This window comes from Ursus arctos, unplaced genomic scaffold, assembly GCF_023065955.2.
Source record: "Ursus arctos isolate Adak ecotype North America unplaced genomic scaffold, UrsArc2.0 scaffold_26, whole genome shotgun sequence".
In the NCBI taxonomy this organism is placed as follows: Eukaryota; Metazoa; Chordata; class Mammalia; order Carnivora; family Ursidae; genus Ursus; species Ursus arctos.
Window position 1 is genome coordinate 5,583,093 of NW_026622941.1, and position 139,408 is coordinate 5,722,500.

The 139,408-nt window shown below is 39.9% G+C and overlaps 3 protein-coding genes across 4 annotated transcripts; 2 read left to right on the forward strand and 1 right to left on the reverse strand.

Annotated features, from left to right (window-relative positions):
• The first annotated feature begins 2,515 nt into the window (after window positions 1–2,515).
• Window positions 2,516–35,375, forward strand: DYRK4 (dual specificity tyrosine phosphorylation regulated kinase 4). Its single transcript, XM_057303330.1, has 14 exons — window positions 2,516–2,593; window positions 10,849–10,929; window positions 11,637–11,753; window positions 12,481–12,619; window positions 14,274–14,437; window positions 17,448–17,584; window positions 17,895–18,035; window positions 18,907–19,045; window positions 22,527–22,608; window positions 25,373–25,545; window positions 27,051–27,111; window positions 30,881–31,010; window positions 34,242–34,417; window positions 35,131–35,375. The coding sequence occupies exons 1-14, from the start codon at window positions 2,516–2,518 to the stop codon at window positions 35,373–35,375; spliced, it is 1,863 nt and encodes a 620-aa protein (XP_057159313.1).
• A 2,053-nt stretch (window positions 35,376–37,428) lies between these two features.
• On the reverse strand, window positions 37,429–63,678 carry AKAP3 (A-kinase anchoring protein 3). The gene is made up of 3 exons (XM_026501597.2): window positions 63,583–63,678; window positions 55,561–57,885; window positions 37,429–37,584 (listed from the first exon to the last, which is right to left on the reverse strand). Exons 1-3 carry the CDS (start codon window positions 63,676–63,678, stop codon window positions 37,429–37,431), a joined length of 2,577 nt encoding a protein of 858 aa, XP_026357382.1.
• Window positions 63,679–72,085: 8,407 nt separating this feature from the next.
• NDUFA9 (NADH:ubiquinone oxidoreductase subunit A9) lies at window positions 72,086–106,533 on the forward strand. Of its 2 annotated transcripts, XM_026502636.4 has the most exons (12): window positions 72,141–72,227; window positions 75,138–75,209; window positions 79,438–79,608; window positions 79,970–80,067; window positions 83,663–83,754; window positions 84,885–85,026; window positions 90,191–90,293; window positions 94,522–94,589; window positions 95,770–95,846; window positions 100,963–101,058; window positions 103,379–103,445; window positions 106,240–106,533. In XM_026502636.4, exons 1-12 carry the CDS (start codon window positions 72,179–72,181, stop codon window positions 106,408–106,410), a joined length of 1,206 nt encoding a protein of 401 aa, XP_026358421.1. In that variant the 5' UTR covers window positions 72,141–72,178; the 3' UTR covers window positions 106,411–106,533. The 2 variants fall into 2 exon arrangements, with proteins under 2 accessions (XP_026358422.1, XP_026358421.1); XM_026502637.4 differs by lacking the exon at window positions 75,138–75,209 and having other exon boundaries at window positions 72,086–72,227.
• The last annotated feature ends 32,875 nt before the right edge of the window (window positions 106,534–139,408 follow it).

Below are 139,408 nucleotides of genomic sequence, written 5' to 3' on the forward strand. Positions count from 1 at the left end.
TATTAATTCCTAAAGCATTTCTTTTCACAAAGCAAAAAATATAAAATATTTGAAAGAGTAAATCTACAGCAAAACAAGACTGTAATAAAGACAACATTCTGTTCAAATTTAAACGTACTATGCAAACAAGATGACCTTGGTCATGACTTAGAAAAATCATCATGAGTTTTGCAACTTATATATATATATATTTTTACCTGCTTGAGCTCATATTATTGGGTGCTTGGATGACTCTCACGTGAACTTTAGAGGCAAGTAGAATTATTATCCTCATTTTACAAATGGGAAAACTGAGATTCAAGTGGAGTTTAGCAGCCATTGCCATAACCATTGCGTGGCAGAGAGAATGCAAACCCATATTCTTAACCACTCTGTTTCACGCTTATTGCTGAGTAATGTCAACTCTGTTAAATGTTGCCCTACAAAATTCTATAATATATTTATATTAATTTTAAGGAAAGCATATTCTGCTACAGTTGCTATGATAGGAATTGTTAAAAATAAAATAAAAAATCACATTGAAGACAAATTCACTGATGTATTTTTTGTAACAGCCAACAATTGACAATACCATTTAAAAATACTTTCTAGGGGTGCCTGGTGGCTCATTTGGTTAAGCGTCTGACTCTTGATTTCGACTCAGGTCATGATCTCAGGGCCATGGGATCAAGCCCTGCGTCAGGCTCTGCCCTTAGCGGGGAGTCTGCTTGAGATTCTCCCTCTCTCTCTTTGCCCCTCCCCTGGCTCATGTGTGCGTGCTCTCTCTCTCTCTCTCAAAATAAATAAATCTTTTTTAAAAATAAAAATACTATCTAAACTTATCGCTATCGTCTTTACATTGGTAATTATTCTTATGGGCCCTAAATAAATGTCTTTTCACCATCTGTTCGTTTTTCCCAGTGGACTTTTCATCCAGTTGAGCTGAATAGGCCTAAGTAGGGAAAAGCAAACAAGTTACTGTTCTCAGAACATGAAATCTTGGATTTCAGTGAATAGGTATATGATATTAATTGGAGGATGAAAAGAATGAATTATAATGTCTTCACCTTAAAAAACATTGACGATGAGAGTGCTATGGGTCTCAGCATATCAACTGCCCCAAGCAAGTGTTGAAAAAATATTTTAAATAAATTGATAGTAATTTATATTTACTTCATGGCATTTAATGCTATAACTATGATGTTTACAATAATAATTAAATATTTAAGTATTTTACATATGGATCTTGGTAGTGTTTCAGCTAAGGAAGTTTTTAAAATGTTGTTTTTAATAATTGATTTAAGACAACAGTGTGCTTGTCTAGATAGTAGTGTACGATGCTTTAAAAAATGTTCCTAAGTGAAATAAGTCAAGCAGAGAAAGACAATTATCATATGGTTTCTCTCATCTATGGAACATAAGAACTAGGAAGATCAGTAGGGGAAGAAAGGGATAAAGAAAGGGGGGTAATCAGAAGGGGGAATGAAGCATGAGAGACTATGGACTCTGGGAAACAAACTGAGGGCTTCAGAGGGGAGGGAGGTGGGGGAATGGGATAGGCTGGTGATGGGTAGTAAGGAGGGCACATATTGCATGGTGCAGTGGGTGTTATACGCAACTAATGAATCATCGAACTTTACATCAAAAAACAGGGATGTACTGTATGGTGACTAACATAATATAATAAAAAAAACATTTAAAAAAACGTTCCTGGGGCGCCTGGGTGGCACAGCGGTTAAGCGTCTGCCTTTGGCTCAGGGCGTGATCCCGGTGTTATGGGATCGAGCCCCACATCAGGCTCCTCTGCTATGAGCCTGCTTCTTCTTCTCCCACTCCCCCTGCTTGTGTTCCCTCTCTCGCTGGCTGTCTCTATCTCTGTCGAATAAATAAATAAAATCTTAAAAAAAAAAAACAGTTCCTGTTCATGTGGCTAAAACACGGTAAAATATTAAAGAGCCACCTGCTACGGAGAGATCTCTGCAGGGAGTCCTTTGCTTTCAGCTTACCAGGCAAGGATTCAGAGCTCTCACAGTGGCTCCCAGTGACATAGGATCTCTGTGCACTTGAGGAAAATGGCCTCAAGTTAGCGTTTATCCAAACTGCCAGCAGAGGGAACATCCTCTCTTCTGGACCTGTTATCTCAGTGAGTGAGTATGTTGCAAGATGTTTGGCTTTTCTGTAACTCTGCTCAAAGAAAACGTGTTGCCTCGTGGCCCGATTCTGGGACTGAAGACTCTGTTAATTTAGAGTGTTACTTTACAGTTTTTCTGACAATTAATGAATAGGTCCTGCAAACCACATCCTAAGCCCTCTAAAGGCATGTTTTCTATTTTCAGCACTGGAAGAACTGGTGCTTGTTCTGTTATTTCTCTTCTATCCTTCCAATCATTTAATTGCTGAAGACCACCTCCTTAGGCAGGCCTTCACTCACCACCCTTTCTAATTATATTGTGTATTTGTTTGTTTACTTGTTTACTGTCACTTCGCCCTCTGGAACTACAATGTCCAATACTGCAGCCACTGGCCACGTGAGACTATGGAGCCCTTGACATGGGGCTCGTCCAACTGGAGGTGTGCTGCACATGAAAAATACACGTCACATTTCAAAGACTTGGTATGAGAAAATGAATGTAAAATACCTTATTGATAACTTTTTATACTTGGGTGAGTTTTGTAGTTGTTAACAGCTTGATGACATGGATAACCTTCTTAACTTTCTCCATCTGTAAAATGAGGGCATTTGATTACAGCTTCCTTAAGGTGGCTTTCAGCAGTGTAATTGTCCAAGCTCCACTAAACAGAAGTCCAAAAGGGAAATGTCACCCCCAAGGTCATGCACTAGGTACATTAGAAAATGTCTCCAAGCATCTGGGCTTTCAGGCTCATGCTCTTGCCCCTCCTTCAAGCCCTAAGGACAGCCAGGCTCTTCTTCCTCCACCTTCACCAGAGACATAGCCTAGTGGGCAGGACTCCAGAGAGGACACTGCATCAGTGAGATGACAGTGAATGGCCACGTTCACTCTGCTAATGGGTCTCCTGAGTCCAGACTTGGCTGTGGGTATAAGCAGGAGGCTACTCTTTTCTGTCCAGACATCCTGGGCTTCCTCACATAGCAAAGGGGCTTTCAGGGCAGAATCTTAGCTAGAAGTGGCTGTGGAGAGATGCTGCAATTTGCCTAGTATCTGTGCAGCGATAGTAGTTTAATGCCTTAGCTGGGGATGTGAGAAGCCTAGCAACTGTCTCTCTCCCAGCTCTCTGCAGTGCTCTGATGGGCCTAATTGTCAAACTTGTTGTGTTCTGTAGAGAGTCCCCAAAGATTTATTTTCTCTCTTCTTGCCACACCCTCTCTCTGCGTTAATGCGTTTGTTTTGAACTCTCGGTTGTTCTGGCTTCTGGGAAGGGATTATGGAGCCTACAAGGAGGAAGCTGTGATTTGATATCACAGAACTTGAGCCCACCCAACCTTGATCATGCACTTGGAGTGTTTTTTTTTTTTTTTTTTTTTTTAATTAACAGGGAGGAGGAAGAGACAAGGAGGAGCCAGCTTCTGAGAAAATAGAAAAATAGCCCACGAGGTATGATCAAGGCAGGCGTTTTGATGGAGGTGTATGCCTTTCTAAAACATCTGGGTGGCGCAGGGGCAGGAGACCAGGGCGGCCTTGATGCCTGCTGAGAGTCCAATTGCTTTCTTCCCTGAACTTTGCAGATGAGGACTTCCAGGGCTCTGTCCAAGGTAATAAGACAAGACAGCGCATCTCAAGATTCTGTTCTAACTAGCCCTACAAAGAGACTCTGTTATCCTTTAGCTCTTGGTGAGGGGGCAGGAAATATACTCCCCTGTGATTCATGGGTAAACTGTGCATGTTGAGGGTGGGGGCTTGGCATGAGGAGAATGCAAAGTAGGGAAGAGGAAGACACAGTGCCACCAGGGAGAGGGCGCTGACGCAAGACATAGGATTGGAGATTTCACCCTTGTGTGCAATTCTGTCCACCATTATGACATAGAAGTTACAGGTGCGTGTGATTGACGATGAGAATGTGCTCCTGTCTGATAGGGTTTGTGAAGAGCTTTTTTCCTAAAATGAACGATCTCTTTCATCTAGTTCCCTAGTGCCCAGAAGCCTTCTGTGAGTAGAGATTCATTTATTTGCATCAAAACACTTTCTTTTCTAGGCTTTCTCTTTGAAAATGCAGTTATGTTTGAGAAGAGGGTATTGGCAGGGAATTCTCTTGTGTGCATTTGCTTATTAGGAGACATTCCTGCCAAAAGGTAGTGCTGGGGAGCAGGACAGCTCTGGTTCCCCTGGTGGGAATTGAAGCCATTAGGAGAGGGAAGTGGAGAGACAGGGGAGAGGGTGGACTACCAACCAGGAAGAGAGGCTGAAGTCCAAGCTCAGCTGTTTCCCGGATGGCTTAGAGTCAGCTTAAGTCTTTGAAGACAAGGACTAGGGCTTCCTGCTCCTTCAGTCTCTCTCTCCTCCTTCCCTTCCTTCCTTTAGCAAATATTTAAGGCTCAGAATTCTGAGATAAGACTCGTATCTTTTATTAAAGGATTTTATAGTCTGGCAAAAGAAGGCAGATGTATTCATGAAGATGAATATCTTCATTCTCACATAATTATGCTACCCATGCTAGGAAATCATAGATGACAATTTGCAACTTTGTGAAAACATTCGCATTCAGTCCTATAAGTGGGAGGTTGTGCTTACTGCAGCCAGCTTGTGTAGAATAATCTAGATTCATAACAAAGACACCTCCCTGAGACAACACACAAGGAGGCAGCCTTGATTAGAAAGAGCTTATAACTAATCCCACTGTCCCAGCAAGAAAGATGATATGCCCAGTCCCAGCTCAGTCCAGGCTATTGTGACTACGATTGCCATGGATGTTGACACATGGCTAGGCACTGTGGGGACCCCTAAATGAACCAGCAAGAGGGAATACTCTTGAGAGGCCTCATGTTTGTTGCCATAGACTCTTGCTGAGGGGAGATAAGAATTCACAAAAAATTAGGAAGGATACATAAATATTGAGGACATAAAGGAAAACCAAGTTCAGAATGGGGAGAGATTAATTTCAAAGGACGGGAGGGCATTAGATTGTGGCTCCCATTCTGGCTGCGCATTACTCACTTGGAGAGCTTTATAAAAAATATGGGTTTCTGGGATCCACCACTAGGTAGTCTGGGGTCAGGTTGGAGATTCTGTATTTTAAGAGCTTTTCAGGAAATTTGAAACCCCTGGAATCTGTGGTCTGTGCTTAGCATACTGCCTGACACATAAATGACCTCAGTAAATATGTTAAAAATGAATGCATCACTAAGGTCCATCTGAACTTTGGTTCCAGGTATCATCCCAGCTTGGGAAGGCAGGAAGCAGGTGTTCCCGGAAGAATCCTTGAGTCCAAGTCACAGGAATCAGCAACTGGAATAGTTTGGCACCTTTCAGCAATTTGTCCAATTGTTGGGAACATGGGTGGGGGGTGGAGCAGCTGGGTTTCAGCTTTCCCACCTTCCTCCGAATCAGGTTTTAAGCTGAACTCAGCTTTTATCTGAGAAAGATGAGCTGGTTTTACAAAGTAGTGAGAAGAAATTTGCCTTTTTCTTTTGCTGAAAAAAAAAAAAAAACCAAAAGAAGTGTGAGAACCCAAGAGTCTCCAGTTCAGAAGACAGAGGCATAAGAGAGGTGGAGGAGGGGCCCAGGGTCAGGATTTGAGACACCAGACTTCTGATCAACCAGCCTTGTCACCATGCACGTTGGTGCAGTGACTGGACCCTCTGGGTCTATCATCCAGTGGTGGCGAGCATAGCTGGAGTCCCTAGGGGAATCCCAAGATTAGAATGTAGGCCTAGATGTGGAGAATCTTAGCAATCTGAGCCCACTTGTGAGCAAAGGGGTCTACCTCCCTTCTTTTGATCTGCACATATAAGAAGTCATAATAAAAAATAAAAACCTATAATAGCAAAAAAAAAAAGAAGTTTAGAAAATAAAGGAGCTTCATAATTCAGTTCTGGTTGTTGAGGAGGCCTCCAAGAACAGTAATACACGCAAAAAGGAGCCACGAAAGGGCCCCAGTGGCATCCTCAGATGCCCTGCCTTTTTATCTCCTGGCTCCTCCAGAGGTTTTCTCCAGCCTCAGGCCAGTGCCCAGGTCTTAGACAGCATAGGAATCATTGCTTATGCTATGTACCCCTGTGCATAAAATCCTTTTTATCCTGAGGATTCTAAGTTTGGAAAGAGAGCTCATGACTATTAGAGATTCCTGTTACACTGGCTCAGAGATCAGAGAGGGACCACAGAACAGTGCTACGAAGCTCCTGGTCTTAAAGGAAAAAGTCTTTTTTTGCCACCATGCATGCAGGAGATCACACCCTCTTCTTCCTGCCTCCTGGGGATGCTGTGATAGAATGAAATGTTGTTATGGAGCACTGTGTCCCTCTTGAGGAAGCTGCTGGAGACAAACAAGCAGCAAGTTTGTAAATTTGTGTGACACACTGGTAGAGGTGTCATGGATGTAGAGGTCAGCAACCCTTGGGGCAGACAAGCCTGGGGCAGCTGGAACCCTGTGTTGGTAACATCTGTCTGTGAGCTGCTTCCTCTTTTTACCCCAAGTTGTCACACAAAGATAATTTTTATAGTGTGGCATGGTGTTGGGAAGCACTGTTCTATACAATGGTTCTCAGTGTTGGTTCCATGAGAGGATGAAAGATCCACTCAAGACACTCCCAGGGGTCACCTGAATGTCCTACAGAGAAATGGGACTTTGAAGGTTACATCTTGCCCACCGCCTGAGTCCATGCACATTTCTCACATGGCTTATTAGGTGGACTTGGCCCTATCAGTGATGGAGAGCTCACTAGCTCATAAGGACTCCCATTCCATTTTTGGACAGCTCTAAGCTCTAGAAAATCCTTCTTTATATTGAGCTAGAAATGACCTCTTTATAAATTCCGCACTTTGACCTTATTCTGTCCTTCAGATCATGTAGAACAAGCTTATACTGAGTCATAAGCAACGGCCCTTCTGATATTACCCCTTCCTTCAGGAGTTTTTTTGTTTGTTTGTTTTATTAATATACTTATTTAAGAACAGGTTTACACTTGCAGAAAAATTGCGCAGATAATAGAGAGTTCCCATATACCATCCCATACACCACACCCAGCTTTTCCTATTATTAAAATCTTATATTTGTTGTGGTACTCTGTTGCAGTAATGAACTGATACTGATATATTTTTTTAGATTTTTAAAATTTATTACTTATTTTAGAGAAAGAGAGAGAGAATACATGCATGTGAGTGTGGGGAGGGACAGACGGCAGAGGGAGAGAGAGAATCTCAAGCAGACTCTCTGCTGAGCACCAGAGCCGGACGTGGGGCTTGATCTTACAACCTTGAGGTCATGACCTGAGCCAACATCACAAGTCAGATGCTTAACCAATTGAGCTACCCAGGCACCCCATTCTTATTTTTTTTTAAAGATTTTTAAAATTTAGATACTGATACATTTTTAACTAAACTCCACACTTTAGGCAGATTTCCTTGTTACCTAATGTCCTTTGTCCACTCCAGGTTCCTGTCTATGATGTCACATTACATTTTGTTGTCATGTCCCCTTAAGCTCCTCTTGGCTGTGACAGTTTCTCAGCCTTTCGTTGTTTTTGATGACCTTGACAGCTTTGAGGCATGCTGGTCACCTATATTGTACGATGCCTTTCTATTGGAATTTGTCTGTTTTTCTCATGTTGCCATTGGGGTCGTAGGCTTTGGGAGGAAACCTACTTGAGGGAAAGTGCCTTGTTCATCAATCATATCAATGGTACATACTATCCACCTGGTTTATGGTTGCTGATGCTGACTAGATTACCTGGGTGAGGTAGTGTTTGTGTAGTTTCTCCTGTAAAGTTGCTTTTCCCCCTCCTTTCCATGCTATACTGTTTGGAAACCAGTCACTACTCACCGCTTAAGGAGTGGGGAGTTGTGCTCCCCTCCTCTAGGGTGGAATGTCTGTATAATATATTAGGAACTCTTCTGCATGGGAGATTTGTTTCTTCTCCCCTATTTATTTCTTTATTAAGTCATTTATTTACATCAGTATGGGTTCATAAATATTTATTTTAAACTTTGAGTTATAATCCAGCACTACTTTATTTTGTTGCTAAAATTGTTTCAACTTTGGCCATTGGGAACTCTTTTAGTTGGTTCCTGTGCCCTTTTGACACACTCTAATCAATGTGGGTTCTTTTTCTTTTTCCAAGCCCTTCCTTACTTTATGTCACTAGAAGATGCTCCAGGCTCATCTTGTGCATTTCCTGACCCAGTCCTAGAATTAATCATTTCTCCAAGGAGCCTTGATTCCTTTTACCAGAGAATGGTATTAGAAACCAAGTTGCGAGTGTTAGGTGTGCTTGTTTCTATGGGAGTGTTATTTCTTTTAGGACCTCTAAAGCTAACAAAGCAAAGCAATGCGTGTGTGTATGTCTTTGTGTCTGTGTGTCTGTGTCTAGGTGTGTGGACCCAAGTGCATGCATTAACCCTTGCGTATACACATTATCTATGAATTTTTCTATATGCAACCATTTGTAGCTACATTGAGTTAAACATGAATTCCTACTAATGTCTCCGACTCTAATCCATTATCACATGGTAGTAATGTTGATGATGACCTTGATTATCTATAAATCTTCAATCCAACATGGGAAACTGGTTCCTGTCATCTACAATCTACTTATTTAGTCATTTGATTCTAGTATATATGTATGGCAGTATCAGAATTGTTAACCTCTCAGACATTTTTCTTGTTTTATCTTCTCTCATGTTAAACATCCTCAATGCCTTTAACCATTTTAGATTGCACATCATCTTGCTCATTTGCCATCAATTCTGAGTCCATGTTTTCCTTTCTCATGAGAAATAACCAAAAAATTGCTCTCTATTTTACAAAAGAGGAGAATTACTTCTAGCAAACACTTACCCTTGGCATATACAAAGCACTGGTTTAAGTACTTTATGCACATGAACTCATTTAGTCCTTATAACAATCCTATGAGATTGGTGCTGTCATTATCTCTATATTACATGAGGAAAAGTTAATAATTTGCCCAAGTTCAAACAACTTAATGAGTAGTGGAGCTGGGATTCAAAACTAAGGTCTGATGTCAGGGTTCATATCTGTGATCATTATCTTATGCCACATTGCTGCTATAAGGGTCTTTCTGAAGTACTGCTCTGCATATGTAACACCCAGACTTTCAAACTGTCAGTGGTTCACTACTGCCATTAGATAAAGACCAAATATCTTAGGTTAGCATTCAGTGCTTTCCACAATCCAGTGTACCCTCTGCTCCAGCTTAGCCGGCATAAGCAGTGAAGACCCTCAGAGCATTCCCAGATACTGTTCACCTAATGAGCACACTCTCTACCCTTCCTCCCAGATAAAGCCCAGACCAAGCCACACCCTTTCCACAAAGCCTCCTCACATCCTCCTGGGCAGACTGCATTTGCAGTGGTCTCTTCTTCTTTGTTGACACTCATTTGTTCGTGCCCTTTGTTTGGTATTTAGTTGTGTTTTGTTAATATACTTTTCATTGGTCTGTCCAGTCTCCCCAATTTGTTCTCAATGCCAGCTTGTCATTGTTGATGACTATTATAAGTTTTAATCCCTGCAGATTTATTTGATGAGAAGTTGGGACTCCGTGAGATTTGTGATTGCATTATTTGCTCAGATATTATCATTGTCCATTCAATAGACAATCAAATCCTGCATTAATATACATTAGCCAATCAAATTGGTTTGGTCTAAGGCCATTAGCCATGCTCTATGCACTCCCTTCTCCCTCAGATCATGTCCTTATTCTAGGAGGTCAAGAGGGCCTATTCTATATAGTCCCCATCATTATAGCTCTGTAGAGGGCTTAGGTGTGCTGGGTGATATTAAGTTGAAGTACTGTCCCCAGTTCCTATTTCAGTGTGGCCAGTACACCAGGTTTTACTGGGGTGGGTCTGGCACCAGCAGTGTCTCAGATAAATCTCATTCAGTTCCATAAGAGGGGGCTGGAAGAAGAACCAATGAGTTCTGCTTCAAAGAGAAGAACCTAGATTCAAACTGTAGCCTGTTTTTGTAAACTTTAGTAATTTCAGTGCCACCTGCATGGTTTTTGCCATATCTACATAATGCTCACATTTTTTAACTTAACTTTCAGCCTCATTTTATATAATAAAGTTATAGGTTTAATGTGCTATAGTTTTCCAAATGAATATTAAAATAAATGTATGAACATTAGATAACTGTTATCTTGTATCACACACAATTATGTCACATACTTTTGTGGTGTGCTTGCCACCCTTTGGGGGACACAGCTCTGCTGTTTTGGTCTTTTCATCCTAACCCCTTTCTAGATGTGAAGTCTCTTCTGATCAGGTCGCTGGTGTTTAGGGTGGACTCTCATATTCTAGTGGGTTCCAATAGGGCACCTTCAGAGCCACTCTGAGGGTAGAAAGAGTCCCTGGGCAAGACTATGGGCATTTTCTTCTCTTTGGAAAGAGCAGCTCAGCTTTCATTTCTTCCCCTGTCCAGGGTCCCTAGTTAAGATTTTATTTGAAGAAAGGGTTCTATGGATTTTTTTAAAGTATGAAAACCATAGGACAAGTGAATCCTGGATAAGCACTGCCAGAAAGACCACTTGTTTGAATATGCACTCATTCATACATTCATTCAGTACTTCTCTAGGCCTCTCTTAGCTCTTTCTAGCTTTAGGATCAAGAGAGCTGGATTCAACTGTATTTTGATTGTCGTAATGAAGCAAAATTTGTCTTAATAGCTTGAGATGATAGCATGCTAAACACTATTCCAATACTGTTCTACTTGGTTTAGGTTGAGAGTAAGCCTTTGGTTCAAGCCCAGAAGCCATCTTCCAAGATCAAGAACCTCAGAATGACTCGATTCTTGCCTAAGGTGGGAAGTGATGCTTAGTGTCTTTCCTCTAGGAAAGGTTGAGGGTAGGTGGGTAGCCAGGATAGATTTTCAGAGGCATTTTTCATCAGCACAGCATAACATGATGCATATGCTCTATCCACATCACTATGCCTCATCTCCACACAATTTTAAATGTTGCTATTCACTGACAGACTACCTCTTTTGTAATCAATCGATCAATCAATCAATGCATGGGAGCAGGGATCCAAGTGAGGTCAAATCAATAGTGTAGAGGAAATGCGAGCTTATGTTGCACCAAGGGAGATGTACATTATATAGCAGGAAGTGCTTCCCCATATTAGGATGGTAAGATATTGGAATGATGATAATAATGGCTAACACTTATGGAATACTCTACATGAATTGTCTCATTTACCTCACAAAAGCCTTATGAGGTAGATCCCATTTTTGTCACCATGGTAGTGATGAGATAACTGAAGCTTAGAGAAAGAGTTGTGTGACCTATTCAGGGTCTACAGTTGTAGGCAGTGGAGCGGGGATTCAAACCCAGAACTCATCTGCTTGACCACTCTGCTTTTCTCTACAAGAGCTTTGAAAACAGATTTAGGGCGGATTTGGTTCAGACTCATTCTTGCCGTGGCAGGGGAGCTGGGAGAAATGACTCCCTGGAGACATAGAGTTCTTGCCTGAGGCTTTTGCACCTTATCCACTTTCTCCTTATATAGAATCCAAACACCAGCATTACTTCACTCCCTTTTGTGGATACCAAGGGGAAGAAGAACATGGTTAACTTCCCACGCATCAGCAACAAAATCTTGCTAAAGCCACCCCTGCTGTATCAGGTGAGTACAAGGCAGTGGACATGGCTCTGAGCAGGCAGGTCAAAGACTTTGGTCTGGAACCAAGTTTAGAAAGGCCGAGGATGGTGGGAAAAGCACGATGTCACCTGAAGAGTGGATTCTCGTCCTGTTCTTACTCTTTACAATGAATGTAAACCCTAGCAAATAAATCACTAATTTTCTTTTATCTTCAAAATGGGCTTTCCATAGGGTTGTCATGAGGATTCATTGAGGGAAAGAAGAATGAGGTGTCTGGTGTATAAATGGTAGAAGCATATGAAATGATTATTTTCCTCCAATGTCCCCTACGTTTTTTGTGCAAGGAACAAAAGAGATAACATAAGAAAGTGCCAAGTTAAAGAGGTATTATAGACACATAAGTTCAAGGGTTTGTGCCCTTGGGCAAATCACTTTATCTAGTTAGGAAATGACCTTCTCAAGAGCAGTAGTAAAAAAACTGTTCCCATTTCTTCCTGGAGTAAGATGTCACTGGGGTCGTCAACTGCATATGGTACTGTGCATGGGTCTCACAGAGAATACTGTGAGTCAGACAGATACTTCTTTTGAGATGAAGACTGAGAAAACCTAATGTCTGATAATTATCATTTTCTCCATGGAAAGGTAGGAGGAGAGTCTGGCTGGAGGTGGGTGTTCTTGGTCTGATCAATGGTTTGTGGCACCCAGGAGAAGTCTAAGCAGTCCTTAATTTCAAGTTTCTTTGTTTGTATAGGAGAATCAAAGTCACAATCAGATACCAGCCTCTGAACTCAAGGCTTCAGAAATGCCTTTCCTTTCAAGCAGTAAAACTGAAGATCCCAAGCCAGAGGAGAAACCACCAAAAAGGCACAAGGTGCCTCTGACAGCGGCAGGTATGCCTTTTGGGAAGGGTATAGCAGGGCTGGTTCTAGATGGTCAAGGTGTCATGAGCTGAGCTGAACCAGAGAGGGTTAAGCTGCCAGGTGTTGGGGAAGTCAACTAAGGCAACAAGCCAAAATGAAAGTAACAGTAAGCTTCTCATCACTTACTGTGTAGTATAAGCAAGAGGATAAATAGGGGGAAACACCGGCTCCCCAGTGTTCCATTTTCCCCATGGACTGGCACCACTCCAGGTCAGATGTATGGGCTCAGTCAGAGCTCACTGCCTAGGGAGCTGAACAAGTCTCCTGTCATTTTACACAGGATGGGGAGGGAGAGGTGGAGGGGAAGAGCCAGGAATGGAAATGTACTGAGAACTGAGTCAGAGTAGGGCAAGTGTCTTGATGTCTCACTTCTTCCTCTTCATAAAGAGGTCTTGGCAGAAATACATGAGGAAGATGTCTGAATAGGAGCTCCTGGTTTAGGAATGTAGATGTGTATAAGTGTATGGCTGCCCAGGTGAACCTGAGCCCTTTACTGCAACTTTTCAGAGACTTCATCCAATGCTGGTGTGGGGAGGGCAGCTTCCCCATGAACCCTGCCAGGAAACTTTTGTAATTACCTATGGTTGGGCCTGAAAGATCACACATAGGTTTTGGTCCAGGAACCCAACTCCTCACAAGGTTCAGAGATTCATTCGCTATTAGAATTCAAAGGAAGAGAACCAATACCCACTGCACCAACGCTATCTGACACTTGGAGCTCTTTACCCACAGCTTTGACATTGCTGTCCTTTCTCTTCTTAAACGATCTCAGGAACCACCCATGAAGAGATCATTTCAGTCTTGAGCTAGTTCTGCCTTTACAGAGCTCATATCTGCCTCCTTGCTCTCTTAGGTCTTCGTTCTGTCTTCTGGGCCAAGAATATACCTTATTCAGCTTTCACATGACTGCCCTTCACACAGGTCTTGTCTCTCATGTCTTTGTTCCTTCTGGCGGCTTCTTCTCCAGCTCTTCAGCAGTTTGTCAAATAACGTGGTGCCTTCCCCTTCCACCCTCAACCCTCAGGACTGACTCTTAGCACTCTCCAGTTTATCTCCTTAAAGTTTGAATCCCACCCACCTGCCACCAGATCAAACACCAAACACCTGATGGGGTCTGGCCAGAGAAGGATAGAGAAGAGCAAACACACGTTTCTTCCTTGCAGTCTGGCTGCAAATTTGAGTGGGAATACTTTCTGGGCCTTTAAAGTTGCATTTAACTTACCTGCCTGGCTCTGAAGACGTTATGGTTTGCAGACCTTCTTGGGATAAACTATTTGTATATCCTCAAACAATATTAACTTGGAAGCTGCTGCTGTAACTACATACTACTGTTGACACTAGCTTTCCTTCTCAAACTTTTACCCATGCCGCTGTAACCCATAGCTTTTGGGGGCTAAATTCTTCTCCCTTTCCCTTCCTTTGTGTTTCCCTCCTGATTTGTACAACACCTTAACATTTATCCTTTACATTTCTACCCTGTGATATTCAAGACACATGGTCCTTAGTAAGCCACCTAGTTGATGAAAGGAGTGACTGGCTCATGAGCTAGAAGGGGCTCCATCATCAGGATCCTGGGTAAATCCCCATGTTGCCTCAACTGACAACTATAGTGTCTTTCACACAGAGGCCCTAAAGTTTTTTAAGAACCAGCTATCTTCATATGAGCAAAGTGAAATCCTGGGCTACACGGAGCTGTGGTTCCTGGGGCTTGAAGCAGAGAAGCTCCACGTGACTCCTGAGAAGTTCAGTAAAACAAGTTTCGATGATGAACACGGCTCCTATATGAAGGTGATGGGGGAGTAGGTCGTGGTAACTCCAGGGCCCTGGGGCTTAGGGACAAGTAGTAGTCTGGAAAGGAAAAAGGTGTTTGTATGTGTGTGTGTGTTTTTAAAATAGCTTTGGTGATGATACATCTCAGACTAGACATCCTGAAGGATTCTAGTAGGTGTTAAACCAAAGAAATGTCATGTTTAAAAATGGGAAAATAAGCAATTAATATACAAACTACTCTGCTAACAGAGTACTGATTTTTCTCCAACAATATTTGGGGTAACAGGTTTGCATCCTGGGCAAATTTTTCTGCATAGCCCTGCACCCATTGGAAGGGCTAGACTCCATGGAATAAGATGCAGTCTCCCCAACATCCTCTTTTTTTCTCTTCCGCACAAGCCCACACATGAACCTCTATTTCATTTTGAATGCCATTTCTCTACAACCAAAAAAGTTCTTGTCACTGTAGTCCCTGGCACCTAGTCCTTGACTCCTTTCATTTTCCCAAAGATGGATCCTAGCAAAGATGGATCTCTCCTTCTCCTATTTTGATTGTATCTCTGGGGTTCGCCAGGACATTGCCTCTTACCAGCTTGAAGGTGAAATCTGGGCAGTGGAAAGTGTTTCTTTTGCTTCAGAAAGCAATTTCCACTTCTGAAGATGTCCAGATATATGATGTTTAGTCCACCAGGTGATTGGGTTGCTGGGAATGTCCTCCCCTGGACATTTCCTCACAACATGGTTACATTTAAAGAAGACAAAATTGGCCTTTGATGGCTTCATAAAAGAGACATATTTCTTAGGAGTAATTAGAGCTGTGTTTCTCAAGCTTTACTATGCACACAAATCCCCTGGAGATCTTGTTAAAAATGTGGATTTTTCACCATACAGTACATCCCCAGGTTTTGATGCAAAGGTGACTAACATAATATAATAAAAAATATAATTATTTAAAAAAATATATAAATTTAGGCCAAAAATTTGGATTTTTATCCAGCAAGTGTGGAATAGAGCCTGAGATTTTTGCCTTTTCCAAAAATTTCCAGGCAATGCCCATGCTGCTGGTCCTTGGGTCACACTCTGAGAAAGAAGGATTTAGAGTTTCTGGTAAAAATCCTCTATCTAGTGCCCTGGTTCTCAACATTTTTAGGCCAAGGATCCCTTTGGGAATCTGATACATGCTCTAAGTCCTCATTTCAGAAAAGGCACCCTGAACATACATAGAGTTTCAAAGAAGGGTGTGTTGCTAATGGATCTTTGGTTAAGAATTTCCAATACAAACCGTACTTCCAGTTCATGAAGATGTCCTCAGCTCTTCCACCCTGACCCCTACCTGGGCATAGCGTCTCTGGGAAATTCCTCAGGGATGGCAGCACTACCTTTAAGTTAATTCACTGCAGTTCAGTTCCTCAGTCTTAAACATTAAGGAACTATGTTATTGGTGGAGGCAGGCAGGGGGATAATGCATGCTCACTGTATACCCATAATCTCCATCTTCATTGCATTCCAATGAGTGTCAAATCCCCAAACAAGCAGCACAACTGCATTCTCATTTCTATTCTGTCAACAATTATTAATTGAATACCTATTTGAGAAACTATCATATGCTTGAGCATGGGCTGGACTCTGGAAATACAGAAGGAGCTATAAAAATGAATACAACCAGGTTCTTGGCCTCAAGTAATGGCAATCAATGTCAAAGTTGACATGTAGATAAATAATTATGATATAACCAAATTGGTGACCTGTGCAAATACCTTTATGCCAACATGTGCAAAATTTGTCCATTGCCCTTTCCCTGTACATTGTCATGACAAACCTTTACAAGTAGGGTAATCCACTTCTACATATTAGTAAAGTTATACCTGTTTGTAATCATGATCCTGATTCCTGCTGTATGAATGAACCACCACCACAGTATCACAAACATATCCTGAGGACTTGTACACAAACATATGTCTTTCACCTCTCCCAAATTCCTGAGTGCAAAACTGGGAATCAGAGATTCTCAGAACTGGAAGGCATTAGAGGTTCTTATTCAGGACCTTTAGTTACAGATGAGGGCACTCAGCTCAGAGTGAGTAAGTGATATGCAGATATGCATATGCAGATACGCAGATAAAGTCTTTTTAATTAAAATTTTCCTGTTGCTTTGAATAAATACCTATTCTCTAGTTTCCAGCCCAGGGAGGGACGTGTGTGATTCTGGCTCTTGGAAAATGCTTCTCCTCTTAGTTGAGAAAGGCTCAAGTTCTGTACTGCTAACTCTCGAGTTAGAATTGAATCTGGGTAAGTCAAGAGGAGAACCAGATCTGACCAGGAAGAGGCAGAACAGATAGGAAGCCTTCTTTGATTGATGGAGACACATCAGGGGTCTGAAATGGAACTTCCCCCAAGCTGAGGCTGCCTCTCAGCTGCATTCAAGAATCATAAAATATCCAAACTAGAAGGGACTTTAGAGCCACTTTGCCCAATCCTCTTACTTTACAGGTTCCCACATAGGCAGAAAACTAGAGGTGATAGCAGGACTGGGACTAGAACCCAAGTTTTCTTTTTCTAAATTTTTTATTTTTAAAGATTTTATTATTTGTTAGAGAGAGAGAGAGCACACAAGCAGGGGGAGCGGCAGGCAGAGGGAGAAGCAGGCTCTCCAGTGAGCAAGGAGCCCAATCTGGGCCTCGATCCCAGGACCCTGGGATCATGACCTGAGCTGAAGACAGATGCTTAACTGACTGAGCCACCCAGGGGTCCCTAGAACCCAAATTTTCTAAAGACCATCCAATGTTCTTTGCACTGCCTGAAATGGATAGAGTCTGTGGGACCTTCCTGGCACCACATTGGTAGCCTGGGATCTGAGCAACAACCTGACCAATGCAGAAGCAATGAGAGGTGGGTGGAAGTTGCACGAATACCTGGTGCAATTCAGAAAGTTCCCCCGGGGGTAAACCATGAGCTGACATGGGGCCCCACTGCCAGGGAAGCCCCAGAGCCTATGGCTCTGTTCCTTACCCTGGTCTGGCTTCTGCAGGTCCTGCATGATCACATTGCCTACCGCTATGAGGTATTGGAGATGATCGGGAAAGGGTCCTTTGGACAGGTGGCCAAGTGCTTGGATCACAAAAACAATGAGTTGGTGGCCTTGAAAATCATCAGGAACAAGAAGAGGTATGGTTTGGTAGATGGCCTAGGTCATGGGATGGGTGGTCTGCATGATTCTGGCCTCTTCATAGTGCCAACCCTTCCTGACTCTGCTTTTTCCTCTGATCTTCCTCGTGCTTTTCCTCTTTCTCTCTATCTGATTCCACAACGGGGCAAAGAGGAGGCAAGAATATGAAGCTTTTAGTGCTTTCTACCCCACCCCCCTGGACAGTGATGGGGAGGGGCTGGAGAAAGGGGCTAACTGCTGCAGTATGGCATGACACTGTGAATTCTGTCCCCATTCCCTATCCTCCCTGCCACTCCCCCACTACTTCAGATTTCACCGTCAGGCGCTGGTGGAGCTGAAGATCCTGGAAGCTCTCAGAAGGAAGGACAAAGACAACACCCACAATGTGGTGCACATGAAGGACTTTTTCTATTTTCGCAATCATCTCTGCATCACCTTTGAACTCCTGGGGTCAGCTGCTTTTTCTTTTAATTCATTTTCTTTTGAAAAGTTGCTTAAGGTGACAGAAGAGAAACTTTGAGGTCAGAACACTAGATTTTTCTAGATGTGAGCTTTTAATGACTAGATTGGACATGATGGCCAAGGAGCCAAAGGAGCTGGCCCCAAAGCTGCCCATATCACCCCATCCCTCAGTCATGACTGTCACCTGCCAGCATACTCAGGATGTGCTGCCTAAGTTCTGGGTGACATAACCAATACAAGGTCTCTGCCCTCAAGACTGAAACTGAAATATATTGAAAAGGACTACCCTTTGCCACCATGTCCCCACTCACTGGCTTTATAATCCTGTGGTGCTGAGGTTGGAACCCAAGGGAGCAGGCAGCTAACTGTTCCCAGGGGGGAAAGGACTTTGATTTTTAGCAAATAAGGATAGGAGCAGATATTTTTGGTCAGGAAGCAGAACCTGACTGAAATAGGGTGGCATCACCTAGCTGAATATTGGAGCTGGAAGGGTGTACTAATTGGAAGGACATGCTAATTTGATTACTTTTCTCTCTGAGAAGACCATCTTCCATAATTTGAACAAAACCGGAAACCCAGAAAGCATTTAGCAAAGGGGAATAATTAGGGTTGACTATCAGCGGCCTAGTATTATGGGATTCACTGAGCTAGTAGCTTGGTGCTCCCATGACACCATTGCTATTAGTGAAATTCTAGGAACCAGCTAAATTTGAGTCAGAAGGTTGACACTCTTCTCAGCATCTCTGATGACTACAAAATGTGCTCCACTTTCCAGTATGCAGAGGTGAATTATTTTCCTTCTGTCAAAATGAACAAGCCAGGCTGCCTTTCTAGACACATCACTTTCTCTCTTTTCCAGGATCAACTTATACGAGTTGATGAAGAATAATAGCTTTCAAGGCTTCAGTCTGTCAATAGTTCGGCGCTTCACCCTCTCTGTTTTGAAGTGTTTGCAAATGCTTTATGTAGAGAAAATCATTCACTGTGATCTCAAGCCCGTGAGTACAAGCTCTGTCCTGCCAGGCGAGCTCGTTCCCACCCTCAGAAATTGTTTGCCCCATTTTGTTCTCCAGTGGTAACTGGGAAGCCATCATGGCCAAGGCTCCAGGGTGGAAGCCAAGCAGTTATGTTTGTATGTTGTGTAAACCGAGAGAGATGCAGTGAAGACTAGGGACAAATATTGGGGCAAGGCAGAAAGATGTGGTTTATCATCAAGACAGACAGAAAAAGGAAAGTCTGAGGGCTTTCTTACAGAAGGCTTAGGGGTGTGCAGAGACATATGTTATGCAGGGAGATAGAGAACTGATGTACTAAATCCTGACTTTATCCACTGTACTCTGAGTTGGTCCTAGGGTACAGCAAATCCTCTGCTCCAAATGAATGTTCCCTTCCCACATGTCCTGCTGGTATTCTATACTTAGCTCTATTATTGCTCTGGTTGGTATGTAGGGATGCTTTCTTTATCTTCCACTGACTGCAAGCTCCCCCAAGGTCAGGGACCATGTTGTCTCACCATTTTATTCCCAGGATCTATCATGGTACCTGGCAATAGTAATGGTAGGCAACAAATGAATGCTTGTTAGGAGAGTTAATGATTGAAAACTTGAGGAGTACAGAGAATTAGCTACGGGAAAGGTATAAAGGTGTGAAGATATGCAATCAGGAGCTGGTTCCAAAAACAACATGACTCTCACAGATATGTAAACATCCCTTAATTTTCCTCATTCCCTTCTCCTCACCCTCCCTGAAGCAGTTAATTTTTTTATTGTTTTTTTTTTAAATTCCAGTATATTTAATACAGTGTTATATCAGTTTCGGGTGTACGATATAGTGACTCAACATTTCCATACCACACCTGGTGCTCACCATGATAAGTGTACTTTTTAATTACTATCACCTATTTTCCCCTGTCCCCCCACCCACCTCCCATCTGATAACCATCAGTTTGTTCTCTATGGTTAAGAGTCTGTTTCTTGGTTTGTCTCTCCCTCTCTCTCTCTCTTTGCTCATTTGTTTTGTTTCTTAAATTCCACATGTGAATGAAATCATATCGTATTTGTCTTCATCTGACTGACTTATTTCCCTTAGCATAATACTCTCTAGATCCATCCACGTTGTTGCAAATGGCAAGATTTCATTCCTTTTTATGGCTGAGTAATATTCTATTGTGTGTGTGTGTGTGTGTGTGTGTGTGTGTGTGTGTATCTCACCTGTTCCATCAACTCTTGGGCTGCTTCCATAATTTGGTTATTGTAAATAATGTTGCTATAAATATATGCATGCATCCTGTTGAATTACTGTTTTTGTATTTTGGGTGTAAATACCCAGTAGTGTGATTAGTAGATTGTAGGGTAGTTCTATTTTTAACTTTTGAGGAGACTCCATACCAAAACAAAGTTTTTAAAAAAAAATTGTAACTCAGTGGACTAATTTGGGATATTTTTACAATCCAGTATTGACAAGATAGAGATGTTCTCTCAGGGCTTACTGATAGAGTCTCATGGGAATGGTGATACATTAATTTATTCTCCACATTCGAGTTCTTAATCCTCAGCTTTGCAGCTTCAAAGGGTCACTACATCCATGGTTTCTGGGCTTAGGTGACTGACTCTAAGCAAGGTCATTCACATGACATAATGGATTTCTTTGAGAAATAGTAAGCTGGAATATACATGCCCAGTGGAAGAGTGTGCATGCAACCAGGAGAGTGCTTGGTGAGTGTAGATCAAGAATCAGGGAGTTATTCAAAGGAACAAACGTAATGCTCTAAAGGGCACCTGCACCCCAATGTTATAGCAGCAATGTCCACAACAGCCAAACATGGAAAGAGTCCAGATGTCCATCAACAGATGAATGGATACAGAAGATGTGGTATATATATATATATATATATATATATATATATATATATACACACAATGGAATATTACTCAGCCACCAAAGAAAATGAAGTCTTACCAACTGCAATGATGTGGATGGAGCTAGAGTGTATTATCCTAAGCAAAATAAGTCAATCAGAGAAAGACAATTATCATATGATTTCACTCATATGTGGAATTTAAGAGATAAAACAAAGGAGCATAGGGGAAGGGGGGAAAATAAAACAAGACAAAATTAGGGGCACCTGGGTGGCTCAGTTGTTAAGCTTCTGCCTTTGGCTTGGGTCATGATTCCAGGGTCTTGGGATCGAGCCCCACATCGGCTCCCTTCTCAATGGGAAGCCTGTTTCTCCCTCTCCCACTCCCCCTGCTTGTGTTCCCTCTCTTGCTGTGTCTCTTTGTGTCAAAATAAATTAAATCTTTAAAAGAAAAAAAAAACAAGACAAAATTAGAGAGGGAGACAAATTATAAGAGACTTAATCACTGGAAACAAACAGGGTTGCTGGAGGGGGAATGACGGGGATGCGGTAACTGGGTGATGGACATTAAGGAGGGCACTTGATGAAATGAGCACTGGGTGTTATATACAACTGACGAATCACTGAAGTCTACCTCAGAAACTAATAATACAGTATATATTAATGAATTGCATTTAAGATTAAAAAAAAAAGAATCAGGGAGTTATTCTTATGGACTCAAAGGATAGTTTCTGGAGCTGTGATGGCCTGAAACATCCATCCCCTCTATAGAGCTATTTCTGTCAATATGATGGGAAAGCCTGCTCCATTTAGTTAAGGAACCTTTCCATTGGTCTGTAGACACACTAGAAATGTCTGCTTTTTAAAGACTTTTGCTGATTGAACTCTTCAGTTAATATAGATATTCTTTAGGAAAAGTATATCGACTAAATTTGTACTTTCTTAATTTGTGGTGCCAGAGGCTTCAGACCCGGCCTGTAAGCAACTAGTTCATCTGATATTCGTAATAGTCAATTCGTCTGATATTGAGAGCTGTGAAAACATGACTGGGACTCTAAACTCCAGCCCTAGATAGTACACCCTCATGCTCTGAGAGCCCAGGAGCTCTGCTTGCTTAACCACAGTCCTCTGGGGACACTGGTTTCACATTTCCCCCAAAGTCAGCAAAAGAATCACAACTCAAATTAAATTATTGACTTTTTTTTTGGTCCATTACTGACAGATCAGTATGTTGGGGGAGCACTTAATGGAAACATTAAATTCAGTCAGTGATATTTCTAAGGCCTTATGCAAGCAAGGGATAGAGCCAAGTGCCAAGGAGATAAAAATAAACCCATAATGTTCAGGAGTTACACATTCTATGTGGGGAAGGAGATAAAATATATGCAAAAGAAATACTGCAAAGCACCAAATTCTGGGTCCAAACAATAGGTACAGACCACAAATCAAATGGGAAGTCAGAGCAGGGGGGGATAACATGGTGTTTGGAGATGTGGGAGGAGGCCACCTTGGAGCTGGTCACATTTTGAACTGGGTCTTGCAGGATGGCAGGCATTCTGGTAAATAGAGCGTGTAGAGCAACATTATTAAAACCTGACATCTGTCTTTCTCCTTCTGTCTAGGAGAATATAGTGTTATACCAAAAGGGCCAAGTCTCTGTTAAAGTCATTGACTTTGGATCAAGCTGTTATGAACACCAGAAAGGTAGGCCCATTCTGGTCACTTTTTCTGAATTTTCCTATTGTGATTTCTTTTTTTTTTTTTTTTAAGATTTTATTTATTTATTTTACAGACAGAGAGACAGCCAGTGAGAGAGGGAACACAGGCAGGGGCAGTGGGAGAGGAAGAAGCAGGCTCCCAGTGGAGGAGCCCAATGTGGGGCTCGATCCCAGGGCCCCGGGATCATGCCCTGAGCCAAAGGCGGATGCTTAACGACTGAGCCACCCAGGCGCCCTCCCCCATTGTGATTTCTTTCCCTTACTGAAACACCATTTCCAATGTGATGTCACCTGGGTTCTAGTCTAGGCTCAGCCTTAGCAATTGCTGGTGTGGTTTTGAACAAGGTGTTTCGCTTCTTTGAGCCTAAATGTCCACATCTATAAAATGAGAAGATTGGACTCAAATACCACAAGAGTCCTTTGCAGCTCTTGAATTCTGTATCTGGAATTACCCCAGAGCATAGGCTCCCGAAACTAACTAGATGTGCATCTGAATTACTAGAGGCCTCTGAAATTTACAGCTCCCAGGGCCTCACCCCAGATGTACTGAATCTAAATTTCTGGGGGAGATCCCAGCAGTCTGCACTGTAAAACACACAGCCATTCTGAGATTTGGGATTCACTGCCCTAAGCTCTCCAGACTTTATATTTTTTTTCCAGGCTAGAATCCAGAAAGCACCCTTGGAGTACATTTGTACAACCGTCCCTGAGCTTGATTTAAGTGCCTCTTCTTTTGACTTTTATCAGGTTTGATGGCAAGAACATGTACCATTTAATACTTCCTGAGTATCTTCTATCTGTCTGTCACCATTCTGGGTACAGGAACAGAAAACTGAACAGGTCCTGTGCTCTGATTGTTTACAGTTCAGTGGAAGAAACAAAGATACAAAGGAACAGGACAGGTGCAGTGATTACAAGTATATACAGACTGTGCTAAAGGCATAGCAAAGAGGGGCTTGGGACTAGCCTTCACGGCAGCAGGGCATGTCAGAGGAAGCCTCCTGAGGCCAAAGAAAAGACTACTAGACCGTTGTTTCCAAATATTCTGCAGCACTACGTTTGAAGAGACATGTTATCTTTTACGTATGGAACCTATAAGAAGTTCCAGCTAGAAAACAATCTGCCTCCTACAAAGTAGTCATTTGCTTACTCTTCTCAGCCACGAAAGCTGTGCAGCCTCTTGCCTTGGCTGCCAGGATGCTCCCAATAGAATTTGGAATGATCCTATCCTTGCTTTCAGATAGTCATTTCCCCTTTTATATATCTTCTGACTTCCCTTTATTTTAATCATGAGACAGTATAGAGTATGGATACTAGACTGGAATGGCCTGAGTTCAAATCCCAGCTCTGCCACTTATAGCTGAGTGACCTTGATAATTTATTTAATCTTTGTATGCCTCAGTTTTCTCACTTTAAGATGGGGACAATAATAACACCTGCCTCACAGGATTGTTGAAGGACTGAGAGTTGCTCTGTATAAAGCACTTGGAAGAGTGCCTGGCATATGTTAAGGATTTTTTTTAAAGATTTTATTTATTTATTTGACAGAGAGAGACAGCCAGTGAGAGGGGAAACAGAGGCAGGGGGAGTGGGAGAGGAAGAGGCAGGCTCCCAGAGAGGAGCCTGATGTAGGGCTCAATCCCAGGACTCTGGGATCATGCCCTGAGCCGAAGGCAGATGCTTGACGACTGAGCCACCCAGGAGCCCCAAGGATTTTTTTAAAAGACTTTATTTATTTATTTGTCAGAGAGAGAGAGAACGCACAAGCAGGGGGAGCGGCAGGCGGAGGGAGAAGCAGACTCCCCGCTGAGCAAGGAGCCCAATGCAGGACTGGATCCCAGGACCCTGGGATCATGACCTTAGCCGAAGGTAGCCGCTTAACTGACTGAGCCACCCAGGCATCCCAACATGTTAAGGATTATAGAAATGTCCATTAAATCCATTTTTTAGTTATGCTGTGCATATATGTACTTTGATTACAAAGTGCATCAAATGCATTTTGGACATAGGCAGGGTATAAAAGTCATTTTTATTATATTTTTATTTTGTTTTAAATCACAAAATTGTTGTATTTTTACTAAAACCAACTCAAACAACAGAGAAGTGACTACAGAATCCTTGCCCTGCCATCTAGGTAAAGAATGTCAGCATGCACCAATAACTAGTGTCCCATTTCTCCCACCTCTGTAACATCTAGGCTCCCCACAGTACTGTCTTCTGTAACACTTCATCTGCTAAGATTTTGTGGGCTCTTCCTTCTATACTTTATACAACACAATGCACATAATATGTTGAATACACATTAGAAGAGTATGCATTTACATGTTTCTTTTTCCATTTTAATATGCCTCTTCCCTTGCCAAATTGCAATACTTTCAGAAGGTATCTATCCCAAATTAACATGATAGTTTGCAAATTTAGCTTTATAGTAGTCTGTTTGCTTTTTATAAAGCTTGGCTGACTTAAATGTCCTTCTCTAGGATAATGCCTACTGTAGAGCTCTTGACCAATGAAGTGAGGGTAGTAAGACCACATGATAATCAGGCTGCTGTGAAGATTTGATGAGATTATATATGTAACTTGACTCAGAAGTGCTGATTGGCTGTACTTCCATCTCCCCACAAAGCCTGGAGAGTGAAAACAGGTGGGGCAGTCGTAGTTATCCTCGACCTTCACCTGAGAAGGTGTCCTGGAGAAGTGTGTTTTGGAGAGGAGGACTTTACAAGATGGTTCTCTTTCTTTCCCGACAGTATACACCTACATCCAAAGCCGGTTCTATAGATCCCCAGAGGTGATTCTGGGCCATCCCTACAACATGGCCATTGATATGTGGAGCCTGGGCTGCATCATGGCTGAGTTGTACACAGGCTACCCTCTGTTCCCCGGGGAGAATGAAGTGGAGCAGCTGGCCTGCATCATGGAGGTGAGGGGGAGGGCTTAGGTGCCCCAGAAGAGCTAGCTTGCACTCTGAAACATTGGGCTACAACAGAGTGACTGTAGGGCAGTGGCCTCTGTACTTTTTATTGTTGTTGGATGTTTCCTGAAAGTATTTTTGGAATTATATGCCCCTCTGTACACTTTTGAGTTTTTATCTAACATTTTTATCATAAATTTAAATAGTTGTAGGGGATGAAATTTCCAACATATTATGAAAGTGACATTTTATTTTTGTTTTTTAATCATTTAAAAAATGTTAATTCCAGTATAATTAACATACAACGTTATATTAGTTTCAGGTGTACAATGTAGTGATTCAATAATTCTATACATTATTCAGTGCTCAACATGACAAGTGTACTCTTTTTATTTTTTTTTTTTTTTGAGAGAGAAAGCACTGTGGAGCATGAGTCGAGGGTGGGTGGGGTAGGGAGGGGCAGAGGGAGATAGAAAGAGGGAATCTTAAGCAGGCTCCATGCCTAACACTGAGCGCAATGTGGGGCTCAATCTGATGACCCTGAGATTACAACCCGAGCCGAAATCAAGAGTTGGACACTTAACCGAGTGAGCCACCCAGGCACCCTGATAAGTGTACTCTTAATTCCCTTCACCTAGTTCGCGCATCCTCCACCCATCTCCCTTCTGGTAACCATCTGTTCTCCATAATTAAGAGTCTGTTTTTCTGTTTGTCTCATTTATCTTTGTTCATTTGTTTTGTTTTTTTAATTCTGAATATAAGTGAAGCCATATGGTATTTATGTTTATCTGACTGACTTATTTCACTTAGCATTATATTCTGTAATCCATCCATGTTGTTGCAAGTGGCAAGATTTCATTCTTTTTTATAGCTGAGTAATATTTCATTATATATACCGCATCTTTATCCATTCATCTATTGATGACTATTGATGGACACTTGGGTTGCTTCCATAATTTGACTTTTGTAAATAATGCTGCAATAATCATAGGGGTGCATTTATCTTTTCAAATTAGTGCTTTTGTATTCTTTAGGTAAATACCCAGTAGTGGAATTACTGGATCATATGGTAATTATATTTTCAATCTTTTGAGGAATGTCCATACTGTCTTCCACAGTGGCTGCACCAGTTTGCATTCCCTCCAACAGTGCACAAGAGTTCCTTTTTCCCTCCCAGATTTGGGATATGTCATTCCTTAATTCAAGGGTGGTCAGCATGTACACTGGTTTATTTATTCTGACGATGAGATCTGGCTGCCATTAAAAGTGGGCTACCTCCAGTTAGTCTTAATGCTTATTTAGAATAACACGGCTGATATCTATACTGAGGATACTGAAAGAGCCCTAAATTAGGAGTCAGAAGACCCATGCTCTGGGCCTTTTTATCACTGGCTTGAGGTTATCACTTAATATCCCCGGGTCCTTATCTGTAGAAGCAAAATTTGGCAAAAGTCCCGTCCAGCTGTAATGTGTGACTCCACGAGAGTGAACCCACTGCATTGTACTTGTTGAAGGTGCTGGGCCTGCCACCAACCCACTTCATTCAGACGGCCTCCAGGAGACAGACATTCTTTGGTAAGTCCCAGGTCTAATGCTCTTTCTCCCATTGTGATGATGAAGTCTCACAGACCTTGGAGATACCTCCCATACCTAAACCTCATTCAATGCACTTGCTCTGGGCCCATCCCAAAGGGCAAGCTGTGATTAGGAGCTTCTGCTAGAAAAGTAAAAAGCTGCTGAGAAGTGGTACCGGAAAGCATGATGGAGATGGGATGGGGGAGTCACATTGGGAAAGAGGTCTTGGCATAAAAATGACCAGGTTCCTGCTCAGAAGATCTATCAGCAGATCCTGAAACTTGAAAGATTATAACTATTCCTGTTCCTGTAAATTCTCCTTACTTCTGCAGGCAGCTTACCCCTTCACACTATGTACTGTGCAGAGAAATCCAAGAGCAGAAGCTTCTTTCTAAGAATGGCGGGAAATTTCTTTGCTACATTGTATCATTAATGGAGCATCATTCTTTCCTGCTGAAATTCTCTTAATCCTCCAAACCTTTACTATGCCCGAATCATCCCAACTTTGTTATAAAATGGGTAAATAAAGGCTGTTAGAACAGTTTGGCTGTGGATATATTGTGGCTTGCCAGTTATGTATAGGGCAGCTACCTAATTGCTGGAACTAAGCTTCATTCATGGCCCCATGTTGCCCACCCCCCATCACAGTTTCCAGACTCTGGATTTTCTGATCCTCTGCCTTTTTATTTGACTGGTGCTGTACAAGATGGACAGGTCGATCAACAAGGTCCAACTGACGCAGGGCTTCCAGGGTACTATGCACCAAATAGATAAGTCAGTCCCATATCTAAAATCCTTTCAAAGAACCACAAGAACCTAAGGGATTCTTATGTAGAGAAATCCATAGTGACCAGAATTTAAGCCAAGTGGGGTGAAGCCAAACATGAGAGAAAGGGCACTCTACAGATAGGAGCTCTGCACCCTGTGGAATGACATTTCTGACCAGCTATTCTCATCAGAATAGTTCCTAGGCTTCTATTGGCTATGGAATCTCCATCATTCCTAGACCTCCCATCTCTTATTTCCACCAAAGAGTGCCTTTAAATGGGAGCATATCCTTTACTTTTTTTCCCACAGCTTGCCCCACCAATAAAAGAGTTAAAACACCCTGATGGGAGATTCCTAGACAAAAGGCTTTAGTTACATTGGTGGTCAGTCAGTATAAACTAGTTCAGTCATGTGGGAGTTAAAATGTAATCTACTTCTGCACCATTTGGTAAAAAGCTCCTGCCACAGCTACAGGCTCCCTGGCCCCTTTCCCAGGACTTGTTGGACTCCCGATTATCCAGAACTAAAAGTTTAAGGCCTAGCAAGCAGAGGGTTCTCCGTGACCCTGTTTCAGTACCAAAGCTATCATCCTTTCTGATTGTTTAGTCCCATGCCATTCCTATGGTTAAATCTTTGAGACATCATCTTGTAGTCATGACTGGAGCTTTGAAAACCTTCCCTTTGGGCACGGTCAGTTTCCTGGATGCCTTAGAACAGTGCCCATGCTCTAACCCTTCTAGAGCCGTCTGATGGCAGGCAGGAAGATCTAGCTGACTCGTTTGTATAACATACATAGAGCAATGGAACTGGTCTTTTAACCCCAGATATGCTTTTACCATCCACTACTTTTAATTGGTGCACTGGGTGTTATACGCAAGTAATGAATCATGGAACTTTATAACAAAAACTAGGGATGTACTGTATGGTGACTAACATAATATAATAAAAACTATTATTAAAAAAATAAAAATAAAAGTCCTCACCACAAGAATAAAACCTAGTGACAATTCATGGTGAAAAAAAAATATTTAGCCTTCTGGATTTCAAAGGGTTTAGGGAAAGAAAAGTAGGGGTGTTGGTGTTCCCTCTTACCAAAGACATTGTGGGAAGAGTCACATCTTAAGCTCATAACACTGAATTTAAGATTATTCGTTGTGGGAAGCACTAAAAGGTAAGGAATATAGGGCATCTTGGTGAGAGGGTCTGGTTCATAGAGTACTGGCTTTTACTGTGAGCATGAGGCTTTAAAGTAATGATGTGTTTTTGGTAGCAACATCCACATGTCTTTACTTCCTGACTTTATTGGGATCTGCATCTTATTCAGCATTTCCCAAACTTTTCCTGATTATAAGAATCAGTTGGGGACTTGACGAAAAATGCTAATTTCCATTATCTTCGTTTGTAACCTGTGATATAGCAGATCTGAGGTGGGATACAGGAGACTGCATATTTCTGACAACACATCTTTGTAATTCTTATTATAAGTTTGAGAAACACTATGTTCACCTCAGTTATTGGCTCTCTCTTCCCCAGATTTGGGCTGTCAACAGCTCCTCCACCCCCAGCCACTTGTAGTTTATACCCCTCATTAGCAGCAAAGTGATGTTGCTTCAAAGTCAGTAAGATATTTTGGTGCCCCAGGTCACAAGAAGGGGATGGAGAGATTAATTAAATATTGGGGAGCGCCAGAGAGGTGAGAAAAACTTGTACAAGAGAAACAATTACATAATGATGACTTAGGAGCTGTTATTTATAAGCCCGTGAGCCTGATTTTTTCAGTCATTTGTTAAAAAAAGAAGCAACTTAGGATCAAACGGGAACACTGATGCCATAGTCAAAAAGGAAATAGGGTTTGTATGAGTTCACAGTACCTATACCCTATGAAATACCCCCAACTCATTTTTATGTCTGTAAATACACATACCCATGTGTGTGTATACAAACATATATACATTCGTGGTCTCTTCTAGGAATTCAGTGTGAACAGATGTTCTTTTTGAAGCCCCATATATTGCATTGATTACAAAAGTAGTAGAAGGGCTTCATTATGCACCTTCCAGAATGTCCATCATGTGAACCCCGCTGAGTTTTTGTGAGAATTCAGTTTAATGTGTAAATTGTGTGTGTATATTCACATCCATCCATATGCAGATTTACAAGGTATAAGCATAAGTGGTCACCTTTTCTGAACATGTTGTCCAAATGAGTGGCATCACCTTCAAAACATTGCACAGAATATTCTAGGGAAACCTCTAGAGCTGTCTTCAGGGCTTCTTTCCAGGCATGATAAATACATGTGGTGAGAGTTTTAATCAGTCAAAATAACTGAAGGGAGTCATTTCCAAGCTGTGTCTTAAGCAACAAACCAAGTTTAATCATTCCAATTTTTGGACAAAATTTTGATGTGACTATAAAGAAGTAATGAGATTAGTTTGCATGTGTGGCTTATAAACAAGTTCTGAAAGCAGATGATTCTCCTGCAAGGACTTTCTTGTTACACTTTAGGGATGTTTCAAATTCTTATTTTATTTAAAGGGTTAGTGGGAAAGGAGCAAGGGCGTAGATAAAACAAGAATAGACAACAAACATCTTTTTTTGTTCAGAACTGTTTGTTCAGAGAATGTTTTTGTCACTTCAGATTTATTTTATTATTATTATTATTATTATTATTATTATTATTAAATATCATTATTATTTTACCCTGGTTAAGGTTAAGCCATTAGATTTTGGGAGGAAGAGGTGGGAAGGAAGCTCAGAATATACTGTAGAGGGGGGAAAATTGTTTGTAAAGGTTAATTGCATTCATTGGGTAATCTCCATGTGATTCTCTTCATCTGACTGAGATGGAGGGCATGTTCATGTGTGTGGGAGGGGAGTGGTGTAGGACTGAGCTGGAGCTGCAAAGACCACTCCAAGAAGCAGTATGGTTGAGTGAGCAGCTATGATGTGACCAATGTATGTTAACAGCTGGAACTAAACACAGAATGTTGTATCTCTAAAGATTCCAAAGGTTTTCCTAAAAATATGACCAACAACAGGGGGAAAAAAAGATACCCGGATTCGAAGGATCTCACGATGGTGCTGAAAACCTACGACACCAGCTTCCTGGACTTTCTCAGAAGGTGTTTGGTGTGAGTTGGTAGGGGTGTCTTTGCCTCTGGGTTTCCTCCTAATCACTGTATTTTCCCACGCATTTGCTGGTGAAAGTCTGGGGCTGGGAGATAGTTATAAAAATAATAATAAATAGAGCTTGAGAGTCTGTCGAATGCTTTCCCTCATCAGACTGTTCTCTTCCATTCCTGTGTGGTTAGCAGGGCAGATGATTTGCTCTGTTTTGAGATGTGGAAGCTGAGGCTCAGTGCTTTGCCCTCCATTAGTGTGTGGGTACAGCTTGCCTTCTTGGCCTCAAACTGCCAGGCAGCAAGGTTGTAGGCCAGTTCTAAATAGCTTCTGCTTCAGAAACTGAGGTCAACTTCTTGCTTGTAACTGTTTGCATACACACCAGCGTATGGTTTCTGGGTCGCTCCCCATTCCCCTAGGATTTAGAGCCTAAATTAAAGGATTAGGAAAGGGATGATTTATAAAACATTTATCATGTACAGCTTTTTAGAATCTATATGCTAATTTTGACTCTTAGAAATTAGGTTCTGTACTTCAGTCAAGTCAGAGTTAAAAAAAAAAGGAATAGTCAATAAAGCATTGAGGACAATGCCTGTGTTTCAATAATGCTAGTTCTTGTCTTTTTTATTTTTTTATGATATGTTAGTGACCATACAGTACATCATTAGTTTTTGATGTAGTGTTCCATGGTTCATTGTTTGCGTATAACACCCAGTGCTCCATGCAATATGTGCCCTACTTAATACCTTCACTGGGCTAGCTCATCCCCCCACCCCCCTCCCCTCTAAAACCCTCAGATTGTTTCCCGGAATCTACAGTCTCTTGTGGTTCATTTCCCCCTTTCTTGTCATTCTTTTAAAAGAGGTTTTGCAAGTGTGTCTCCACTAAATGGCAAATAGATTAGTCACATGGTATTTGGTCAGTTGTTGTCTCTCTCTGGGCCTCACTTTCTTTTTCTATATAATGAAGTATTGCTAAGGTGCCATTTTAGCTATATCAGCCCTATAATTGTTGAGTATTTTTGAAACCATATGTTTATACTTTTTCATTCTTCCAGTGGGATAGAGTAGTTTTAGCAAAATACTCTTCTTGTGTTTGTACACTCTGGCAATTTAGGCACTAGCTCAGAGGATAGGCCATCAAGTACTGCTGAAAGTTTTCCCATATAGAAGGTCATGCTACTCATCTGAAGTGTGGAGCTAGAGAAGGAACCTGTACTCCACCATTACCTCCATCCCACCGCCCCGCCTTTTACAGAATGAATGTGCATTAACAAATTACAGAAACGCACTATTGAGACTGAGGTGACCTATCCAGAAACCCCAACCATCCAGTACACAGCTCAGAACCAAGAAAGAATTTTTTTTTCTTTTTTAGGGCAAAGGGTTGGTTGCTCACAACTTGCAAGAGGTGATCAAGCTAATGGGGCCTATTACCTTATCATCCCCCCCCTTTTTTTTTTTTTGCTTATTAGCGAATTTTTGGAACAACAGACTAAACATTTTGAGTCAAATTTAATAGGGGTGTATGTAGAGTTCTATGTCAAGCTTTGTAGGCCAACTTTAGAAATTCAGGAGAGGGGAGTTATAGCTTAGCAGCAATTCATTTCAAAAAGAACTGGGAGCTTGAGTTGTTTATGACCTTATAAATCTAGAATATTAATGCCATCTACCTGCACTTAGAAGCTATTCCTAGCATTATGGACACCAGTAAGACAATAGCTGAAATTCCCTATCTAGGAAGGTAACAACTCTATTATATGACCAATACTTAGTTGTAATGTAAATGTCTTTGGATAGTTGGAGGATTGTGACATAAAAGATTAGTTGTCTCATTCTCTATATAGTAGCCCCCCCCCACTTACCCATGGTTTTGCTTTCCGCGGCTTCAGTTACCCGTAGTCAACCGCAGTCCAGAAACTGATGATCCTCCTTCTGATGTCTTGTCAGAAGGTCCGTACTAGCCTAGCACTACCTCACACTGCCTCTGTCATTCACCTCACTTCATCTCATCATGTAGGCATTTTATCATCTCACATCATAAGAAGGGTGAGTATAGCACTAGAAGATACGTTGAGACCACATTCACATAATTTTTATTATAGTATATTGTTATAATTGTTCTATTCCATTATTAGTTATCATTGTGAATTCTTACTGTACCTAATTCATAAGTTAAGTTTTATCATATATATATATATATATATATATATATATATATATATATATATGAAAATCATAGTATATATGGAGTTTTGTACTATCTTGTTTCAGGCATCCACTGGGGGTACAATGTATTACCCCATGGGTAAGGGGGGACTACTGTAATGTTAATGGGTAAAATCAGAAACTGGGTCTAAGTTACTACTGTAAAAGCTCCTGGGAAGTGTGAGTTTTGGCTCAATAAAAATGAAGAACTTTTAAAGAACTGGTTTTATCAATATTGGAATAGCTAGTTCTTTTTTTTTTTTTTTAAGATTTTACTTATTTGACAGAGATAGAGACAGCCAGCGAGAGAGGAAACACAAGCAGGGGGAGTGGGAGAGGAAGAAGCAGGCTCATAGTGGAGGAGCCTGATGTGGGGCTCGATCCCATAACACCGGGATCACACCCTGAGCTGAAGGCAGACACTTAATGACTGAGCCACCCAGGCGCCCCTGGAATAGCTAGTTCTGTGACTAAGTGACTTGTACTAAAAATACTCAAGAATGACAGATGATTCCATGTTGAAAGTTCTGTCAGATGCCTTTTGTTACTGCATTAAATGTTTGGCTGGATTATATCCAAATCTCTTTATAATATTAATGTTCTAGCACTCTGTAATGTTGTGTGTGATGTAGTTGAAGGCCCAGATTTTGTAGTTCAGAACTTGAAATTAAGCCTGTCTTTGTTTTGATCTTAGTTTATTGACCCCTAAATCCCCGTGGTTAAGATTTTCTATAATATTTCTTAGGAGGGAAATTCTAGGAACTCTGGAAAACTTGGGTTCTAATATATTCCCTGGTTTGTCATGCAAAAAATAAAAAGATTATTTTCATAGTTGTTTCCAGGTACTTGTACATGTTGTAATCTCTGTTCTATGATGATACCTTTGAGTTATAACATGGTTTAAATGAGTTCTTTAAGAAAGAACCATTTTTATTATATCTTATTTAGGTTCTTTATTGGGGTCTTTTAAAATGTTTTCCAACATTAGAAAGGGAAGCAAAGCAATAACCCGTGCTGGGCTTTGTTGGTATATAGATGGGAACCTTCTCTTCGCATGACCCCTGACCAGGCCCTCAAGCATGCTTGGATTCATGAGCCACGGAATCTCAAACCACGGTCCAGACCCCAGACCCTGAGGAAAACCAGTCTCTGTCTCCCCTCTGAGGCTCGGAAGTCCAAGGTTCAGGGGCATCATCACTTGGACATAAAAGGTACAGCCCCTCAAATAGCCAGCCCTCTTCCCGTGGTCCAGGGTTCGGGTATCTCTGGAGGATTCATGTCAATTTCTCTGAACTCAACCTTGGATACATCACTACTAGCCTGCCATTTCTCACGTTTGAGATTTAACCTCTTTCAGAAGACTTGCTTCTAGCAGGGTTTGCTTCTTTCTTGCCTCCTTTTCATTAGGAATTTCCACTTTTCTCCTGTCTTCAATTCCCTTTCTCCTCCTTTCCTTTTCTTTCACTGTGTCCTCCTCTGTCTGACCTATAATTACCTTTTGAATTTTTATCAGAGAGATTATGGCACTATGCAGCTATCTTTTATATACAATATAGCCTCATGGTTTTGTTCATGGTCATTGGGGTCAGGTTGCTTGGGATTAAATTCTGGCTCTACAATTTACCAGATGTGGGCCCTTCAGCAATTTAGTTAACCTCTCTGTCTCTCAGTTTTTTCATTTATGAGAATGAGAATAATGCCTATTCTTTATGGTTGCAGAAAGGATAAAAGAAATTAATAAATGTGAAGTTTATGCATTCTTCTAAGTAATGCATTCTTCTAAGCATTATTCATTTTTGAAGCACATAGAGTATGTTTTTATATAATTACAACCAGATTTTCCCCAACTGATTTACAGTCTAATGGACAGAATATAATTCACGTTTGAACACTTGTTCCTTCTGTCTTCTCTCTCCTTTGGCAGAGGTGATCATCAAAGCAGCGACCATAGACAAAATAAAAGGTGGCACCACTAAACAGGTTCAGAATTCGGGTGATCAGCAGGGCTCTCTACAGCATGCAGCTGATGTTGTCCAGCTGCCTCAACTAACAGAAGCTTCTGGAAAGCCAGAGGCAGTTGTTGGAACAGAGGAGTCCAAGACCTCCCCAGGAAAACAAAGTAAAAATTCCTCACCCAAGAACATGAATATTTTACCACCTATTGTATGACCTTTGCTGAAGGTGTGTCCTGTTCCTTTCCACCAATGATTTGTATTAGAGACAGCACTTATATTGTACAATATTTCAGATTGGTTTTTTTAATGTTTTTTTATTATATTATGTTAGTCACCATACAGTACATCCCTGGTTTCCGATGTAAAGCTCGATGCTTCATTAGTTGCGTATAACACCCAGTGCACCATGCAACACGTGCCCTCCTCACTACCCATCACCAGATTGTTGTTTTTTAATGCATAAAGGTTTGCTAAAAAAAAACCTTTATTCACATGGCCAGTTAGCATGATTCCTATTATGAGGGATGAGAAAGAATGTCCTTGCACCTGCACTCCCTCCTTATGCGCTTAACCAGATAAAATGATGTGTATATGGGGGCGGAGGGGTAACTACTCAATGTCATAGCAACACTAATAGAACTCTAATTTTTTTTTCCCTAAGACAGCTAACCTGTTAGGATTCTTGTTTGAAAATGAAAAACTAGTTTGGATTTAGCTTATAATTAGTTTAAGCAACAAAGGACATTTTTTTTTGTTTATGTAATTGGGGAATCAGGAGGAATAAGTGTAATTTCAGGCATTGTAGAGTTTAAAAGCTCAGACAAGGTCATAAGACTCAGAGTCCCTCTCTACCTATTAGCCTTACTTCTTTTTTGGTTTTCATTCTAAAGACAAGCTCTGCCCAAAAGTTAGTGACCACCATCATCCAGTCAAAAGATGCAGTGCTAGCAGGAAAGTCTCAGAAATAATTGGACTTGAACCAAACACTATGTCTGAGATATTGGGATCCTGTGATTGGACAGGCTGGGTCACAAGCCCACACTCTGATGATGGTAGCACCGTGGGGTAGGGGACAGAGTATTTCCCAAAGGAACGGAAGCTGAGTAAACAACAGGATATATTCACTCATCCACCATCCTCAAAATCTTTGTTTGGCTTTCTAGTCCTCCTCTATATGAATACATAATCTCTATATGATTGTAATTATAGAACAGATACAATTTTATAAGAAACTTCTTAAGATCATAACCTCATAAACAACATGGAAAATTTACCTGGCTTTATAGTTTTCATTTTAATTACTATGTAATAGTTCATGAAAGAAGACACCAAATAATTGAAACAATGGGTTTGGATAAGATCGCCCAGGAAAGGTGAAACAGAATGAGAATAGCAGAGGATCAAAAGAAAGTAGGAAAGATAAATATGCCAGGGGGTGACAGTGTTAAATAGACCCCCCAAGGGTTGTAAAAAACCCCCAAAAGTTAGAAACCAAAGGAAAAAGTTTATAGAAAGATCAAAAATATAAAATTCCACAGAAAAGTCAGGATAAGAACAGAAAATCCCTCTTAAGTGGGGTGATATGGACATTAAATGAGAGAAGAGTCATAATAGGTGACTTGTCACAGGTCTGCCAGAAAAGTAAAGAACTGGCAACCGAACTCAGGTCTTCTGGACCTTTTTTGACACTAGGTATCTTCAACCGTGGATAAAGTTGAGGGAGAAAATTGCAGAAAATGTTCTGCAACTCTACAGAGACAGGAGTAGAAGCCAAGTCCTCAATATCATAATTAGAATGATCTAAGTTGAATAGAAAATATTTTGTGATTTGCATGGTTATAAAGGCTAAAATAAATTGTGGCTTCTTATTCTTAGGAACACTTTAAGACAAGGGATCTGCAAGTTATGGCACGTATTGGATACAAAGAAACAGGATGAATGAACTTAGCTAGGGCCTCTCAGGCCAGCACTACTTTTCTTCTGCTATCCGTCTGATTATTTTTTCAGTCCTGAAATTTCTTTACCTTATTGTCCCATTGGATCCCAAAGAAACCAGACACCTGGAGCCCTTTAATTGTAATTTTTTTAATTTTGTGTCCTTGCTTGCATGGACAGGAAAATCTGCAAAATCCAGTGGCTAGCATAAGATGACATGTCTTTGATGTGAGTGGTATGAAGATAATGTTAGGGCTCTGTAAGGATATGGACAGGGGAGCTGTGGAAGTAAGAAGGGAGGGGAAGTGGGGAAAGCAGTAGGTGGGCGCCGATCACAGGTTCACCATCAGCCAGTCCAGCAGCTGCAGCCGCGTAACATTTCCCACCGCCTCATCCAGCTGTCGCTCCTTCTCATAGCGCAGCACTGACTGCAGGACCTCACCTACACTGCGTCCTTTGTCCACAGCGGCAGCTGAGAGCTGAAGTAGCTGTGGAAAGGAAAGAAAAGCAGTAGTAAAGGGGCAGGCATCTCAGAGCAGACCAGAAAGGGCCTGCCAAGGCTAGAACACAGAGGCTGGGCAGACCTTGGAAAACTGCAGTAAAAGGGGCTCCAATTAGATGCTGAGAAGACTTCCCTAACTGGAAAGTATGCAGCCTGTCTGACAGAAGAGAGTTATATCATCCTTAAAGAAGAGATGTTAGCATCCACCTGCCCATCATATGGAACATACGGTTTCCCACCAAGACTTAATCTTGCTGCTTCCAGTGGGTGTTTGGTCAATGGTTGTCCTGTTTTCTAGGAATTCTAAAGTTCTTAAGTTCACTATAATATCACAAAACAGACTCCATCATTGTCCCAAGACAAAACAAGGATAGGGGGGCAAATAGCCAGAGGACAAATGCACATGGTGCTTTCTATGCCCCACAGAACAGACAGCCTAGAATGGTAGAGCAGGAAAGCAGCTGAGAGATCCATTCAGCCCCTGGAAGGTGCGGCCCAGAGAGGTGGTGAGACCTGCTGGTAATAACAGTGCTAGAAATTAGCAGAGGCAACATGCATGCCCAGGTCTCTGAACCCTATGTTTAGCTCTCTCTCCAAGCTCAAAATGAGAAAAATTAGCCAAAGCAATCATTCTAGCCATATGAACACAGTACATTGCCATTCATCTAAGTAAACAGATTTTTATTTTGTGTATTCTGCATCTCATGCTCTGAGGGTCAAAAGGAAAACAAACAGGCCAAATGTCAGGAGCTTTTCCAAAAGAGGAAATTTCCGTGAAAGAAACTAAACTACATGTGGTTGTTCATAAAACAAATGCAAGGACCAAGGCTTAACAAAGAGAAGATACAAAGAAGAACCAAATGAAAATTTTAGAACTAAAAAACACAAAATCCAAATGGGCTAAATAGAATGAAGATGAGAGATGAAAGGCAGTGAACTTAAAGACCAATTCATAGGGGAAAAAACACACCACACTGAACAACATAAGAGATTGATTGAACTTTCTTCAATTAAACCTCTTTGAAAAAATAAAGAGTGCTCAGGGGCCTGTGGAACAGTGCCCAAGGTCTTACATTTATGTCATTAGAATCCCAGGAGAGGAGAAAAGGGTGGTGCAGAAAAATAATGCTTGAAGAAATAATGGTTGAATGTTTCCCCAGTTTGCCAAAAGATATAACTGACAAATTCAAAAGCTCAGTGAACCTAAAATAAGATAAAACCAAAGAAATTCACTTTAGGACCTGTCAAAATCAAATTGCTAAAAATTAAAGAAAAAGAAAAAGTATGAAAGCAGCCAGTTCTGCATTATTTATAAGAGAACAATTCAAATGACAGCAGATTCCTGATCAGAAACCATAGAAGTCAGAAGGAAATGACACGACACTTTCAAGCACTAAAAGGAACTGCGAAAACAGAATTATATAGCAAAAATTATACTTCAGGAATAAGGTCCAAAAAAATTTTCAGGTTAAGGAAAACTAAAAGAAGTCATTTCATTGCCAGAAAATGTGTTCTAATTCTTTAGACAGAAGGAAAATGATGTTAGAAGAAGGTGGGAACATCAGGAATGAATGAAAAACAACAGAAACAGTAAAAATCTCAATATAAATAATAAGTTATTTTTCTCAGTTCTTTAAAATACAGGCGTACCTGGAAGATATTATGAATTCAGTTCGAGACCACCACAATAAAGTGATATCACAATAAGGCGAGTCAAATTTTTTGGCTTCCCAGTTCATATAAAAGTTATATTTACACTATTAAGTGTGCAATAGCATGTCCTAAAAAATGTACATAATTAAAAATACTTTATTGCTAAAATATGTCAACCATCATCTGAGTTTCCAGTGAGTTTTAATCACTGATTACAGATAACCATAACAAACATAATAATGAAAAAGTCTGAAATACTGTGAGAATTACCCAAATTGACACAGAGACATGGAGTGAGCAAATGCTGTTGGAAAATTGTGCCGAAAGACTGGCTTGACACAGGGTTTAAACATAACCTTCAAATTTGTAAAGAATGCAATATTTGCAAAGCACAATAAAGCGAAACAAAATTAAAAGAGGTATGGCTGTATGTTTTGTAATGAGAGCAAAAATAACATTGTCTAAGGATTTTCACAATATATGTAAGATTATATAAAATAACCACAACATAAGGGGGAAGGTAATGAGACCTATATAGTAGTAGGATTTCAACACCACAGTTTAAGTGGTAACTATTGATTCTACATAGACTCTGGAAAGTTAAGCATGTATGTTGTAATCCTTAGAGAAAACACTTAAAAAACAACACAAAGACATGGAGTCAAAAACACAATAAGTTAAAATGGAACACTAAAAACAAATTTAAATAATCCAAAAGAAGGCAACAAATGGGAGAAAAGGGAGCAAATTAGAACAATGGACCCAAATCCAAACATATCAATAATTAGGCTAAATGCAAATGGTATAAACACACCAGTTGTCAAAATGGATTAAAAAAACATGACCCAACTATATGTTACCTACAAAAAAAACTCTCTTCAAATAATACAGGTAAGTTAAAAGTAAAATTATTGAAAAAAATGTATCATTGGAACATCAATCAAAAGAAAGCTAGAACCTAAACATTTATGGCAATTGATTTTTTTATAAAGGGGAAAGATAATTCAGAAGGGCCAGATATCAGGGCACCTGGATGGTTCAGTTGGTTAAGCATCTGCCTTCAGCCAGGTCATAATCATAGGGTCTTAGGATCAAGCCCTGGGTCGGGCTCCCTGCTCAGCAGGGGAGTCTGCTTCTCCCTCCCCCTCCACCACTCATGCTCTCTTTCATGCACTCTCTCTCAAATAAATAAATTAAAATTTTAAAAAAGGGCCAGATACCCATTTGTCTTTCTATCAAATGATGCTGAGACAACTGCATATCCATTTGCAAAAAATGAACTTAGATGCCTACCTTGTTATAGACAAAAATGAACTCAAAATGGATCACAGACTTAAATATAAGAGCTGAAATTATCAAACATTTAGGAGAAAATCGTCATGGCCTTGGGTTAAGTCAGGGTTTCTCAATCTTGCACTATTTACCTTATGGGTCAAGCAATTCTTGCAGGCTGTCCTGTGCATTCTAGGATGCTTAGTAGGATTCTTGGTCTCTACCACTAGACCCAAGTAGCAACTCCCTCACAGCGGACACAACAAAATATGTCTCTAGCCATAGCCAAATGTCCCCTGGAGGCAAAACTGCCTCCAGTTGAGGGTTAGGCAGAGATTTGTTAGATATAACATCAAAAGCACAAGCAATAAAGGCAAAAAATGATAAATTAGATTTTTATCATTAAAAACTTTTGCTCTTCAAAAGACTCCATTGAGTAAAAAGACAAACCACAGACTGAGAGAAAATGTGTGCAAATCATATACACCTGATAAAGGACTTGTATCCAGAATATATAAGGAATTCTTTTTTTTTCAGAATATATGAAGAATTCTTATAACTTGATAACAAGAAGAAAACAACCAAATCAAAATATGGGCAAAAGATTTGCACAGACAACTCACCAAAGAATATATATGAATGGCTAATGAACACACAAAATAATGTTCAACATTCTTAGTCACTTTAATGTAGGTCCATCAAACTAAATCTACAGTGAGATACCATTATAACAGCTATAACAAAAAAAACGATAATGTTGATGAGAATGTGGAGAAACTTAAACCCACATAAATTGCTGGTGGGAATGTAAAATGGTACAGCCATCTTGGAAAAGTTTGGCAGTCTCTTAAGAATTATATTTACCTTAAGATGTAGCAATCCCACTCCTTGTTAGCCAAGAGAAATGAGAACACACGTCCACACAAAGACTTGTATGTGAATATTCATAGCAGCATTATTCATAATAGCAAGGAAGTAAAAACAATCCGAATATCCATTAGCTAGAGGATGGATAAATGAAATGCAGTATATCCATTTCATGAAATACTATTCAGCAATAAAAAGGAATGAACTGATACATACTACAACATGGATAAACCTCAAAAACATTATGCTCAGTGTGAAGAGCCAGATGTATAAGAGCCATAGTTTATTTTATGTTATGGCTCCATTTTATAAAACGACAGAGAGGTAAATCTGTAATGATAGAAAACAGGTAAATGGTTACTTGTGGCTGGGGGGCAGAAACAGAAATGCACCCTAGAAAGTTCCGAGATAGAGAAATAAGGAGTCTCTAGTCTTATCAGATATTAAAACACATTATACAATAACAGTAATTAAAATGGTATTCTATTAAAATATTAAGAGTAGACATTTCAATGGAACAGAACAAAAAATTCAAGAAAAGAACCAAAGACAGGTAGCCATCTGGGAAAAAATAAGAGGTTGCATTCGTACCTCATACTTTGTATAAAAATGAATTGAAAATGGATCACAGTCTTAAATATTTTTAAAAAATCATAACAGTACTAGAAGAAAACATGGGTAAGTTTTGTTAATATGTTATAGTGTATGATGTTTTTTAAAATATGACACAGAGGGGAGAGAGGGGTGGGGGATTGGGATAGGCCAGTGATGGGTATTAAGGAGGGCATGTATTGCATGGCGCACTGGGTGTTATACGCAAGTAATGAATCATGGAACTTTACATCAAAAACTAGGGATGTACTGTATGGTGACTAACATAACATAATAAAAAATTATTATTAAAAAAATGACACAAACTCCAGGAAAAAACTTTAAAAAATTACTTAGATTTGACTACAGAAACATTTGAAAAATTCTATATGGCAAAAACAAAATAAAACAATACAAATGACAAAAAATATCATAAGGCTAATTTTCTTACATATATATACAACTCTTAACAGATCAATAAGAAAAAGACTAGAAACCCAGTAGAAAAATGGGCAGAGGTTTTGAACAATTTATCCATGAAAAAGGAAATTCAAGTGGTTCTTAAACATATAAAGAGATATTTACCCTCATTCCTAATAAGACAAGTGCAAAGCAAGGCAACATTCAGCAAAGATCAAAAGTTTGGTACTCACTGTTGGAGAACGGGAAATGGGCACTCTCATATTGTTTTAATGGGTGTGCAAATTGGTGCAAACTCTATGGAAGGCAATTTGGAAATATATATCTAATAAATGAATACATGTTTCACAGACATCTTGAATTCCTTTCCTAGGTATTTGGCACATACAGCGATGTTTGAATCTGTGCATTCAGCATTGCTTTTGAACAAAATATTAGCAACTGAAATGTCCATACATAAGAAAGTGGTTAAATAGAGTATCTTCATACAATAGTATGTAGCCACTTAAAAAAATGTAGCAGGTCACCTGGGTGGCCCAGCTGGTTAAGCATTTGCCTTTCGCTCAGGTCATGATCCCAGGGTCCTGGGATAGAATTCCACATCGGGCTCCCTACTCAGAGGGGAGTCTGCTTCTCCCTCTGACCCTCCCCCCTCCTCATTGCTTGTGCTCTTTTTCTCAAATAAAAAGTAAAATCTTAAAAAAAAAGAATATGACAGCTTAATATGTTGCAGAACAGAATATATATATATATATATATATATATATATATATAGTACTAATATTTGTGACTTAAGGAACAAAATATATACCTATAAGTATTTGCTAGCATATGCATATATATTTCTGGAAGGATAAAGAAGAAATTGATCAGAAAGTTTTTCTCCAGGTAAGGAAATGGGATGGGAGATAAGGATAGAAAAAAACCTTAATTTTCACTATGCCCTTGTGCCTTTGGGTTTAGTACTATGCACATATTATCTATTCAAACATGGATACAAATTTGTTTAAAGGAATTGGGTTTATGGGCATTCCAGGGTTACTACATCAGCATGAGAGTATTTCCATATATTAATTAAATCTCCATTCAAAAAAAATCTCAAATCACTCTTAGGTAGTTTCTTTGATGTATACTTCATCCAACTTTTGTTAAAAATGTACTGATATTCAATGCAAATCTACTCATTAGTTGAAATTTGGATGTGCTGTTGCCCACACTTTCCATTTTTTTAGATGATCATCTTTATCTTTACAGTGGGCAGAGGTGTGTGCGTGTGGAATGCAAGTATATTTTCTTCATTTGGATAAGTATATTATAAACATTCTAGCTCAAAATAATATAAAACAGAATGTATTATGTATGTTATGTATGCTGAGTTTGACTTACAAGATGGGTATAGAACAAAAACATTTCACACATTATACACATGAAAGCTATGCTCCTTTTTAGATTTTTTTTACCAGCTTTTGTGAAAATAGTCCCCTCTGTTAATTGTTATGTACCAAAATAGTTGTCTCTTTTACAGACTGGGAAAACTGTAAAGACACAGAACTTGCCAAGAACTCAGGGCTGTGTCTCAGATTGGAACCCCATCTTCTGTCCTCTAGCCCAAACTTAAATGTGCACACATATGACCTGGGGATTTGGCTAAAATTGAATTTCTAGTTCAGCAGGGGAGGAGTGGAGCTTCAGATTCTGTACTTGCAAGAAGCTCCCAGGTGATGTCCAAGCTGTTGGTCCACAGACCCACTTTGAATAGCAAGTCTATAAATCATACAGTTTCTTGTTTAGTAAAGCCTTATATGGATATTATATCATCCCATGTCTCCCCAGGCATCAGATAAATCAAGTAACCCAGTTTTAAGTATTACTAATACCACTTATTAAACAGAAAACATCTCTTCTTCCACATCCCCTGGTTTCTATGAGGATGAATTATTTTTATAAATAATTCCAGCTTCTTGTGCCATGCTTACTACTTAATTGGTGTTATTCCATTTCTCTCAGTTGAGATGAAATCATCAAAAGTCCTAAGTGCTTCTGTGTGTGTGTGTGTGTGTATGTGTGTGTGTGTGTGTGTGTGTGTGTGTGTGTGTGTTGTAAGGATGCTCTGTGTCTTAATTCCTCTACATTATTATGAAGCAGCAACTTGCATAAATACTCATGCTTTCCAGCCTCAGAATTTCCTTTCAGAGGAGAATTCAAAATGACAGCATAAAGGGACCCCGAACTTATCTCCTCCCACAAACACAACAAATCTATAGCTACATAGGGAATAATTCCCTCTGAAAAGTATCCTAAAGCTAACTAAACAGTGTTTCTATAAAAAGGAATAAAAGAGCCACATCAAGATGGATAGGAGAAACAGGGACATGGTCTAGCAATAAACCCGACCCTAGGCATAGTGACCTACAATCAGGAGGAATCTCACAAAATGGAGCTTGTCCCTGAGGAATGTGGGGTCTGTGCCCCATATCAGGCACCCCAATCCTTAGGAACTGCACCAGAAAAATAAGCCCCCAAAGTGTCTGGTCTTAGAAACCAATAGAGTAAATCATGGAAGGAGCCAAGATGCCCTTCAGCAGATGACTGGATTAAGAAGATGTGGTCCATATATATGATGGAATATTACTCAGCTATCAAAAAGAACGATTTCTCAACATTTGCTGCAACATGGACGGCACTGGAGGAGATAATGCTAAGTGAAATAAGTCAAGCAGAGAAAGACAATTATCATATGGTTTCTCTCATCTATGGAACACAAGAACTAGGAAGATCGGTAGGAGAAGAAAGGGATAAAGAAAGGGGGGTAATCAGAAGGGGGAATGAAGCATGAGAGACTATGGACTCTGGGAAACAAACTGAGGGCTTCAAAGGGGAGGGGGGTGGGGGAATGGGATAGGCTGGTGATGGGTAGTAAGGAGGGCACGTATTGCATGGTGCACTGGGTGTTATACACAACTAATGAATCATGGAGTTTTACATCAAAAAACAGGGATGTACTGTATGGTGACTAACATAATTAATAAAAAAAATAGAATAATAATAAAAAAAGAAACTAATAGGGTTTACCTCTAGGAGAACCAAAAAGCTATAGGAAATGAAAAATTTGCTCTTAAAGGGTTTGCACACAAACCCACTCATCCTGGAACCTGGCATAAAAGCAAGAGTTTGAGAGTCTCCTAGACTGTATGCAAAGGAGACTCATTTCTTCATCTGCCAGAGAGGCAGAAAGCTTCTGGTACTCTCTCTGGGGATGAAGGCACTGGCAGGAGCTGTTTCTGTGTTTTTCTTCTGCCTTGTTGGTGCCAGTACTGGTGGATGCTATTCTCACACCACCTCCTAGCCTTCTAGCTCCAGTGGGAGCACCCTCTTCCTGCACACTGCAGCCACAGCTCACCATGCCACAGCCAGTGGGAAGGCACAAACCACAGAGGGGATGCTCTTTGAGAACCTGGTTCTGGTGGCCAAAGGGGATTGCATTTCTGGGTCCAATGGGTCTAAAACAATCAGAGAGACAGACTTTGGCAAGCTACTACCCCATGGCACTGCACAGACAGCAGACTAAAACACATCTCCAGTCTTCATGTGGAAAAGGCCTATATTCTTGTCCTGGGGTTTCAGCCTGAGGGGCAGGCTTCACATTTGCCACACACGCAGAGGTTGCAGAGGCACCCCCAAGGAACATGGGCTGGAAGACACCATATTTGCACAGTCCTTTGGCCTTGCCACAGTTTGTTGATACTTCTTTAAAAGGAGGTTATGCACATGTCTAAATACATGATTTTTGCAACTGTTGCCCAGGAATGCCTCCAGATCTCCTAGCCTGGAAGTCATCAGGGATCACAATTGTGGACCCATAAGATTGTACATATTTACATACCTTAAAAGCTGCTGCCTGACGATCTCGCTTACAATTAACTTGAAACTAGGAACTGTCTGAGATCCCTCCCTTTGGAACACTGACAGGTCTTGGCACACCCTCAACAACTGGGACCTATTAAGAACAAATCAAGCTACTAATCAATGAGATACCACCTCACACCAGTCAGAATGGCTAAAATTAACAACTTGGGAAACAATAGATGTTGGTGAGGATGCAGAGAAAGGGTTTTCTTACACTGTTGGTGGGAATGCAAACTGGTGCAGCCACTCTGGAAAACAACATAGAGGTTCCTCAAAAAAGTTAAAAATAGAACTACCCTATAACCCAGCAATTGCACTACTAGGTATTTATCCAAAGGATACAAACAGTGATTTGAAGGGGCACATACACCCCAATGTTTATAGAAGCAATGTCCATAATAACCAAAATATGGAAAGAACCCAGATGTCCATCATCAGATGAATAGATAAAGAAGTTGTGGTGTAGGGGCGCCTGGGTGGCACAGCGGTTAAGCTTCTGCCTTCGGCTCAGGGCGTGATCCCGATGTTATGGGATCGAGCCCCACATCAGGTTCCTCCGCTGTGAGCCTGCTTCTTCCTCTCCCACTCCCCCTGCTTGTGTTCCCTCTCTCGCTGGCTGTCTCTGTCTCTGTCGAATAAATAAATAAAATCTTTAAAAAAAAAAAAAGAAGTTGTGGTGTATATATTATGTATAATGGAGTTTTACTCAGCCATCAAAAAGAATGAAACGTTGCCATTTGCAAAGACATGGATGGAGCTAGAGGGTATTATGCTACATGAAATAAGTGAGTCAGAGAAAGACAAATACCATATGATTTCACTCATATGTGAAATTTAAGAAACAAAACAGATGAATATAGGGAAAGAGAAGGAAAAATAAAATAAGATAAAAACAGAGAGGGAGACAAACCGTAAGAGACTCTTAACTATAGGAAACAAACTGAGGGTTGCTGGAGGGGAAGTGAGTGGAGGGGGATGGGGTAACTGGGTGATGAACATTAAGGAGGGCACTTGATGGAATGAGCACTGGGTGTTATAGGCAACTGATGAATCCCTAAGTTCTACCATGGAAACTAATAATAATACAGTATATGTTAATTAAATTGAAGTCAATTAAAAAATTTTTTTAAAAAAGAAAATCCCTGAGGTCTGAGAAACAACCAAAAGCTAGGGCACATTTGAACAATAAGGTTCATCTCCTACATGAGACCACTCCTTCAAGACTGGGAAAGATAGCTCTTTCACCTAATACCTAGAAACAAACACAAATACCTAGAGAGTCAAACAAAATGAAAAGATGGAGGAATATGTTCCAAATGAAAGAATAAAACAAAATCTCAGAAAGAAACCATGGTGAAATGGAGATAAGTAACCTAGTAATCTACCCGATAAAGAGTTCAAAGTAATGGTCATAAAGATGCTCACCGAACTCAGGAGAAGAATGGATAAACACGGTGAGAACTTCAACAAAGAGATAGAAAATATAAGAAAGTACCAGGTAAAAGTCAGAGAGCTGAAGAATTCAACAGTTAAACTGAAAAATACACTAAGGGGTTCAACAGACGATTAGATGAAGTAGAACAGATCAGTAACCCAGAAAACAGCACTGGAAATGACCCAATCAGAGCAGCAAAAAGAAAAATGAATTTTAAAAAATGAGGATATCTTAAGAGACATGCAGGACATCAAGCAGAATAACATCTTCATTATAATGGTCCCAGAAGGAGAAGAGAGAGAAAGAACAGTAGAAAACTTATCTGAAAAAGTAATGGCTAAAAACTTTACTAACCTGGGGAAGGAAACAGACATCCAGCTCCAGGAAGCAAGGAAAGTTCCATATAAAATAAACCCAGAGAGATAATTTAATTTATAATTAAAATGTTAAAATTTAAAGATAAAGAGAGAATATTAAAACAGCAAGAAAAAAAACAAACCACTTTTCTCTTAGAAAAGAAAATAGAAGGGAGCCCCCATAAGACTATTGGTAGATTTTTCAGCAAAAACTTTTCAGGCCAGAAGGGAATGGTATGATATATTCAAAGTGCTGGAGGAAAAATCTTCCAATGGAGAAGAGTCTACCTTGTAAGGTTATCAATCAAAATTGAAGGGGAGATAGAGAGTTTCCCAGAAAAGCAAAAAACTAAAAAAGTTCATTACCACTAAACTAGCCTTATAAGAAATGTTAAAGGAACTTCTTTAAGCTAAAAACAAAAGGCACTAACTAGTAACAAGAAAACATATGAAAGTAAAACTCTCACTGGTAAATGCAAATGTAAGTAAAGGTAGTGTATTAACTACTTATAAAGGTAATATAAAAGTTAAAAGATGTCTTGAGGAACCTCCATACTGTTTTCCAGAGTGGCTGTACCAGCTTGCATTCCCACCAACAGTGGAAGAGGGTGGAACATAAGGAATAGTGAAGAGGACCACAGGGGAAGGGAGGGAAAACCAAATGGCAAGAAATCAGAGAGGGAGACTAACCATGAAAGACTCTGGACTCTGGGAAACAAACTGAGGGTTACGGAGGGGAGGGAGGGGGATGGGGTAACAGGGTGATGGGTATTAAGGAGGGCAGGTGTGGGGATGAGCACTGGTTGTTATACCCAACTAATGAATTGTTGAACATTACATCAAAAACTAATGATGTACTGTATGGTGACTAACATCACCATACAGTACATCCTGGTTTTTGATGTAAAGTTCGATGATTCATTAGTTGTGTATAACACCCAGTGCACCATGCAACACGTGCCCTCCTCCCTACCCATCATAAAAAAATTTTTAAAAAACACAAAAGTAGCAAAATTAACTGTAACTATAATAATAGTTAAGGGACATACAAAATAAAATGATGCAAAATAGGACATCAAAAATAAATTGAACATGGTGGAGAGTAAAAGTGTAGAATTTTGAAAATGCAGAATTTTATTTTATTTTAATTTTTTAAAGATTTTATTTATCTATGTGACAGAGAGACAGCCAGCGAGAGAGGGAACACATCAGGGGAGAGGGAGAGGAAGAAGCAGGCTCCCAGCCGAGGAGCCCGATATGGGACTTGATCCCGTAACACCGGGATCACGCCCTGAGCCGAAGGCAGACACTCAACGACTGCACTACCCAGGTGGCCCTGAAAATGCAGAATTTTAAAAAGGTGCGCAAACTTAAGATGCTATCAACTTAAAATAGACTGTTGTATATATAGGATTTTACATGCAAACCTCATGGTAACCATAATGCAAAAATCTATAATAGATGCATATAAGACAATGAGAAAGAAATCTAAACATAACACTAAAGAAAATCACTAAACCACAAGAGAAGAAAGCAAGAGAAGAAAGCAAGAGAAGAAAGGAACAGAGAAGAAGTTCAAAAACAGAAAGTAATCAACAAAATGGATAAGAAAATCAAGACCCATCTCTTTGTTGCCTACAAGAGATTCACTTCTTCTAAGGACTCACACATGGGGCTCAAATAAAATCAGAAATGAAAGAGGAGAAGTTTCAATTGATACCACAGAAATAAAAAGGATCATAAGAGACTACTTTGAATAATTACATGCCAACAAACTGAACAATCTAGAAGGAATGGACAAATTCCTAGAAACATATAATCTTTCAAGGCCGGATCATGAAGAAAATCTGAATAGACCGATTACGAGCAAGGAGATTGAGTCAGTAATTAAAAACTTCTCAAAAAACAAAAGTCTAGGACCAGATGGCTTCACTGATGAATTCTACCAGACATTCAAAAAGATTTAATACCTATCTTTCTCAAACTCTTCCAAAAAATTGAAGAGAACACTCCAAACTCATTTTACAAGGCCAGCATTATCCTGATGCCAAAACCAGATAAGGCACCAGAAAAAAGGAAAATCAGAGGCCAATATCCCTAATGAACAAAGATGCAAAATCCTCAACAAAATATTAGTAAACCAAATTCAACAGTACAATAAAAGAATCATATACCATGCTCAAGTTTATTCCAAGGATGCTAGGATGGCTCAACATTTGCAAATCCATCAATATGATATACCACACTAACAAAATGAAGTATAAAAATTATATGATCTCAATAGATGCAGAAAAAAACATGTGACCAAATTTAATATCCAGTTATGAAAAAAAAACACTCAACAAAGTGGGTGTATGAGGAACCTACCCCAATATAATGAAGGCTATATATGACAAGCCCACAGCTAATACCATACTCAATGTTGAACAGCTGAAAGCTTTTCCTCTAAGATCAGAAACAAGATAAAGCAGCCCACACTTGGACCTTTTTCAACATATTATTGGAAGTCCTAGCCACAGCAGTTAGGCAAGAAAAAGAAATGAAGGGCATCCAAATCAGAAAAGAAGAAACAAAATTGTCTCTAATTACAGATGACATGGTAATATGTATAGAAAACCCTAAAGACTCCAACAAAAACCTGTTAGAACTAATATACGAATTCAGTAAAGTTGCAGGAAAAAAATCAATATACAGAAATCTGTTTTGTTTTTATACAATAATAACAAACTATCAAAAAAAGAAATTAAAATTCTTTAAAAGAATTTAAAGAATTAAAAATCCCATTTACAATTGCATCAAGAAGAATAAAATACCTAGAAATAAATTTAACCAAGAAAGTGAAAAAACTGTGAAATGAAAATTATAAGACACTGATAAAAGAAATTGAAGATGACACAAATAAATGTAAAGATATTCTGTGCTCATGGATTGGAAGACCTAACATTGTTAAAAATGTCCATACTACCCAAAACAACTACAGATTAAATACAATATATCAAAACCCCAGTGGTATTTTTCACAAAACTAGAATAATTCTAAAATTTGTACAGAACCATAAAAGACTCCAAATAGCCAAAGCAGTCTTGAGAAAGAAAAAAACAAATCTGGATGTATCATGTTCCCTGATTTTAAACTACAAAGCTATAGTAATTAAAAGAGTATGGCATTGCCATTAAAAACAGACATATACACCAATGGAACAGAATAGAGAGCCCATAAATAAACCTGTGTGTGTATATATATATATATATATAGTCAATTTATAAAAAGAAGCCTGGAATATGCAGCAGGGAAAGGACAGTTTTATTTAATAAATGGTGCTGAGAAAATTGGACAGCCACATGTAAAAGTATGAACCTAGACCACTATCTTACACCATGTAAAAAATTAACTCAAAATGGATTAAATACTTGAATGTAAGACCTGAAACCATAAAATTCCTAGGAGAAAACATAGGCAGTAAGCTCCATGACATTGGTCTTAGCAATTTTTTTTTGAGTCTGACTCCAAAGGCAAGGCAAACAAAAGCAAAAATAAACAAATAGGACTACATCAAACAAACTTCTGCAGAGCAATGGAAACCATCAATAAAATGAAAAGGCTGAATGGGAGAAGGTATTTACAAATTTACAAATTACACATCTGATAAGGGTGTAATTCCAAAACATATGAAGAGCTTATACAACTCAACAACAAAAAACAAGCAACCTGATTAAAAATAAGTCATACTTCAAGCTATATTACAAAGCTGTGATCATCAAGACATCATGGTATTGGCACAAAAACAGATACATAGATCAATGCAACAGAATAGGGAGCCCATAAATGGACCCTCAACTCTATGGTCAACTAATATTCGACAAAGCAGGAAAGAATATCCAATGGAAAAAAGACAGTCTCTTCAATAAATGGTGATGGGAAAATTGGACAGTCACATGCAGAAGAATGAAACTGGACCATTCTCTTAAACCATACACAAAGATAAACTCAAAATGGATGAAAGACTTCCATGTGAGACAGGAATCCATCAAAATCCTAGAAAAGAACATAGGCAGTAACCTCCTTGCCATCAGCCACAACAACTTCTTTCAAGGCGTGTTTCTAAAGGCAAGGGAAACAAAAACAAAAATGAACTTTTGGGACTTTATCAAGATAAAAAGCTTCTGCATAGCAAAGGAAACAGTCAACAAAGCTAAGAGGCAACCCATGGAATGGGAGAAGATATTTACAAATGACATTTCAGATGAAGGACTGGTATCCAAGATCTAAAAAGAACTTATCAAACTCAACACCCCCAAAAAACAAATAATCTAGTCAAGAAATGGGCAGAAGACATGAACAGACACTTCTCCAAAGAAGACATACAAATGGCTAACAGACAGATGAAAAAATGCTTAACATCATTAGCCTTCAGTGAAATACAAATCAAAACCACAATGAGATACCACCTTACACCAGTTAGAAGGTCAAAAATTAACAAGACAGGAAACAACAAATGTTGGCGAGGATGTGGAGAAAGGGGAACACTCTTACACTCTTGGTGGGAATACAAACTGGTACAGCCACTCTGCAAAACAGTATGGAGTTTCCTCAAGATGTTAAAAATAGAGCTACCCTATGGCCCAGCAACTGCACTACTAGGTATTCACCCCAAAGATACAAATGTAATTAAAAGAATGGGCACATGCACCCAAATGTTCATAGCAGCAATGTCTACAATAGCCTAACTGTGGAAGAAGCCAAGATGCCCTTCAAGAGATGAATGGATAAAGAAGATGTGGTTCATGTATACAATGGAATATTAGGGCATCAGAATGGATGAATATCCACTCCGGGAAATAAACTGAGGGTTACAGAGGGGAGGGGGTGGAGGGATGTAACAAGGTGATGGGTATTAAGGAGGGCATGTATTATGATGAGCATGGGGTGTTATACCCAACTAATGAATCACTGAATATTACATCAAAAACTAATGACATACTATATGTTGGCTAACTGAACATAATAAAAAAATAAGTCAGACAGAGAAAGATAAATATTACATGATTTCATTTATATGTGGAGTCAAAAAAACCAAAACAAATGAATAAGCAAACAAACAAAAACTAAACAGATGCTTAAATACAGAGAAAAAACTGAGTATTGCCAGAGGGAAAGAAGTTGGAGGATGGACAAAATTGGTGAAAGAGATTAAAAGGTACAAATTCCAGTTATAAATTCATGGAGATGAAAAGTCCAGCATGGGGAATGTAGTCAATAACACTGTGATAACCTTGCATGTGAAAGATGCTGACTATACTTACTATGGTGAGCACTGAGTAATGTATAGAATTGTAAAATTACTACTTTGTACACCTGAAACTAATACACTGTGTGTCAACTATATTCAATAATAATACATTTAAAAATACTGTAACAAAAAACGGGCAGAAGATCTGAATAGACCTTTTTTTTGAAAGAAGACAGATTGCCAACAGGCACATGAAAAGATGCTCAATATTACTAATTATCGGGAAAAAGCAAATCAAAACCACAATAAAATATCACCTCACAACTGTCAGATGGCTATTACAAAAAAAAAAAAGGTAAGAAATAACAAATGCTGGAGAAGATGTGGAGAAAAAGAAGTCCTCATACACTGTTGGTGGAAATGTAAATTGGTGCAGCCACTGTGGCAAATAGTATGGACATTCTTCAAAAAATTAAAAGTAGAACTACCATATGATCCAGCAATTCCACTTCTGGGTATTTATCTGTAGAATACAAACACACAAATTTGAAAAGCTATATGTACCTCTATGTTTATTGCAACATTTTTTACAGAAGCCAAGATGTGGAAATACCCCAAGTGTCCTTTGATGGATAAGTGGATAAAGAAGGTGTGGGCCCTGTGTGTGTGTGTGTGTGTGTGTGTGTGTGTGTAATGGAATACCACTCAGTCATAAAAAAATGAGAAAATCTTGCCAGTTGTGACAACTTGTGGGTGGCCCTTGGGGGTGTTATGCTAAGTGAAATAAGTCAGACAGAGAAAGATAAATGCTGTATGATTTCACTTATGTGTGGAATCTAGAAGACAAAACAAACGAATAAAACAAAACAAAACAAACTCATAAATACAGAGAACAGCCTGGTGGTTACCAGAGGGAAATTGGATTGGGGTGGGTGAAATGGGTCAAGATCTGAATTGTGGGGTGATGAACTAGACCTATGGTGATGATCACTTTGTAGTATATACAGATATTGAATTATAATGTACACCTGAAACTGATATACAGGCATAAACTTGTTTCATTGTGTTTTGCTTTATTGCACTTTGCAGATACTGCGTTTTTTACAAAGTGAGGGTTTGTGACAACCCTGCACCAAGTGAGTCTATTGGTGCTATTTTTCCAAGAGCATTTGCTCACTCTGGGTCTCTGGGTCATATTTTGACAATTCTTGCAATATTTCAAACATTTTCATTCTTATTATATTTGTTGTAGTGACCTTGACTAGTGATTATATTTGCTAAGAGCTCAGATGATTGTTAACATTTTTAGCAATAAAGCACTTTTCAGTTTAAGTATGCACTTAAAGAAATAATTCATTGCACACTGGGAAACCAAAACATTCATTTGACTTTGCCTTATTGCAGTGGTCTGGAACAGAATCCTCAATGCCTTTGAGGCCTGCCTGTAAAGTTATATACCAATTTTACCAGACACATGCACAATTCTCTTCAGTAAGCAGTTCCAAGGCCTCACTGGGAAGAACAAGGAGTTAGAAGGCATGCACTTACCTTTATCAGTAATAACAGTGATAAATTGATTTTCCATCTGCCTTATTCTTTAGTCTTACTTCTCAATTGACAGAACTTAGAGTAAGGGGAAGAGGGATGTTATTTATTGAATCCTGTCAAATCCCCAACCCTTCCTAGACAACCAGCTGAGAGAATAATGACAAGTTTGAAAGGGTGTAAGCCTAGATTCTTTACCCTAACCTCCCACCCCTTCAGTACATTCCCGGGATGCCTCCAGCAGCTCCTTCTGATTCTTAAGACAACATGCTGTTCTACCCAAATTTCAGCCTGAGGCTCACACTTTTGTCTGACTCGTTTGCTAAATCTCTTAGAGGTTTTTCAGCTGTGCATTCCTATCAATATATGCAGAAAAAATCAGATTTGATTTATCACATATCATACACATGATAAATCAATATCACATTACACATATATACAAACATATCCATCCATATATATACACATATATAAACATATCCTTCTTTTTTCCTTTTGATATGCCTCTTATTGGGCAAAATCCAATTTTACTTTATCCATTATCTCTGCTAAGAGGCATCTTCAAATTCTCACTGTCCTCCTCCTCCTCTTCTGGTAGCTATCTTCCCATTCAGAAAGCAACAGAACTTAAAACCCTAATTAACCCCTAATAAATCGTCCCAAATTCCTCTGACTCTACTTGCTTACCTTCTCTTGGATTCCTTCATCGTCACCAGCAAAGTACAAAATAGGGACATTGAGTTCAGAGGCGGCTACCCACTGAAGTACGGCTTGGAGTTGCTTGTTCTGAACTGTATCACTTAGGCTATGATTGCTGACAATCACTTTGGGTGCTGCACATCCTTCAGGAGGCTGCCCTGATATACCTCTCAATTCATTATGGATAGCTTGATAGGCATTCTGCAGGAGAGTCTCTGCTGTCCCTGTGCCCTTCACTGGCAAGCACTCATATAAACTATCTGGGAAGGCAGAAGTTGGCCTGCTCGCATCCCCAGACTTATCATCTCCCAGCTCTGCCAAAGGAGAGTCACAGGATTTGGCTATAATGAGACATAACTTCATCACTGAGTCCATAAGATGTTCTACCATTTGTCCATTCATGTGGCCATCTAGCTGGCTAGCAACCATCTTGGTCAACCCAGCAAAGGTACCACCAGCCTCATCGCCTTCACTTAATTTGACGGGAGAAGGGGTTACAGGTCTTTCACACTGGTGGCTATATTCTTCCTTAATTGGCTGTTCTGGCACCTTGGGTTCAGAGCTATGGTCATTCTTGAAAATGGTCTCACCTAGTAAATTCCGGATGAAGTTAAAGAAAACACTCATTAGATCCTTCTTTTCTGCTTCTTCTTGGTCACCTCCCATTTGAGGAGATTTAGGGCTGGGCTCATCAGAAACTGTAGGGGACTTGTTGGCAGGCAAGTTGGTGCTGCCAGCAGCTTCAAGGAAGCTCTGTGCATCCATGCTTCCTCCCTGGGCCAGGTGATATTGAATCAGAAGTAAGGCAGATACAATCAGGTCCTTGGCCCAGGAGTCTGAATCACACATAAAATTCTCAGGTTTCTCTTGGTGGTGCATAGGGGGGGTGAGGTTGCAAGTATCCAGAGGATATCCCAGAGGAATGTCTGGTACAGGCTTGTACTGTTTGTTGGGAGCTGCAAATGTTGCCCTTTGGAAACCTGGAGATTTTCCTTCTTTTTGTTGATTTTTGTGCCAAAAGGTCAATCCCTCTTTGATAATGTGTTCACCCAGAGTTTCGGCACAAGACTTCTCCTTCTCTGGTTTGGATGCAAGAGAGTACATTTTTTCCCTCAATTTACCTTCAGATTTCATGGTTGCAAAGTTTACATTTTGGTTTTTAGGGTCACCCATTCCTTTCATCGACACAAGGGAGTAACTCTCAGACTTGTCCTTAGTTTTCCTTATATTTTCAGGAGGTTTCTTTGCAAACATTACAGTGTATAGCTTTCCCAGCATGGCATCCATGATATCTGTGGCCTTCTGGCTTCCGTGAGAGAATAAACTTCTTTTTACAGCTGAGACAAAGTCTGAATCAGTCATGAGGGTCCCTGTGACATTGTGGAGGTTCTTCATGAAGGAGTCAATAAGATCTGAGACGACCTCTTTTGCATGCTTGAGCAGTACCTTCTTTAGCAAAATGGTGGCAATGGTTGTATCCTTCACTTGGATTCTCAGTGTCTTCATGATGGAAACCATCATATCAGATACCACACTGTTAGCATAGGTCATGATCCCTTGACTAACAGAAGCTGTAAAGTCATCAGGCCTTTCTTGCCCTCTAAACATCCTTCTCTCCCCAGGTAAGGACCTTCCATCCTCTTTGGCATCACCTGCATTACGAGATTCAAACACCTCCTTGTAGAAGAAAGACTTCTTAGAAGCAGGCTTGTCATCTGGACCCTTGCTTTCCTTGGTGCTCTCCTTGATCTTCAGAGTGGTCTTATATTTCAAATTTGGGGGACTCTGTAATAATCCTGAGGCTCTGTCACCAGAGCCTGGAGCCTTATCTGAGGTAGCATTCTTGGAACATGCAGAGACAGTCTCGTTCACTAGTTCTGATGCCACCATACTCAAGCTTTTCTTGGGTGTGTGTTCATCTCCCATGTACAATGACTGATGGACACATTTGTTTTCAGAGCCATCTATCCTCTCATTGATCTCCTTGCGGGCCATGGCTATGACTAGATTTGTGAGGCGATTAGCATAGAAGGAAACTTCATCTACTGAACTCCCATTACCAAGTTGGACACTGCGGCCCTGAATGGGGTTCTCTCTGTGAGTCATCTCGAAATGCAATCTTCCTGGACTGCCCTTGGTGGTGGTATTGTAATAGTCCACAGAGAAACCCTTGTGGGGGTCTCCTAAGTCACTCATTTCCCTGCTCAGTGAGGATTCTCCAGGCTTGAACTTAATATCTTGGAACCCTGCTGTACTTTTTTCCAGGTCTCTGCGGAGCCAGCTGAGCACTCTGATAGGATCAGTTGACGCTTCCTTAAAAACAGACAAGGATTCATCCGACTATAACAAAGTAAAGATATGGAACATTCAGGACAACCTCAAAGATTAGTTACAAAAATGGTCACCTTTCTCAAGGCTTAACTGCTTTATCACCACAATAAAAGTAATCAACATTTATTAGGTACTTAGTATGTATCAGGCACTGTTCCAGTATTTTAAGACTATTATTTCACTTAGCAGTATTCTTTTTATTAAAAAAAGATTTTATGTGTTTATTAGAGAGAGAGAGAGAGTATGAGTGACAGGGAGGGGCAGATGGAGAGGGAGAAGCAGACTCCCCACAGAGCAGGGCTCCATCTCCATTTTCTGATTCTAATTCTCTTGGAGCTATGTTACAACTTTGTAGATAACTGATAGCAATGCAATATAATTCTTGTTTATACATGTTAATTCTGACCAGAGAAGGTTGTACTGTAGAAAAGGTCAGTTTTGCCCCCATTTGTACATTCACTTCAATATTTCTAATCTATATATGTGGTTCTTCTCTTTGATTCTCCTTTGAACCTCACCAGTTCCTTGTTAATGATTACAACGTTTACCATGAGTTTATTTTAATTTGATTAATTTGAGAGAGAAATTTAACTAATTAAATTAACTATAAGAAAATTAGAGAAATAGAAAAATTAGAAAAATAGAGAAAATTAATTAATTAACTAATTAATTTGAAGTAGGCTCCACATCCAGCATCGAGTCCAACGCAGGGCTTCAACTCTCAACTGTGAAATCACGACCTGAGCTAAGATCAAGAGTCCAATACTTTATGGACTGAGCCATCCAGTCTGAAAACCACCATGAGTTTATTTTTATACATATATGAAAGTCATTATTTCACCTTCTCTGAAAATGATCTTTTAACAGTTTTGGAAGTCTTTGCCAAGATGTCCAGCAGATTCACCTAACAGAGATAAAAATCATCTTGAGGGAAGTGTACCAGGTGCATCTTTTCTTTGACCCCAGAGGTGAATCCAAGGTGGCAATAGAACTTTGCAGACATTGTTTTTTCTAGTTTTAATTTTTCTCTGTACTAATTATGCTTTTGGTTTTCATTTTGGTTCCTGATGGCCAATAACCATTGGTGGCAGTAGTGACCAAGAATTTGGTTTTATTGTGGGGCGCCTGGGTGGCTCAATCATTAAGCGTCTGCCTTTGGCTCAGGGGGTGATCCCAGAGTCCTGGGATCGAGCCCCACATCAGGTTCCCTGCTCCTCTAGGAGCCTGCTTCTTCCTCTCCCACTCTCCCTGCTTGTGTTCCCTCTCTCGAAGGCTGTCTCTCTCTCTGTCAAATAAATAAATAAAATCTTTAAAAAAAAAAGAATTTGATTTTATTGTTTGACCATTTGGTGATCTCTTTAATGGATTGTTTATAGAGATCTATTCTCTGTTGGGTAGGAGACAATGGACAATTTGTTTTGCTAGTATTTTTTGCCCATCTCAAAGCAATTAAGAATTTCGTGCCCACTTGGAAGTTAGAAGAGCTCTTTGATTTCTGGACAGGCGAGTCTTGTGTTTCTGTCTTTTGATGCATGGCTGAAAGTTTACTTTTTTACGGAGATTTAATTGATATACAACATTATATTAGTTTCAGGTACACAATAAAATGATTCAATATTTGTATATATTGCAAAATGATCACCATAAGTCTAGTTAACATCGCTCACCACACCATAGTTCAAAGTTATTTTTTTTTGTAATGAGAACATATAATATCTACTTTCTTTGCAACCTTTCAAATATACAATATGGTATTAACAACTACTGTCACTATGCTGTACATTAAATCTCCAGTACTTATTTATTTTAGAGCTTGAAGTTTATACCTTTTCACTCTGTCACCCACTTTGCTCACTCTCACACCACCCACCCCTGGCAACCACTTATCTATTCTCTGTATCTAGTAGTTTTGTTTTTTAAGACTCTACATGTAAGTGAGATCATACAGTATTTGTCTTTCTCTGTCTGACTTATTTCACTTAACTTAATACCCTTTAGGTCCATCCATGTTGTTGCAAATGGCAAGACTTCCTTCTTTTTATGGTTGGATAATGTTCTATTGTGTATATATACCACATTTTCTTTATTCATTCATCCATGGATGGACACTTAGGTTGCTTCCATGTCTTGGCTATTGTGAATAATGCTGCATGAAACATAGAGTGCAGGTATCATTTTGAAATAGTGATTTTGTTTCCTTCAGATATACACTTGGAAGTGGAATTGCTGGATCATATGGTAATTATTGTTAATCTTAATAATTTCCTCAGGTGATTGCAATTAATATTAAATGAGATAATATGCACAAGATTTGTACTCTTATAGTGATGTATATAAGATAATACTACTTAAACATTTCAAATTAAGATTAGATTTCAGAAGAGGTAAGAGTAGAGAAGTCAATAAGCTAGATTTTTAGAAAATGCAGTGGAACACAGTTAAGCATCTGTGGGAATACTAGGGAATAAAACTTGACCATATATGTATGGGGAAGTAGTGCTCTTGGTGAAAAGAGACATCCACGTCTCCACATCCATGAAGGAGAATTTAAAAAGGATTAAGGGGCTTAATTTTCTCTCCTCAGCTATCTTCTGCTCCAGTACCTTAGCTTGAAGTCAACATATGTACCTACCATCTTATTCTTCACCTCTAGCTCTGCTAAAAATACTTTATGAAATTTTCTTTGACCACTTCCCACTTTGACCTGTTCTTTAAACACCTTTAGCAATTGTTGTCAGAAAATCCATTTGGCAAATTATCATGAACTTCTTATATTTAGGATCTACTGGTTATCTAGAACTTTTCAATAATTTTTTTATTTTCACACGTATATTTTTTATTTTCCCAAATTAATAGTAAGGTCTATGAGGGCAGAAATTGTTTTTTTCTTTCTTTCTTTTTTAAAGATTTTATTTATTTATTTGAGAGAGAGTGAGAGAACGAGCAGTGGAGAGGGTCAGAGGGAGAAAGAGAGACAGAAGCAGACTACCCACCGAGCAGGGAACCCAATGCAGGGATCGATCCCAGGACCCTGAGATCATGACCTGAGCTGAAGGCAGACACTCAACCGACTGAGCCACCCAGGTGCCCTTTCTTTCTTTCTTTTTCTTTCTTTCTTTCTTTTTCTTTCTTTTCTTTTCTTTCTTTCTTTCTTTCTTTCTTTCTTTCTTTCTTTCTTTCTTTCTTTCTTTCTTTCTTTCTTTCTTTCCATCCCCCAGAGTGCTCCTCCTTTTATGAAAAATTATGACTTTTTAAATTTGATTTAGTATTGGAATTCATCTATCTTTTGTTTTTCTACATGAAAGAGCAGATGTAAATAAAAGATCTAATAGACACAGTTTTGGTTGGCATTTACTCTATAGTAATTGGATATTTATTATCTACATGTCTTAATGTCTTAGATTTGTTAGTGTTTTCTCTCTTAGGCTACGTAAGATATACCAAATAGATTTTGGGTAAATAGAGGATGAATCATATAACATAACATGCAAATAGGTGTTTGATAAATATTAATACTAAGGATGAGAATTGCCATATGATTCCATTGGATTGTGAGATCCTTAAAAAGAATTCTTTCTAATTTGTTTTTTTATCTCTGACCCTAGGACTCAGTACAGAGTCTATGCCAGTTATCCATGACTGTCTCTCAACTCCAAGCCTACCCTTCTTTGCCTTGCTCTGTGACACTGGAACAGGACCCCTCTAAACATTTCTTCTTTGGCAGCTGGCTTTGTTAGTAGAGGGCACTGGGGAGACACTGCACTTCTGGCCCACTTGAACCCTCTGGCAAGTGTCTTCTTCTTCTTCTTCTTTTTTTTTTTTTTGATTTTTTAAAATGATTTTTTACTGTATTATGTTAGTCACCATACAGTACATCCCCGGTTTCCGATGTAAGGCTCGATGATTCATTAGTTGTGTATAACACCCAGTGCACCATGCAAATGTGCCCTCCTTACTACCCATCACCAGCCTATCCCATTCCCCCCCCCCTGAGGCCCTCAGTTTGTTTCTCATAGTCCATAGTCTCTCATGTTTCATTCCCCCTTCTGATTACCCCCCCTTTTCTTTATCCTTTTCTTCCCCTACCGATCATCCTAGTTCTTATGTTCCATAGATGAGAGAAATCATATGATAGTTGTCTTTCTCTGCTTGACTTATTTCACTTAGCATTATCTCCTCCAGTGCCGTCCATGTTGTAGCAAATGTTGAGAACTCGTTCTTTCTGATAGCTGAGTAATATTCCATTGTATATATGGACCACAACTTCTTAATCCAGTCATCTGTTGAAGGGCATCTCGGCTCCTTCCACGATTTAGCTATTATGGACACCGCTGCTATGAACATTGGGGTGCATATGGCCTTTCTCTTCACTACGTCTGTATCTTTGGGGTAAACACCCAGTAGTGCAATGGCTGGATCATAGGGTAGCTCAATTTTTAACTTTTTAAGGGACCTCCACACTGTTTTCCAGAGTGGCTGTACCAACTTGCATTCCTACCAACAATGTAGGAGGGATCCCCTTTCTCCACATCCTCTCCAACAATTGTTGTTTCTTGCCTTGTCTATTTTTGCCATTCTAACTGGCGTAAGGTGGTCTCTCAGTGTGGTTTTGATTTGAATTTCCTTGATGGCTAATGATTTTGAACATTTTTTCATGTGTCTGTTAGCCATTTGTATGTCTTCATTGGAAAAGTGTCTGTTCATATCTTCTGCCCATTTTTTGATTTGTTTATTTGTTTCTCGTGTTTTGAGTTTGAGAAGCTCTTTGTAGATCTTGGATACCAGTCCTTTATCTGTAGTGTCATTTGCAAATATCTTCTCCCATTCCGTGGGCTGCCTCTTAGTTTTTCTGACTGTTTCCTTGGCTGTGCAGAAACTTTTAATCTTGATGAAGTCCCATAAATTCATTTTATCTTTTGTTTCTCTTGGCAAGTGTCTTCTGCCCCAGCAGGCTAGTGCTCCTGTGGCAGCCACACTCTCTCCAAAGATATCTGAAGCCACCTTGGCTGAAGGAGAAGAGAGCTTCTGTGGGTTCTTAGTCTCTTCCTGTTCACTCTCTGGCAGCCTAGGGGTAGGGGCTGCTCTCTATACTTGCTAATTCTGGAATTCTTAGAGTCCTCTTTTACAGCTTTTAGTAGTTAACTTGTTAACTATCTTTCACCAAGTTTTTTAATATCACATTATTTGCTATGGTTTCCATCTTCTGACAGGACCCTGACTTACAGTGCCTTATACTAAGTACTTAATAAATGTTTGTTGAATGATGACAGCAGAATGATAATGTTACTTAAATAAGAGCTTACAGTGCTAAGAATTTTGAGGCATCCTACATTTCAGAAAATAGTTTCTATGAACTTTGTAGACATTTGTTTGAAGTACAATCCCTTTCTGTTTGAAAATTAAGGAAAATTTTACAACTGTAAAATATAGGTTTTGCATTAATTATACTATACTTCTTCTATGAAAATACCATATATAGGATTTCCCCCCAAAAAACGGTATGGATAAGAATTTTTTGTTCTAAAGCAGTTCATGTTTTCCCCCCCCAAAATTTCAGGTTAGTAGTAAGTTAAAGTAGTAAGTAAAAGAGGTGGGTAGTGGTGGTGGAGTTCATAAGTCTATTCTTAATGGTATTCCACTTTTTCCTAAATTAGTATTTATAAAGAGGTAGACCCTTACCATTTTCCAGTCCTGGGGTTGGCTGTCTCCAGGTGAATAGACATCAACTTTGCATACTCCATTTTGGCTTTGTAACCAGTCAACCCTATCTGACATCTGGAAATAGAAAAAAAAATGAGAAAGGGTCATGAAAAGACATGTTACATGAAATTAAGGAGAAATAAGACAAATGGCCCAGGTGTGGAAAATAGGAGCAATGCTTTCAATAGAGACCTGTCTCAAGAGTTACTTCAACCCACGGAATTCTAGATCTCTTCATTCTCATTCTCAGTTCTCAATTGCAGGAAGATTTCTTAAATATATGTATCTCTAGTACTGAGGCCAGTGCCTGGTATATGCTAGAGATGCTTAATACAGATTTGTTCACGAATGAACCTATGTAGCCTTGTCCTGCTCTATGTGTCCTTGCTTGACAGCCTTTCCACATCCTGGATTTTCATTAGACACTTAAAACTCAATGTGATCAAAATAGAATTAATTTATGTTTTCCCTGTCTATTCTTGTCCCACCAACTTATTATTTTTTGCCCCACCAACTTATTTTTAAAGTAATATATACTTCATTTTCACTAATTTCTAGAGCACTAACTTAACTTATATTAGCAGTAAGTCTAATAGCTCCTCAAGACCAATCCCTCCTCCAAATAGCTAAGGGTGGGGAAATTCTTAGTCTCCATGGTTCCGCCAAACTTCTGCATGCCAAGAGAAAAGAGATGCCATGTGCACCATCCAATGGACCTTTGTGTGGATGCCCTTGCTGATGTTGATTTTTCCATAACCCTCCCAATACTTTGCTCTACTCCCTAATCTCAGTAATGGCACTGCCATCTAGCTGGTCTTCCAAACCAGAAAACTGATAATCATTTTAGCTGTTTTCCCACCCCAAGCCTCCCTCTAGCTGCTACCACTTTCTTCTTTCATTTATTGCCACTTTTCATGAAAGAATTGCTTATACTTGCTTTTTGCTAACCTCAAAATCTAGCATAACAGCCCCTATTTCTTTGGCCTTAGTCTTGTCCACTTTCCTTATCATCGCATCTTATTTGAGTCTTTGAAAATATGGCTAATTATCATAATATTTGTCCACTGATAATCTGCAAGTATGAGAAGCTTCTCTTTGACCTCTTTTTCCATGCCAGACTTCCATTACCAGGGTTCCACACTGAAGTTCCCTTTTTTCATTATAAATTTTGCTTACATCTATACTTCTCAACAAGATGGAAAAAGATGGACAATTTTCCTCTCTAATGTAAATACCTTTAAGAAGTATGTATATATACATATGTATATGCACATATATATTCATATTTGGTTTAAACAAAATAAAACATTTATTTAAAATTGTTATAGAGGCGCCTGTGTGGCTCAGTCAGTTAAGTGGGTAAACGTCTGCCTTCAGCTCAGGTCATGATCCTGAGGTCCTGGGATGGAGCCCCATCAGGCTCCCTGCTCTGTGTGGATGCTTCTCCCTCTGCCCCTTCCCCCTGCTCCTGCGTGCGCGCACGCTCTCTCTCTCTCAAATAAATAAATAAAATCTTAAAAAAAGATAAAATTGTTATAAGTTGTTTTAAACTGTTACAATAGAGTCCAAAAGCTTATCCTAATATTTTTACAGTGAAATTTAATTTTATAAAAAATTGCTTGAAATAAGTTAAACATTATTAAGGGTTGAATATCTGGTTAATTGGAAATGTTTGTTTTAAAGGACTTTGGGCAGTGGTGGGGGTTGACATCCTCCCTCAAAATAAAACCAACACAAATCAAATACAGATTACACATGATTTAAGCTTATTTATAAATGGATTTATTATTTTTCTCATATCGAGTATTACAAGTAATTATTTAAAAAAATAGAAGACCTTTTAAGAGCTACTTGTCCTTTGCTCCCACAAGGATCTGTACCTGTTTTCACACCCTAATCACTAACTCAGATTAGCGACACTGTTTCTCTTACTGTTCCTGACACTGTAATACAATATTTTCCTTGGGTACACAGTGGGTTTACCTCCCTGATTAGATGTTAGAATCACCCAGAGAACTGCTTAAAGATACTGAATCTGAGGTACTACCTCCCAAAGAATCTTATTTCAATGGTTTTGGGGTGGGGGAATTTAGGCAGTGAAACTCTTAAAAGCATCCTGGGTGATGCTAGGGTAACTCTACATAAGAAGTCTGGGGATTCTCGCTGAGAAAGTCTGGCCAGCTCCAGATTTATTTTGATTTATTTTTTTTCTTCAAAAATTTTCTAAGATTTCCTAACATTCTTTGGTATCTTATTTTAATGTTTTTTTTTTTACAACCATAACAAGGGAGTTCTTAATGTCTATGAAGTTAAGCCTTGTATTGTCTCTCAGCAACTATTTTATGCTAATATTCCTATGCTTGAGTAAGCATAGTGCCACGAATAAAGGAACGGATGTTACTATTACTTGGACAAAGAATGAGAAGACTTGGAAACAGGTTGCTCTGAACTGCTGATAGAACAGGTGAGAGCCAGAAGCTTACCTTTCAAACTCCAGTTGATATTTTATCTTAAAGAATTACTTCTAATAGAAAATGACAAAATCAATAGGGGCTCCTGACTTATTTAAGCTCTATATTGCAATTAAAAAGCAAGAATGAAAATTAAGTACAAAAATAAGGAAATTATATGATCACTTACTCTTACTGAGGACAGGTTCTGAGATATGAGGAAAGCTCGTGATTAATTTGTTGTTGTCTTCACTATCCCTAAATTTACCCACCTCTCCTGCCATGAAATATAAGGGATCTGCAATGGAAAGACACAAATAAAAATGACTAATTTTACATATGAACCGTATTGCACTTATTACCAAATAATGATTTTGACTTACTCATTATTTTTCACATGCAGTAGACAAGTCATGAGTGCAAAATAACATTCAAATTTAAAGTCTAGGTCTTATTCTGGGTGCAGTCTGATGGTTCCCAGAGGACAAAAAAAAAGTTCCATCTTCTGGACAACACTTTCCGAAATGGCTATTGTTATTCTCCACTTTCAAATCAGTAATATATAGGCTTATTTAACAATGACAAAACTACAGGTTTTTAGCTTAGTCTCAAACTTCTTGATTAGGAAGTCAGAAAACAAGTAGCTAGAATGAAGAGTAAGTGTCCTGAATTCATGGATCTCAAAGCACTTTGTAAAGATTCTTTTGAGGACTTGAGAGAAATATACATCTTCATGTTGTAAGGGGAATTTATAGTTAATGTTAGATCTAGCTTCCAGGTCAAAGATCTTCCTTGTACTTCCCCTTCTAAGATTTTTAAGTAGAAGACATTAGGGCATTGTACTCTCATATTGGAATATCCACGCACCGCCCCCCCCCCCCCCGTGATGTCTCTCTAAATCCCACCCTTACGTGACAGCTCGGGACAAACTTACCACATCTATGAAATATTTTCTAAATACCTAACTGAATGTGATTGATTCTCCATCAAAGTTTCCATCATATTTTGCTTCAACCTTTACATTCCATCTAGTCCTTCAATTGCTCACACATATATTTCATCTCTTTTATTATATGGCTTTGTGAGGACAGATGCATTTTCTTACTCATCTCTGTATCCCTCATAGTAACTAGTGTGTTGAAATTGGTGCTTAATAATCATCTGCTGAAAGAATGAATATAGGAATACTGCCTATTTTGAATTCCAGATAGTGTAATCTTTTCTTTCTTTCTTATGTACGAGAATCTGAGAACAAAAAAAAAAAATGGTTTGCTCAAGATTGCTATGGTGATAAGCCACACATTCAGGCTTTCTTGAAGCTTGATTGCTTTTGGGGATAAGTTCATCCTGGAGACATATCCAAGGTATAAGTATTTACCCAGTGATTTATTAACAGAACTTCCTATCCCAATAATGCAAATAAATCAACAACATTTTAGTCATATATATCCAGCAAACACTTCCACTTACACTTATTAATATTTTTATTCTATTTTCTATGTCTTCTGCAATTTTATCTGCCTCTGTGAAGCTTCTTTTAGACTTTAAATTCCCTAAATTGTCCTGGCTAATTGTATTTATATGAGGTACTTAAATATCTTTTAATGACAATGATATTCAGACTTCTAAATCTGTATACATTTCCCATAATGAAATGAAAAAGAGGGAAGGAAAATCTAGAGTTTAAGGGAGCCAATGAACAGATTCATAAATATCCTAAGTTCCAAGTTGGCAAATAATATCCTGGAGTTAGAGTAGAAAACAAAAGAGGAAAAAGATGCTTTGTATTATCTAGCAAATTTGATGAGGAAAGAAAGCTAACTCTATACAATGTATAGATAAATGGACCCTAGAAACCATTTATTCTAACACTCTCATTTTACAGATTAAGAAACTGAGGCCCAGAAAGGGAATGTTAAAAACGCTGGATATATTCCTTTAAATATTACATCTTTGCAGGTTAACATCCCAGAAGCTAGGAAATTTTTCTATAGCCAATAGAGGGACCCTGTGGCCCATAGAAGGGATACCCCTTAAAAGTGCCAATGTGGTTACTACCTCAGTAATAATTGAGAAGGAGTGCAAATTGTGAATGCCAGCCAGAGAGGGCATAACACAGGGATCTGGTTATGGTTCCTGTACTTCAGACTATAGTTCTATCTCAAGACATTTTTCTCCTACATCCATCATAAGCAAGAGGCTCCTTGTTTACTCAAGGTTCTTAAAGTCACAGAAAAGCCCAAATTACAGGCAACATAAATGAAGTTTTGGAGGGTTGATACATATCTGATTAGGTTTTAAAGTTTATTCAACCAAGTTTTATTACTAGTTTTAAAAAGGAAGAATATATTCGATTATATCCATTCTCCTTTTCTCGCTCATTCCCTTCCTCTAAGTGCCTGGCACATTGTACACAATAAATTTGGTTATTGCTGACATCAGTTACAATTGATTTTGTTTAAATAAGGATTAGAAGTGTGTGCCTGTCTTTTCCCTTGGTGATACCATTCACTGTTAGGCTTCTCTGTGGATCCCCTCCGTTTTTACTTTCCCTTAGCTTCTTCCTCTGGTGCCCCATAAATACAGACACTTCCTCCACATGTAGGGATATATCTAGATATATATCTAGATATCTATATAGATATATCTATATAGATCTCCCGCCTTTTCCAAGTTCTCTATTGTCAAGCCAAGGCTTCAGAAACAACAGTAGAGAGGAGGAAAGTAAGTAAGAATATATTAGGAGGAATATATATTTTATATATATGTGTGTGTGTGTGTATATATATATGTGGAGGAAGGACAAGTTCTCTATTGTCTAGCCAAACAACAGTAGAGAGGAGGAAAGTAAGTAAGAATCAGGACTCAGAGCTACACCAGTCTGATTTTGCTATTAGAGTACTGGGAGAGGAAAAAAAAAAACTTTTGGAATAGCTACACAATGAAGAGAAGTCAGCAGGTAGTTAAGCTTCCAGTCTCATTGTCAAATTGGGAAGTGAGGAGTAAGACCCCCTCATGATCCCAAAAGGATGGCCAAGGAGATCTGGTTAAATCTGCAACAAAATTAAAATTTCAGCAGCAAAGATGATAGGTTTAGGCTGTAATGCTACTGAGGGAGAAGCTCATTTATTTCCAGAAAACTCTGATGTAAAATTAAAATTGACGGTGCAAAGAGGAAGGCTGGGTTATACGTATAAAGTTAACCATCACTTGTCACTGAATTCTCCTTTTTTACTACAGAGGCTCAGAAAATGGGCTGTTTTATCAGTCCAGTGGAATTTCCTACCTCTGTAGTACTGGAATAGTGAACCACAGAAGACTCCAGACTATACTGTGAAAGTCAGTGAAGATGCTGGGATGTTCTTGCTCAGCTCAAGATCTTGTTTCCTCCCCCAGCCTTCCATGTACCTCCCCCTTGTTGGGACTGAAGAGTGACATCAGAATCGCAACTGGTGATATCACTGTCACTATAGCAACGGTAGGGAGGCTATCAGAAACTGAGTTGTCAAAGGACAAGGGGGATAGGTTAAGATACACTCCATGTCTCTGTAGCTTAGTTTGGAAGGAATGGGCTGGCTTTCCCCTAATTGATTTTCTCCTTTAGGTATCTAATTTAGGCAGGGAATATGGGAGGGGAAAATTTTGCCAATGGATTGCACTTAAAACAACAGAATATTATGTATGTACAAATTCAGATGGGTACAGAGAGGAAGAAATAAAAATTGAGAAACTACTAAATTTTTTTATGCAAAGCCCATGGAATCACTTCATTTTGTGGACCCAGCCTTGACTCTGAGTTATAAGCATCTTGCCTTTTGTAAACATACATACATACATACATAAATTTGCAGATATTTTGCCCAAACTGACCATCTCTGGTTTATAATTTATCTTCAGTGCTTAAAGTAGCACTAATCCATTGTCTGCAATGCCTCAATCTGAGGCAATGTACTGGGACAAATCAGACTTAGAGGGATTTGGTTGACAATTTCTATCCTTAAGGAGGACTTTATTCTTAGTTCATTCTCCTTGGAAATATTACCCTATGTACTCTAAATTAATGATTAAGTATAGGACTAGTACGTAGTTTCCATGAAACAAAAATAATCTTGATCAAGGCCACAATATAAAGATTAAAATTGTTAACAAATTCCAAAGTGACTGACTGGTTTGTTACAGGTTTCCTTCAACAAGGTTATTTATCTACTGATGATCTTTTATACTATCTCAGTTTCTTCAACTTTAAAATAAAGAAATTGGGCTTACTCATCTCTTAAGAGCCCTTCCAGCTCTAATAGTCTAGAATTTTGATACTTCAGTGGTATTTAAATAGGACTTCACATACATGCATATAGTACTTTGCAGTTGACAATGCACCTTCACACCCATTATGTCATCTTATCCTCACAATAATCTTTTGAGGTAGCAGGGCAGGTATTACTTTCCCTGTTTGATAGATGTAGAAACCTGCCCAGATTACAACTACTAACCGGTAGAGCTAGGAGAGGGATCTAATATTCTGAGTTTTAAGTCAGTGCTCTTTCAACAATATGCCATCTTGAAATTAGTATTGAGAACATGAGTCAGTGTTTGACTTCGAGATGTAAAAGAGCAGACTTGCCACGTTACACAGGTGTTAGGAGACTGCTGATGATAATGGGGTCTGTCAATTTATCAGAACCAGTTAAGAATTTTATATTCATATTGACCCCAAAATCAAACATTAGAGAATTTTAAGTCCTGGGTGAACACCAGATGAGGCCAAGAAATATAAGACTGTGTAGCATTATTAAACCTCTCTGATAAAATTTCTTCAAGAACTTCTTTTCTCTTCCAATTCAATTTGGTATATGACACTGCAAGAAATAGTGGGGGTGGGATGGAGTGGGAAACAACCTATTTTACAAGTGCAACAACAGGCAACCTCTACTCAGTAGCAACTCACACTACTTTCTTCCTGATAAAAACAAAGCACTGAAAGAATTACCAAATCTAGAAAGATCCCCCAAACTAGTTTGTTTTCTGATAAGCCCAAGGCAGATGTCTCAGGACAGGTTGCTGTTTGCTGTCTCCCACCCACACATTGTAAGCAACCAGAATAAACTATTTAAAAATCCAAGTGTTTAATCTTTCTGCAATATCCTCAGGCTCTAGAAATCTCTTTCTAGAACTGTGCAGATTCTCAAAGAGGTCCACAGTTAAGAAAATAAAAATTATGAACTGTTGTTCTAGAGTCCTCTTGAGTTTCCTTCTAGAAAAATGTGCAGTGGCATACATAACCACAAAATTTTACGTAACATTTCAGGAGGTTCACAGACTTCCTTGAGCCCACTCATGAATCACACCCCAGATTAAGAATCCCTGGAGTAATATGTCAGGTGGTGATAAATGGTTTCATATTAAGTAAAAACAACAGAGACGAAGGAATGATGACCACCTTGGGTGTCAGACAAGTTTTCTTCGAGCAAAAACTTGAGCTGGTGTAGACATCTGAGTGAGCATGCCAGGTAAAGGGTACAGCAAGAGCTAAGCCTCCGAGGAGAGATTGTGCTTGGCGAGTTCGACCTGCACGTCCTCATTTCTATTCTCTTCCTTCCTTTCTCTGAGCCCCGCCTCACTCCTTTCTTGTCCAACCTCTCCGCTGGACCCTAGTTCTCTCCTTAGAGAACTTCCCTAGTGCAGGGACCACGCCTCTATTTCCCCCTAGTCTCACCAAAGCTGCTCTACCTGACATTTTCAGGGAATAATGAACTGAACTGAGAGCCAGGAAAATTGGTCTCCCTGCAGCTCGGGCTCTGCCATTTTGCATGCCCTTCAGTCCGTCACTGTTTGACTCTTAACTTCACGTTCTGTGGCAATGAGATTATCTTTACAGTCCACTCCAGATCTGAGATTCTAACCCCAAGATTCTTCTTTATTTCCCTTCTTTGCCCTCTCCTTTACGTTTCCTCCCTTGCGCCTTGCTCTCTCCCCAGCTCTCTTCTCTCTACACCCTATCCCAATCTCTGACCCACCCCTTCTCTTCCCGATTAGCGCCTGCGCAGACAGGCGTGGAAGATCACTTTTGGCCCAGCTCAGTAGCCGTAGTGGGTCGGAGCGCCGACCGTGGGGGATTGTGGGAGAAGATGGCGGCCGCCGCTCACCCCCGGGTTGTCCGGGCCCTGCCAATGTCACGTAAGTGTCACCGGGAACAGCGACCCCCGATCGGGATTCCGAGACGGGGATCCGAAGTGTTGAGAGTGGCGCCGTGCTGCAGCGGTCACGCTGACTGCCCAATCACCTTGGTCTTTTTAGGTCCGGGACTGCCTGTAGTTTCTGCTTTCCTTTTCCCCTCTTCGGCTCATATTAAATTGTACACTGAGAAGGGGTCTGTGTTGAGCAAGCGTGAGCACCGGGAAGGGAAAAGGAGAAAGTGGGGGACGTGTAAAGGATCTAAAGAATCGGTTCTGATAGGGTTGTAAAGGTTTGAGGTTATGGAAAGTTTGTGTGGCCGGCGGCGGGACGTTCGGGGGTTTAGGGGGAGGAATCTGAAAAGAATGGGAGAAAAAAAAAGGATAGTGAGAGAAGTTTCTTAATGGATTGACTGTATGACCTTGTGCAAGCCCTTAATCTGTCTCAATTTCAGATTCTTCATGTTACAGTGGGGATGATAATACCACAACGTCAGGGAGTTTCTGAAAAGACTAAATAAAGTAATATTTATAAAAGCACTTTCTAACTCAAAAGCATCCCTGCATATGTAGAGTGTGTTAGGTCTAGGCACTAGGGTCTGGGGGAGCGAGGGATGCTGGAGAGAGAGCAATCAGGAGCTTGGTGGAAAGGAAAGTGAAGAAGAGTAAAGGATACCTTAAAGTTTGTCTAGCATTGCCCATTTTTCCTTCTATTCTGATTGGATCTGCTGTCATGGTCCTCAATTTGAAAATACACATTTTTTGCTTACACTCACAAAATGAGGCAAGAAAAGCAAGGAAATTGGAAATACAGTTACACTTCATTATCATTCTTCCCCCTCAACCCTTTCACAAATTTGCCCCAATCGACCTCCAAAAGTTGTATTTTTCCATAGTGTATTCAAGTCACTATCAAATATCGTTTGCTCTCAAAATTATCTGCATGTCAGAACCATTTTTAGTGCTTTAGAAAAAATAGAAATGGGGACTCATTGCAGAGCTATAGAATCAGAATTTTTGAGACTGGCTCCTTGCACCTTAGGTTTAAAAAAGCTCCACAAGTCGTTCTGATGTTTAGGCTGAGGAGCAAGTCCGGAGTATTTGGAGGACACTTTTCTATTTTCTATCTTGGATAGAGTTCCTACATACCACTGGGAAGGTGATTGGTTCACATCGTTTAAAGTGGATGGTTTTGTAGCCATGACTTCTTTGCAAAGATATTTGTTAGTTCTTGTGGAAGTATTACATTGGTGTGACATAATGTAGATCATGAATGATAATTGCTATTTGTTGTGTATCAGCTATCTGCTAATCACTGTCCTAATATTTTCATAAATATTTTCACTTTAACATCTTTTTAATTGTAACCATAGCTTGTGCTCTTAACCTCTATGCTTTATCATCTCTGGTAAGGTAAGCTTTTGCGTGAACTCTAGAGAGGCAAGTCTAGTGTGTAACATAATCAAAAAGCTATAGAACGTAACTGTGTAAAACAATTATATATGGTGAGATGTGGAGAGACTGTTAAGTACCATAGGAAATTAGAAAAGGGAAAGATTAGTGTCATTTGAGGTAGTGAGGGAACATTGAAAGACCAGTGGAGAATTGCAGTGCTTCCACTGATTTTTTTTTTTTTTAAGGGTTGTTATATTTGGGAAAGTCAGAGAAGGTGGGCATTTTCCTGGCATGGGCAAGGACAAGGTGGTGAGAATGGAATCACAAAGTACTTAGGAGGCAGTGAATACCTGTAGATATGGGAATAGTAGGAAAGAAAGTCGAGTATGTTAGATGGTATCAAAAAATGGAGGACTTTGGAAGTCAAGCAGTTTAGTCCAGTAGTCTCCAAAGTGGGTTTTGCAAGGGGAATCAGTGGAATACAAAAATACAGTATTAGACCTTAAAAACCATTTTTAGAAATAATAACAACAATAACTAACACTTACGTAGTTCGAACTATATACCAGACACTATTCTAAGTGCTTTAATATGTTTTGTATTTAATGTCTTATAGTGTATATGATGTGTTGGTACTACACAGAATGTATATGTGATTTATAAGTAAATGTTTAGAACTAATGCAGTGTGCAAGCAATTATGTTCGGAGAAGATTGGTTTATATATTACAGTAAGAAACCAACAGAGGTTTTTTTTTTTTTTTTTTAAGATTTTATTTATTCATTTGACAGAGATAGAGACAGCCAGCGAGAGAGGGAACACAAGCAGGGGGAGTGGGAGAGGAAGAAGCAGGCTCATAGCAGAGGAGCCTGATGTGGGGCTTGATCCCACAACGCCGGGATCACGCCCTGAGCCGAAGGCAGACGCTTAACCGCTGTGCCACCCAGGCGCCCCCCAACAGAGGTTTTTGACGAGAGGAATTTAATGAATAAAGAATATTACTCTCCTAATGGTGTTCGTAACATATGGAAGAAAATAGAGAGGTTGGAGCCAAAGAAGGTAACAACTTAGATTTATTGAGCACCTACTAGTGCAAGGCACTGTGACAGCTACCTACCCATACATTAATTTTCAAGTCAACTCTCTAAAATGTAAGCTCCCTGAGGGCAGGGACTTTGTCTTTTTTATTGTGCTAGTCACAGTTTCTAGAATAGTCCTTGGCCTATAATTGTTGGGGAAAAATAAACAAATCTCATGAGGTTAGTGTAACATCACCTGAGAGATTTTGAAGTAATAACAAACGAAAGCATCTGTTACTCATGGAGTGCCTAACATGCGCTAGATGATATGTTAAATGCTTTATATACATTTACTGTAATCCTCCTAACAATCATTTGAGGTATTAATTCCTTGACTTCAGTCATTCTTCCTGTTTTATTTACTGTCCTTTGTCCAGTGTCTTTATTTCCTTCCTTACTGATCATTCTAATCATTCCCTCATACATTCTTAACTCCCCAGCCCATCTGCCTGTGGCAACCAAAACGCTGATTAAACCAAGCTTTCCACATATTTCCTGCGTACCTCTGAGCGGTAAGAGAACTGAGCTACGGAAAACTCCAAACTGACTGACCTTGTTTTAAATTCATGAATACAAATATCAAGTAGATTTTCAGCAGTATATTTTTCAAAGAAATTTGCTTTCCCTTTTCCATGCTGATTATTTAACATTGTCAGTCTCCTAAAACTTTTAACATGTGCTTGTGTCTCATGCTCACCTTCACCTAGAAATCAGAGGAATCAGATGAGAATGATCTTTTTCCTACCATAAAAATCTAATAGCTGAGCTGTGATAATTCTCAGCTTTCCGTCCTGTGACAGTGGATGAGCTCCTCCTGCTTTGATCTAAAGCCAGTTCCTTTGTTTTGCATTCCATCCCATCTTCAGTTCCCTGGGCATTCCCTCTCCGGAATCGTTCATTTTTCCCCTCTACTGGGTCATTTCTGTCAGTGTACAAATATGTTATAATAGCTTATATTAAAAAAAAAAATCCTTCCTTGTTCTCATGTTCCTCCAGTCCCTTTTACCCCTTTACATCATGTCTCCTCAGAAGAATCGATACTCCTTTTCCCACTTCTTTGCCTCACATTCTCTCTTGCCTGCTTGAGTCATGCTGTCGTTCCCACAGCAATAAAATTGCTCTTATTAAGGCCATTCAAAACCAGCCTCTTCTAGGTCTATGATCCTCTGTCCCCATCCCACCTCACTTTTCAGCAGCCTCTGATAGAGTTAACTCTTACCTCTGTCAGTCCCTTTCTTCATTTGCCTTCTGGGTACCATTTCCTTTTGTTTTCCCCTTATCTTACTGGGCTGCTTTTCAGTCTCCTTTGCTGGGTTTTCAGGCAAGTCACTTAAACTCTCTGAGCCTGAGTTTCCTCATCTGCAAAATGACAGTAAGAATAATATTAAATAAGATAATACCTACTGAGCACTTAGAACAATGCCCGGCATCTGCTAACGGCTTTGTAAGTTTAGCTGTTATTGTGATAACAGTTTGTTGTTATGTGTGCGATCTGCAATGTTTGTTTTTAATCTTTGCAGTTTCAGTCACTTTCAGTAAGCTAGGCTATTTCTCTCTAATTTCGTTTTGGATAGGGAAAAGCCATGGTTTCTGGGCAGAAACCCAGAAACCTTTCCTTTTCTTTTCTTTTTTCTTTCTTTCTTTCTCTTTCTTCCTTCCTTCCTTCCTTCCTTCCTTCCTTCCTTCCTTCCTTCCTTCCTTCCTCCTTTCCTTTCCTTTCCTTTCCTTTCCTTTCCTTTCCTTTCCTTTCCTTTCTTTTTCAAACACAGGTTTTCTAAAGCGATTCCTGTTTTTTTCTTTCAGCTTTCCCCAAGTTTACAAAGCACCAATGCTGATGGTAAACAGTTTGTTGATTGTAGCAGAAGTTTATTAGTACTTTAAACATTTTATTTTTTATTTATTCCCTGAAAGTTATGTAACTTGCTCTAAAACTCTGCCCTAGGGGGTGCCTGGCTGGCTTAGTTGGTAGAGCATGCGACTCTTGATCTCAGGGTTGTGAGTTCAAGCCCCATGTTGGGGGTAGAGATTACTGAAAAAGCAAAAATCTTAAAAAAAAAAAAAAAAAAAAAAAAAAAGATCGCTCTAAAACTCTGCCCTAATATGTTTCAAGGGACTTGAAAATGGGAGTGTGATTCTGAAGGAATTTCACACCTCTGCTGAATGAAGAATAATTGATGGAACTGGGGATGTGTAACCTGGAGAAGACTTAGTAGAGATATAATTGCTGCACTTAAATTCAGGAGAGGGAATAGATTTGTTCTTTGTTATTCCAGAGGAACAAAAGGATCAAAGCTGCTGGGAAACAGTCATTGATCTCCCATGTGGTGGAACCCTCTGTTAGAATGGCTCAAATGAGAATGGTCTGCAATGGGAAGTTGTGTTTCCCCACCTTGCAGATGCCCAGGCTAAGGCCACATGGTCTCCTTGCACATATAGTATGGAGATGTATAGTGAGAGGTTTGACAAATTAACCTTTCTAAAGGTCAGAAAATCTTTTTTCAAACACTCCTTTTGTCATTACTTTTGATGATTTTCAATAGCTTTATATTATCTGAAGTGTACTCTTTTTTAAAAAATGTTCTTTACTAATAGTCCTCTACCTCCAGCATGTATCATCAACTTCATTTTTTTATTCATTATCTGTTTCAGAGTCTGTTCCAGGCAAATCTTCTGTTCCCTGCACTGGCTTATTCATTCCCACTTCTACACTGTTGTATGTGTTATGTGTTTCACACGGAAATCTATTCTTCTGTTGTTCCTCTTTAAACCTTACTCAAACTAGTTTATTGCTCAATAGCAAAAAACTCACCAATAACCCAATTAAAAAATGGGCAGAGAAGATATGTGAAGACCAACAGGTACATGAAAAGATTCTCAAGATCACTTGTCATCAGGGAAATGCAAATTAAAACCACAATGAGATACCACCTTTCACATTAGAATCACCATCATGAAAAGACAAGAGATAACAAATGTTAGCGAGGATGTGGAGAAAAGGGAATGGCCACTATGGGAAACAGCACGGAGGTTCCTCAAAAAATTAAAAATACAACTACTGTGTGATCCAGCAATTCCACTTCTGCTAATATGTTCAAAGGAAATGAAAATACTAATTCAAAAAAGGTATCTGCACTCTCACGTTTATTGCAGTATTATTTACAATAGCTGGGACATGAAAACAACCTAAGTGTCCATCGGGGGATGAACAGATAAAGAAGTTGTGGTGTTATATATGATGGCACATTTTTCGGCCATAAAAAACTAGGATATCCAAACATTTGCTGCAACATGGATGGACCCTGAAGGCATGATGTTAAGTGAAATATGTCAGAGAAAGACAAATACTGTATGATCTCAACTTTGTATGATCTCACTTACATGTGGGATTAAAAAGAAACCCAAACTCCAAAAAAGAACTCAGACTTGTGGTTCCTAGAGTCAGAGGGTTGCAGGAGGGGGGATTGGAGGAAGGTGGTCAAAAGTACATATCTAGGGGGCGCCTGGGTGGCACAGCGGTTAAGCGTCTGCCTTCGGCTCAGGGCGTGATCCCGGCGTTATGGGATCGAGCCCCACATCAGGCTCCTCCGCTATGAGCCTGCTTCTTCCTCTCCCACTCCCCCTGCTTGTGTTCCCTCTCTCGCTGGCTGTCTCTATCTCTGTCGAATAAATGAATAAATCTTTAAAAAAAAAAAGTACAAATCTACAGTTATAAGTAAGACTCGTGATGTCATGTTCAACATGGTGACTATAGCTAGTGCTGCAGTAGGGATACATAGAAACATTAAGGTAGTTAGGCTAAGAGTTCTCATCACAAGGAGGAAATTGTTTTTTTCTTCTTTCCTTTTTATTATATCTCTATGAGATGATGAACATAAGCTGAACGTGTTGTGATCATTTTATAATATATGTACGTCAAACCATCATGCTCTACACCTTAAACTTACACAGTGATGTATGTCGATTATTTCTCAGTAAAACTGGAAATCCACGTTATCCAGGAATCCTTCCTCATAACCTTCTAATTTATTGCTTCCTTCCTTTGCGTTCTCTCAGTTCCTTTTACTGTGGAGGATTATACTCTCCTAATATGTAACTTTTTATTTTTGAAATGTGATTTAGCTTCCTAGGTATATTGTATCCCACAGGGCAGGGAGTTTACAGTTGACTCTTGAACAATGCAGTAGTTAGGGACACTGAGCACCCCCCCATCCCTGTAGTCAAAAATTCATGTGCAGTTTTTGGTTCCCCTAAAACTTAACTACTAATAGCCTCCTGTTGACCAGAAACCTTACTGGTCATGTAAATAGTTGATTAACATATTCTGTATATTTTATGTGTATGTATTATATACCGTGTTCTTATGATCAAGTGAGAGAAAAGAAAATGTTATTAAAGAAAATCATAACAGAGAAAATATAGTACTGTGCTGCTTTTATTGAAAAAATCTGCATATAACTGGACCCGTGCAGTTCAAACCTGTGTTGTTGAAGGATCAGCTGTCCTTTCTGATTTTTATATGTATTTCTTTATGACACATGGATTCTTCGTTGCAGTAGTTCGTGTTTATTATTGCTGTCAGCACTTCAATGACAACTGTTGATTTAAAAGTTCATTTTAAACTTAAGTAAATGAAAGTACTGATAGCAAAACAACGTTACCAGTTTCTAGGAAAAGAGGTTATTCATACTCACTTTTATATTAACATTTGCCGTTTTTGTATACTCTGGGGTTTTGTTTAAGGTTCTTCTATTGCTGCAAGAGCTGCAGCTGTGTTTGCTGGCCCACCCCGGCGCCAGCTTCATCATGCAGTCATACCTCATGGCAAAGGTGGGCGTTCCTCAGTCAGTGGGATTGTGGCCACTGTGTTTGGAGCAACTGGATTCCTGGGCCGATATGTTGTCAACCACCTCGGTAAGTAAAGTTCCTTGGGTTCCGTATGCTCCAGTGCCATTTATTAGGGTTGCCTCGTGAGAAGCCACGAACCACGTTTCTTTTCAATGTAACAGTGTTACAAATCACTCCTGTCTCGGACTTCTGTAATTTTGATCTGCTATCCATTAGGAAGCATTATCCTGCTTCCTGTATAGGATGTAGAAACAGGAATGTGGTCTCTGAAGAGTTACGGCATCTCTAGCGCAGCAAAATAGGCTTTTTGTTAAACCTCGTATCCGTTCACTTATCATACTAGAAGTTAAATATTTACCAAATCACTGTTCTGTAAGTATCCATATTATGTTAATGTTGATCCTTGTTTCAATTCTTTCTTTTTTAGGACGTATGGGGTCACAGATGATCGTACCCTATCGGTGTGATCCATATGACACCATGCACCTTCGTCCCATGGGTGACCTGGGCCAGATTATCTTTCTGGTAAGAGCCTATGTGACTGATTATTGGAGTTGACAGATGTAAATTACTGAGGTTGTTTTTAGGAGAGAGAGGCAGTGTAATAAAGCAGCAATTTCATCCCAGAGTGAACCAAGGGCATCCTTCATTCACCCCATTCTTACAAACTCTTGCCCAGCAGTTGACAAACATTTTCTGTGAAGGGCCAGATAGTAAATATTTTAGCTTTTGTAGGTCACAGGGTCTTTTCATGATTACTCTGCTCTGCCCTTCTAGCCTTAAGTGGCCATAGATAATATATAAATGAATGGAAGTAGCTGTGTTCTAATAAAACTTTATTTACAATGTTAGACTATGGGCTAGATTTGTCTTTGGGGCATGGTTTGCTGACCCCTGCTCTAGGCCTGTGCCATCCAGTGCGGTAGCCACTAGCCACGTGTGGCCTTTGAACACTTGACATGTGGCTAATCTTAATTAAGATGTGCTGTAAGTAAAAAACACACACCAGATTTCAAAGACGTAGTACAAAGAAAATGATATATATCGTTAATAATTTTTTACACTTATTACACATGAAAATAATACTTTGGATATATTGGGTTAAATAAAGTATATTATTAAAATGAATTTCACCTGTTTCTTTTTACTCTTTTAAATGTGACTGGTGGAAAATTCGAATGGCCTGTGCCTGCCTCATGTTCTATTTGTGTTGGACAGTGCTTCTGTCGATGGTGAAAATCACAAATAGGGTGTTTCATAACTTGGTTTCCTTGGCACAGACAGAGCAGTGCTTGCTGTGCTTCCCTATTGTTATTCTATAATCTGTAGGTTCTTCTGTTGGCCAAGAGTTGCCAGTGGGGCGAGGTGGTGGGGAACGGGGTAAGGGGGACCTTTCAGGGAGGTGATTAAAAAATGTGTGGGCCTTTTTGGTTGCCACAGTGACTGGAGACCACGCTGGTTTATTAGCTAGGGACCAGGGATGCTAAATATACAGCTCCCAGGGTGGTCCCTTCCCACAATGAGTTACACTGCCCCTAGTGCATATTATCCTATTGAGAAACACTGTAGGCCTTGATGCTTGGTCTCCTATTCTTCTGGCTAAAGTGTCCTGCTTTTGTCATTCTGTATGGAGTTGAGCTCTTCCATGTACACACTTCCCCTTTTAAAAAATAATGTGGTAAACATCCTGAAGATCTGTGATCTATTCATGCAGATTATTTGTGATCTCTTTTAAATTTTTACTTATTTTTAATAGCATTTTCATTTATTCCTTACTGAACATTCACAAGCCAAGTATAATACTGTGTTGGAAATTTCTTGTTTCTAAATTGTTTTTCTTCTCTAAAATCTTATTCTCAAATATCTTCTTGGTCTTACAGTTAGAGGAGCTTAGCTTTTTTCCTGTTTCTTTGTGACTTGAGATTATTGGTTATTTTGTCAATCCTCAAAATTAAAGTATTTCACAAATAATAGGTGAAAACTTTGACTGGCTTGCAGATGTGGAGTCATTGGAATTGAGCTATATGATGTATATTCCATTCTTTCCACAGGTATTTATAGAGTGCCTGGCATTGAGCTAAACTCTAAGCATGTCTTAATGAGCAAGACCACAGGGAACTCTCAGTGTTAATGGAGAATACAGAGACTAAACATATAACTTTTTTTAAGAGAGAGAGCGAAAGTGCATATGAGAGTAGGGGGTCTGGGAGGAAGGGGCAGAGGGAGAGAGAATCTTAAGCAGGCTCTGTGCCCAGCATGGAGCCTAACATGGGGCTTGATCCACAACCCTGAGATCATGACCTGAGCCGAAATCAAGAGTCGGACGCTTAACCAACTGAGCCACCCAGGCTCCCCAAACATAACTTTGAATATAATAATGTTTACAAAAGGGGAAGTACAAGAAAGATAAAATTCACCATATTATTGTTTATTTCTGAGAAGGGTGGACCATACTAAGTGTGAGGTACTGATTTCCCTGCTTTAGTCTCTTTTGGAAACTGCTGTCTGAATGGCCAGTTGGCTTGCTAACCTGACTGTGCCCCCTGGGCCTTATCCCTGGGAATTTAGTTTCCTTTTAATTCTTTCTCTCCTGCGCCATTCCTACAGTTATGCCCCAAACTCTTCCACTCTGAGTCTTGGATTCTTTTTCCTCACCCTTGCCATCTTTTCTAAAAAAAAAAAAAAAAGGCCTTTTTTAGCTCTTTATGTGTAGAACTGCTTTTTTTTTGTTGGCTGTGTCACCCAGCTGTGCTGTAGATCGTGTATCTGTTTTACTTAATCTTCATAGCAAAGCCCTGAGATAGGTTGTATTTTCAAATTTTATGTGGAGGTTGGAGAGATAACTTTGTACACAGTTCAGAAAAGGCAAGTGGAATTTGCATTCCTGTCTGACTCCCCAGCTGTCACTCTGTACGTCTCATGTACCCCCTCCCCTTCATCAGTTGTAACTAGTTCCTCCTGCTGAGGAGGAACTTCATCCTTTGCTCTTGAGTTTGGTTTCTGGAGCCCTGTCTCTCTTTTCTTTTTTTTTTTTTTTTTTTTTTTAAAGATTTTATTTATTTATTTGACAGAGATAGAGACAGCCAGCGAGAGAGGGAACACAAGCAGGGGGAGTGGGAGAGGAAGAAGCAGGCTCACAGCGGAGGAGCCTGATGTGGGGCTCGATCCCATAACGCTGAGATCACGCCCTGAGCCAAAGGCAGACGCTTAACCGCTGTGCCACCCAGGCGCCCCTGTCTCTCTTTTCTAAATTGCACAGGTGTGTTAGTGGGCCCAGTGGGCCCCACCTGCTCATTTCCCCGCCATTGTTCCTTTCTCACTCTCTCTCCGCTCACTCATACATACCCCTTAGCATTTGACCCTGAGAACTTCTTACTACTTATTATTTCCCTTTGAAATGTTTAAAAAATCTAATTTCATTTTAACATATAAAATGCTGTACCTTTGTCTGGGATTATTTAATCCTGGGTCTCCATTTTGGATAAGAATCATCAACCTGACTGTAGGCCTGAATCATTCAGACATTTAGTTCTACACTGAAATCTGCCATTGGCTCACCCTGTGCTTTTAGGCAGGTCACTCCTCCCTGAGTGTTGTTTTCATGTCTTTAAAGTAGAAATGACTAGATCTGGGATTATAAAGAGGAAAGGGTTAAGAAGAAATAAGAAAGTAGTCATGAATGCTCCCGATTTAATGTTAGCCTTTAAGAGATACTCTGCCTGTCTTCAGTCTGTAGCTGGTTGCTGCCAAAAGGGAAAGTCAGTTTTCCTCCCAAATGATCCTTGGCTGTTTGGCTCTATTTCGGGAAGGAAGATTTGGTAACCAGAATCGCTTACAAACTTGCAGGGGGCAGTTGGGTGGCCAGCAATGGATATGCCCCACTAAAAACGAATATCATTTTTTCTAATTCTATCATTTCATTACCTGAATAAAGTAGATATACTGTGACCTCTTTGTCTCCAGAAGAGTCAGAGAATCAGCAGGGAGTTTGAGACCTCATGACCATTTCTCTTATAATAAATGGAACCTGTATGAAATGGTACCGTATTATGACTACAGCAGATGGCCTGTTTTGAAACTTGCCCTTATGTTTGCATCTGACTGGCTGTTGTTCTTATAGGAATGGGACGGGAGAAACAAAGATTCTATCCGGAGAGCAGTGAAGCACAGTAATGTGGTCATTAATCTTGTTGGGCGAGAATGGGAAACCAAGTAAGTCTTCGGCTGTTTTTTCTTTGCATATGCTATCTTCAGGTTCAGTAGACATTCATTGGGTACCTTCTAATGTCAGGCATTGTAGTTGTCACATTTTTAATTAGTCCATCATTAAGCATTGATTGAACACCTGTTTACATACCCCACAAGACCCCCTTGCAGGAGACTTGGTTGGCTGTAAGTCTGGGATCAGCAAGCAATGTGACACGCGGCCCATCAGAAGCCAGCAGGGATTGTGTCAGTGCGGTTGGTGCCACCGCCTTGACGGAATGACCAGCTGCTTCATGAGCGGCTGATCCTGTGTTTGGATTTGTTCAGCTGGGGTGGATTAGGCAGGACCATTTTGTCCATCCTACCGTTCATCAAGCTGACCATTGGTTTTTCTTGTGTAGACAGTGTTCTGGATCTGGTATGCACATGGTTAAAGATGACACGAGTACTGGTTTGAACCATTCTTTTTAGCTTTTGTGTGGGATGTTTATCAACAGATAGTGTTTTAATCTTGTAGTTCACAACACTTTGTTCACACCATTTTCTTAACATTTATTAAAGTTTGAAAATCTGTGTCTGCCTTATCACGTAGATTTCTAAGTTCTTTGGTGACTTGGAGAGTCTCATTCAACTTTAAATCTCCTGTGGTGACTAATAACAGCGCCTTGTACGGTGTAAGCCTTAATGTTATTGTGTAATGTTAATGTTTTGGGATTCAACTGGTGACTGATTTTTTTAGTTTTTTTTTCCCCTGGGGGAAACAAAGGCCCAGGGATGAGAAGTGGGTCCATTTTCAGCTCCCAACACTTCCCCCCCGCCCTACCCAACCAGCGCAGCCAGATGTTCTCAAAAGGTCTCAGCCTTGGGATTCCTTGAGGACAGAGAATATTATGTGTGCTGATTTATAACTTACTTTCGTAAGGTTTAAATTATGTACAGTAATGATGGTGAGCAGTAAAATTTATATGTATACAAAAAATACATATATATTAATTTTGACTTGGGGTTAAATCGTTGTCCTTTAAATTTTAATTCTTATGAATTCCAGCAATAGTATGAAAACCAGCTTATCACGGAAAGCTTTGGAATCCTGAATCAAGTGTTCTTAACTCCCCCCCTTTTTTGTCTTCTTCCAGAAACTTTGATTTTGAGGATATTTTCGTGAAGATTCCCCAGGCAATTGCTCAAGTGTCCAAGGAAGCTGGAGTCGAAAAATTCATTCATGTTTCACATCTGAATGCTGATATTAAAAGCTCTTCTAGATATCTGAGAAATAAGGTAAGTGCCAAGTTGACTTGGGAAGTGGTTCCCAGAGCTGGAGTTTCTTGGCCCCTTCGAAACATGAGTTAAGTGAGAAGGGTTTCTCACTGACATATCCAGAAATAAAAGGGGTTTCTAATTCTCCACATCCACGATTAGATTGACATGTGTGGTGTGTGTGTTGTGTTCTGACATTTTGGTTGAGTGCCTTCTGTGTACAGGGAACTATGGTAAGGGGCTTTGGAGATGGGTAAATCATTCTTACCTGTTTTCAAATGCTGGAAGTTGCTTGGGACATAATAGAATTATATAGTAAACCTCATAAAAGATAAAATATTATTCCTGTCAAAAACATCCTACCCATGTCACCTACGGGTTAAAAGACCATCTTTTTTCCTCAAACCTTGTGCCTAGTCACGGTCATATGCTGCTCTTAATGAGGGTAATGTAAAGGCTGAGGATGACAGGGATAAATATTTGCCAAGGAAATCTAGTATTTAGGCTTTTTATATGTCCAGAAACCACATTGTCATCCAGATTGTACCTAGGGATTGACGATTCTGATTTGGGGTCATTCTATAGCCTGAAATGTCTTTATGATCAAGGACTCAGAGGAATTGCAGCATCTGGGGCTGTCTTTAGCATTTTTTTCTGCTATCATGAGCCTGCTTTGGGTCAGATTGATAAGGACCACAGAGTTCTTTGCCAGTGACTCCAACTTTTTGACCCACTGCATTCTTTTTATTGAACAAATGATTTATTAAGTACCTACTGTCTGGTGTATATTGTATTAGGTGGTGGGGATACAGTAGTGAATAAAACAGACACGGTCTTAGCCCCTGTATAGTTTCTCATCTATTGAGGAAAATAATTCCACTTGCGCCTGGTGTTGCAAAGTAGAGAACTGTTCCATAGGAGCATGTAATGGGGGAGAGAGGGCATCTATCAGTTCGGAGCATTTAATTGCTAGCATCTGAAAATTCAGTGTAAACTGGCTCAAACATAAAGGATGTTTATAGGCCCCTGGATCTGAAAAATCCAGCAAGAAGGAAACTCAGCCACATTGGTGCCAAGGTTGATCAGGGTTTCAGCTTTGTTTCTGTGTGATTCTTTCAGTTCCTCCTTCTTGGGTAAGCTCTGTTTCTCATAGTCGTGGCACTGGCTAGCAGCACATCCAAGCCTCACCGTTTTTATACTGCATGGATGAGGGCAAATGAGCGTAGGCACTCTGTGCCTGCCTCCACCCTGGCATTCACAGAATCCTCCGAATCCATGCTTGTTTGGAAGAAGTAGCAGAGCACCAATCGTTAGTATTCCTCTGAGCCCCTGGCTTGGGTGAGGCTGGGGGCTGGAGTCAGTGGTGGGAGAAGACTCAGTGATGTCCAGCCCTGTGGCTTACCCCATGAGGTGGATGGTGGTGCTGGTGAATAGGGGAGAAACACCTGAGAAGGACAAGGCTTTCGGGCAGTGGTTCTTAGCCTTAGCTGCCCAATGGAAGCACTGAGGGAACTTTGAAAAATCCTGCACCCTGACCAATGAAAATAGAATCCCTGGAGATATCTATCCCAAGATAGAACTTGGGCACTGATATTTTTAACTCTCCTTAGGGAATTCCAAAGCACAGCAAAGATAGAAAAACAGTATTTACAGAGAAGGAAAAGGATGATCCAGTTTTGGACTCAGGTTGCATTTCAGGTGTGTGTCAATCATCCAAGTAACAATGGTGAATGGGGTTTATGATCCTGGAGCTCAGAAGTGAGGCCTGGTTTGGAGATATAAAACCAGTTAATTAGGAGCACGTGGGTGACTCAGTCAGTTGGTCGTCTGCCTTCGGCTCGGGCCATGATCCCGGGGTCCTGGGATCAAGCCCCTTCAGCGGGCTCCCTGCTCAGCGGGGAGCCTGCTTCTCCATCTGTCCTTCCCCCCGCTCATGCTCTCTCTCTCTCTCTCTCTTGCTCTGTCCTTCTCTATCTCTCCCAAATAAATAAATAAAATCTTAAAAAAAAATAAAACCAGTTAATTGAAGCAGTGTTTGGGAATAAGATTGCCTAGTGAGGAAGCGTAGATTGAGAGACCTTCAGACAGGGCTCAGAGGAATACCAACGATTAGTGCTCCGGTAGACGAGGAGGCACCTGCAAAAACCCAGACAAACAAAGACTGAGAAGGAGTAGATGTGGTGAGGTAGGACGGAAACCAGGAGAGCACAAGATCATGAAAGCCAAGGGAAGACAGTGTCGCAAGGGGGAGTAGTTGCTTATGAATGCCAGTGAGAAGCCGAGTGAGGTGAGAACTGGAAAGTCACCTTGGATCTACCAATATGGAGGTCATCTGTGATCTGATCAAGAATGGTTTGGGTGCAAGTGTTGGGGCAGAATCTAGAGCACAGGTGAGCAAAGCGTGAGCAGGAGCTGAGGTAGTGGGGACAGTAAGAGCAGGTGGCATTTTTAAGTGGTTTGGTAAGAAGAGGGAGGGGGCAAGAAGCTGGAGGGGCACGTAGAGTTGGGGATTGTTCTTTTAAGGTGGAAGGTCTTGACATTGTGTAAGTGCTGGTGAGAAGGCGCTGGTAAAGAGTGGGACTGAGGATAAAGGAGAGAGTCAATTGGGCAGGTTCCTGAGAAAGTGGAAGTAAGTAAGTCATGGAGCAGGGGAGGTAAGAAAGGAGGAGAGTTGTGGATTTTCTGGTGGGAACTTGAGGTGGTTGTTGTCTGCTGCTGTATCTTCTCTTTGAATGAGAAGGTGAAGTCATTTACTGGAAGGAAAAGACTAGTAAGGGAGGAATTTGAATAGAATAGAGAATGTTTGAAATTGTCATAGGAGAGAACATAGGAGAGAACATTAGAAGAAAATAGTACTTGGGAAATGTTGAGGGCCCAGTTAAAATTGATGACATGAGTGTATAGTGGTACCAGTTTATGATTTTTTAAATTCAGGTGTAACCGACATACATTATATTAGTTTCAGGTGTATAACGTAATTATTTGACGTATGTGTATATTGTGAAGTGATCTCCACAGTAAATCTGGTTAACATTACCACACATAGTTACAGATTTTTTTTTTGTGGCGAGAACTTTTTTTTTTAAGATTATATTTATTAGAGAGAGAGAGAGAACATGAGTGGGGAGAGGAGCAGAGGGAGAGGGACAGAGTGCCTGCTGAGCACAGAGCCCGACATGGGGCTTGATCCCATGACCCTGAGATCATGACCTGAGCCGAAATCAAGAGTCCGAAGCTTAACCGACTGAGCTACCCAGGCGCGGCTTGTGATGAGAACGTTTGTGATCTGTTCTCTTATTAGCAACTTTCAAATACAGCCTTATTACCTGTAGTCACCATGCTGTATGTTACATCCTGAGACTTACTTATTTTATAACTGGAAGTTTGTTCATTTTGATTCCCTTCACCCCTGCCTCTGGCCATCTGTTCTCTGTTATCTGTGAGTTTGGTGGGGTTTTTGGTTGCTTTTTTTTTTTTTTTTAATTCCATGTATAAGTGAGATCATATGGTATTTGTCTTTCTCTATATGAATACTTTGCTCAGCATAATTCCTTCAGGGTCCATCCATGTTGTTGCAAATGGCAAGATTCCCTTCTTTTTTTAATGGCTGAGTAATATTGCATTGTATGTGTGTGTGCGTGTTTATGACATCTTCTTTATCCCTTCATCTCCCGATGGACAGTTAGATTGCTTCCATGCCTTGGTGATTGTGAATAGTGCTGCACTGAATATGGGAATGCAGATATCTTTCAAGTTAGTGTTTTCATTGCCTTTGGACATATTGGCAGAAGTGGAATTGCTGGATCATATGGTAGTTGTATTTTTAAGTTTTTGAGGAACCTCATGTTGTTTTCCATAGTGGCTGCACTAATTTACATTCCCACCAACAGTGCGCAAGGGTTCCCTTTTGTCCACGTCCTCACTAACATTTGTTATTTCTTGTCTTTATGGTAATTGCCGTGCTAATAGGTGTGAGTTGATATCTCATTGTGGTTTTGGTTTGCATTTCCCTGATTGTTACTGATTCTGGGCACCTTTTCATGTACCTGTTGGTCATCTGTGTGTCTTCTTCGGAAAAAAAAAAATCTATTCAGATCCTCTGCCCGTTTTTTAATCAAATTGGGTTTTTTGGGGTTTTTTTGGCTTTTGAGTTATCCAATTTATGATTTTTATGTATTTATTTTCCTCCCACTCTGAAGGCATTGGGAGTGCGTGGGTCAAAGAAGGATGTTAATGAGGTTCTTGAAGAATTGGGATTTGCCTGGTGGGTGGAAGAGTAAAGACAAAGGGAAGAGGTAGTTTACAATATTGGTAAGAGAGTGACTGAAAACTTGGGCCATGGAGTCTAGTCTGAGGCAAGTTAGGGCTTGATGTGGAGGAAAGCAGCATCAGAGGACCAGCGCTCCTGAGAAGGTGATGACCAGACATCTCAGGAACAGGTGATGAAGAAGCAGCGGCTGGATGCATGGGAGATTGCCATCTGAGAGCAGGATGTCTTCATGGAATGTTTCAGAAGAGTAATTATAGTTGTTGATAAGGTCCATGGCCCGAATGAGTTGAAGGGGACAGAAATGGAGAGAAGAGGAGGTCTTTGGAGTTGAGAAGCTTAAGAAACAGAGAGGTTCAAGTCCACCTGGACATACAGGTCACTTGCAGTGACTGTGCAGGTGGAGAGGAAGGCTGGACAAGGTGCTGATACCTGCATGGAAAGAGGCCTCGTCTAGGAGGTAGATGGTAACGAGCAAGGGTGTTGAGGTTAGGAAGGTTCGTGGCCTGTCCCCACTCCTGTGGGTAGGTATATGTGCTGCCACTTCCATATCGTGGCTTCCAACCACATCTCCTTTCTCTGCAGGCTGCTAGATTGTCGATACCATCCAGAGAACCTGTGGTTAGAAAGAAAATGGAGGCTGGAAGAATTCTACTCTGCTTTTTCTCCTTTCTTCTCCTGCATAAGCTTCCTTAGGATAAATATAGGAAGAAACCCAACGAGTGCCGTTAGGGCCAAGGCATTTTTATATGTTATTTAAAAAAAAATTCTGTGTAACTGACTTTTATGAATCCTACCTTAATCTGGAGAAACTGACCTCTGAAATACAAATAACGTCCTGATAGTGGAAGGAATGAAGGAATGCAAGCTCTGTTCACTCATCTCAGAACTCTATTTTTTGTTTGGTTGGTTGTTTAGGCCGTTGGAGAGAAGGAAGTGAGAGATGCTTTTCCAGAAGCCATTATCATAAAGCCATCGGACATCTTCGGAAGAGAGGATAGATTCCTCAATCATTTTGCAAGTAGGTATTCTTTCTTGTAGTTTTTCTTAGTAGTAGAAAAGAGGATACCAGTTAACCAGGTTGAAGTTAAGCGCCAGCTGACAGTGTTCTCTGACTCGACAGACTTAACGTATATTTTCTCTCTCCCAGTTGCCTTTTTCCCCCCAAAGGTTCTGTGTGCCTAGTGTGGTCTTCGTTACCGTCTATGAAAAGAAGCACCTTAGATTCACAGAAGAGTGCAGCCTTGGGAGGCAGAGCCTGACTAGCTCTGTGACTGTGGCAGGTGCACGCGGGGCAGCTTCCTTGTATGTTGAAACGGAGATGAAAATGTCTGTGTTGAGAGTGGCGAGTTACTGAAATGAAGTAGCCCGTGTCACTGTAGTCAGTCCCTCCCCCATAGTCAATGCATAAGTGTTGGCCTTATTTATATTTTTCATATGAAGCCTCTCAACTAATTTCTTACAAGTCCCCTGGATGTTGATTTTGAAAGACAAAGAGGCAGCATCGTAATTTTTCAGGTGCATGTAATCAGTCTTCCTTGTTTGTTTAAAGATTTTATTTATTTATTTGATAGAAAATGGGAGTGCGCAAGCGGTAGGGAGGGGCAGAGGGAGAGAGAGAATCTCAAGCCGACTCTGCGCTGAACGCAGAGCCCAACACGGGGCTCGACCTCATGATCCTGAGATCATGTCAGTCTTCCTTGTTAATAGCAATTTCTGTGGAACGGGATTAGGGACTAATAGGAATTCGGCCATTGCTAAACTGGTATGTAAACTGCTTTCATGGGCTAGGCATCATGTTATGCTTGCTCTCAGGCTTTGTTTGTTTAATAATCAGACTTGTCTTGGCAGGGAAATCAGTCTCCTTGACTCAGTGGTGAGATTTTGAGATTTTTACAGGTAAAAAAAGAAAGACTTCCCTGTACATTTGTGGGGGTGGGAAGGGAGAATACATTTTTTTTTAACAATAATTTTTTATTGTATTATGTTAGGATGCACCAGTGCATCCCTAGTTTTTGCTGTAAAGTTCCATGATTCATTACTTGTGTATAACACCCAGTGCACCATGCAATACGTGCCCTCCTTAATACCCATCACTGGCCTATCCCAATCCCCTCTGAAGCCCTCAGTTTGTTTCCCAGAGTCCATAGTCTCTCATGATTCATTCCCCCTTCTGTTTACCCCCGCTTTCTTCTTCCCTTTCTTCTCCTACCGATCTTCCTACTTCATATGTTCCATAAATGAATGGAACCATATGATAATTGTCTTTCTCTGCTTGACTTATTTTGCTTAGCATAGCATACATTTTTAAAGTCTGTGATAAGAACCCAGCTTTAATTTCAATCGAATTACCAGTTACCCCTCAATTTATTCACTTACGTATTAGGAGAGGATTCTGACCCTCCTGGGAAGTACTAGGATGGTTGGTGAGGTACAGTTTTATCAGTAGCTTTCGGTTTCTCCTTGTTAGCTATTCTTTATATTTTTTCTTTCAGTTTTCTTTGTATGTCTTTTGCCTATGTGTATTTTTTTTGAGAGATGTTTTTCTTAGCAATTTATTTAGTCTCTTTATATATTAAGGGTGTACATCTTTTGTTATATTTACTTTTACTGTTTATTTTTTGTTATTGGCTTATTTGCTTAAATTGTTTTAAAATTAATAGACTTTATTTTTTTAGAGTAGTTTTAGGTTTACAGGAAAGTTGAGTGGAATGCAAAGTTCTCACATACCCTTTAACCCCTTGATTTCTGCCCATAACAGTTTTCTCTATTTTTTTTTTAAGATTTTATTTATTTATTTGACAGAGAGCACAAGCAGGGGGAGCAGCAGAGGGAGAAGAGGAAGCAGACTCCCTGCTGAACGGGGAGCCCAGTGTGGGGCTTGATTCCAGGACTCCGAGATCATGACCTGAGCCAAAGGCAGACACTTAGCCAACTGAGCCACCCAAGCAACCAGTTTTCTCTATTATTAACACCTGGCGTTAGTGTGGTACATTTGTTAAATTGATGAGCCAATATTGATACATTATTATTAAGTCCATAATTTACATTAGGATTCATTCTTAATGTTGTACATTCTGTGGATTTTGACAAAGGTATAATGACATCTACCTACCATTAGAGTATCATAGAGAATAGTTCCATTGCCTTAAAAATCTCCTGTGCTCAACCTACTTATCCTTTCCTCCTCACCCTGCTACCCTCACCCCTAATCTTTTTCCAACAACCTCTCATCTTTTTCTGTCTCCATAGTTTTGCCTTCCCTTGAATATCGCATAGTTGGAATCATATGCTACGTTGCCTTTTCAGATTGGCTTCCTTCACTTAGCCTCGCATTTAAGTTTCCTTCATGCCTTTCCATGGCCGATAGCTCATTTCATTTTCATAGCTGAATGATATTCCATTGTATGTATGGGCCACAGTTCATTTATCCAATTTAGATATTTTCATGCTGTGTTTTTTCACCCTGATTGCTCATGTCTTTTCACATTCTGTATTAATTTCCAATTAAAAAAAAACTGTGGTAAAAAACATGTAATATAAAAATAATTTGGATGTCTGGGTGGCTCAGTCAGTTAATCTTCTGACTCTTGATCTCATCTCAGGTCTTGATGTCAGAGTTGTGAGTTCAGGCCCCATGTTGGGCTCTGCACTGGGCATGGAGCCTACTTACTTACTTAATTAATTAAAATAAAATAAAATTTATTATCTGCTTTGGACTGAATTATGTCACTGTCTTCCCTCCCTTCCCCAAATTCATTTATCTGTTTTTACTTTTGTTTCCTATGTTTTAGTATCATAGCCAAGAAGTCATTGCTAAATCCAGTGTCATGAAACTTTCCCCCATATTTTCTTACAAGGGTTTTGTAGCTGTAACTCTTACGTTTAAGTCTTTGATCCATTGTGAGTTAGTTTTTGTATATGGTGTAAGGTAAAGGTCTAACTTTATTCTTTCATATGGGGATATTCAGGTCTCCCAGCATCATTGAAACTGATGTCATTGAAAACACTGTCATTTCCCCTTGAATTGTCTTGGCACCGTGTCAAAAAAATCATTTAACCATACATACAAAAGTTATTTCTGTTCTGTTCCACCGGTTTATATGTCTATTTATGCCACTGTTTTGATCTTGATTACTGTAGCTTTGTAGTAAGTTTTGAAATATCCTATATGATCTATGTTTTTCTTTCTTAAAATAGTTTTGGCTGTTTGGGGTCCCTGAAGATTCCATATGAATTTTAAGATGGAGTTTTCTATACTTCTGCAGAATATGCCATTGGGATTTTGATAGGGATTGCATTACCTGTAGATTCTTTGGGTAGTTTGACATCTTAACAGTGTTGTCTTCCACCATGAACATGAGATGTATTTCTCTTTATTTGTATCTCACTAAATTTCTTTCAGCGGGGGCGCCTGGGTGGTTCAGTTGGTTAAGCATCCAACTCTTGGTTTTGGCTCAGGTTATGATCTCAGGGTTGTGGAAAAAGGCCACATTGGGCTCTACCCTCAGCTTGGAGTCTGCTTGACATTCTCTGTCTCCCTCTCTGTCTGCCCCTCTCCCTACTCTCTTTCTTACTCTCTCTCAAATAAATAAATACATCTTATAGTGGTATTTTATAGTTTCCAGTGTGCAAGTCTTTAGCCAACTTGGTTACGTTTATTTCTGAGTGTTCTATTCTTTTCGATGCTCTTCTAAATAATGTCCACTTTAAAAAATTTTTGGTAAGGCTTTTTTTACCTTTATATTCAATCCACTTGGGATTTGCTTTGGTTTATGGTGAGATATGAACCTTTTCTCCCTTCCTCCCTTCCTCTCCTTTTTCCTCATTTTAGTAAAATGATTGTTTCAGCACCATCAATTAAATAATCTTTTCATTTCCCACGTATTTGTGGTAATGCATTCATCATATCCTAAATTCCCATTTTTTACCGGAGTCTTTTTCTGAGTTGCCCATGTTATATTGCTGATCACTTGATTCCTATGTTCCTCCTCAGAATGGGGTGCACCAAGTGGCCAAGCCATTTGACCATTTTCCCTTGCTCTCCACATCCTCGAAGATTTGGCCTTTTTACTTCCCGTATTTTTTATCTGACAAACAAGTGGCTGCCCATTAGCTTCCTCAGTGTCTGGTACATTTATTCCATTATTTCAGTTATGCAAAATGATTCTGCTAACCTGGAGCACGCGGAGTTTGGCGAGGCTTCTAGTAGTCGAGGCCTTCTAAGTATACTTCTCTTTTTCTGCCAGATACTCGCTGGTTTGGTGGTGTACCCCTTATTTCCTTGGGCAAGGAGACAGTGAAACAACCAGTATACGTAAGTACCCCGGATGAAGGGGCTTTGGCTGGATTCAGAGTCAGGTGATCAGTTTTCTGGTTTTATCCTAATCTTGTAACTCCATCATTGTCCTCTTTTCAACTTGCTCCAACTGCTTGCCTCTCAGTTACCTAAGAGGTACGTGTACTCTGTTCAATGTTCGCTCACTTAACAAAAGTAAATTGAATGTGCCAGGCACACTGTACATGTCACTGGGAATATAGAGATATGAACTAGACAGAAATTGCTCTCCTCACGTTGGCCTCCGTCAGGGGCAGGCTAGCAAAGCAATTGTCATGTGGTGTGGTAAGTGCTGTGATAGGGAGAGGATTTATGTAATTACAGCAGAGGGACACTGAGTCCAGACTTGAGGGTCAGGGACAGCCTCCCACAGGTGAGACCTTAAAGATGACTAGAGCAAGTCAGATGAAGGGCGTTAGGGAAGAGCATGCCAAGCAGAAGGAACAGTATATACAGGGGTCCAGAGGTAAGAGCGCGTTGAGTTCCATGTTATGTTGAAACCAGGGTTTCCCATTTGTGGCACTGTTGACATTTTGGGCCAGATAATTCTTTGTTGGAGGGGCTGTTGTAGAATGTTTAGCAGCATTTCTGGCTGCTAGCCACCAGATGGCAGTAGCACTACCTCCCCAACTGTGACATCTACAAGTACCTCCAGGCATTTTGCGAAAAGGGCCTTCCAGGGGAGGCCAAAATCGCCCCCAGTTGAAAACCACGGGGTCTAAAATCATATAAAATTATTATTTGGGAAAGTCACAATGGTAGGATATTGGCAGTTGTATAGGATTCCGCCTACTAATTGGTAACAGGTGGTAACAGCGTTAGGACAAGTGGTAAGGGGTGAGATTGCAGAGATAATGGGTAGAGTCCAATCACAAGGCCTCCACAGCTGTCTGAGCATGAACATGTTCTGACTAGGAAAAATATTTAGGTGAGCCTTCCAGTATGCAGACCATCAGAGCCCTGGAGGAGTGGGTTCTTTAAGGAGCTTTCTCAAAACAGACAATGCCATTATTTTAATTTATTTTTTTTATGTTTAGGTTGTGATTGATGTGGCCCTCTTTCCTTCCTCCCTTCCTTTCTCCCTCCCACCCTCCCTCTCCCCGTCCCTGTGTTTTTCTCTTTCAACAATTACTTAAACATGTGTTACGATTTCTTATAGGTTGTAGATGTATCAAAAGGAATTATTAATGCAATTAAGGATCCAGATTCCAGAGGGAAGTCTTTTGCCTTCGTTGGGTAGGTGACTAGCATTTGACTTTAAAATTGTGCTGCCTGTTAAAATGAACAGTATGTAATGATTTATAAGACCAATAACTTCTGAACATGTCACTACAGATTTATTTGTTGCATTTTTAGTGTTTTTCTTTAACTGTATTTATTCCAGAAATTTTATTCCCTTAGCCCTGAGGTCAGTGTGTCTCAAAGAGCTGTCCAAAGGCTGCTATTGTCACAAATCTCCTGAATGGTTCTATTAAATCAGAATTTTGAGCAAACTGGGGGAATCTAATTTAATAAGTGATTTTTCTGTCACCAAAGTCAGAGAGAACCAGACTATTACATATACTTAGTCCAGTGATCACCAAGGATGATTTTGTACTACTCCACTGTTATTTTTAACATATAAAAGGATGTTACTATAGATTCAGAAACACGAACAGAATACTTTCAGGGAGTATATGCAGTTGCAAAATTAAATTGCTTTTGATGGAGTATCGCAATGCCCCCAAAAGGTTGGAGAGGGCTGGTTTGGGGTACAGTTGCTATGAAGCAAACTAAGGACACCTAACGTTTCCTGAAAGGTGAGGATCTGATTCAACAGTTGATAGCTTAATTCCTAAGAAATATTTGCTTCCAGAGAAAAGACGCTTTTCTCTCTAAGCCAGGAAGTAAAGGATATATTGCCAGGATTATGAATTCATACATTGTCATGTTTTTCACTATTATTATAGACTTAGTTTAGTAAAATTTTTGTCAGTGCAAAAAATCATATTGTGTTTCCATATCTAGCGGCTGCAAGATGTATGCCTCTCTCTGAGTTCCTAAGTTCACTCTGTTAGTACAGAGTGATATACTCCAGGAGAATTAGTCACAAAAAGTGTGTTCAGCTCAGGGTCCATAAATCACTAGACTCAAAAACATCTGAGCCTAGTCAAACTGTAGTTAGACTAGGATTCTGAAGAAAAGAAGACCAGAAATGGCTTCCCAGACTTTGCTTACTACTTAGTGGAAGAAGCTCTGGGAGGAGTTAGCTGTTTCACACCTCTTCACCTTTTCCCAGTCCCCTCGAGTCTCTTTGCTGGGTGGTGGTGCGCCATACTTGTTTGGCATGTTGGCGGGAAAGGTAGTGCTGGGCATGGCAGCATATGCATTTTGTGTGTGCAAAACTAGATAGGCATCTGTGTTTCTTTTTTTGTCTCTTTAGCCCAGGGGGAAACTTTGCTTATTTCTCAAATACTTAGAGGTGAAGGCAGAAGCATAAGAACTTAATTTTGCTCCTAGTTTTTTCATAGTTATTAATTAACTATAGGACATTGGTCCATTCTATCATTCATTCATTACATATTGGTAGACACACATATACATAAAACTCTGAAAACTAATAAAGTTAGCAAGGTCACAAGGTACAGGACCAGTATATAAAACTCAGTTTCCATATATTCGCAAATGAACAATCTGAAAATAAAATTAAGAAAATAATTTTATTCACAACAGCATCAAAAGAATAAAGTACTTAGGTATAAATTTAACAAATACAAGACTTGTAGCTGGAAAATTGCAAAACACTGCTGAGGGAAATTAAAGAGTCAAGTAAACGGACGTCTAATGGTCATAGACTAAAAGAACCAATATTGTTAAAATGGCAGTTTTCCCCAAATTCATCTATGTATTCAACCCAATCCTATCCATGTTCCAGCAGGTTTTTTTTTTTTTTTTGCAAAAATTGACAAATTAATTCTAAATTTATTTGGAAATGCAGAGATCCACGATAGCCAAAACCATTTTGACAAAGAAAAATAAAGCTGGAGCACTTAGATTTCCTGATTTAAAAACTTACTCTAAAACCACTGTTCTAAAGACAGTGTGATACTGGCATGAGAATAGAAAATAGAAGAATTAAGTAGAATTGTGTTTATGGGTGATTGATTTTTGACAAAAGTGCTGTGACACTTCAGTAGGGAAAGAATAATCTTTTCCACAAATGGTCCTGGGAAATCCATATGCAAAAAGATGAACCTAGGCTCTTAACTTCACACAATACATGAAAAAATTAACTCAAAATATGTTAGAGACCTAAATGTAAGAGTTAACACTATAAAACTTTTGGAAGAAAAATAATGTTCTAGACCTTGGGCTAGGTAGAGATTTTGTATTTCATTTTATTTTTTAAGATTTTATTTATTTATTTTAGAGTGTGAGTGGGGGGAGGAGCAGAGGGGGAGGGAGAGGGGGTGTGAAAGACTCTCAAGCAGACTTGTCATTGAGGGTGGAACTGGATTCGGGACTTGATCTCACGACCCGGAGATATGACCAGAACCAAAACCAAGAGTTGGACGTTTAACCACCTGAGCCACCCAGTTGCCCCTAGGCAGAGATGTTTTTAGATGTGATATCAATAGCATACTTCATAAAGGAAAAACTGATCGATTAGACTCTACCAAAATGGAAAACTTATGTACTTCGGAAGGCACCATTAAGAAAATGATGACGAGTGGGGAGATCAGCAGCTAAAAGGCAGGGTGGGGTGGGTCGGAGAGGTATGTGGAAACCTTGAGGACTGAGGAGAAGATAGGAAGTATTCCCTGGGAGCAGAGAAGAACACCTCTTAGAGTATAGTAGGGTAGTAACGCAGAACAGAGTCTTCCATTTGAAGTTAGTGATCAGAAATAGAGGAGAAGCCAAGTAGCCCAGTTGTATTTTCTCTCCAACTCCATCTTGCTGGGGTTCTGGCCCAAGAAGGCAGATACGTGCGTGAACCAGAGGAGGGACTTGGCTACGCTAGTATAGTGGAGAGGCGGCTGGGGGACAAGGTTTTGCTGAGGCTATTTGCAAAGGAATGACTACAATGCTGAACCATGAAACCTAAGCTGGGAAGGACACAGGCTTCAGTGTGCCTTTCTCTGCAAGCCGAGGCACTTAAACGGGTCTTTGAGTCACAGTTAAAAGAACACAAAGTGCTTCAGAGCAGCTGAAGAGCTAGTACATTACATATAATTAGTTTACCCATGATACCAGTATTGCTTGTCATTGTGAAGATTACAGATTGTTCTTTGGCCATAGCACATATGCCCTGCAGTGATCCTTACACATCCTTCTGGAACTTGAAGGAAGCTAATTGAGGCCTTTGTCTGATCGTTCCCCTCGCTGACATTTTCATGTTTTTTGTTTTTGTTTTTGTTTGTTAAAATGTCAGAATGAGGAGTTTCTCACTGAATTACATTCATTCAACTCTGGAGATCTCCCAGGGTTTTTGAGGCAAAGAGACTAGGCAAACAGGTGAAGAGATACTAAAATGTATTATAAGCAATACTAATTATTAAAGCTAGGTTGTACCAGTACAAAACTGTTCAGATCTATGAAATAGAAATTCTAGAAGCAGGGGCGCCTGGGTGGCACAGCGGTTAAGCGTCTGCCTTCGGCTCAGGGCGTGATCCGGCGTGATGGGATCGAGCCCCACGTCAGGCTCTTCCGCTATGAGCCTGCTTCTTCCTCTCCCACTCCCCCTTCTTGTGTTCCCTATCTCGCTGGCTGTCTCTCTCTCTGTCGAATAAATAAATAAAATCTTAAAAAAAAAAAAAAAAGAAATTCTAGAAGCAGCCTCAAATATATGTAAGAATATAGTATGTGACATTTCAAAATACGGGGAAGGGGTCATTCATTCAGTAAATGGTATTATATCTTTACCTTATATTAATACAAAAATACTTTGCAGAAGTAATGTATGTTATGGGTTGAAGAACCCCAAAGCATTAGAAAAAATGTGTGGGGTGGGGGGCACCTGGGTTGTTCAAGTCAGTTAAGCATCTGTTTTGGCTCAGGTCATGATCTCAGAGTCCCAGGATTGAGCCCCACATCAGGCTCCCCAATCAGCAGGGAGTCTGCTTCTCCCTCTGACCCTCCCCCTTCTTGTGCCCTCTCTGTCTCTCTCTCAAATAAATAAAATCCTTAAAAAAAAAAAAAAAGAAAAAATGTGGGAATTTATGTCACTGGTTACTGTAGAGGATTTTCTAAATACAAAATCCTCAAATCATAAAATAAATCAGAAGTTTTGCTTAAATGAAATGTTTAAACTTGTGTATGCCACAAAACACTTGAACATTAAAAAGCAAAGTACAAACAGTAAAAAATATTTCCAACTATATCTTTAAAATATAAAGAATTCTGGGGCACCTGGGTAGTTCAGTGGGCTGAGCATCTGTCTTTGGCTCAGGTTGTGGTCCTAGGGTCCTGGGATCGAGCCCCGCATCGGGCTCCCTGCTTGGTGGGGAGTCTACCTCTCCCTTTCCCTCTGCTCTTGTGCACCTGTGTGCATGCTCGCTCTCCCTCTCTCTCACAAATTCTTACAAATCATTCTTTATAGATGGGACCTTCAGGAGGAAAGAGAGAAAAGAAAGAAGTGTATGTAGCCAAAACTATGTAAAGAAAAAAATTAACCTCTTTCATTAAGGTAGTACAAATTAGAATGTTGGGATACCTTTTTTACCTAGCAGATTGGCACAGTTTTATAACTAAACTCATTTTTGGTGAGGGGGCTGCTAGCATTTTATGTGAATTGATATGACCTTTTTGGAAGGCAGTATGGGAGTAGTCAGTAAAAGCCTTAAAGTTTCCAAGCATAGCTTGATCCAGTTCTACTTCTAGAATATGTTCTAAGTACTTAATTATGGATAAGTACAAATGTTTAATGTAAGAATGTTCATGAAAGCATTATCTTTTAAAGGAAAAATATATTTTAATAGCTTAAATATTTTCCAAGTTGGGAATTTATCAAAGAGTTATGATACACGCAGTGCAATTTATGTGATCATTAAACATGCATTAGAATATTGAGTGACACAGAAAGGTGATTGGGATTTAATGTTGAATGAAAGACATTACAGAATAGGATGGGCTGTATAATCTTACATTTATAAAAGCAAAAAAATGTGAATATGTAAGGGGATGAGAAGGCTATGTTAAATATAGTAACTTTATCTTTGATGGGATTATGGGTGAGTTTTCTTTGTGCCAGTCTGTATTTACTGCAGTGCATATGTGTTTCCTCTTTCAAAAGGAAAATGTTATTTTGTTAAATTTAAAAAGAAAATGTGTAAGGAGCACATAATTTGGAGAACTATAAATGTTCTTTTCATAGGCCCAGTCGATACCTCCTTTTTGACCTGGTGCAGTATGTCTTTGCTATGGCTCACAGATCCTTCCTGCCGTACCGTGTGCCGCATTTTGCCTATCGGTAAGTAAAGTGCTTCTTTTTGTGTCTTCTAAAATAGAGCTAATGCCATACAGTTGTTTGTAATGCTCTCATTTATGGTTATAGGGAGTATGTTCATTACAGTAGAGCCTCTGATTCTCTAACTAGGAGGTGCTCCTGATGTCTTGATGTTAAGTCTAGAACAGAACCAGAGGTGTCTAAGAGAGGGAAATGTGGATCAGTGTGGATGAGAAAAACAACGTGTCTTGAGAGATTAAATCTGCAGTTCTTCAAATTCCCTCATTAGAAACCACTGAGTTTTAATTTGGAGAAGTGTCTTGCTCGGCAGGTTGTATAAAGGAGCAGTCAGGTTTCCCTCTGTTTCGTACCACTCACCCAGACATGGGAAAGGGATCCTTCTTTACTAAACCAGTCTGATCATGTAGTTGGGGAAAGGAGCCGGGTTGATTCAGACTTGACCTTGTGGTTGCCTTATCCTTTCTTCTTGCCCTGCTTCTTGGTTCACTTCTTCCCTTTGCAGGTTTAGAATCTCAGAACAATCATGTCACATGCTAGTGAACTGGTCGGGGAGACTTTGACATCCAGTTTGCCAGGGATTGGCTTATAAACCAACATGGCACTTCACTCCTGCATTCATTCAACAAATATTTCTCGAATGCCTCCTATGTCTGAGGCAAGGCAGTAGGGACTCAAGACATTATACTAAACCCTTAGGAAGCTTGTGATCTAACACAGGTGTCAGAAAAATGGGCAGAATGCAGCATGGTGATACTATTTATTGGGGTGTTCTGTTTTTCAAACCATCTACTTCATCCTCAATACTCCATGACTGATATAGGTAGGGAAGAGCACGTAGTATACGTGAAAGAGGAGGGTTGGGGGCCAAGCACAAGGAATACCTCCATTTAAAGGACCTGTAGAGTCTGCGAAATTTATCAAGAGACTCAAAGTGAGTCATCAGACATGTACGTGAAAAAAGTGGAGCATTTGGAAGCCTAGGTATCAAAGGGATAGGGGCTGTTTTAGGGAGGAAATGCCTGTTTCAAGCAGGGGATCCCAGCTGTTTGTTCACTTCTGTATCTCCCGCACCTGGAACGGTGCTTGGCACACAGTAGGCACTCTGTCAGTATTTGTGAATTGGAAGGCTAGAAAAAAGTCAGATAAGGCGAAGGACTTAAAAGTATCCCTTGGAGTCGGTAGTGAGGTCATTTTGATAGCGGCTTTGGTGCCACGCAGGGGGCGTAACCAGACTGCAGGGAGCTGCTTCCTTGGCTGTGCATGAAGTTGAGAGTTACGGTGTAGTGGAGTTGGCATGTGCACACGGAGTGGCTCGCCGAGGACACGGAAATGGACAGCGGAAGTCCTCTCTTAACACACAACCAGAGCACAGAGTTGGAGGTTTGTCAGGGGTGTTTTCATTACGCTATAATAGCCCAGTAAAGTGCCATCTGCACAGGTGGTCTGGAATCTGAGACTTTTATATGTTCCTGGAGAAATTTTGACCGATCTTCAGCTTCCTTTTTCATTTTTCTATGCACACTGGAATGATGATTTTGAGTTTTTAGAAAGCTGTGGAACCCTGCGTTCAGTGACCCACTGAAGACCTAGTAGGTAAATCAGATAGAAGCAGAGGTGCTCTAGCTGTGGTGATGGGCAGTCCTCTGAGCACGGGGGGGGTCTGGGGGGACGCCAGGAATTCCCAGGGTACCCTGGACACAGGCTGAAACCCCCTGCCCCGAGGATGCTTAACAGAACTCGGTGGCAGATAAGGAAACCCTGTTTTCAGTAAGGGTGGAGAGATGGCATTAATTGAGGCAGGCGGCTCTCTTGTCCTGGGTTTTATGTTTGCTTCCTGATTTGAATCATCCATCTTAGGCTTCTCCTTACTTTTGAATTTTTTTGGTTCCCTTGGGGTCCCTGCTTTTAAGGATTACAGTTTGCATCTTGCATACTACTTGGCTCGCCCCGTGCCCTTCACAGAAGCATATCTGCATGTCTGAGGTTTAAATTAGATTAGATGGCACTGACTTCTCTGCATGTTGGATATTTTTTGTTTTGTTTCTACTAAGGGCTTTATTTTAATTTTCAGTCGTTCAGATTTGTTGTGTCTTCCGTGGAGAACAGGACTGCCACCAGTTAGGGCAGGCAGGTTGGGTTAGCTTGAGCGGACAGGTAACCTCACAGGTCGTGGTGCCAGGATATTAGTTATTTTCTTAAAAACAAAGCAAAACACATCAGTGAGCTCCTGCCTCTACCGCAGCCTTTCTCCTTGTGCTTCCGCAGCTTGAGTGTTGGGTGTGGAGACACTTACCACACGTGCCACATTTATTCCTTTTTCCAGGTGGGTGGCACGACTCTTTGAAATGAGTCCATTTGAGCCGTGGACGACAAGGGATAAAGTGGAGCGGGTGAGTATGGGATGAACATCTGCTTGGCCACGTACTGGGCAGAGAGCTACAGAGGTGGGGAAGTTAGAATTGATTTTTGTTCGCTTGCTGGCTTGGGTTATTTGTGTGCTCTTGTCCATTATCTTTCTATCTGAGGTGAGCCCCGCGGCTTGGGCCCTGAAACTCCCCCCCCCCCCCCCCGCAGCCTGCTCCAGCTGTGGGGGTGCTCCCTTAGCTTCTCTCAGACATGATCTGTTTTCCTTCTCTGCTGGATCGTCCCCAACAACACACAGACATGCCTTTAAGGCTCCGTTTTTTAAAGGCGAAACCCTCCCTTCCCCCTTGTCCCTTCTGGCCACCACCCTGTCTGTCTGGGTTCCTTTGAGTCATAACTCTTCAGAAGAGCTGTCTATTCCTGCTGTTAACCTCAGTCTTTCTAACCCACTCCATTCAGGCTCTTCTTCCCATTTCTCCCCACAAGCTGCTCTCTTCCAGATTACCTATGATCACCCCTTCTCTCCCTGAACCCTCACTTGCCAGTCTGTTTTCTGGCCATCTCTGTATTCCCTTTTTTTCCTCCTCTTACTTGGCCATGCTTTTCAGTTTCCCTTCCTGGTTTACCCTCTTCTCCCTGATCTGTAAATGTTGGGGGACCCACGAGCTCTGTCCTCAGCCCTTTTGTATATTTGCTCATTCTCTGAACAACCCTCCCCTCGTCCCATGCCCCAGCTGCTGTCTGTGAGCCCACAACTGCATTTGTATCTCCAGCCTTGAATCACCCCCCACCTTCCCCAGCTGCAGACTCTCCCATCTATTTGGGTCTAATAGAGTTTTCTGGAACTTAACATCTCCACAAATAGAACTGCAAACCTGCTTCTCTCCTGGCCTCTCTCATCTTAATTAATGAGATCACTGTTCTCTCTTTTGCTCAAGTCAAAAATCTAGGAATTCTCCCCTGATTGATTCCTTTCTCTTACCAGTCTAAACCAGCATTGTCCAGTATAATTTTCTGCAGTGATGGAAATGTTCTGTAATCTACAATGTTCAAAACATAGCAACTAGCAACATATGACTGTCGAACATTTGAAATATGGCTAGTGTAACTGCAGAAATAAGATTTGAAGTTTATTTAATTTTAATTAATTTAAATTTAAATTACATTTGGCCAGTGGCTACTCTATTGGGCAGCACAGCCGTTGACCATCAGCAGTATTATTCAGGCAACCCTCAAAATATATGCCGGCTCTTACTCCTCCTGCCTCTCCTGGCCCTTTGTTTTTTTTTTCAACTTTTTATTCTGAAAGTGTATATAATAGTATTGAACATTTTGGGCTTAAAGAAAGGCCTTGAGGGGTGCCTGGGTGGCTCAGTCGTTAAGTGTCTGCCTTCGGCTCAGGGTGTGATCCCAGGGTCCTGGGATCGGCCCCGCATCGGGCTCCCTGCTCTGCTGGGAGCCTGCCTCTTCCTCTCCCACTCCTCCTGCTTGTGTTCCCTCTCTCGCTGGCTGTCTCTCGCTCTGTCAAATAAATAAATAAAATCTTTTAAAGAAAAAAAAAAAAAGAAAGGTCTCGAGTCTGCCCACCCTAATCCAAGTAGGTTGATTATTCCTTTCTCATTCTCTTGATCACTCTCAGGCTGCCTGTCTTGTCCCTTTACAGTGTGCTGGGTTTCAGAGCTCTGGTTCTTTCTGTCTTGCTGTCTCCCATGCTAGTCTTCCACACTGTGTAGAAGTGTTTCGAGGAAGAACACAAAATAAAAATTCTTTATTGTCTCTACCTTTGAAGACCTATTGACCTTTTCTCAACAAGAATAACCAAATGATCCTCTGAATGTTCCCTAAAAGTTAAAACATAGAGAAGATGAGAAAGTAGTCCTCGGGGAACAGATGTGAATGGGCTGGGCATGATCTTCCCCTCTGACAGGCTGTGTCTGGAAAGCTGAGACCATGTTCAAGATACCCTTCTACGTTCTTGAAAGATCGGACAGGAGGACTGACTGTCCGAACACTAGCGTGTATCTTGTGCAAATGTGCTTCTTACACTAATAATGGAGCGGGCGTGGATGCAGTAGGCCAGGGCTTTGGATTTGGAGGCTGCCTTATAGCACTCCAGTAAAAATTGCAGACTTTGTCAGGTGGGGAGGATGAAGGAGCGAGCTGCTCTATATGCACATTGATTCTCTTCATGTGCCTGTGGCTGGTCTGGGATCTTGAAAGTCTTCCAGCTCATTCTCCTCCTGCACAAACAAGATGGGTTTGGTGTTTTAGGTCTATGGTGAGCGTCGATCAACCAGGTGAAGTATAGCAGGAACACAAAGGTTAATGGATCATCTCTTAATGAGCAAGGAACAGACGCCAATTATCTCCTTAGTTCAGCAGTACGAATGGAGGCAGGAGGCCCGTGCACAAGGGAGAATTGGGGAATGGGCTGGTTCTGCATTAGCCCCTGTTTTACTTTCTTCCTGGACCTCCTGTGAAGCCACCCTGAGCGTGGTGAGCGGTGCTTCTCCATTGCACATTGATTGGTTCAGTCTGGGGAATGGCTCATCAGGAGCCAGTGTTCCGTGCTCGTGGGTGGTGCTGGGGACCTTTGCGCTGATACTTGGTGACCTTTCCTGTTTCCTTCCCTTAAGCTCTTTTTCTGTGGTCTACTTTTAGTGAGGTTCAGGAATCGAAACCAGCCACGTGTCCCTTGGAGACGACAAGTCTCGGTGATGGGACGCAGGCCAGCTTGAGTGCTTCTTCAGGGCTCGGTGAGATAGCACTTTGTGTTCTTGGTCCGTTCTCAGAGTTCTCCGTGGTTCTGTGTGTCCACAGCTTCACGTCACAGACATGCTGTTTCCTCACCTGCCCGGCTTGGAAGACCTTGGAATTCAAGCCACACCCCTGGAGCTCAAGGCCATTGAGGTGCTGCGGCGCCATCGTACTTACCGCTGGCTCTCGTCTGAAATTGAAGACGTGAAGCCGGCCAAGACTGTCGACTTTTAGCGGCCTGCGCTGCCCCGGATTTTCCGTGTTGGTCACGTCACCTGGCTGGCGACCAGCCCCCTGTCGTCAGAAAGTCCTGTATATAGTGAATAAGATCCCTCTATTAAATCATCTGAGGTGAAATTCTGCTGCAGCTTTTTCTTTCCTCATTTGTAAAATGAGAAATTCAGTCATTTAGAATTTGAACATAATTTCTTTAAATATATATTTAATAATGACATATATATTATTTATTCTCTGAAATATTGAAGGATTTGTGTCAGGCTATTTCTGGCATATGTTTTGGAAGACAAGGACCCCTTTTTAATGTCCAAATATTGTGATGACCCCGATATGCAGTATGTAATTGTCTTTTAATATCCATTAGTTGAGAAAATAGTGTCCCATAACTAACCTGAACTTATCACACTTAAGGTATTTTCAAAAATTTATCTTAATGACATCTACATACACTTAAAAAACTAGTCCGTACATGTAGAAACATTGTCCATAGACACGGGCTCTTAAACAGCTTGCAGTAATTCCGCAGTCCTCTGCTTGGATCTGAACTCCCCGAGGCCTTTGTCCCACTGCTGCCTGGACAACGTCTAGATGATTTCAGATCCGTGGTTGCGGGTGGATTCTCTCCTGTGCAGAGTTGGGCCACGGCCTCTCGTCAGTAATGCTGCTGCTTAGGAATTAGAACTTTTTATATAAGTTGTTAACATCACAGCCAAGATCCATGTGAATGGTGGGTGTGGTGTGGGCAAATCCCTCAGTGCAGGGATATGATTAAAAACTCCCATAATTTGCGGTGAAGCCAACACACCGCCATTTGAGGTGACCCAAGGTTGGTCACTGCATTCCACTGCAGTGCAGCCCTTTGATCTGCAGGATGAGAATGTCCGGGAAAACCCTGTTCCATTCTGGCAATGTCCATCTCGTCCTCACAGAGTAAGGTACAGGAATATGGAGGGTGAGTTCTCTACCTGTGCTGTCTGCAGGCTCCAGAGTCTTTTGTCCGCAAATGGACAGAAGTGTGCTATTCAGGTGTGGTCATGGACCAACACCATCCGTATCACCTGGGAACTTGTTAGAAATGCAGAATGCCAGGGGCGCCCGGGTGGCTCCATCAGTCAGGCCTCCAACTCTTGATTTCAGCTCAGGTCATGATCACAGATCGTAGGATCCAGCCTTGCATCAAGGCTCTGTGCTCAGCGGGGAGTCCGCTTGTCCCTCTTTCTCTCCACCTCCCCCCCACTCATGCTCTTTCTCTCTCTCTCTCTCTCTCAAATAAATCTTAAAAAAAAATAGAAGAAGTGCAGAATGCTAGCCTCACCTGTTGGATCAGGATCTGCATTTTTTTTTAAAGATTTTATTTATTTATTTGACAGAGACAGCCAGCGAGAGAGGGAACACAAGCAGGGGGAGTGGGAGAGGAAGAAGCAGGCTCCTAGCGGAGGAGCCTGACATGGGGCTCGATCCCATAACGCCGGGATCACACCCTGAGCCAAAGGCAGACGCTTAATGACTGCACCACCCAGGCGCCCCAGGATCTGCATTTTAGAAAGGCCCCTGGAAGATGTGGATGCACATGAGTGGAAAAGCACCGATGTGCAGAAATGCTGCATCTGGGTGGGACCACTCCTGTTACTCATGTGGCTGAGGCCCACCCAGGCCTACTAAATCAATCTCTAGAAAAAAGGCCCAACAGTTTTATTTTTATTAAACATGCCAGTTTATTCTCCTGCATAGTCAGATGTGAGGATCATGTTCTAGGGAAAGGAGCCCAATTCCAGCTTTACTTTTTGTCTCCAGCGAAGATAACTTATTTTGGATGATACCCTGGTTGGTCACAAGCCAGCCAGTAGGCACACATACGGGCAGGTGCGATCTGAAAAGAAATCGTAATTCTATAATGTACGGCATTTTTTTACAGAACTTTTACAGAATCTGCAAGTTCAGACAGTGCTGTTCCTCATTTGTATCAGAACTCATGGTGCCACATGCTTACTTTCTGTAAAAACCATGATTCAATCAGGGTGGTTTTTCTTTCCTGTCATGGCCGACTCCTTTTATGTTTTCTAATGCGTCCTTTATTATCCTGATATGAAAGTCATGGCTTCTATAACATGTAATCAAGATCCAATGTCCTATTAATACAGACAAGAAATGAAGGTGGTACATAATAAAACAGCATGTACTCCGGTATATCCATGTGTGCACAGCATACAGAAGGCACGAGGAAGTTGTTGCTTGCTCGCCTCTGCTGTGCAGTCACGATGGGCACAGATGTAAACTGGCCTGACATCACAGGGGAGGGGCTGTGTTGGTCACTGAAATGCTGTGAGCACCCCCACTATTCATGATACCAGCTTCTGTATTTAGTGAGCAACTAACTTCTTATAAAGTTCGGAACAAAACAAAATATAATCCTTCCTAGGTTTATAGTACTTGCATTCTTAGAAAATGAAGCATGGGGGACCTGAGTGGACCTGAGTGGCTCAGTGGGTTAAGCATCTGCCTTCGGCTCAGGTCATGATCTCAGGGTCCTAGGATTGAGCCCCACGTCAGGCTCCCTGCTCAGCGGGAAGTCTGCTTCTCCCTTTCCCTCTGCCCTTCCCCCTCACCCCCCCCCCCACTGGTGCTCACTTGCTCTCTCTCATGCTCTCTCTCTCAAAGAAGTAAATAAAATCTTAAAAAAGAGAAGATGCAGCATATATTAAACCCATACCAGATGTCCCTTGTATCTGTAAAACAGAGTTAGATTCTAGTGTGTTTCAACTCCTCATTGGTTGTGTTCTGACTCACTGTGGTAAGCTTACCACACCTGGTTTGCACCTGCTAAATGCTCCTGGTGCCCCTAAGTCATTGTAATAACCAAAGGTACCCACAGGTTTTCCAGATGCCTCTAGGGGCCTTTACCACTCCTGTTAAGAACTATTGCTGTGATCCATGCAACATACTTTGAAAAGTATGTTGAAATCTTGTCTTGGGGGGATGGGTTTAGGCAAGCTGACAGTGGTTGAATTTAAAAATCTGCAACACCATTGAGCAGAAGTACAGTGTTTCCCTCCCTTGCCTGCCAGTTGTACAACACAAGCACCTAACATTGTTGGCTCTTCTGCCGGCAGGTGCAGGGCACACCATGGTTCAGCCTCTGAGTTGACCTCTGATTTCTTCCCCGCAGTACACTTAGTGGAGTGCACATTTGAAGTTCAGAATGCAAAAAAGCTACCATACTACCTCTGGTGCTAACTTTAGTTAGGTAAGTTATTCTTCATTATTCATGGTTTGCCATGAATTAGCACAATAACCGAAACTCTATAGGTGATTTTGCTGGCTGGGTTGCACCTCCTGGCTTGTGCTCTCATACTTCTTCCATAGTCCAGTGCCAGAGATTTTCTCTTTCATTTTCCTTGGCTCCTGAGGAATCCTGTTAGCTTAATCTAGGTTACCTGGCATCGTGCCTCAGCTCCAAATCAAAATGCCACGACAGTCAACTGTTCATGGAGGAAATGTCCCCTGGGCCTCCATTGAATAAATCATGAACCAGACAGTACTTTTCTTGATCCTTCTAAATGAAGTCAAAACTGTTTTCTTCACTGCCCATCTCCTTCTCTCCAGACTCTTCATATTTCCTGTCTCTCAGGGAAGACAGCTTTCTACTTTTCTCGAATTGTTCCCAGGAAGCTCCACTTGGATCCTCTATCTCTGTCCTGGTCACTTGTCCACAGGGGACAATTTATGTCAATGTCTAGCACATGCATATTGTCTCCTCAGCTCAAATAATACTGCCCAAAGTCCCAGCATCAAAGATTTTCATCCATTCAACTAGTAACGTAAACATTAAGGCAAGATGTAGCCCTTGAAGTCAACCTGGGTTCAGCCTGGACTCCGACTCTCCCCAGCCGTTCCCTCCCTCCACTGTGTAAATAGGTTGTGGTGAAGATTTCTTGAGAGTCTATGGATAAATCACACAACACAGTCCTGGCAGATAGCAGATGATATCTGCTGGATGACTTACCCTTCAGGCCATTCTTGTGCTGGATGATGGGGATACAAGGATGCTTTCCACTCAATGAATTCAGAGTTCAGTGGCAGGAAACAGAGAAGTAGTAGTTACTGTACTTCAATATCAATTTTTAGGTTTCCAGGAGGGCAGTTTATCAGTATAGAAATTTTCAAGTTATGTAATTTATTGAAATAATCAACTAATTTTTAAACTTTTATATTCAACCTACAATTCTAATTATACATTTATTGAATTGAGCAATTGGCTTTGAGGGGTTCTTATGATTAGTTACTTATATTTCCTGAGATAGTTAAATTCATTTTTAAAAATAATTTATTAAATTATCAGTAAAAATTTAATAAATTATTTTTTTCTGTTAAGTTTTGCAACATTAAGTTTTGCAATATACAAAACCTTCCCGTATACTTGAACAAGTCCAGTAAAGCTAATAAATTAATTATATAAATACTAATATTAAAGTCTGGTAATCATGACACTATTTACAAACTTTGCAAAATTCTCCTTTCAACTTAAAAACCAAAGTCTAAATAAATAAAATACACATTTGAAACTGGAATCATTAGATGAATCTGTTAGACTCTAAAATTCTTAAATATTAAATCCTTAATCTAAATTCTTAAATATTACAAATACTTTCAGTACCAAATATGCAGACGCTATTCCCAAATTTGACGTGAAATATCAATCAAGGTTTGAATTACTTCATTCTGTATATTTAGTTTTAAGTCTTAGTTTAGTCTTTAGTTTTAAGACCTTTACCAACTAAGGAGGCAATTGTCCCATCCCAAGCATTCTGGAATTCCCTTCTCAGTTCCTGGAGATTGTGAGTGACCAGGGACACTACCCCGGGCACAAGATCTGGGACACTCATATCCCGGGTGTTCTTTTCATGGTAAAGAGGGACGAGCTGAGCGTTCATTTATAGGGCCTTTTTTTGTTTGAGACTTCAAATCATGCTCTCATAGGGGAGCTACTTAGAGCCTGTGTTCTCTGGATTCAAGTTGCACGTGACCTGATCACAGCTGATATCAGCCTTCAAGACTATAAAGTCACCCCATTTATCATTACATTGTCATTTATTATTTACCTACATTTATCATTACACCTCTGTAGTCCAAAAAATCTATTTACTTTCTGATCCTCCTCTAAATTCCTTTCATTTTCTTCCTGGCCTTCCTGTACACCTCCCTCAGCTTTGCTTGATTCTAAGGTCACCTCACATACTTTATCTTAATGACAAATATAAATTCTGTAATGGAAGCAAATATGGAGATATATGTGAAGAGCTCTGAGAGTATTGAAGGAAAGGCTATTTCTAAAAGGGTTGGGAAAATTCCACAGAAAATGGATTTTAAAGCTGTCTTGAGGATAACTTGGAGAAACGTGAGTGTACTTATGGGTTTGTTGTTTTTGTGTTTGGGTGAAGACGAAGCAGTCACTGGGCATGAAGAGAACAGCATGAGCAAATGCACTGGGGCATAGAGAGTAGGCGGTTATCTGTGGGAGGTAGTGTCCGTGTGTTGGGAGAGGGAGGTGTAGGGAGTATGACCTTTACCTTGGAGGTTTAGCAGGTAAGCTCTATACAGACTTGGGGTCCAAGGTGAACTCCAACACTTCTCAGCTGGAGATTTGGACAGATCACCCCACCTCTTTCTCAGCCTCAATTTCCTTATCGGTAAAATGGAGATGATGATGGTAATACCCACAAATACCTAAATCATAGGACTGTGGTGAGACATTGAGATATGTATGTAAAATGCTGAGTCTGGCACATAGTAAGCACACAGTAAACATTAGCAATCATCACTTAAGTAGGGAATACCATGACTGAGTCCATGCATTTGTTTCCTGACCCCATAAGTAATGGCTGCCTTTCCTGAGGGAGGGAGTAATCCCTGTTTTCCAAATGATGGAAACAGGGCCTTAGAGAAGGGGATTTGCCACATTAGTAAGTAGCTGAGCTGGTTTTTTCACCTGGATCTATCTGGCTACAAAACGGGAGCCTTGTTCCAGGAAGGGTTTAAGGATGCTCAGGAGAAAGACAAGGACAGATTTACATTCTAGAAGGTTATGGAGTAACTGGGAGCTGTAGGGAATGGAAGGCATATTTGAAGAAATCTCTCTGGTGAAGGAAAGACCTAAGAGAGAATGAGCGAGAGCAGGGCAGAAGTTTGAAGGGTGTCAAATAAAAGCAAATTTAGACTTAGGGAGAGGTTTTATTTGAAAAGATTATTGCAAGGGAGGGAGAGACTATTGCAATCAAAGAGAGAGACCAGAACTAAGTCTGACCTCAACTCTGCTAAGGCGGAGCATGGGAGGATTCTGAAAGGGCTGGGGGTGAGCTGGAGGAGAAATCCGGGCGGGGGGACATTAGGCCATTTGGATTCCGTAAGGCACAGGATGAAAGGAGATCATAGGTCATCTGTGTTTGTTCACTGGCTTTATCCAAAGGGAAAATAAACTGTTCTTAACTGTATGACAGATTGGAGCAAGGTGCCCAAGTTAGGCTCCTACCCCTCTATAGAGACTGGGACATAGGGGTGCTATCTCCTTGATGATTACATTTCAAAGGGATGGTCCTTGAGGAAGACATTCATGGGTTGCAAAATTGACAAAAGGCTTTTAAAAATATTTACATACATCTCTAAGGGGCAGAGAAAGACTTCACACGTTTTCTAAAGGAAATGCTCGAAGGGGGGTCGGGGACCTAGAAACAGGAAGAAGCCTGTCCAAAGTTTAGTCAGGCTGAGGAGTGGCAAGGCCCTCTTGATCAGGGGGTACAGAGACGCAAGCACCTCGATGTGCTGGGAGGATGCCCGCGTAGTCTGTGGTATCTGGTTCTGGGGTAGGAGTCAGACCAGAGATGGAGGAGGAGCTTCAAGCACCAGGATAGTGTAGGCTGATAGTTAATAGCAGTATGAAAGCATATTTTAAACAAAAAAATTCCCAATGTATCCAAAGGGCAATGTCAATTTTTGTCTCTCAACTTTTCTTTAAAATCTCAACACTAGAATGTGACCACATAAGACCAGGACTTTTTATTTGTCATATTCACTGCTATGTGCCCAACACCTAAAACAGTGCTAGAAATCTAGTCATCACTCAACAAGTATTTGCTGAATGAATGAGGTAGGGAGAGTCTCACCTTATTCTTAGGTGAAAACTTCATCTGACCCCAAATTGTTCTGGTCTTGGTCACATAATAACAATTTTAATTCTGTAATAAAATCCCAAGGCTCAATTTTCTCATGAGGATGCCCAGTCTCAGCTAATAATTAAAATCCTAGCTTGGCGGATGCCTGTGTGGCTCAGTTAGTTGAACATCTGCCTTCAGCTTAGCTCATGATCAGGGTCTTGGGATCAAGTCTCCCATCGGGCTCCTTGCTCAGCCCGCTTCTCCCTCTCCCTCTGCCACTCCCCCTGCTTGTGCTCTCTCTGTCTCATGCTCTCTCTCTCTCTCTCTCGAATAAATAAATAAATAATAAATAAATAAAATCCTAGCTTAGTAACATAAATCTCCTCTCTGCTCCTCAGCTGGGGTCCAGGAAGATGGTGTGGTTGGCCTTCACTCACCTTCATCCTCACTTAGCCAACAGAGGTTTTCTTTCCTCCAGGACGGGGCCGAGGGGGAGGGGGTATGGGGCAAGGGTCTTCACTGGCAGGCAGGTGTGTGGGCCTTCTCGGCAGCAGATGTTTAAAACGGAATGTTGTGGGGTGCTTTCCTGAAGGTGATGGTGGTTTGCAATGGTAATTGAAGCCATGGAAGCAGATGCTGCAGAAGATAAAGTATCACAGAATTAAAACATCACCTTAGCACAAACTGAAGTGGCTACAGCTCACTGATAAGGACCTGAACGGTTGAATGAGGATGAATAATTTACGGAGCGATATGTGTGTGGAGTGGGGCGTCAGATGGGAGCAGTATTAAGAATATGATTAAGGCGTTGTAAGGCGTTGTAAGGGAATGTAGACATGATTGGGTCTAATCTCTACACGTTGCAACCAAAGAAACCGAAGAATAACAAGAAAGATGACAGCTCTATAGGATCTGGGTGAACAAACACTTCGGGGGCCAGGCAGTCCATAAATAGGATGACAGGAAATGGGAGTGTAGGGGAAAATGTGTACTTCCACGGAAAACCGTGCATCATCTGGAGTCTAGACTGTAGAAGAGAGCTCACCCCACCCGGCTATCTGGTTCAGATTCTGTGGGGGCTGTTTCACAACTCTGTAAGCTGGAAATAACTGCTAACAATATAAAAATAAGTCTTGTCCACAGACACGTGAAATCTGCCCAGGAGAGGCTCGGTGGACCTCCCTCCCTAGTTTCGCCTTCAACGGCCCCTTTATTTCAATATTCCTGATCTTCGGATTCTCCTTTGAACTGGTTGTAACATCTCACCACTTGACTCATTAATGAATTAAATACAGTCTTTAACGTGTTCACTTTTACATCTGTATGAGAGTTGTGATTGTTATCTTTGTTTCAAAATTATCCTTTAACTCAAGGGATGGGAGCAAACTGGGGCAGTAAGCCACTTGCTTTCTCCAGATGATTATTTCCAGATGGGGATGTTGGTCGGTGTTACCAGCTCTCCATAGATTTTCAAGGGAAGATGAAAATCTAATTGTTGTACATGTGTGAAACCTCTTTATTTTTAAATATTGATGACTGAATTTAAAAAAAAAAAACAACAAAAAATCTGTGTATGTCCCCAAATCTCGGTGGGCCAAGCCCTCCCCAGTGGCCACCGTGTTGGATCAGGACAGCAGGGGAAACCTGGATCCAAGAACGATCATAAGCTGACCTGAAGTAGACCCTGGGCTCCCTCGCGTATTTGCTTGGCCCCACCACCAACCTGTGAAGGAGATACCACTCCATGGTAGAGGGCAGCAGCCAGTCCAGGTCCAGCTTTTCTGCCTAGTGCTGTTTTCCCTACGACCAGGAACAGTGGGTGTTGGAGGAGGAAAGGAAATGTGGGCATGTTTTACAGTTTTGCTGGGGCCAGCATAAGCCTGAGCTGTGAGATCTTCAGGTTCACAAGAAATGTCAGTCCCGAGATCCTTTAACAGAGTGGGCGTAGGGGGGAGGTGTTTCAGAGAAGCTTTCATAACCTACCACCTTCTCCAAATGATTTGTTTCAGTGCCAGCTGAAGAAATATTCTTAGGTTCTTCAAACCTAATACCTAGATACTTCATTGAGGACGGTACTAATCTGATGGCTGTAAATCAGAATGAAAACAACAGCAAGGATGCATTTTTAGGAGAACTGGCAGGATCATAGGATGGATAAAAATAAAGCTTCTTCACCTGAGTTTCTGTAAGAAGTTTCATGACCAGAGTGCACAAAGCATTCATTCATTCACCTAAAAAATTACTGACCTCCTACTGCATATGCCTAACACTGTACTAGAGTCCACTTGGCATATCATTAAAACTCCAGAAGTCAAGTTGAGGCATAAGTTGTCCCATTTCCAGGAAAACCGTTCCAGAAATGCAGGGAATTTACCATGATGTGAATCTTCAAATCACATGTGCCCAGTTTGGAGATGAGAGTCCATTATAGTGTGACTAAGGATGCTATTTCATAAATGTCTTCAACATTATAAGTAATTCTGCAAAGAACGTTCTTACATACATTGCTCACATTTCTGATGGTCTTGTCAGGAAATGGAATTACTGGGCTGAGGGAAGTGAACATCTTGATAACCACTGAGAACACATGATTAACTGCTATGTGCGTGTTAGTTATCATATACCAAATTCTGTCACTATTAGGTCTGTTTTGGAGCTCTACTGTTTTATCAGTATACCATATTTTATGCCAAATTGGATTCTATTTTAATTATTGTAGTTCTATGGTACTCTTAATATCTAATGAAGTACACCTGAAGTTCACCTTGGTACTTGAGGGATCAAGACCTTGGGTGAAATGAGGAATTGTGTTTAGAAAGGAATAACTCAGGTATTTTGAAACCCTAGCCAAGGAAGGTGTGCTCCCAGGGCAATCTCAAATGCATGAGTTGTTCCTCAATAAGAATTGAATATTTATGTTCAAAACTAAGTAAAGTTTTTTTAAATAAGAAAAGAAACACATATGGTTGGGGAGATATGCTGTAGTTCTGGAAATAGAATTTTCTTCACAAGGCTTCTAGGAAGATTACCTTGAAACATTGGAAGATTTTTGGTTTTGATTATTTTGTTTGATCAGCCTACCACTTTCTTCAATTAAAACCTTTCTTGTCTAACACATTTTATATGAAACAGATAAAAGCAAGATACTCTGTGGAAGCAGAAAGCATTGAGGAGGACAGAAGGTCTAGTGCTCTGCTGGCCTTTATATCAGCCCCAGATGCATCTGATGGAGTCTCTAGACTTCTCAGGGGATGTTGAAAAACTCTTGGCTTAGAACTATAGGGGTAAAAATCCAAGCTCCCTTGCAATATAGAACTAGTCTTAATAGCTGGCCAGGGGAATGTCCTGATGGCAAACTGCCCAGAATAGGGAAGCATAGACCAGGAAGCCTTCATCTCCAGCTATGTGGAGAAGCCCCCCCCCCAGCAAAGAAAAGACAGTGAGTCTGTGGCCTCTGCCACAGAAATAATGGATATGGATGTAACCAAAGTATCAGAAATGGAATTCAGAGTAACGATGGTCAAAATGATGAGCAAAATTGAAAAAAGTATTAACGAAAAGGTTTCTGAGAATATAGAATCCCTAAGGTTAGAAATGAGAGCGAATTTGACAGAAATTAAAAATTCTATGAGCCAAATGCAGGCAAAACTAGAGGCTCTGACGGCCAGGGTCACCGAAGCAGAGGAAAGGGTTAGTGAATTGGAGGATGGGTTAATAGAGGAAAAAATGAAAATAGAAGATGCTTTTAAAAAAATCCACGCCCACGAATGTTGGCTACAGGAGATTACTGACTCAATGAAATGATCCAATGTTAGAATCATCGGCATCCCCGTGGGGGTGGAGAAAAACAGAGGTTTTTTGATATTTGAACAAATTGTAGCTGAAAACTTCCCTAATCTAGCGAGGGAAACAAACATTTGTGTCCAAGAGGCAGAGAGGACCCCTCCCAAGCTCAACCACGACAAACCTACGCCACGTCACATCATAGTGCAATTCGCAAATATTAGATCCAAGGATACAGTATTGAAAGTGGCCAGGGCAAAGAAATTTCTCACTTACCAAGGCAAAGGCATCAGAATTATGTCAGACCTGTCTACACAGACCTGGAATGAGAGAAAGGGTTGGGGGAGCATTTTTAAAGCTCTTCCAGAGAAAAACATGCAGCCAAGGATCCTTTATCCAGCAAGGCTGTCATTCAGAATTGATGGGGAAATAAAGACATTTCAGAATCGCCAGTCACTAACCAATTTCGTAACCACAAAACCAGCCCTACAGGAGATATTACAGGGGGTTCTATAAAAGTAAAAAGGCCCCAAGAGTGATACAGAACAGAAAGTCACAGCCAATACAAACAAAGACTTTACTGACAACATGGCATCATTAAAAGCATATCTCTCAGTACTCAGTCTTAATATTAATGGCTTAAATTCTCCCTTAAAGTGCCACAGGGTTGCAGATTGGATAAAAAGAAATGACCCATCCATTTGCTGTCTACAAGAGACTCATTTCGAACCCAAAGATGCATTCAGACTGAGAGTAAGGGATGGAATACCATCTTTCACGCAAATGGACCTCAAAAGAAAGCTGGGGTAGCAATTCTCATATCAGATAAATTGGATTTTAAACTACAGACTATAATTAGAGATGCAGAGGGCACTATATTATTCTTAAAGGAAGTATTCAACAAGTGGATATGACAATTATATATGCCCCCAACAGGGGAGCAGCAAGATACACAAGCCAACTCTTTTTTTTTTTTTTATTAATAATGATTTTTTATTATACTATGTTAGTCACCATACGGTACACCCCCGGTTTTCGATGTAAGGCTCGATGATTCATTAGTTGTGTATAACACCCAGTGCACCATGCAATATGTGCCCTCCTCACTACCCATCACCGGTCTATCCCATTCCCCCACCCCCCTCCCCTCTGTAGCCCTCAGTTTGTTTCTCATAGTCCACAGTCTCTCATGTTTCATTCCCCCTTCTGATTACCCCCCCTTTCTTTATCCCTTTCTTCCCCTACTGATCATTCTAGTTCTTATGTTCCATAGATGAGAGAAATCATATGATAGTTGTCTTTCTCTGCTTGACTTATTTCACTAAGCATTATCTCCTCCAGTGCCGTCCATGTTGCAGCAAATGTTGAGAAATCGTTCTTTCTGATAGCTGAGTAATATTCCATTGTATATATGGACCACAACTTCTTAATCCAGTCATCTGTTGCAGGGCATCTCGGCTCCTTCCACGATTTAGCTATTGTGGACATTGCTGCTATGAACATTGGGGTGCATATGGCCCTTCTCTTCACTACGTCTGTATCTTTGGGGTAAACACCCAGTAGTGCAATGGCTGGATCATAGGGTAGCTCAATTTTTAACTTTTTAAGGGACCTCCACACGGTTTTCCAGAATGGCTGTACCAACTTGCATTCCCACCAACAATGTAGGAGGGATCCCCTTTCTCCACATCCTCTCCAACAATTGACACAAGCCAACTCTTAACCAGAATAAAGAGACATATAGATAAAAATACATTAATAGTAGGGGACCTCAACATTCCACTCTCAGAAATAGGCAGAACACCCTGGCAAAAACTAAGCAAAGAATCAAAGGCTTTGAATGCCATACTCGGCGAGTTGGACCTCATAGATATATATAGAACACTACACCCCAGAACCAAAGAATATTCATTCTATTCTAATGCCCATGGAACATTCTCAAGAATAGACCATGTTCTGGGACACAAAACAGGTCTCAGCCGAAACCAAAAGATTGAAATTATCCCCTGCATATTCTCAGACCACAACTCTCTGAAATTGGAACTCAACCACAAGGAAAAATTTGGAAGAAACTCAAACACTTGGAGACTAAGAACCATCCTGCTCAGGAATGACTCGATAAACCAGGAAATCAAAAATCAAATTAAACAATTTATGGAGACCAATGAGAATGAAAATACAACAGCCCAAAACCTATGGGATACTGCAAAGGCAATCCTAAGGGGGAAATACATAGCCATCCAAGCCTCACTCAAAAGAATAGAAAAATCTAAAATGCAGTTTTTATATTCTCACCTCAAGAAGCTGGAACAGCAACAGAGGGACAGGCCTAATCCACACACGAGGAAGCAGTTGACCAAAATTAGAGCTGAAATCAATCAAGCAGAAACCAGAAGTACAGTAGAGCAGATCAACAGGACTAGAAGCTGGTTCTTTGAGAGAATCAATAAAATTGACAGACCACTGGCAAGACTTATCCAAAAGAAAAGAGAAAGGACCCAGATTATTAAAATTATGAATGAAAAAGGAGAGGTCACAACGAACACCATCGAAATTGGAAGGATTATTAGAAATTTTTATCAACAGCTATATGCCAATAAACTAAGCAATCTGGAAGAGATGGAATCCTTCCTGGAAACCTATAAACTACCAAGATTGAAACAGGAAGAAATTGATTTCTTAAACAGGCCAATTAATTATGAAGAAATTGAGTCAGTGATAAACAACCTTCCAAATAACAAAACTCCAGGCCTGGACAGTTTTCCTGGGGAATTCTACCAAACATTCAAAGAAGAAATAATACCTATTCTCCTAAAGCTATTTCAAAACATAGAAACAGAAGGAAAGCTACCAAACTCATTCTATGAGGCCAATATTACCTTGATCCCCAAACCAGGCAAAGACCCCCTCAAAAAGGAGAATTACAGACCGATTTCCCTAATGAATATGGATGCCAAAATCCTCAACAAGATACTTGCTAATAGAATCCAACAGTTCATTAAAAGGATTATCCATCATGATCAAGTGGGATTCATACCTGGGATGCAAGCGTGGTTCAATATTTGCAAATCAATCAGCGTGATACATCATATCAACAAGAAAAGACTCAGGAACCATATGATCCTCTCAATCGATGCCGAAAAAGCATTTGACAAAATACAGCATCCTTTCCTGATTAAAACCCTTCAGAGTGTAGGAATAGAAGGTACATTTCTCAATCTCATAAAAGCCATCTATGAAAAGCCTACTGCAAATATTATTCTCAATGGGGAAAAGCTGGAAGCCTTTCCCTTAAGATCAGGAACACGACAAGGATGCCCACTCTCGCCACTATTATTCAACATAGTACTAGAAGTCCTTGCAACAGCAATCAGACAACAAAAAGGGATAAAAGGTATCCAAATCGGCAAAGAAGAAGTCAAACTGTCTCTCTTCGCAGATGACATGATACTCTATATGGAAAACCCAAAAGAATCCACTCCCAAACTATTAGAAGTTATAGAGCAATTCAGTAATGTGGCGGGATACAAAATCAATGCTCAGAAATCAGTTGCATTTCTATACACAAATAATGAGACTGAAGAAAGAGAAATTAGGGAATCCATCCCATTTACAATAGCACCAAAAACCATACGTTACCTTGGAATGAACTTAACCAGAGACGTAAAGGACCTATATTCTAGAAACTATAAATCACTCTTGAAAGACATTGAGGAAGACATAAAAAGATGGAAAAATATTCCATGCTCGTGGATCGGAAGAATTAACATAGTTAAAATGTCCATGCTGCCCAGAGCAATCTACACTTTCAATGCTATCCCGATCAAAATACCGAGGTCATTTTTTAAAGAACTGGAACAAATAGTCCTTAAATTTGTATGGAAACAGAAAGGCCCTGAATCTCCAAGGAACTGTTGAAAAGGAAAAACAAAGCTGGGGGCATCACAATGCCAGATTTCGAGCTGTACTACAAAGCTGTGATCACAAAGACAGCATGGTACTAGCACAAAAACAGACACATAGACCAATGGAACAGAATAGAGAGCCCAGAAATGGATCCTCAGCTCTTTGGGCAACTAATATTTGATAAAGCAGGAAAAAACATCTGGTGGGAAAAAGACAGTCTCTTCAATAAATGGTGCTGGGAAAATTGGACAGCTACATGCAAAAGAATGAAACTTGACCACTATCTCACACCATACACAAAAATAAACTCCAAATGGATGAAAGACCTCGATGTGAGACAGGAATCCATCAAAATTCTAGAGGAGAACATAGGCAACAACCTCTACGACATTGGCCAAAGCAACCTTTTTCATGATACATCCCCAAAGGCAAGAGAAACAAAAGATAAAATGAATTTATGGGACTTCATCAAGATTAAAAGTTTCTGCACAGCCAAGGAATCAGTCAGAAAAACTAAGAGGCAGCCCACGGAATGGGAGAATATATTTGCAAATGACACTACAGATAAAGGACTGGTATCCAAGATCTACAAAGAACTTCTCAAACTCAATACACGAGAAACAAATAAACAAATCAAAAAATGGGCAGAAGATATGAACAGACACTTTTCCAATGAAGACATACAAATGGCTAACAGACACATGAAAAAATGTTCAAAATCATTAGCCATCAAGGAAATTCAAATCAAAACCACACTGAGATACCACCTTACGCCAGTTAGAATGGCAAAAATAGACAAGGCAAGAAACAACAATTGTTGGAGAGGATGTGGAGAAAGGGGATCCCTCCTACATTGTTGGTGGGAATGCAAGTTGGTACAGCCACTCTGGAAAACAATGTGGAGGTCCCTTAAAAAGTTAAAAATTGAGCTACCCTATGATCCAGCCATTGCACTACTGGGTGTTTACCCCAAAGATACAGACGTAGTAAGGAGAAGGGCCATATGCACCCCAATGTTCATAGCAGCAATGTCCACAATAGCTAAATCGTGGAAGGAGCTGAGATGCCCTTCAACAGGTGACTGGATTAAGAAGTTGTGGTCCATATATACAATGGAATATTACTCAGCTCTCAGAAAGAACGAGTTCTCAACATTTGCTACAACATGGACGGCACTGGAGGAGATAATGCTAAGTGAAATAAGTCAAGCAGAGAAAGACAACTATCATATGATTTCTCTCATCTATGGAACATAAGAACTAGAATGATCAGTAGGGGAAGAAAGGGATAAAGAAAGGGGGGGTAATCAGAAGGGGGAATGAAACATGAGAGACTATGGACTCTGAGAAACAAACTGAGGGCTACAGAGGGGAGGGGGGTGGGGGAATGGGATAGGCCGGTGATGGGTAGTAAGGAGGGCACGTATTGCATGGTGCACTGGGTGTTATACACAACTAATGAATCATCGAGCCTTACATCAGAAACCGGGGATGTACTGTACGGTGACTAACATAATATAATAAAAAATAATTATTAAAAAAAATAATAAGAAGAAATAAAATGGAAAAAAAACCTGATAGAACTGCAAGGAGAAATAGATGAATCCACTATTATACTGGGAGACTTCAGCACCCCTATGTATATACTGAACTGATCTAGCAGGCAGGCAATCAGTCAGAACATAGTTGAGCTCAATACCATCAATCAACTGGATATGACTGGCATTTATAGAATACTTCATTCAAAACCAGCAGAATACTCATTTTTTTCAATCTCACATGGAACATTTACCAGGACCACATTCTGGGCCATAAAACTACTCTTTGCACATTTAAAAGAATAGAAACTATACAATACATGCTCTTAGACCACAATGGAATTAAAATAGAAAGATAGCTGGAAAATTCCTAAATACATGGATATTAAACAATACTCTTCTAAATAACACCTGAGTCAAAAAAGAAATCTCAAATGCAATTTAAAAATACTTTGAACTAAATTAAAATAAATATACAATTTATCAAAATTATGAAATGCAATGAAAGCAGTGCTTAGAGGGGAATGTACAGCATTGAATGCACATATTAGAACAAAAGAAAGACCTAAAATCAATAATCTAAGTTTACACTTTAGAATACTAGAAAAAGAAGAGCAAATTAGATACAAAAGAAGTAGAAGGAAAGAAATAATCAAAATTAGAGCAGAAATCAGTAAAATTGAGAACAGGAAATCAATAGAGAAAATCAATAAGATCAAGACCTAATGCTTAGCTTTAGATGAACAAAATTGTTAAGCCTCTATCCAGGCTAAGTAAGAAAAAAGAAAAGACAGAAACTAATAATATAAGAAATGAAGGTGGGGAAATCCCAATAGTTTCCATAAATATTAAAAGGATAATAAAGGAATACTATGAATAACTTTATGTCCACAAATTTATTTAAGTAGCCGAATGGACCAATTCTTTGAAAGACATGATCAGCCAAAACTCACAAAAGAAACACACAATCAAAATGGGCCTATATCTATTAAAGAAATTGAATCAATAATTATTAACTCTTCAAAATAGAAAGCACAAACTCTAGATGGGTTCACTTGTGAATCCTACCAAACATTTGAGAAAAAAATCATACCAATTCTCTATGATCTCTTCCAGAAGATAGAAGCAGAGGAAATACTTCCTAACTTATTCTTTGAGGCTAATATTACACTAGTACCCAAACCAGACAAAGACATTACAAGAAAAGAAAACTGAAGACCAAGGAACATTGATATAAAAATCCTCAATAAAATATTAACAAATTGAATCCAGCAATGTATGAAAAGAATTATATGCCATGACCAAGTTGGATTTACCTCAGGTATGTAAGCCTGATTCAACATTCAAAAATTATTTAATGTAATCCTTCACATCAATAAGCTAAAGAAGAAAAATCACATAATCATATCAATAGATACAGACAATACATTTGACTAAATCCAATATCCATGCTAAACTAGGAACTAGTTTATGGTAGACATAAAGGAGAGAGGATTTTCCTCAATTTGATAAAGAACATTTACAAAAACTCTGAAGCTAACATCATACTTAATGGTGAAAATCTAGAAGATTTCCTGCTAAGATCAGGAACAAGACAAGAATGTCCCCTCTCACTACTTCTTTTTTAACATAGTACTGGAAGTGCACCTAAGACATAAGACAAGAAAAGGAAATAAAAGAAGCACAGTTTTGGAAGGAAGAAATAAAACTATTTGTTCACAAATGATGTGATTGTCTATGTAGAAAATTCCCAAATTCAACAGCAAAAAAAGAAACTTCCTGGAACTAAGAAGTTCTAACAAGGTTGCAATATACAAGGTTAATATATACAAAAGTCAATGGCTTTCCTATATACCAGCAATGAACAATTGGAATTTGAAAGAAAAATACACAATACCATTTACATTAGATTTGTACATGTACAATTATACATGCACATTACATTTACACCAAAATTAAATACATCAATATAAATCTGACAAAATATGTACACAATTTATATGAGGAAAATGACAGAACTCTGATGGACAAAATCAAAGAACTAAATAAATGGAGAGATATTTCATATTCATGGATTGAAGACTTAATATTGTCAAGATGTCAGTTCTTCTCAACTTTATGTATAGATTTGGTGCACTCTCAATCAAAATAGCAAGTTATTTTGTGGATATCAACAAACTGATTCTGAAGTGTTTATGGAGAGTCAAAACACTCAGATTAGCCAATACAGTAGGAAGGAATTTGGGAGGATTGATATTACCTGACTTGAAGACTTACTATAAAGCTACCATTATCAAGACAATGTGATATTGGCAAAAGAACAAATAGATTGATGGAACAGAACTAAGCTCAGAAACAGACCCACATGAATACAATCAACTGATCTTTGACAAAGGAACAAAGGCAATACAATGACGAAATAATAATCTTTTTAACAAATGGCACTAGAACACCTGGCCACCCACATTAAAAAGAAAGAAAGAAAGAAAAAGAAAGAAAGAAGAAAGAAAGAAAGAAAGAAAGAAAGAAAGAAAGAAAGAAGAAAGAAAGAAAGAAAGAAAGAAAGAAAGAAAGAAAGAAAGAAAGAGAAAAAGGAAAAAGAAAATGAATGTATTTATAGAATTTACATTCACCACAAAAATTAACTCAAAATGAATTATGGACCTAAATATAAAATACGAAAGTATAAAACTTCTGAAAGATATGAGAAAACCTAGGTGATCCTGAGTTGGGTGATGAATCTTTAAATACAACACCAAAGCACAATACATGAAAGAAATAATTGATAAGCTGGACTTCATTAAAATTAAAAACTTCTGTTCTGCAAAGGACAATGTCAAGAGAATGAGAAGATAAGCCACAAACTGGGAGAAAATATTTGCAAGACACATCTGATAAAAAACTGTTATCCAAAATATACAAATATACTTAAAACTCAACAATAAGAAAATTAGTAATCCTATTAAAAAATGGACAGGGGCTCAGTCAGTTAAGCGTCTGACTTTGGCTCAAGTCACGCTCTTGGGGTCCTGGGATTAAGCCCCACATTGGGCTCCTTGCTCAGTGGGGACTCTGCTTGTCCCTCTGCCCCTCCCCTCTGCTCATACTTTCTCTCTCTCTCTTCTCTCTCTTTCTTTCCCTCTGAAATAAATAAAATCTTAAAAATAAAACTGGACAAACAACTAAACAGATAATTCAGAGAAGATATACAGATGGTATAATAAGGATCTGAAAAGATACTCCACATTCATATGCATTAGGGAATTGCAAATTAAAGCAACAAAAACCACCACACACCTATTAGAATAGCTAAGATCCGAAACGCTGTCAACACCAAATGCTGGTGAGAATGTGGAACAACAGGAACTCTCATTCAATGCCAGTGGGAATGTAGAATGATGTATAGTCACTTTGGAAGATAGTGGGCAGTTTCTTAGAAAACTAAATATACTCTTTACACACTATTCAGTAATTGCACTCCTAAACAAGTTACCTAAATGAGTTAATATTTCTGTCCACAAAAAAACCTGCACATGGATGTTTATTGAAGCTTTATTCACAATCGCCAAAACTTGGAAGCAACCAAGATGTCTTTCAGAAGATGAATGGATAAATAAAATGTGGTATATCCAACAATGTAATATTATTCAGCACTAAGAGTAAATGAGCTATCAAGCTATGAAAAGACAGGGAGGAAACTTAAACGCATTTACTAAGTGAAAGAAGTCAATATGAATATGCTTCAGGTATATGACGCCAACTATTTGACATTCTGGAAAAGGCAAAAACATGGAGACAGTAAAAAGATCAGATTGCCAGAGTTTGGGTGGAGGGAGAGATAAATAGGCATAGCACAGAGGATTTTTAGGGCAGTGAAATTATTATAAATGATACTATAATGGTGGAGACATGCCATTATATGTTTTCCAAAATCCATAGAATGTATGATATCAACAGTGAACTCAACTGTGAACTATTGATTTTAATGATAATGGTGTGTGAATATACATTCATTGATTTAAACAAATTTTAAACCAGTGCAGGATGTGGATAGTGGAGGAAGCTATGTGTGTGCAGGGACAAGGAGTGTATGGGAATTCTCCGTATGCTGCCCAATTTTGTTGCAAACTTAAAACTGCTCTAAAAAATTAAATATATTTTTAAAAAATAGGTGGCAGGCTGGATTTGGCCTGTAGGATCATAGTTTGGCAATGCCTGGTTTAGTCTAACAATCTTTGCCTTTAATTAGTGTGTTTAGTCCCTTTTTTAAAAACATAATTATTGATATGGTTGAGTTTGCAGCTACTACTTTGCTATTTGTTTTCTATTTATCTCATATGTTTTTTTGTTCCTCTGTTATCCTTTTTCCCATCTGTCTTTGGCTTGATCAATTTTTTTATCATTTTGTTTTAATTTCTCTATTTTTTTAAATTATGTTCTATTGGTAGGTCCAGGGATTATAATATGCATCCTTAAATTATCAACCTAGAGTTAATACTATATAATTGTTAGATATTATATTATATAATTTTAAATTTTAAAAAGTAGAAACCTCACATCAATGTAATTCTACTACCTTCTCGTGCTTTGTGCTGTTATTACACATCTAACTTCTACATACATTGTAATTCTACCTTACTATGTCTCTATTTCTCTAAACAGTCATTAGTTTTTTAAGATTAAGAGAAGAAAAAAATGTAGTCTTTTATATTTAGCCACATATTCACTATTTCTAGTGTTCCCTATCTCTTCCTATAGATCAGAGGTTCCTTCTAAGTGAAGTAGATTATTGAAGTATAGTTGACACACAATATTACATTAGCTTAGGTGTGAAGAATTTTCTTTAGTGCTTGTTGTAGTGCAAGTGTACTGATTCAGCTTTCGTTGATCCAAAAATATGTCTATTTTTGAAAAGTATTTTTGCCTGATGTATGATACTATGTTAATTATGCACCCCCTCCCACTTCTTGAAATATGTCATTTCATTGTCTTCTAGCCTCCATGTCACTGATATAATTACCCCTGTAGTGGCTTTTAAGATTTCTTTCAGGGGCTTCCAAAAATTGTGTAGTGCCAATACGTGTTTTTGAAAAATGTATTCTGCTAAAAAGACACTTGTATTTGCAGGTTTGTGGTTTTCATTAAATTTGATAATTTTTTAAATTATTTCTTTTTTTTATTTTTATTTTTATTTTATTTTATTTTATTTTTTCTGTCTCATTCTTTCTCTGCTCTCCTTCTATGACTCTCGTTACAATTAGTTAGATTGCTTGATGTCCCACAATTCACTGAGTATATTTTAAAAAATCATTAAAAAATCATTTTATTCTCTTTGTACTTCACATTGGATAATTTCTATTGAAATTCATGACCTTTTGGTCTGAAGTTGCCAATCTGCTAAGTTTTTATCCAGTAAACTTTTAACTAAAAATTACTACTGTGTATTTCAATTTTAGAATTCTTATTTGATTCTCTATTAGAGTTTCTAGTTTTTCTTTGAGATTTCTCCATCTCACCAATCATTAATGTCCATCTTTTAAATCCTTGAAAATTTAAATAGTAGCTTTTTAAAAGACTTTTGTTTTTTAATGACCACATCTGGGTGGCCTGGCCAATCTCTATTGACTACTTTTCTTTTTTAATGAGTTACATTTTCCTACTTCTTCACATGTCCAGTAATTGGTGATTGTATCCTTAAAGTTGTGAATAAATCCTTGTAAAGCATCTAGTTTATATTTTCTTTCTTTAAAAAATGTTGAGTTTTGTTTTGGCTCTTAATATACTGGCAACTTATTTTGATGCTGTTGAGACTTGCTTTTAGACTTTATTAGAGCAGTTTTAGAGAGGTCCTTACCCTAGGGCATGGTCCTTACTTGTAAGCACCATGGTGCTTAGCAGGTCTCTCCATCATGACTCATTCAGTACTCCGGCATCCCCAAAGACTGTGCCTCTATTGTCTGTTATGCTCTCAACTCTTTTGCTATAGGCTAGACTTTGTGGAATTTCTTCCTTACCCATTCAGCCTAACCTTGTCTGAAAACCAGAAGGAATACTCAGAAAGCTCCCTCTATCCATGTAGCTCCTTGAATTTTGGTACCCTGCACTGAAATTTTCAGATGCTTTAACACGTCCTATACTCTACTCTCTGACTCCTCAGCTCAGGGGACTATTGTACTTTGCTTGGAGTTCACCATCCAGTGGTTGTGAAATTGTTCCTGGTAAAAAGATGGGATAAATGGAGGGCTCAATTCGTGTTTTCTTCTTTTGGGATTAGTCTTTTGCTGCCCATTTCCTGAAAAACAGTTGTTTCATATGTTGTGTTCAGTTTTATAGTTGTTTTTGGCAGGAGGGCAAATACTCTTCTTTCAAACCTATCAAACTCACTTTCACTTGCCTGTAATTCCAGAGTATCTTTTCCTAAGTGCTTCTTCCAATTTTCTTTCAAACTGATCGTTTCACCTTGAATTATTTAAATGTAACTGAATGTATTTAAAGTCTCACTGGAATGCTTAAATGACATAGAAACTGAGCTGTTGGCTGGCAGGTGGCCACTGATAAGTAAGGTAGCACTTCAAGTCATTATTCATCAGATAACGTTTGAAGAACTGAATTTAAAGCTTATGAAAGTGAATTACATGGATAAGTATGGGCTGTACAAAAATTGTGTCTACTCTAGTTCTGATGGTAATAGGCCAAGACATCCTTGCTAGATCACTGACTAAACTCACAACCAGGTGTGGGAAACAAACAAACAAACAAAACCAAAAACCCCACATGTTTTGGTTGTGGTCCCAGTTCTTCTCTTCTTTTGCTACCTTGTTCAGCTATCTATATTGGTCTATTTTTTAGTCTATTTCTCCCCCTTAGGCCAATTCTGTTCTTTTATAGGTACTTAGGGATGACTAATTATGCAAAGAGTTCTGTTACTCTGCCATTTCTCAAGTTAAATGTTTATCAATTATATTGACTATGCCATTGGCTCTTCCTAATTCATACTCTTAATTATACCAAATGAATTAGGTTTTATGATGCTATCTAATTCTTCAGTATGATTCTTTTTCCTCTGTTGCTGTGGTGGAGGAGATTTGTCTAAGCCTCTTGACTATTGACAGTAAAGATTATCCTTAAAGTGAGTTTTACAGGAAAGTTTTCTTTTTACTCAGCAATCTTGCTTATATTATTATTTCTTCTTGGGTCATACTATTCATATTCCCACTCCTGGCTGAACAGATGGAGTGAAAAACTATTGCTTTGTAATACGTGTTCTTTGTTATATATAGATTTTAGCATAATGGTAAATAGATAGGCAACCAATCCGGGAAGTGAGAAATGCATGCAAAAGGAAAACTATTTGCAGGTTAACTGTACTAACCCTTAAAACTGTAGCATAAAGAAGTATGATTAAAACCCTGAAAAGGAAAGAATACAACCTGATCCACACTGAAAATTACTTACCCTTCTGATCCTTAGTTTCCTTTTCTATGAAATGGGGTAACAATCCCTGCATCACAGGTCGTTATGAAGATCAAATGATGTCACATGTATAAAATGCCTAACACTGGCTGCTTATAGAAGACGCTTACAGAATATTTATTTCCTTTTTGTCCTCCAATGCATGTTCACAATCTATAGATAAGCTTTTTCAGCCACTATTACCAAGCTTAGTCTTTGTCAAATGAATGAATCTTCTGAAATTACATAAATATTTGTGACTAAATAAGTGTACAGTTTAATCTCTTGAGAATACATTATCCCCAGATGAGTATAGAATGTAGAAATTTTAGTGAGGAGATATGTGAGAGAGAGGAGTTTCCCCTTAAAATGTCAGCATTATAATCAACAAAATCAGTCAATTATGAAAAATTTATTGTCTGGCTAGAGGTTTTATGCTAAGGAAGAAAAATATAGACACTATTAATGATTGAATCACTATTTTTCCTTCATAGTATTAAGATAACATATACATAAAATGGTCCATACTTGAATGTTCCACTGTTATGTTTAATTCCAATACACTTCTACTTTGAAAAATTTTATTCATTTCCTCTGAGCAGAATTTCTGCTCCTAATCCCTCCTAGGGCTTCAAAGCCAGATTTCCATTTTTCTCACTGAACATACCTGATCTTGCAAAGGCCTTTCAAATGAAGCATACACCTAGTTGACCCAATTATTTCCCCTCATATTTACTCTCCCCTTTTGTAGACCCTCCACTATGGGCATCACCAAGCACTTGAATGCTGAAGTTAGAAACTTCAGAATCTTCCTCCACTACTTCTCTCCCCTCAACTCCTATTTTCAGAACTTCTCTCCCCTCAACTCCTATTTTCAGATGGCTACCATGTCTAGTGATTTTACTTTAAAATATCATTTATAAAATTTTTCCATTATGAAGTTTATAAGACCATATTAGAGAATAATTTAAAAATAGAAAAAGAAAATTAATTGCCTATACTACATTAATACAATAGTTTTTAAAATACATTTATTAATACAATTATTATTTTAGTGTATTTCCTTCCTGTCTTTTTCCTTATACTTCTGTTTGAGTTTCGTGTTTTAATCTTCTTCTTTCCTTTTTTTGAGCATATGAATACTTTCTGTACTACAAGGTGCTTCAGGTTTGTCTTGTATATTTCCTGACCCAGAATCAACCATTTCTTTAAGGTACACTGGTTCCTTGTATTGGAGAATCTCGGCTACGGGTGTTGGTTTTCTTTCAAACATTGCTGTAATTGTAGTCATACACTGGACTAGGGTGTGGTTCCTATCTTGATTCTAAGCTATGTTCATTGCTTGGATTTAGCCATCTCTGGGCACATCTGGCAGAGTGGTAGGGTAGGCAACCAAGACTGTACTAAAGATTAGGTGCTTCCTGGAAAAGAATTTATGGTAAGGAAAGGAATCAAGCAGACAGGTGTGGACAAAGGTAAAGTCCTCATCATCTGAGGGAAGTAATTCTGACTAGGTATGGTAGGTGATGTTTGAATTTGTCTCTGACTCAACATTCCTCCCATTGCTCATCAGATTTGTGTCCTAGGGCAAAAAATGGTTGTCTATGGCTAAATGTGCAAAGTCATTTTCACTACCAAAATTCATAAGGCAATGGATACAAGATAGATTGGCTTTGATGCCCCCTACTCCCAACTGTAGGGAACATGAAAAGTAGGAATAACTTCCCCTCCAGCATTAACACAGGATGTCTCATAGTTTTTGGAACCTCTAAGGTGCCTGTGGATACATTCTCTGAAGCAGTGGGGGCCTGAGTATTCCTCAGAAGGAGCATGTAGGCTGTAAGAGGCTTCTGTGTTTGGTGGAGAGACCACCCACTGGTGGGGCTAAGGAGGAAAATGGTAAGACATTACATGAAGTCTGGCTGCACTACTTCTGAGATCCATCAGGGGACTTTCAGAAATACTTGAGCCTTTGCAGAGGCATGGAATCCATTAACAGCAGACATAGTAAGGGTCAAATTAATTTGGCCTGTTAGTGGCCCTGTGGCACTATTTAAGAGTCTTATAGAACCTCATCTAGGAAGCTCAGCTACCTCAATGATTTTGTAGCCTGTTCTTCACTTGGCATTCTCTTCTAAGAAGTTTTTCATGTTGCAGTATGGCCTTCAAAACCTTTTTAACAAAGATAACAACAGTGATAATATATAATGTTTATTGAATATATCAGGCCCTTTGCAAATGTTATCTCATTTAAGCTTCACAACTCTGCAAAGGAGAGTTATATATCTCCATTTTGAAGATGACGAAAATGAGGTTGAGGGAGGTAAAATAACTAGCTGGTGAATACGGAATCACCTTACTCTAACATCCATACTTTCTCCAACACTCTCTCCTTGCTGCCCATAACATTTTAATATTCTATGGAGTGGAGATACCATAATTCACTTAGTTATTATGTATCAAATCATTTAATTATTCCCCTGTTCTTGGACATTTAGGCCAGCTTATTATTATTATTTTTGCTGTTATAAACAAAAATGAGGTGGATAGCTCTTATTATTTTTATCAAGTACCCACCTATACATTCTGAGCACCTTGAACTATTTGTTCTAATTAAAATGATTGGTACTTTCTTTTTCCTATAACCTTCCTCATATTTGCTCCTTCTGTTGGAGGGACTGAAACTTACATACATTTCAAGATGCTACATATCCAGGCAGAACTGTTGTTTCCCCTTTCGTGGCTGTTAGACTATGTTGGTGCCTCCTACAGGGTTCTAATCACAATGACCCTTATTGAAAATCAATCTATTCCCTCCATGCATTTGTGAGCTTCCAGGGGCCAAGATGAAAACTTATTCATATAAGGCTTTTGTTAAACTGTAGATGACTAGGTCCTGTAGTAGACCTACGGAATTAGAATCTGTAGCCTTGGGATCTGCACATCTGCATTTTTACCAATCAAAACAGGTGATTTTTATGGACTTGAACATTTAAGGATCACTGCCCCACTGTTCTGAGTAGTGATTGGATGCAGAAGAGGACAGCCAGTATGCCCACAAGGACATACACATGCCCTTTTGTTGAGATGAAGATTAGAGAGAAAGAAATATATTTGGTCTCTCCAGCTGAGTAAACTTCTGTCTTATTCTAGAAAACAATAAAATGACAAAGATTATTATGCAAGTTTTTATTAAATTATTTTATTTTTAATAGATAATTTATACAATATAATACAAAATTCAAAATATATAAAAATTGTACAGCGAAAAGTCAGTCTTCTTCCAACCTATATTCCTCAGTGTTCCAGCCCCTGCCACCCCCAGAAGTAACCACTATTCTTCTGCATGTTTTTAATAAAGGGTTTGTAATTTCAGAAAGTGATACACTTTAGTAGTAAGTTAGTTTAGAGTAAGGATCACACCTTTTTTAAAGAAAATCTTTTAATTTTGAAATAACTATAGACTCACAAAAATTTATAAAAATAACACAGAACATTCCTGTGTACCCTTTGTCCAGTTTCCCCCAATGGATGTATTTCATATAATTATAGTGCAATAGCAAAACCAGACATTTGACATTGATAATTTGTGTGTATACTTCTATGCCATTTGATTGAATGTATAGATTCATGCAACCACCACTACAATCAAGATATTTTAGAACTAGGAGGGAGGGAAAAGATGGTAGAGGAGTGGGGTCCCCTTTTTCAGCTGGTCCCCTGAGTCAAGCTGGATATGTACCAGACCATCCTGAAAACCCACGGAATCAGCCTGAGACATAGGAAGATACATCTGGATCTCTACAAATGAACATCTCCAGCTCTGAGTATTGAGGTACGAACGGGGAGCTGTGAATCCACGCACAGATATAGGAAGATAAACGGAAGGGGGAGGGAGCCACTGAGCTCAGGCGCCGGGAAGCACTAGCCTCCTGTACTGGGGAGCGGGCCAGACTTGCCACCGACACCTGTGAGAAAACAGACTGAGACTGTGAGCCTGGGAATGCTGGGACCAGACTGAAAACCAGAGCTCCAGACCACTCACTGGAACTGGACTAAAACCGGGACCTCGGGAGCACGTGCATCCAAACTAAAAACCGGAGCTCTGGAGCGCACACTCGAACTAGACTGAAACCAGGAGCTCGGGAGCGCACGCGACCAGACTGAAAACCGGCACTCCAGAGCGCGTGAACTGCACTGAAACAGGGAGCTTGGGATTGGGCACGGGAACCGGGGGCAGCTGGCGGTGTTAGAAGCACAAAGGACAGAGATGTGCCGGCCCTGGAAGTGAGGGCTGGAACACCAGCTGTGGGGCTCACAAACCGGGATGCTGCAGGGGTTTGGCAGCACCGACAGAAACAGAGTTAAAGAAGCCAAGAGAGCCCAGTGGAGAGCCGACTGCAATCTCTCTGTTCTGAGACAGAGGCTAGGATACGACCACTGCTGCTCTGACTCTCAGAAGAGTCACTGAAAACCACCAGGGAAAGCCGCCAGAGAACAAAAGCCCAGAAATATCAGCTCATATTGTGCCAATCCCCATCCCCTCTCACAGGGGACAGGGAGACTCTACCCAAACAGGGTTCCCTGAGTGTCAGCGTGGCAGGCCCCTCCCCCAGGAGGCAGGCTGAAAAATCAAGAAGCCCACATCCCTAAGGTCCCTATAAAACAAATGCACACTGCCTGGGTCCTGGTCAATAATTTGGCTCTGGGCAACCCTGCAACCTCTCCTCATCAGAATGATGAGGAGGAGAAATCCCCCCCAGCAAAGAAAAGATAATGAGTCTGTGGCCTCTGCCACAGAACTAATGGATATGGATAGAACCAAATTATTAGAAGTGGAGTTCAGAGTAACAATGGTCAAAATGATGTGTAGACTTGAAAAAAATATTAATGAAAATATTAACGAGAATATAGAATCTCTAAGGGTGGGAATGAGAGCGAATCTGGCAGAAATTAAAAATGCTATGAATCAAATGCAGTCAAAATATGCTCTGATGGCCAGGGTAAATGAGGCAGAAGAATGAATTAGTGAATTGGAGGATGGGATGGTAGAAGAGAAAGTTAAAACAGAAACGTGGCTCAAAAAAATCCAATCTCAAGAATGTAGATTACGGGAAATTACTGACTCAATGAAACGTTCCAATGTCAGAATCATTGGCATCCCTGAGGGGGTGGAGAAAAACAGAGGTCTAGAAGAGATATTTGAACACATTGTAGCTGAAAACTTCCCTAATCTAGCAAAGGAAACAAGCATTCGTGTCCAAGAGGCAGAGAGGACCCCTCCCAAGGTCAACCACGGCAAACCTACACCATGTCACATCATAGTGCAATTTGCAAATATTAGATCCAAGAATACAGTATTGGAAGTGGCCAGGGTGAAGTAATGTCTCACGTACAGAGGCAAAAATATCAAAATAACCTCAGACCTGTCTACACAGACCTGGAATGAGAGGAAGGGTTGGAAGGATATTTTTAAAGTTCTATCCAAGAAAAACATGCAGCCAAGCATCCTTTATCCAGCAAGGCTGTCATTCAGAATTGATGGAGAGATAAGGACATTCCAGAATCGGCAGAAACTGACCGAATTCGTAACCACAAAACCAGCCCTACAGGAGATATTAAGGGGGGGTTCTATAAAAGTAAAAAGACCCCAAGAGTGATACAGAACAGAAAATTTACAATCCATAGAAACAAAGACATCACAGGCAACATGACATCATTAACATCATAACTCTCAATAATCATTCTCAATGTGAATGGCCTAAATGCTCCCATAGAACGCCACAGGGTTGCAGATTGGATAAAAGACATGACCCATCCATTTGCTGTCTACAAGAGACTCATCTTGAACCTAAAGATACATCCAGACTGAAAGTGAAGGGATGGAAAACCATTTTTCATGCCAATGGACCTCAAAAGAAAGCTGGGGTAGCAATGCTCATATCAGACAGATTAGATTTAAAACTAAGGACTGTACTTAGAGATACAGAAGGACACTATATTATTCTTAAAGGATGTATCCAACAAGTGGATATGACAATTATAAATATCTATGCCCCCAACAGGGGAGCGGCAAGATACACAGCCAACTCCTAACCACAATAAAGAGACATATAGATAAAAATACGTTAATAGTAGGGGACCTCAACACTCTACTCTCAGCAATAGACAGATCACCTAAGCAGAAAATCAACAAAGAAACAAGAGCTTTGAATGACATACTAAACCAGATGGACCTCACAGAGATACAGAGAACACTACACCCCAGAACAACAGAATACTCATTCTTTTCAAATGCACATGGAACTTTCTCCAGAATAGACCATATACTGGGTCACAAAACAGGTCTCAACCAATACCAAAAGACTGAAATTATTCCCTGCATATTCTTAGACCACAATGCTTTGAAATTGGAACTCTACCACAAGGAAAAATTTGGAAAAAACTCAAACACTTGGAGACTAAGAACCATCTTGCTCAAGAATGATTCGATAAACTAGGAAATCAAAAATCAATTTAAACAATTTATGGAGACCAATGAGAATGAAAACACAATGGTCCAAAGCCTATGGGACACTGCAAAGGCAGTTTTAAGGGGAAATACATAGCTATCCAAGCCTCACTCAAAAGAATAGAAAAATCTAAAATGCAGTTTTTATATTCTCACCTCAAGAAGCTGGAGTTGGAACAGAAGAACAGACCACACCCATGCACGAGAAAGCAGTTGGTCAAGATTAGAGCAGAGATCAATGAATTAGAAACCAGGAGCACAGTAGAGCAGACCAACAGAACTAGAAGCTGGTTCTTTGAAAGAATAAATAAGATCGATAAGCCACTGGTAAGACTTATTCCAAAGAATAGAGAAAGGACCCAAATTAATAAAATTATGAATGAAAAGGGAGAGGTCACAACCAACACCAATGAAATATGAAGGATTATTAGAAATTTTAACAACAGCTTTATGCCAATAAATTAAATAACCTGAAAGAAATGGATGCCTTCCTGGAAACCTATAAACTACCAAGACTGAAACAGGAAGAAATTGATTTTTTAAACAGACCGATTAATTATGAAGAGATTGAAGCAGTGATGAAAAGCCTCCCCAAAAACAAGAGTCCAGGGCCTGATGGATTCCCCGGGGAATTCTACCAAGCATATCAACAAGAGTCAAGAACCATATGATCCTCTCAACTGATGCAGAAAAAGCATTTGACAAAATACAGCATCCTTTCCTGATTAAAACCCTTCAGAGTGTAAGGATAGAGGGTACATTCCTCAATTTCACAAAAACCATCTATGAAAAGCCTACAGCGAATATCATTCTCAATGGGGAAAAGCTGAAGCCTTTCCCTTCAGATCAGGAACACGACAAGGATGCCCACTCTCGCCACTATTATTCAACATAGTACTAGAAGTCCTTGCAACAGCAATCAGACAGCAAAAAGGGATAAAATGTATCCAAATCAGCAAAGAAGAAGTCAAACTGTCTCTCTTCACAGATGACATGATACTCTATATGGAAAACCCAAAAGAATCCACTCCCAAACTACTAGAAGTTATAGAGCAATTCAGTAATGTGGCGGGGTACAAAATCAATGCTCAGAAATCAGTTGTGTTTCTATACAAGAACAATGAGACTGAAGAAAGAGAAAGTAGGGAATCCATTCCATTTACAATAGCACCAAAAATCATATGTTATCTCAGAATTAACTTAACCAGAGATGTAAAGGACCTATATTCTAGAAATTATAAATCACTCTTGAAAGACGTTGAAGAAGACACAAAAAGTTGGAAAAATATTCCATGCTCATGGATCGGAAGAATAAACATAGTTAATGCTACCCAGAGCAATCTACATTTTCAATGTCATCCCAATCAAAATACCAATGACATTTTTCAAAGAACAGGAACAAACAGCCCTTAAATTTGTGTGGAACCAGAAAAGGCCCTGAATCGCCAAGGAATTGTTGAAAAGGAAAAACAAAGCTGGGGGTATCACGTTGCCAGATTTCAAGCTATACTACAAAGCTGTGATCACAAAGACAGCATGGTACTGGCACAAAAACAGACACGTAGACCAATGGAGCAGAACAGAGAACCCGGAAATGGACCCTCGGCTCTTTGGGCAACTAATCTTTGATAAAGCAGGAAAAAACATCCAGTGGAAAAAAGACAGTCTCTTCAATAAATGGTGCTGGGAAAATTGGACAGCTACATGCAAAAGAATGAAACTTCACCACTCTCTCACACTATACACAAAGATAAACTCCAAATGGATGAAAGACCTCCATGTGAGACAGGAATCCATCAAAATCCTAGAGAAGAACATAGGCAGCAACCTCTATGACATCAGCCATAGGAACTTTTTTCATGACACATCTCCAAAGGCAAGAGAAACAAAAGAAAAAATGAACTTGTGGGACTTCATCAAAATAAAAGCTTCTGCACAGCCGAGGAAACAGTAAAAAAAATGAAGTGGCAGCCCATGGAATGGGAGAAGATATACGCAAATGACACTACAGATAAAAGACTGGTACCCAAGATCTACAAAGAACTTCTCAAACTCAATACACAAGAAACAAACAAACAAAAAAAACAAATCATAAAATGGGCAGAAGTTATGAACAGACACTTTTCCAATGAAGACATACAAATGGCTAACAGACACATGAACGCATATTCAAAATCATTAGCCATGAGGGAAATTCACATCAAAACCACACTGAGATACCACCTTACGCCAGTTAGAATGGCAAAAATTGACAAGGCAGGAAACAACAAATGTTGGAGAGGATGCGGAGAAAGGGGATCCCTCTTACACTGTTGGTGGGAATGCAAGTTGGTACAGCCACTTTGGAAAACAGTGTGGAGGTCCCTTAAAAAGTTAAAAATTGAGCTACCCTGTGACCCAGCCATTGCACTACTGGGTATTTACCCCAATGATATAGATGTAGTGAAGAGAAGGGCACCCCAATGTTCATAGCAGCATTGTCCACAATAGCTGAATTGTGGAAGAAGCTGAGATGCCCTTCAACAGATGACTGGATTAAGAAGATGTTGTCCATATGTACAATGGAGTATTACTCAGCCATAAAAAAGAACTATTTCTTAACATTTACAGCAACATGGATGGGACTGGAGGAGATAATGCTAAGCTAAATAAGTCAAG

Bases quoted from the DNA above. Each gene is read 5' to 3' on its own strand.
- NDUFA9 (XM_026502636.4), top strand. From the start codon at position 72,179: ATGGCGGCCGCCGCTCACCCCCGGGTTGTCCGGGCCCTGCCAATGTCA. The intron at 83,755-84,884 runs GTAAGTCTTCGG...GTCTTCTTCCAG, and splicing joins GGGCGAGAATGGGAAACCAA to AAACTTTGATTTTGAGGATA. The intron at 94,590-95,769 runs GTAAGTACCCCG...GATTTCTTATAG, and splicing joins CAGTGAAACAACCAGTATAC to GTTGTAGATGTATCAAAAGG.
- AKAP3 (XM_026501597.2), bottom strand. From the start codon at position 63,678: ATGTCAGATAGGGTTGACTGGTTACAAAGCCAAAATGGAGTATGCAAA. The intron at 57,886-63,582 runs GTAAGGGTCTAC...TCTGTTTTTAAG, and splicing joins AACCCCAGGACTGGAAAATG to GAAGCGTCAACTGATCCTAT. The intron at 37,585-55,560 runs GTAAGCAAGTAG...TCCTTTCCACAG, and splicing joins ATGAAGGAATCCAAGAGAAG to CTACTTCAGCTCTCAGCTGC.
- DYRK4 (XM_057303330.1), top strand. From the start codon at position 2,516: ATGGAGCCCTTGACATGGGGCTCGTCCAACTGGAGGTGTGCTGCACAT. The intron at 2,594-10,848 runs GTATGAGAAAAT...TACTTGGTTTAG, and splicing joins CGTCACATTTCAAAGACTTG to GTTGAGAGTAAGCCTTTGGT. The intron at 31,011-34,241 runs GTGAGTTGGTAG...GTTGGTATATAG, and splicing joins TTTCTCAGAAGGTGTTTGGT to ATGGGAACCTTCTCTTCGCA.